The sequence below is a fragment of the Ursus americanus genome, chromosome 22 (assembly GCF_024610735.1).
Source record: "Ursus americanus isolate L20-20 chromosome 22, mUrsAme1.1.p, whole genome shotgun sequence".
Lineage (NCBI taxonomy): Eukaryota > Metazoa > Chordata > Mammalia > Carnivora > Ursidae > Ursus > Ursus americanus.
Window position 1 is genome coordinate 114,767 of NC_142148.1, and position 142,412 is coordinate 257,178.

The 142,412-nt window shown below is 52.7% G+C and overlaps 2 protein-coding genes across 5 annotated transcripts; both read right to left on the reverse strand.

Annotated features, from left to right (window-relative positions):
* Positions 1–20,702: 20,702 nt before the first annotated feature.
* PCMTD2 (protein-L-isoaspartate (D-aspartate) O-methyltransferase domain containing 2) lies at positions 20,703–42,853 on the reverse strand. 2 transcript variants are annotated; one of them, XM_087853410.1, is made up of 7 exons: positions 42,722–42,853; positions 37,619–37,949; positions 34,432–34,534; positions 33,256–33,427; positions 26,419–26,542; positions 23,184–23,553; positions 20,703–21,636 (listed from the first exon to the last, which is right to left on the reverse strand). In XM_087853410.1, exons 2-7 carry the CDS (start codon positions 37,923–37,925, stop codon positions 21,612–21,614), a joined length of 1,101 nt encoding a protein of 366 aa, XP_087709536.1. In that variant the 5' UTR covers positions 37,926–37,949; positions 42,722–42,853; the 3' UTR covers positions 20,703–21,611. The 2 variants fall into 2 exon arrangements, with proteins under 2 accessions (XP_087709536.1, XP_045650089.1); XM_045794133.2 differs by having other exon boundaries at positions 20,703–23,553.
* An 11,767-nt stretch (positions 42,854–54,620) lies between these two features.
* MYT1 (myelin transcription factor 1) lies at positions 54,621–92,157 on the reverse strand. Of its 3 annotated transcripts, XM_087853901.1 has the most exons (22): positions 92,103–92,157; positions 91,151–91,181; positions 85,819–85,881; positions 84,908–85,155; positions 82,974–83,412; positions 82,510–82,883; positions 80,633–80,767; positions 80,027–80,117; positions 78,919–79,032; positions 75,999–76,213; positions 74,578–74,765; positions 73,647–73,916; positions 70,681–70,835; positions 69,629–69,691; positions 69,449–69,517; positions 64,801–64,863; positions 64,353–64,436; positions 60,420–60,641; positions 59,223–59,314; positions 58,498–58,601; positions 55,288–55,431; positions 54,621–54,929 (listed from the first exon to the last, which is right to left on the reverse strand). In XM_087853901.1, exons 1-22 carry the CDS (start codon positions 92,155–92,157, stop codon positions 54,789–54,791), a joined length of 3,360 nt encoding a protein of 1,119 aa, XP_087710027.1. In that variant the 3' UTR covers positions 54,621–54,788. The 3 variants fall into 3 exon arrangements, with proteins under 3 accessions (XP_087710027.1, XP_045651404.2, XP_087710028.1); XM_045795448.2 differs by having other exon boundaries at positions 74,578–74,702; positions 82,519–83,412; XM_087853902.1 differs by having other exon boundaries at positions 82,519–83,412.
* Positions 92,158–142,412: the final 50,255 nt, after the last annotated feature.

Sequence of the window (142,412 nt, forward strand, 5' to 3'; positions counted from 1 at the left end):
GCCCTGCCAGAGCCGCTGACCCTTACCCTGCCCCTGCCTGTGCTGCTGTTCCTGCCCTGGACCCAGCTCCTGCCCCTTCCCCTGCCAGAACTGCTGCCCCTTCCCCTGCCCCTGCCTGTGTTCCAGTTCCTGCCCCGGACCCAGCTCCTGTCCCAGCTCCTGCCCCTTCCCCTGCCTGTGCTCTGGTTCCTGCCCTGGACCCAGCTCCTGCCCCTTCCCCTGCCAGAACTGCTGCCCCTGCCTGTGCTCTGGTTCCTGCCCTGGACCCAGCTCCTGCCCCAGACCCAGCTCCTGGCCCAGCTCCTGCCCCTTTCCCTGCCCCTGCCTGTGCTCTGGTTCCTGCCCCAGACCCAGCTCCTGCCCCAGATCCTGCCCCCTCCCCTGCCAGAACTGCTGCCCCTTCCCCCTGCCCCTGCCTGTGCTCCTGTTCTTGCCCCTCACCCAGCTCCTGCCTTGGATCCTGCACCTGCCACTGCTGCTGACCCTGTCCCTCCCCTTGCTCCTGCCCCTGCTCTTGCACCTGTCCCTGCTCCTGTCCCTGCCCCTATCCCAACCCCTGCCCCTACTCCTGCTCTTGCAGGGCTCCCAGAGCCACATCCAGAGCCCACAGCCCTGCGGGAAGAGCTCCTTGTACAATCACCCTTAGTTCCTTCACCCGAACCCGACGTCCCGCCAGAGTGTTTCATCCCCTCCCCCTATGTTCTTTCTCTCTGGTACATATTGACTGTTACTTTATCTTTTCATGTTCTGTATACTGTTTATTATTTGTTTTAAGTAAAATTACTTGTTTTCAATTGAACACGTTGTGAACATTAAGTACGTTCCCAACACTGTACCACCCCACCAGAGAACATTGCTGCGGAGTATCTCCTTCCCCAAAGGAGACCCCGAACCAGAAGCCTCCCTGCCCATTTCTCCCCCAGCTCAGACCCTTGCAACCCCTAAGCTGCTCTCTCTCTCTGTTTCTTTACCTGTTCGGATGTTTCTGTAAGTGGAATCACACAACATGTGCCTTCGTGTCTGCCCACCTATTTTCAAAGTGGACTCTTTTTTTCTGTGTTTATTTGACATAGCATTTCCCTTATTCAATACTGAAATCCCCGATGGATTACAGATCAGACATAATCATAGAGACCATTTTAGGAATTATGGGCACAATCTCAGGGCCGAGACCCCTGTTCCTGCTGGGACACCACGGCCCGACCTCAGACAGGAAACAGCTGGTTCCTCCTGTGACCCACACAGAAACCAGGGAAATGCAGAAAGCTAGTAGACACACCACAAAGGGCAAAAGCATTGCTCACAACCCAAGGCCAGAGAAATGTTTCTCCTGCCTCTGGTCCAAACCATGCTCCAAGTCACTGGGTTCTACAGGGACAGAGACCAAACACATTCAAGTCCAAGGGGGAGGATAGGCATGTGGGGAGTATGTGTCAGAGATGCGGAGCTCCCGGGGAACGACTCCAGCAAAGGAAACCCTATGGAGGCAGCCCTGGGGAGAACGTGAGGAAGCGGAGGTCCCCTGCAGGTCCCCTGAAGAGAAAGTACCACCAGACGAGCTGTCCGAAAACAGCCAGGTCAGGGTTCCAGGAAGACACCAGAGGCACAGGAGGAACTGGGGAGCATCTGAAGGTCAGGTGGGGATAGTCAGAGCTTCCAGGCCCTATTCCCTAACGCTCCTCATCACTCAGCCTTTCTTACAGTGAGTCTGCTTGGTTTCTATTTGCCCCAACTGTTACCTGTTGCCCTGGGCAGTAGAGACTCACATATGCCTTTAAATGTTTTGGACATTGAATGCCATCCAGTAGCCACCTCACTACTGGGAGAGTTGGTGTAAGCAAGAAGTCACAGAAGGCTCCAAGGGTCTGGACTTGGTGTTTTCCTCTCCTGAGATGGGGACAACTGTGGGAGGAGCAGGTGGCCAGTTGGGGGGGGTGCAGGCACCTGACGTGGACAGATGGGGTAGGTGAGGCCCAAGGCCCCGGGGGTGTGTGTCCGGCATCTGGACTGAACAGGTCTTCAAAGCTGCAGATTGGCTGGGATCATCTTCAGGCTGAGAAGGAAGATGAGGGGAGCAGAGGGGAGCAGAGGAGGCTCAGCTTAGACAGGAGAGGGCGGAGCCACTCCTTTGGGGGAAAAGTGGGTCAGGTCCAGGCTCATGGGGACAGACCTTGAGGCTACTATCTTATGTGAAATAAGCCAGTCCCTAAAGGACCAATACTGGAGGACCCCACTCATGAGGGACGGACAGCACTCTGATTCATAGAGATGGAAGGAGCTGCTGGGTGCCGGGGCTGGGGAGGGGGAATGGGGGTTAGGGTCTCGTGGGTAGAGGTTCAGTTTGGGATGATGAAGAAGTTGTGGCGATGGATGGAGGTGGCAGGTACAGAGCAGTGAATGTACGTATTGCCACTGAATTGTACCCTGAAACGTGCTTAACAGTATCAGTCGTATGTCCACTACACCACAATAGGAAAGTAGTGAGTCAGGAGGACGGGGCCATCGCGAGTCCCAGGAGGGCCCTGGAACAGGGACCCTGTATCTTAGTTCTCGCTCTCACGCTCTGCCCCTTGTTGGTGACCGAGCTCACAGTAGGCACTCAGTGAACGCTTGCTAAGATGAAGTGCAGGCAGATGTTCCAGAGAGAGTCCACAGGTGCAAACCCTCCAGTGGGCACTGAGGGATCCCAACAGGACGCACATCCAGACAGAGCCAGTGCCCACATCTCACAAACACCAGCACAGAAATAGCCATTTAAAACCAAGGCAGGGGGGCGCCTGAGTGGCGCAGTTGTTAAGCGTCTGCCTTTGGCTCAGGGCGTGATCCCGGTGTTCTGGGATCAAGCCCCACATCAGGCTCCTCTGCTGGGAGCCTGCTTCTTCCTCTCCCACTCCCCTGCTTGTATTCCCTCTCTCACTGGCTGTCTCTCTCTCTCTCTCTGTCAAATAAATAAAATCTTAAAAAAAAAAAAAAAAAAAAAAAAACCAAGGCAGGAACCGGAAATAACCCAGAGGCCTCCACGCTCCTCGAGGCCGTGCTAGCGGCCACGTCCAAGGCCTCTGGCGGTCAGGGGACCAGGGGTCTGAGAGGTGGCTAGAGGTGGCTTGGCGCACCCCTGACCCTGAAACCCCATGGCTGCTGAGAGGTGCAGGGACTGGGAGGAAAGACCTGCCAGGGCCCGTTCTGGCTCCAAGGCTGCTACAGGGCCATTCCCAGCCCCACCAGGCCGTGTCTGTTTAGAACCAGGGAGAAAACCTTTTCCCTCAATTGTTCTTTTTAAAGATGGTTGCTCAGGGGCACCTCGGTGGCTCAGTCGTTAAGTGTCTGCCTTCGGCTCAGGGCGTGATCCCAGAGTCCTGGGATCGAGCCCCGCATCAGGCTCCTCCGCTGTGAGCCTGCTTCTTCCTCTCCCACTCCGCCTGCTTGTGTTCCCTCTCTCTCTGGCTGTCTCTCTGTCACATAAATAAATAAACAAAATATTAAAAAAAAAAAAAGATGGTTGCTCAGCATTGACACAGAAAAACATTCAACATAAAATTGGAGCCGTTCGCAGCTGCAAATGACCCAGAAATTATCAAAATGCACCAACCACAGGAAGAGGACCTTGTGCCAGTGGGCAGGCCTCCTGGGTGCAGGGGTGGCTGGGGGCCCTAGACGTGCCCGAGCAGGCAGTGCTGGACTCCACAGTCGAGGGGACAGAAGAAGGAACCCGCTCTGACGGCTCCACGCAGAGCGGCCACCCTGAGGGAGACGGGGCGAGCCCCTCATGCGTTCTGGATGTCCTGCTGATTCTTGGGTGTGGCCCGAATCTCAGCTTCTTCAATGATGGGGGGTAGCGGGGAGGCCGGGGCGGGGGGGTGGCGCGGGCAGCCCAGCAGCCGCGGGTCCCACAGGTCCTCCCAGGCAGCACCTTAATGGGCTTGTGGTCCAGCAGGTACCTGTTCAGGAGGCTCTCATCGTGCCCCACAGCCTCGATCCCATTGGCCGGGTCAACCACCACCGCCTGGTGACAGGCCAAGGTCAGTTGGTGAACATCCACCACTGACCCCCAAAAAAGACCCCCATATAGTAAAAGTCACCCTGGTCCCTGAGGGGAGAGAAGAGTGATCCTGGCAGAGGGCACAGCGAATGCAAAGGCTTGAAGTCAGGCCCGAGGCACATGTGGGATGACCACACACCTGGGTGGACCACGGTAGGGAGTGAGGTGGGAGAGGTGAGGCTGGAGAGACAGGCAGGAGGGGAAAAGACCACAGAAAGGCCGAAAAGATAACTCTGGTTATTGGAGGATAATGGTCTCTGTGCAGCAGAAGACAGGGAGACCCTCACCCTAACCCTCTAACCTCTAACCTCTAACCTCCAACCCTTTTTCTTTAACTCTAACTTTAACCTTAAGTTTTTACCCTTAATTTTGTTCCTTGCCCTGAAAATACGTCCAACCCTATCCTTCTAGGCCCAATCTCTGGATAATCCTTTCTGTAGTCCCAGCCAATGCTCTTTAAACCACTAACACTAACCCCAATTAAATCATCACCAAAATATATTCCTATATCTTTTGTAAAGTAGGTGTATGAAACCACATCAGAATAATTGCCATATGAAACCAAGAGGACATAAATGTCTTGTGCACCATAAACAAGTGTCTCTTCACCAAAACTTCGAAGGCTATTCAACATAGTGAATCCAAGCAATGTTATACACTGCAATATTGTTTCACATAAAAACTTGTGATCATATTAATTGATGCAAAAAAAGTTTCTAACCAAAATCCAGTGTCAGTTCATGATTAAACACTCAAGAAAGTAGGAATAAAAGGTAATTTGTTCAATATACCTACAGCAAAGATATTGCTCAATAATGGACTGAAAGTTCTACCCAGAAAAATGAGGCAAGAGAAAAGGCATCCACATGTGAATGGAAACAAAAGAACTAGGTCTATTCAGAGACCAGAGGTGATACCATCTTATATAGAAAGCTTCCTAAAGAATCAACGAAAAATGATTACAGCTAGTCACCTAATTCAGCAAAGTTATAGGACTAAATACCTATACACAAAATCTCTCTTATTTGTATACACTAGCAATGAATCATCCGAAACGGAATTTAAGAAAACAATTTCATTTTCGGTAACATAAACATTGACAAAATATTTAGGAATAAATGTAATTAAGGTGTAAGTCTTTTACACTAAAAATTACAAAACACTACTGATTAAAATTAAAGAAAACCTAAATAATTGTGAAGACACCCCCTGGTGAGGAAAAGATAGCACACAACGCAATATGCAGACTCAATGTGGTTCCCAGGGAAATTCACAGAGGCCTCTGGAAGGAAACACATAAGCTAATTCTAAGGTCATATGGAAAATCAGGGACCACAAGGTAGCCAAAACTATCTTGACAAAGAAAATCAAAGATGGAAGCTCATACTTCCCAATTTCAAAGCATAATACAAAGTAACAGTAAATAAAACATTGTGATACTGTCATAAAGGTATACATACAGATCAGTAGGATTTAATCCTTTCATTTATGGTCAATTGAATTTTGATATGGGTGGACAACATTACATTGAGGAGTGAAAGGTCTTTTCAACAAGAGTGCTAAACAATTGGCTATCCATGTGCAGAGAAATGAAAGTGGACCCTTACCTCACACCACAGATAAACATTAACTCAAAATAAGTTAAAGGCTTAAATGTTAGAGGTAAAATTATAAACTCAGTAAGAAATAAATGGGGATAAATCTTCATGACCTTGGATTTAGCAATGCTTTTAGATCTGACACCAAATCACAAGTGAGGAAAGAAAACATAGAGAAATTTAATTTCCTCGAAATTAGAAACCTTTGTGCATCAAAAAGCCCACAGAATGGAAGAAAATATTGCAAATTATTTAACTGGGAAAAGTCTGTTATCCAGAATATATAAAGTGCTTTGATAACTCATCAACAAAGGACATCAAAATTTTAAAAATGGACAAGGGACTTGGACAGACCTTTCTCCAGAGAAGACAAAAAAATGATCAATAACACTTGAAAAGATATTAAACATCATTAGTCATTATGAAATGCAGACTTAAACTACAGTGACATATCCTTTTACACACAGGAGAATCAGTATAATCAAGAAACCTGAAATACGAGGAGTTAAGATGGTGGAGGAGTAGGAGACCCCTTTTTCAGCCGGTCCCCCGAGTCGAGCTGGATAGGTACCAGACCAGCCTGAACATCCACGGAATCAGCCTGAGACGCAGGCAGATACATCTGGATCTCTACAAATGAACATCTCCAGCGCTGAGAATTGAGGTACGAAGCGGGGAGCCGTGAAACCCCGCACAGATATCGGAAGATAAACGGAAGGGGGAGGGAGCCGCCGCGTTTGGGCACCGGGAAGCGGGAGCCACCTGCACGGGGGAGCGGGCGGGCTCATGGACCGGCACCCACGAAACAGCAGACTGAGACGTGAGCCGGGAGCGCGCGCCACCAGGCATCTCGCGGAACACCGGAATCCCGATGTGCTCACTGGAACCAGACTCAGACCGGGAGCTCCGGAGCACACGGGGGCGGCTGGCGGCTGGCAGCGTTAGAAACACAAAGGACAGAGACGCTCCGTCCCTGGAAGTGAGGGCTGGGATACCGGGTGTGGGGCGCACATCCCGGACGCTGCAGGGTTGAGCAGCACCAACAGTAACAGAGTTAAAGTGGCCAGAACATTAGTAGAGAACGGGCCGCAATCCCTCTGTTCTGTGACAGAGGCTGAAATTCGGCCGCTGCTGCTCTGACTCTCAGAAGAGGCACAGCAAACCGCCAGGGAAAGCCGCCAGAGAACAAAAGCCTGGAAATATCGGCTCACAGCGTGCCCGTCCCCATCCCCCCTCGCAGGGGACACGGAGACTCTACCCAAACAGGGTTGCCTGAGTATCGGCGCGGCAGGCCCCTGCCCCAGAACACAGAAGGCAGGCTGAAAAATCAAGAAGCCCACAACCGGGGTGCCTGGGTGGCACAGTCATTGAGCGCCTGTCTTCGGCTCAGGGCGTGATCCCAGCGTTCCGGAAAGAAGTCCCTCACCGGGCTCCTCCGCTGGGAGCCTGCTTCTTCCTCTCCCACTCCCCTGCTTGTGTTCCCTCTCTCGCTGGTTGGCTCTCTGCCACATAAATAAATAAATAAAATCTTTAAAGAAGAAGATCCCCTAAGATCCCTATAAAACAAGGGGCACAGCCTGGGACCCAGTCAATAATTTGGGCTCTGGACAACCCCGCAACCTCTCCTCATCAGAATGACAAGAAGGAGAAGCCCCCCCCCCCCAGCAAAGAAAAGACAGTGAGTCTGTGGCCTATGCCACAGAAATAATGGATATGGATGTAACCAAATTATCAGAAATGGAATTCAGAGTAACGATGGTCAAAATGATGAGTAGAATTGAAAAAAGTATTAACGAAAAGGTTACTGAGAATATAGAATCCCTAAGGACAGAAATGAGAGCGAATCTGACAGAAATTAAAAATTCTATGAGCCAAATGCAGGCAAAACTAGAGGCTCTGACGGCCAGGGTCACAGAAGCAGAGGAACGGGTTAGTGAATTGGAGGATGGGTTAATAGAGGAAAAAACTAAAATAGAAGCTGGTCTTTAAAAAATCCACGTCCACGAATGTAGGTTACGGGAGATTACTGACTCAATGAAACGATCCAATGTCAGAATCATCGGCATCCCCGAGGGGGTGGAGAAAAACAGAGGTCTAGAAGAGATATTTGAACAAACTGTAGCTGAAAACTTCCCAAATCTAGCGAGGGAAACAAACATTCGTGTCCAAGAGGCAGAGAGGACCCCTCCCAAGCTCAACCATGACAAACCTATGCCACATCACGTCATAGCGCAATTCGCAAATATTAGATCCAAGGATACAGTATTGAAAGTGGCCAGGGCAAAGAAATTTCTCATGTACCAAGGCAAAGGTATCAGAATTACGTCAGACCTGTCTACAGAGACCTGGAATGAGAGAAAGGGTTGGGGGGCATTTTTAAAGCTCTTTCAGAGAAAAACATGCAGCCAAGGATCCTTTATCCAGCAAGGCCGTCATTCAGAATTGATGGAGAAATAAAGACCTTCCAGAATCGCCAGTCATTGACCAATTTCGTAACCACGAAACCAGCCCTACAGGAGATATTAAGGGGGGTTCTATAAAGGTAAAAAGGCCTCAAGAGTGATACAGAACAGAAAGTCACAATCGATAGAAACAAAGACTTTACTGGCAACATGTCATCATTAAAATCATATCTCTCAATATTCAGTCTCAATGTAAATGGCCTAAATGCCACCATAAAAAACCACAGGGTTGCAGATTGGATAAAAAGACATGACCCATCCATTTGCTGTCTACAAGAGACTCATTTCGAACCCAAAGATGCATTCAGACTGAGAGTAAGGGGATGGAGTACCATCTTTCATGCAAATGGACCTCAAAAGAAAGCTGGGGTAGCAATTCTCATATCAGATAGATTGGATTTTAAACTACAGACTATAGTTAGAGACGCAGAAGGGCACTATATTATTCTTAAGGGAAGTATTCAACAAGTGGATATGACAATTATAAATATATATGCCCCCAACAGGGGAGCAGCAAGATACACAAGCCAACTCTTAACCAGAATAAAGAGACATATAGATAAAAATACATTAATAGTAGGGGACCTCAACACTCCACTATCAGAAATAGAACACCCTGGCAAAAACTAAGCAAAGAATCAAAGGCTTTGAATGCCATACTCGACGAGTTGGACCTCATAGATATATATAGAACACTACACTCCAGAACCAAAGAATACTCATTCTATTCTAATGCCCATGGAACATTCTCAAGAATAGACCATGTTCTGGGACACAAAACAGGTCTCAACCGATACCAAAAGATTGAAATTATCCCCTGCATATTCTCAGACCACAACGCTCTGAAATTGGAACTCAACCACAAGGAAAAATTTGGAAGAAACTCAAACACTTGGAGACTAAGAACCATCCTGCTCAGGAATGACTCGATAAACCAGGAAATCAAAAATCAACTTAAACAATTTATGGAGACCAATGAGAATGAAAACACAACGGTCCAAAACCTATGGGATACTGCAAAGGCAGTCCTAAGGGGCAAATACATAGCCATCCAAGCCTCACTCAAAAGAATAGAAAAATCTAAAATGCAGTTTTTATATTCTCACCTCAAGAAGCTGGAACAGCAACAGAGGGACAGGCCTAATCCACGCACGAGGAAGCAGTTGACCAAAATTAGAGCTGAAATCAATCAAGCAGAAACCAGAAGTACAGTAGAGCAGATCAACAGGACTAGAAGCTGGTTCTTGGAGAGAATCAATAAAATTGACAGACCACTGGCAAGACTTATCGAAGAGAAAGGAGAAAGGACCCAAATTATTAAAATTATGAATGAAAAAGGAGAGGTCATGACCAACACCAATGAAATTGGAAGGATTATTAGAAATTTTTATCAACAGCTATATGCCAAAAAACTAAGCAATCTGGAAGAGATGGAGGCCTTCCTGGAAACCTATAAACTACCAAGACTGAAACAGGAAGAAACTGATTTCTTAAACAGGCCAATTAATTATGAAGAGATTGAGTCAGTGATAAACAACCTTCCAAATAACAAAACTCCAGGCCCGGATGGTTTTCCTGGGGAATTCTACCAAATATTCAAAGAAGAAATAATACCTATTCTCCTAAAGCTATTTCAAAAAATAGAAACAGAAGGAAAACTACCAAACTCATTCTATGAGGCCAATATTACCTTGATCCCCAAACCAGGCAAAGACCCCATCAAAAAGGAGAATTACAGACCAATTTCCCTAATGAATATGGACGCCAAAATCCTCAACAAGATCCTGGCTAATAGAATCCAACATACATTAAAAGGATTATCCATCATGACCAAGTGGGATTCATCCCTGGGATGCAAGTGTGGTTCAACATTCACAAATCGATCAGCGTGATACATCATATCAACAAGAAAAGACTCAGGAACCATATGATCCTCTCAATTGATGCAGAAAAAGCATTTGACAAAATACAGCATCCTTTCCTGATTAAAACCCTTCAGAGTGTAGGAATAGAGGGTACATTTCTCAATCTCATAAAAGCCATCTATGAAAAGCCTACAGCAAATATTATTCTCAATGGGGAAAAGCTGGAAGCCTTTCCCTTAAGATCAGGAACACGACAAGGATGCCCACTCTCACCACTATTATTCAACATAGTACTAGAAGTCCTTGCAACAGCAATCAGACAACAAAAAGGGATCAAAGGTATCCAAATCGGCAGAGAAGTCAAAATGTCTCTCTTCACAGATGACATGATACTCTATATGGAAAACCCAAAAGAATCCACCCCCAAACTATTAGAAGTTATAGAGCAATTCAGGGGCGCCTGGGTGGCAACAGCGGTTAAGCGTCTGCCTTCGGCTCAGGGCGTGATCCCGGCATTATGGGACCGAGCCCCACATCAGGCTCCTCTGCTATGAGCCTGCTTCTTCCTCTCCCACTCTCCCTGCTTGTGTTCCCTCTCTCGCTGGCTGTCTCTATCTCTGTTGAATAAATAAATAAAATTGTTAAAAAAAAAAGAAGTTATAGAGCAATTCAGTAATGTGGCGGGATACAAAATCGATACTCAGAAATCAGTTGCATTTCTATACACGAATAACGAGACTGAAGAAAGAGAAATTAGGGAATCCATCCCATTTACAATAGCACCAAAAACCATACGTTACCTTGGAATTAACTTAACCAGAGATGTAAAGGACCTTTATTCTAGAAACTATAAATCACTCTTAAAAGACATTGAGGAAGACATAAAAAGATGGGAAAATATTCCATGCTCATGGATCGGAAGAATTAACATAGTTAAAATGTCCATGCTACCCAGAGCAATCTATACTTTCAATGCTATCCCGATCAAAATACCGAGGACATTTTTCAAAGAACTGGAACAAATAGTCCTTAAATTTGTATGGAAACAGAAAAGGCCCCGAATCTCCAAGGAACTGTTGAAAAGGAAAAACAAAGCTGGGGGCATCACAATGCCGGATTTCGAGCTGTACTACAAAGCTGTGATCACAAAGACAGCATGGTACTGGCACAAAAACAGACACATAGACCAATGGAACAGAATAGAGAGCCCAGAAATGGACCCTCGGCTCTTTGGGCAACTAATCTTTGATAAAGCAGGAAAAAAACATCCGGTGGAAAAAAGACAGTCTCTTCAATAAATGGTGCTGGGAAAATTGGACAGCTACATGCAAAAGAATGAAACTTGACCACTCTCTCACACCATACACAAAAATAAACTCCAAATGGATGAAAGACCTCGATGTGAGACAGGAATCCATCAAAATTCTAGAGGAGAACACAGGCAGCAACCTCTACGACATTGGCCAAAGCAACCTTTTTCATGACACATCCCCAAAGGCAAGAGAAACAAAAGATAAAATGAACTTATGGGACTTCATCAAGATAAAAAGCTTCTGCACAGCCAAGGAAACAGTCAGAAAAACTAAGAGGCAGCCCACGGAATGGGAGAATATATTTGCAAATGACACTACAGATAAAGGACTGGTATCCAAGATCTACAAAGAACTTCTCAAACTCAATACACGAGAAACAAATAAACAAATCAAAAAATGGGCAGAAGATATGAACAGACACTTTTCCAATGAAGACATACAAATGGCTAACAGACACATGAAAAAATGTTCAAAATCATTAGCCATCAAGGAAATTCAAATCAAAACCACACTGAGATACCACCTTACGCCAGTTAGAATGGCAAAAATAGACAAGGCAAGAAACAACAATTGTTGGAGAGGATGTGGAGAAAGGGGATCCCTCCTACATTGTTGGTGGGAATGCAAGTTGGTACAGCCACTCTGGAAAACAGTGTGGAGGTCCCTTAAAAAGTTAAAAATTGAGCTACCCTATGATCCAGCCATTGCACTACTGGGTGTTTACCCCAAAGATACAGACGTAGTGAAAAGAAGGGTCATATGCACCCCAATGTTCATAGCAGCATTGTCCACAATAGCTAAATCGTGGAAGGAGCCAAGATGCCCTTCGACAGATGACTGGATTAAGAAGTTGTGGTCCATATGTACAATGGAATATTACTCAGCTATCAGAAAGAACGAATTCTCAACATTTGCTGCAACATGGACGGCACTGGAGGAGATAATGGTAAGTGAAATAAGTCAAGCAGAGAAAGACAACTATCATATGATTTCTCTCATCTATGGAACATAAGAACTAGGATGATCAGTAGGGGAAGAAAGGGATAAAGAAAGGGGGGGTAATCAGAAGGGGGAATGAAACATGAGAGACTATGGACTACGAGAAACAAATTGAGGGCCTCAGAGGGGAGGGGGGTGGGGGAATGGGATAGACTGGTGATGGGTAGTAAGGAGGGCACATATTGCATGGTGCACTGGGTGTTATACACAACTAAGGAACCATCGAGCTTTATATCAGAAACCGGGGATGTACTGTATGGTGACTAACATAATATAATAAAAAATCATTAAAAAAAAGAAACCTGAAATAATAAATGTTGGTAAGGATGTTAGAAAACCGGAACCTTTAACCTTACTTGGGAAATGTACAATGGTGGTGCAGCCTATGTGTAAAATAGTTTGCATTTCCTCAAAAAGACAAAAATAGAATTGTCATATGGTTCAACCATTCTGCTCCTGGACATATACTCCCAAAGAATTGAAAACAGTTGTTCAAAGAAAACCAACAACAGGTACACAAATACTCATAGCAGCGTTTTTCACAATAACCAAAAGGTGGATGCAACCCAGTTGTCCATCAACAAATGCATGGATACACAAAATGGGGTAGATCCATGAATGGCAACATTGTTGTGCCATATAAAGGAATAAGCAAAATGGTGCATCTGTGAAAACCAATATGGTGGCTCTTCAAAACATTTAACACAGAGTTCCATTTCAGCATATGTACCCAAAAGAATCGAAAGCAGAGATGAGCAGATATTCATGTGCCCTTATTCAGAACAGCATTTTTCACAGCAGCCAAAAGGAGGAAGCAGCACAAGTGTCCACTGACAGATGAATAGATACACAAAATGTGGTATGTACACAATGGAACACGATTCAGCCTTAAAAACAAAGGGAGTTCTGACACAGGCTACAACACGGACTGAACCTGGAAGTCATTATGCTGAGAGAAATCAGCCAGTCACAGGAGGACAGATACTGAGTGATCCCACTTATATGAAGTATCTGAAACACAAAGTATAATGTGGCTGCAGGGGACAAGGGAAAAGGGGAATTGGGAGTCGGTGTTTCAGGCATACAGAGTCTCCCTGGGGAGAAGGAAAAAGTTCTGGGCAATGATGTACAACTGTGTGAACTCGGCTAAGGTCACAGAATTGTGTACCTAAAATGCTTTAAATGGTAAATGTTATTAATGTTTAGTCATAGTGAAAAAGTGAATGAAGGACTGATACATGTCACCACGTGGACGGACACTGAAAACAGCCCAAGTGACAAGCCATCTGGAAAAGGCCACCCAGATTGGAGCCATCTGTGCTACTTAAATCCATCAGAGTTGTGCAAGTACAGGAAAGTCTCGGGAGAAGTTCCGGAAGAAGAAAACTGGATCCGAATGGAGCAGGACATTTCAGACAGTGGGGCAGTTGGCGACAGTTCAAGTGGACCTGTGGTCTGGATTATAATAGGGAAACTGCGATGATTTCCTCGCTCAGGGCTATGTGGTGGTTCCGCGGGAGCGTGTCCCTGTTCGGGGTAAAACGCATTGAAGTATCCCGTGTGGTAAAGAAACGACAGCTGGGGAGTCCGAGTGTGGCGATAAAGCGTATTTGTGCTGCTGTGACAGGTTCACTGCACCTTGAAATCACCGCAGAGTCAAGTACTCTTACAAACAACCAGGTCAGCACCAGGTCACAGGAGCAGAGACCACATCAAGCTTCCTGATGGAGGCCAAGTCCTCCCAGACCGGGTTCACCCACCGCGGAGAGGCCACTCGCCAGGGTAGGAGGCCACACGTTAGCAAGAGACTCGTGGGAGGATGACATCGGGGGCCCCTGTGTCTCGGGTGCAAGAGAAGCAGCGGGATCTGGAATTCCAATTTTCCACAACGCTCCACCAAAAAATGGTTAGAACTCTGAAAATGTATGAAGGGAAATCTCGGTAAAGTGGACTGGGGTCGCCAGAAAGGAGACTGGGCAGGGAGCCGACCACTCAGTGTTAGTTACAGACCCCACATTAGAACCCCCACAGCAGAGACTCATCAGTCACAGGCCCCAAAGGGGAAGACGCCGGTTTCACCTCCTCCCAGAAATCACCACCCCTGCAGCTCAGCCAGGGAGAACCTCCATCACCCCGAACCCCGCTTCTCTCCAGGGGACTTTCCTCCAGAACAACCCTCCCAACTTCCTCCTCCTCCTCCATGAAATACCAAAAAGGGCACAGCCCTGCTCTCGGACACAAATGAGACACCGACGACAGACGTCGAGGGAGACAGACAGCCCTGCCCTCAGACACCCCCAGGAGACACCCACAATAGACATCGAGGGAGACATACAGTCCTGTCCTCAGACACCCCTGAGACACCAACAACAGACGTCGAGGGAGACGGACAGCCCTGCCCTCGGACACCCGTGAGACACCAATGACAGTCGTAGAGGGAGACGGACAGTCCTGTCCTCAGACACCCCCAGGAGACACCCATGATAGACATCGAGGGAGACATACAGTCCTGTCCTCAGACACCCCTGAGACACCGACGACAGATGTCAAGGGAGACGGACAGCCCTGTCCTCAGACACCCGGGAGACACCGACCACAGACATTGAGGGAGACGGACAGCCCTGTCCTCGGACACCCGGGAGACACCGACGACAGACATCAAGGGAGACATACCGTCCTGTCCTCAGACACCCCTGAGACACTGACGACAGGTGTTGAGGGAGACGGACAGCCCTGTCCTCAGACACCAGGGAGACATCGACGACAGACGGACACCCGTGAGACACCGACGACAGACGTCGAGGGAGACACACGGAGACCGGAAGACGCTGCGCTCGGGAAGAACCGACGCCGTGAGAACACCTGCTCTCCCCACAGCCGTCTGTCTGCAGAGCGCGCGCCGTCGCTACCGAACCTCCAGACGCCGAACCGACAGCCCGGACCGGGTGTGGACGCGGGGAGGACCCTGCGGGGCCGAACAAGCACCAGGTGGGCGGCCGGAGGCTCCCTGACTGCAGACTGCCTGCGGAGCCCCCGGAACCGGATCCGTGTGCGCGTAAACACGGACCCGCGGACCAGCCCAGCGGATCCGGGCCCAGAGAGGGGAGACCCCACAGCCCCGCCAGCGACCCCACGGCACCGCACACAATCCACGGAAACCCCACCGTCTACACAGCGCGCCCTTCCTCCGCGGGGTCCTGTGAGCACGGAGCCCTCGGCAGCCCCGGCTCAGGCGGCTTCTCCTCACCTTCTCCTCCCGCGGCGGGTCCTGGGGAGACCCGGGTCCTGTCGGCGTGGCCACCGCTCCATGTCCTCCACTGCGGGTCCTGAGGAGGCCGGGCTCCTGTCGGCGTGGATGCAGCCCCACGTCCTCCCACAGCCTCCACAGCGGGTCCTGTCGGCGTGGACGCGCGCCCACGTCCTCCACTGCGGGTCCCGGGGAGGCGGAACACCTGTCAGCGCAGGTGGAAAGGAGGCCTGCGGGCGGAGCGTGTCGAGTCCGGGAGCCGGGCCCGCGCGCCCCCTGCAGGCGGAGCAGGCAGCGCAGAACTCGCTGGGCTCCCTCCAGTCAGACTGAAGCCGTTCACTTTCGGAAATTCAAACTGAACGGAGCCCACTATCCCCCGACTTCTCTAGAAATATTTAAGGAACAGTTCGTTGGAAACAGCATGCCATACAATGCACTGCAATGCAGTATAGGCACAAACTTTACAACTGACACCAAAATTCACTAAAATTTGCAGGTAAATTTAAAGTGCAAAACTACTGAAATATGAAAGAAAACATAAAATCTGCATGACCTTGAGTGTGGTGATGAGTTTTAACACACAACACCAAAACCAATCCACAAAAGAAAAAAACTGGTGGATTTGTGTTAAAAATATACAAAGAACTCTCAGAAAACTCTCATAACTCCATGATCAGAAAACATACAACCTCAATGAAAATGTGTAAAAACCTGAACAGACACCTGGACAAAGAAGATACACAGATAGTAAATAAGCATACGAAAATACGCTCTCCATCATCTACCATTAGGAAATTACAAATTGTTCAACATCTATCAACTGCTGAACTCCAAATAAAAAAAAAAGACAGTACCAATTGTTGGAGGGTGTGGGATGAGAGGAGCTCTCCTTCACTGGGGGATGCAGGTACAGGCACTTTGGAAGTGAAAATTAGTAACGGAGTCTGGGGAGGTTCCATCAGGGAGGTTCTCACACCTACAACTCTACAGCAATTGCAGACCCAACAGGAAGACGTAGACCTTGCCCAGTATGGACCATTTTACTGTCCCAGAAGGAAGAAGAAAGGTTTCCTCCTCCCAGGCAACAGCTCAACCAATGAGAAGCCACACTTTGAGCCCCCAGTTTACTCCAGTGGACTTTCGGTTAATGACAGCCCCTCCCGAAGTCCCGCTTTCCTCTGTATAAAAGAAAACAATCCTCTGCTTTGTTCAGTGTACTTGCCTATGGTTTCGCCTAAGCTTGCTCGTCCTGGATTGAATTTCTCAACTATTCCCAAATAAACCCATTTTGCTGGTAAAATAATTGGCAATTTCATTTTTTAGGTTAACAAGGACAGTTTGGCAATTTTTCCCCAAAGCTAAATGAGTCTCACCTCAGGATCCAACCATCATCACACTTCAGCTATTTATATAATTGCTTTGGAAAACTGTTTCCAAACAAAAACTCGCATTTAGCTATGTACAGCAGCTCTAGTCATCCTGGCTAAAATCTTTAAAAAATCAGGATATCCCTCAACAGATGAATCCATAATCAAACTGCAGTACGTCCATGTGAAGGAAGCCGAAGACTCCACCTAAAAATGTTTCTTGGGCACAAGGATTACTTGGGCCTGATTAACTTTAAGAAACAGCAGACAGGGGCGCCTGGGGGGCTCAGTTGGTTAAGCGGCTGCCTTCCGCTCAGGTCATGATCCCCGGGTTCTGGGATCGAGCCCCGCATCACAATGCATTGCATCACATCAGGCTTCTTGCTCTGCGGGGGGCCTGCTTCTCTCCCTATCTGCCGCTCCCCCTGCTTGTGTTTTCTCTCTCTCTCTCTGGGACAAGTAAATGAAAGAGAAAAAGAAAGAAAGAAAGGAAGGAAGGAAGGAAGGAAGGAAGGAAGGAAGGAAGGAAGGAAGAAAGGAAGGAAGAAAGAGAAAAGAGAGAGAGAAAGAAAGAAAGAAAGAAAGAAAGAAAGAAAGAAAGAAAGAAAATCAGACAAAGGAGACTCTCTGAAAACCGAGTAGAAGCTGTCTTATAGTGAGCAAAAGTTACATTGATGAAGGAAATCCCCATCTGTAAGGGTATCTCCATCCATCTCTGCACCAGAAACCAAAGGATGACTGAATCTCAAGAAGCTCAGTGGAGAAGGCCTGAACTTGAACCTGCACAACAACCTTACCCTTATATGCCGTCCTTGGTCTGATAACCTCCCTTGACTGGCCTTCTCACCACCCAAAACCTTTGTCTTCAGCAGAAGATGGTATTTAAAGTGATTACTTGGGCCATTTCAGGAAGCTAATCTGTTTTCCTGAGTATCTCCATGTACACAAGATGTACACGTTATTAAACTTCTGTTTTTCTCCTGTTCATCTTTTATTGCTAGAAGTGGTCTCAGCCAAGAAGCTAGAAGAATAAAGGAAAATTGTTTTTAGTCACCTCTACATGCAACGCAATACCATTCAGCAGTAGAAAAGAATGAACCATCAGCCCCTACAAAGACATGGATGAATCTTACAAGTATTTTGCTAAGTAAAAGAACCCAGTCTGGAAAGACTAGACACTGTATGGCCCTGTTTATAGGACATTCTGGAAAAGGCAACACTCCAGAGATGATAAACGGATCATGGGGTTAGGGCTTGAAGTATTCCATATGGTGATGAATACCTGCCACCATGCTTTTGTCAACACTCATAGACTTTTATAGGCTGAGGAGTGCACCACAATAATTATTCAATTTGAATTATTTAGGATGTGGGATTGTCACAGGATGGAATACAGAATGTGACAAATTATCTAACTGTATTAGAAATGTATGGAAAAACTCACTGTAGTGGTGGGGTACCAGGTGTTGACCTAAGCAGCTTCGGAGACGAACGGAATGTGTAGACTGAAGTCACGTAAACAGTAAACTCTATTTTATAAAGTTCCTTCCCGTGATGGTGGTACCCAATGATGCAGAAGCAATTGCGTCTGTAATATGAAACGGAGCAATGAATTAAGTGACAAGTGGTAGGAGCCCAATTCATCACTGTTAGAGCTGTAAGTTACTGATGAGCAAAGGGAGACAATGGATCAGGTTAGAGACACCTGTATAAACTCTTTAGCCCAATATGCATACAGACAGTTCCACGTAAAAACTATCAATGTAAAGGTAAAATACCAGTTATGGTTAGCAGTAAAATTAGTTTATTTGGGAAAGGCAGATTTGCTAGCTGGAACAAGTGAGCTATGGCGAACCGTAGGAACATTCAAAGAGACAAAGTGAAGGGCAGCTTTTATTAGGTTTTAGGAGGACACTGGGGAGGTCTGTTCTGAAGTTCATTGGGGATGCCAACAAAAGCTATCTCCCAGCTTTGTCCTCACTGCCCCACATTGTCCCCAAGCTGCAGGGGTACCCTCAAGCCCACTCATGTCCTCACAAAGGAGTGGGGACCGGGAAATGCATGCTCTCCCCTCAGGACAGAGAGCCAGGGTAGGGGGCACTCTGCTCCCTGCTAGGCTGCAGCACAGGACACACCCCACTCACAGTTTAGCCCCTCAGGGCATGTCCAGTGAATACCTGAAATTCAGTGTTCTGATTATTCAGTGCCATAATTTGTAAATTCCAACTGAAATAGAGCCCATCATTCCAGTACCTTGATTGGAAAAATATAGAGATTAAAAAGTAGAGGTTAATATAAAAAAGGTCCAGGGCTATGGTCTGAATGTTTGTTTCTCCCCAAATTCACATGTTGGAATCCTAATGCCGGATGCGATGATGTTAGAACAGGATGCCTTTAGGAAGCGATTAGGTGATGAGGGTAGAGCCTGCATGAATGGGATTACTCCCCCTATGAAGGATCTTAAGCCATTCCCTACATGTGAAAATAGGAGGAGTGTGCCACTACAAAAAGGGCCCTCACCCGATCATGTCAGCTCCCCGATCTCAGACCTCCAGCCTCAGCAACTATGAGAAATGAATTTCCATTTATAAGCCACCCAAAATGCAATAGTTTTGTCTGAGCAGTCTAGATGGGCTAAAACAATCAGCAACCAGTCTGATCCCAAACACTACCCCTAACTTTGTCCCTAAACCCTGAGCCTACAATAGCTAAATTGTGGAAGGAGCCGAGATGCCTTTAACAGGTGAGTGGATTAAGATGTGGTCCATATATACAATGGAATATTACTCAGCCATCAGAAAGAACGATTACCCAACATTTGCAGCAACATGGACGGCACTGGAGGAGATTATGCTAAGTGAAATAAGTCAAGCAGGGAAACACAATTATCATATGGTTTCACTCATTTATGGAACGTAAGAAATAGGAAGATCAGTAGGAGAAGGAAGGGAAGAATGAAATGTGGGGTAAACAGAAGGGGGAATGAACCACAAGAGACTATGGACTCTGGGAAACAAACTGAGGGCTTCAGAGGGGAGGCGGTGGGGGAATGGGATAGACCAGTGATGGGTAGTAAGGAGGGCATGTACTGCATGGTGCACTGGGTGTTATACGCAAAAAATGAATCATGGAACTTTACATCAAAAACTAAGGATATACTGTATGGTGACTAACATAACATAATAAAAAATTATTATAAAAATAAATAAACCCTGGGCCTTTACTCCTGATCTCTGGCCCTCACCCTGGCCCTAGATCCTGACCCTGAGCCTAGGCTCCAATCCTAAAGCATGGCCCTGGCAAATGGTCTCTGACCGCCCCCCCAAACCCAATCCTAAACCTAAGTTCTCACCATCACCCTAACCCTCATCCCTTGCTGCCATGAAAGATACGTTACCATTACCCAATTATCTTTTAACATTTTCATGAAATGGGAAAATTGTGCCCCAAAATTAACCACAAACACCCTTCAGACATACTCTCTCATGGAGTCCGAGCTACCACTTTTCTGTTTTGCCAAACTAAGTGTGTTTAGTTAAAAATAATGTCGACTGGGTGACGTAGTCAGTTGAGAGTCCAACTCTTGGTTCTGGCTCAGGTCACGATCTCATGGTTGTGGGATCGGCTCCGTGCTCAGCACAGAGTCTGAGGGATTCTCTCCCTCTCCATCTCCCCTCCCCCCACTGGAGCGCGCGCTCCCCCACTCTCTCTCTCAAACAAATATATCTTTAAAAAAACACGATGTCTTCTGCAAGGGTACTAGCATGGTACAGAATGAGGCAATGTCACAAACAGTGAGAGAAAACACATGCTTATAATTAAAAAAAAGTTTATTTTCAAAAGATTTTTGGAAAATATGTAGTCAAGAATTTCAATCCCACACAGGAAACACAAGCCATGCCAAGAAGGCCCAAGTGCCGTAACTATGTTTATTGACATCCTTTGTATTTGTCCAATGTATATCCGCTCACTACAATTTTTGTTTGAAATTTCTGGCATTAATTCCCTGAAAGGTCCAGACTCGCAAAAGCAATGTTACATACACAGTTGATTTTTACATTACATACTTGATATTTATACATTTGATATTTCCTTTGCACATGTCTATGGCTTGACTACTTTCAAGACAAAAGTCACATACAGAAATACAGACTCCTCAAAACATAAAAGTCAACAGTTGTCTAGAATGTGGTTTACGATAGAGGCTACAGGTGACACCTGACCCGTCTGTCAGGAAACAGACAGTCGTGCGCATCATACTGGACTCTGGCGAGGGGCGCTTTAGCCCAGGAACCCACTTACAATTCTTCTCTACATGTATAACATAGACACCAAACTATTTCACATGTGTTATATCTATATATACTTTTAACCAAATTCTGGTTTCAACCTCACAAACTGACAACATGTAAATACAAACACAAATGTTAGGAAAGGGTTGACATACATAGGAAAAAACAAATCTTATGCACTACAGTCTAGCATAAAGGCAAATGTGGTTTCAAAAAAAATAAAACCCACATACAATTAAAAAACTTAGTCAAGTCACCTAGTGTAACAGATTCCACAAACATCACGCTCCAGATGTCCACGTACCGCAGAGACCGCTCCGCGTCAATCGGGACGATGTCAGCAAAGACGTGCACTGAGAAGTGACCGCAAGTGAACACAGACCACGCACTTCGGAGACAAAGATGCCCGACCTTCCATTAAAAGCCAGGTTAAAAACGACTATGAAGTACCTGTCTGTACAAAGGGTTACATTCTCAGATCTAGGGCAACAGACATGTTTTCCCAGCTATGCATGCACACAGTATCCCGTGAAACAAATGATTCAGTTACTTAAAGAAGAAGAAAAGGCTAAAAAGAAAGAAAGAAAGAAATTAAATAAATAAATAAACTACCAGAACTCGGTTCGGCTGGTGAAACCACAAAGACACTCAAGCTCAGCAACACCCAAGAGGCTAAGGGATAAAATTCGTCATAAACTCTGGACGACTGATCCAACGTCAGCACTCTGAGTTCGAGTTTCTCGCTACCATTTCATACCATTCTTTTCTTTGGGAACAAAAAGTCAGTTTGAAAAGAACCAGTGTTTTGGAATGACCAACGTTACTTGACAGGATGGCCTTTTCTTCCAGACCCAGAACTTGGTAAAGACAGAGCGCTCAACCCAAAGGGCCTGGAGAAGGTAGATTTCACAAGTCACTGGCGGTTAGACCATCATTCTAATGCAATGGAGCTACTAAAATACATCTATTTGTTATTAAGAAGAATTAGAAAACTAACATGTCCTTTTCTCCAGAATTACAAAAGATAAAATCTATTAATCAGTACTCTAATGTGATTACGGAAAAATAGCCAACTGAAGTTTAAAAAAAAAAGCATAGGCTGTCTATAACATTGTCGCCACTGGATTTCCTGCAGTTTTAATGCTTTCCACCTGTTTTGAGGACCGAGCACATCCAGGCCTTAGAAACCCTTTAGCATATTCATGGTTGGGTCAATAGTCATCCCTACCCTTGGGGTAAAAGTAACGTGGCTTATTACACACACTTGTTTCATTCTTGAGTATTTTCTACGGGATTATCTGACATTCGTTCTTCTAAAGGTAAGAAAAGGTGTCAGGAAAATATTCCTTGAATTATTTTGGAATTCCAGAGAGACATCTGGCAGTTTGATACTTTCCTCCTCCCCCATCACAATTTCCCTCTTTTAAAATTACAATCGACAACTCACATAAGATTTAATCACATTTATTTAAAATAAGGGAGAGCTTTTCAATAATGCTCCCCCCTCCAGAGAACTAAAAGGGTTAGTGGAGCTCAGTGCCAGTAATTAAGAGGTTGATACCATAAAGTTCTAACTTGGACACAGGTGTGTCACACCCAGGAAAGATGTTACACACTTGCAAACTTGTGCTTTCTTTCACATTTTATAAGCAACACAGGTTAATTTCAACTTCACTGCTTCATGGGTAATGCAGACATGTGTATCTTGGGTAGGTCTCTGCGTGCAGATGTCAGAGTTTCACCAGAGCAAAAAGCAAACACCCTCTCCAGGAGACTCTCTCCCTTTTGAGAAAACATTCTCCTATGCACTTTGTTTGTCAGATTATGTTTACTGAAACGATACCAACGAATGGAATTCTAGAGGAAAACCAAGAACAAACTGAACACAGGAAAGTGGAGAGGACCACGCTCTCCTTCCCCACAGCATGTGCCCGGGCGACCCCTGCAAGAGCGTGGGGCGCAGGCCTGGTCTCCGCCTTGGTTTGGTCCCCACAGACTTACTTCTCGCGGTAATAGAGCAGGTAGTATTTCAGGGGATCTGGCAGCGGGAGGCTTAGGACCTTCTCGCGTAGGAAGTTTACTGGCGGGGCTGGCTTCGATTCCGGTGGGGCTCTGTCCTCCTCTCGTTCTTCTTCCAAGTCCTCACAGCTGTTGTCATCAGAGGGGCTGGAGATCCGACTGGCAAATACCTCTTTGTCCAAAAAGACAATCGTTTCCATGCGACGGCGGCGCACTCTCCTTCGCTTGGCCCTGGGAGTGTTCTTCAGTCCGTTTCCGCTGCTGCTCACTGTCTCCTGACGGATGACCTTTTTAATGGTGCCCCGGATGGCGATACGAGCCAGGTCCTGGAGGCTTCGCACGGCCAGCGGTGCTGCGGAGCAAAAAAGGAGACGCGTCAACCTCGTCAGTGAGGGACCCAGACAGCACAGAGCCCTAACTCTTGGAAGGCTGTCCCCTCATGGTCATTCGCAGTCACTGTCATTCGCAGGCATATTTATAGCACAAGCACAGGGGAGCATTCCCAGCAAATGGCAATGACAGCTCTAACGTGCATGCATGTGGTCCTTCCCAAATGGTATTTTCAAACACACTAACCCCGAACTCATAAGGAAAGGAAGCAAGGTCGTCCATCTCATCAGTCAGAAGCAGAAGAAAACCCCAGGTTCATGACTCTGTTGACTGTATTCACTCCTGGACTCTAGCTCACCCAGTGGGAACACAGTGAACGTAGGGTTCCAGAACTCTTTTATCTACCTTCACATTTTCACAGTACTTCACAAATTGAGTATTTGTTCCTTTTTTATTAGAGAAAAGCATATCCAAAACATTTTTAATAAGTACAAAAACTCCAAAGCATACTGAGGAAAAATAAAATCTGGTGATTAAAGTCGAGCTCAGTTTAATGTGGCAGTACACACATGGCGACAGGAGCGTTCTTCTTAAAGGGGGAGGAATCGGGGTTGTGTGTTCAAATACATTATACTGAAAGCCACCATCACTTTTTTCCCTCCAGGACCTCACTTCTTTTTTTTTTTTTAATTTTATTTATTTGACAAAGAGAGAGAGCACAAGCAGCAGGAGCGGGAGAGGAAGATCCGGGGCTCCAGTACCTAACTTCTTCCAAAAAAGATGACAATACGTATAGGGAGGGTTCTTAGGTTGTCTGCAACATTTATTACCCAAATCAGAGCGGCCTGCACAGAATCCCGTGCAATGCTCCCTGTTCCACAGGAGCCGGGGAAGCGCCCGGGCCCCAGGCTCTCGGCACTTTCGCCCCAGTGTCCACACCAGGCCTCCTCTCCTGCTCAACTGTCCAAGACAGGCTCCAGCACGTGTCCCATGTGTCCTGTTACGCCAACACTGTAATCATGACGTTCTGCTCAATACACCTACCTTTTCCTTGCCTTGCCCCTCAGTCTGCTGAATGGACTTCTTCTCTGGCTCTCCCGAGGTCCTGTTTGAGGGGAACCAACTTGGCCCAAGTCTCTCCTGCCAGCCCCTCCTCCACCATGGCTAGTAGTGTTCCCTTGGGTGCTGATTTCTACTATTTTCCCACTCTACGTGTCTATCAATCCTTGGCTGGACAGCCACGCTGTGTATGGTTCAAGTAACAAAGACTAGGCGGCAGCTCCCAGGGCTCTGCTCCATTCCTGACTGGGGTCCTGAGACTCCCCCAGACCCACATCGACAACAGATGCCGGACACTTCAGGGCCCACATCCTTCCTCAGGAACATCCTATGTGCCTGCCCCTGAATCCCTTCCGCTGTCAAGGCCACCATCTCCATGGACACAACTTCGCTAGTGTAGAAAACTCTGGCCCAGGAAGACAAAGTTACACATAACTTCAGGAACCCTAAACAACATCACATGATTATTTATCGCCCAGCATTAGCTGTGAAGCTCTGGCCTCAAAACCAGCATCTCAGGGTGTCCTCCATGCTGTCACAACTCTTACCCAGACCCAATCAAGCCCTCACACCAAGAGACCTGTCTTCAACCAAACCCCCAAGAAGCCTCATAGATGCACCGACTATGGCCCCACCTTCTGACACTCGGGCAGTGTTCTGGAAGGCTGCACCCTGGCTGACTACGAGCAATGCTAGCTTCTCCTGGGGAGACTTCCAGGGAGCATGCATGTGACAAATTCACCCTCCACCTGGCCACCAGTGTCGTCAAGAAGACAGAAGCACCACAGCTTTTAGTTCACACCTCTGGTGGCTCCCACAGCCTCCACGACAAGTCTAACCTACACAGTGGACCCCCACTTGGACCACGCGGAGGATCATCCATGTTCAAAGTCCCCACCAGCCTCTGCTCGTGCTTTTTCTCCCTTTCTTCTCTCTGCAGAGAATTCACTTTCACCCAAAACGTCCCATCCTCTGTCAAACCGTCCCTGGTCCCTCTCAGCCCCTTTCTATATTGTACTGTTGCTCGTTACCACATTTCAAGGACCACATCTACGGCATGCAACCTCCACTTAGCAGAGACCAAGGCAGAGCATGACTATCTGATAAACGATTCCTCATAAATTAAAAAAAAAAAAAATCTGGAAGGAATTTGCCAACATGTATTATCTTTGGGTGGTGAGATTATGGTTATTTTTTCCCTTTTTTTCGTGCATATGGTCAGAATGCAGAATCCATGCTGAATGGTTTTATTTTAAATACAATAATCTGCAATTCTCATTCCCGTGTAAATTTCTGTTTAAATTATAAACCAGTATCTGGATAAATGCTGGCCCTGATGTCAGCTCTTTCTGGTTCTACATCCTGAAGGAGTTGAAGACACAGGCCTAGCCAAGTAAGGCTCCATGGTAAGCCTCCCACCACACACCAGCAGACCGGCTGAAGCATGTGCCCACGAGGCAGCCCCAAGGAGGAAAGGGTCCCATGACTCTGCAAGAGCCCTCTGGCTCAGTGGTGCTGGGAACACACTCGCTCTGTGAGACCTCTCCACAAAGCAGAATTAACTCCCTCTCATGGGAGTCTTCTGCTTTCAGTGGCATGACCAGCAATAATTCCTGTAGATTTAAAAGAAGGCGAAAATAACCTAAAATAGGCCGAAAACAGATTATGATTTTTCAATGTCTAAAAATCATTTGTAACATTTTAAGGTTTTAATAGGTAGAAAAATGCTCTTTAATATCAAAAGGTTCCTTACAATTTGTCTTTCTCTTCAAATTCTAATGAGATTTTTTTAAAGATCTAAAGGATAAGTAAGGGTCTTTGCACTTACGTAACTGGACAAGTCTTGATTTTCCAGACTCTGAATGACAGGGCTGGATCAGAGGAGCAAAAGAAACTGCCAGAATCTTCTTGGTTTCCCAAGCAGAAGGGCCAGTTCGCGTTATCTTAGTCAACTGCCCCAAAGAGAAAACAAGAATATTCACAAGATTTGGCTACTGTTAGTTTATATTAAATCATTCCTACGTATAAACTAAAAATACACAGATATGCTAATAATGACATAACCTGACAACAGGGGCCCCTAATGTGATGTGACATGAAGTACCCATAATGTATTAATATTGTTGCAAGGATGTTTTGCCAGAAAACGTTCAAACCGTCTAGACCTAATTTCTGTTTACAAGGAATACGTATGTTAGAGAAAAGAAGTCAAAGGGTCCCAAGAAGAGACAATCAGATGAGACAACCTCCCTGGGCTCTCCACAAGAGTCAGTGCTGAGGGCAACAGTGGCGGGGGGGGGGGGGCACAGACACCCTAAAGTCAAAGTTATTAAAGACGCTCACCACCACCTGCAATGCTTCCATCTAGACGGGATCCCAGGCTGTTTTTTCTGGAGGACAGAGACCATAAAAAGACCTTCTCGCGACAACATGACCACACACCAAACAGCAGCTACTAGTGCGGTTTCACGGTCACCTCAGGAGCTTCTCCTCACTACAGCATCGTGCTTTGTGACGTCACCACCACGACACACACCCCCCTGCAGTGAAGCTCATGGAAACACCCCTACGAATCACAGTGTTAGGGGCACCAGAAGACCCTCATTAGACAATACGGACCTCCAGTGTGTTCTGTGTGATGGTACCAGTTTCTGAAAGGCCCAAGCAGGTCACAGTGCTATTTTCTGCTCACTTTTGACATGCTAGAATCATACACGCTCTTGTCTAAAAATATCTAAGCCAGCAAATCCTCTAAAAACTAAGATTTTATACCATGAATCTTAGAACTGAAAGCATTAAGCAGCCACGTACTAGGTAAACATCAACAGGTCACTCACACTCTTATGTACCAGCAAAAACTTCTTCTTAAAAACATTTTTTCAAGGAGAAGTTCTACTTACAATGAACATCAAGTATCTAAATACAACCGATAAATAATGTGTGAGCCGTTCAGGAAATCCATGTTCCAGACAAGGGGATGGGTACTGAAAACATGTCTACGACCCTCAAATTAATATGCCCGTAACACAAGTCCAGTAAAAGGGCTGACATATGTTTCTGATACAACAAAGATTTCTAAAATAATTTAAGTAAAGGGGAGCTCAGGTGGCTCAGTTGGTTAAGCAGCCAACTCTTGATTTCAGCTCAGGTCACGATCTCAGGGTTGTGGGATGGAGAGCCTGGATCAGGTGTGCTCAGCAGGGAGTCTGCTCCAGGATTCTCCCTCTCCCTCCACCCCTCCGCCCACCCCCCTCACCCCCCCACACCCCCTGCACAAGCACTCCCTCTCTCAAATAAATAAATCTTTTTTTTTTTAAGATTTTATTTATTTATTTGACAGAGAGAGAGAGACAGCCAGCGAGAGAGGGAACACAAGCAGGGGGAGTGGGAGAGGAAGAAGCAGGCTCCCAGCACAGCAGGGAGCCTGATGCGGGGCTCGATCCCAGAACCCTGGGATCACGCCCTGAGTCGAAGGCAGACGCTTAACGACTGAGCCACCCAGGCGCCCCTCAAATAAATAAATCTTTTAAAAAATAATAACAGGGGCGCCTGGGTGGCACAGCGGTTAAGCATCTGCCTTCGGCTCAGGGCGTGGTCCCGGCGTTCTGGGATCGAGCCCCACATCAGGCTCCTCCGCTATGAGCCTGCTTCTTCCTCTCCCACTCCCCCTGCTTGTGTTCCCTCTCTCGCTGGCTGTCTCTATCTCTCTGTCAAATAAATAAATAAAATCTTTAAAAAAATAAATAAATAAAAAATAATAATAAATTAAATAAAGATGTATTTAAAACAATATTCTGAGAAAGAAGAGGAAAAAGGAGGACATGTAGCCCTGCTATCCACAATGATGACAGCAATAAGCACGTGAGACTGTCGGCAAGGGCATGGGTGGCTCCTCTCCTGCAAGGCAGCTGTCCGAAGTTAAAATACGGAGCCTCTGATCAAGCACTTCTGCTTTTGAGACTGCACCTGGAAGAGCTCATGGGTGTAGACAAAGATTAAGATAAATAATACCCACAAACATGTCTACACACACCCTCTTCACAGCAGCACTGCTTGCAAACAGAAGAGTGGAAAGAACCCAAACGTCCATCAAAAAATCACATTTTCATATGCCAACAAAGAACATTTTTAAATAAAAAAAATAGGGACAGAAAAGAATTTCCACTTATACCAAATATCAAATACTTAAAATGAACAATAAGCGACGTGTAAAACCTAAAACTATCAATTCCTATTTCATATGTCTGGATGAATACATGGAATGGAAAAAAATTTGCATATTTTCACCAAAGTAAAGTTATGAAAAAGGTGTGTTTGCTTATATATTTTTTGAGTAAACAGATAAAGACAAACAAAGTGGCTACTACAGAGGAAGAGGAGGGAACATACGTGGAAGGGAATTCTGTGAGTACTCATTATTTAGATCTTGGAACTTGGAAATACTTTACAAAGTTATAAACCCTAAAACGGCAATCCCTAAACACTGGAACAGATGAGCTGTAAGTCAGGCTGACGGTACAACCTCACAGGGAAGCATTATTCCCAGTAACTTTCAAACACATGAGTCTGTACATCCCCAGGGGAACAGAAGGGCAATCTAAGGGCAGTCAGGGAGCAGGCCTTCCAGGATAGGACACAGGTAATGCTGATTTAAGACGGAAGAAGTCAGAAAAACCCTCTGGTCCTGACTTTGAGTTGGAAATACCAATATAAACCCACGGTGTGTTTTATGTCCAAAAGCCAAAGCAACAGAAACGTAAGTAAGTACTGGGTGGTGTGGGGGACTTCCTAGCTCCAGAATTCCACTGAAAAATATAACCCAGTATTAAAGACTCCAACAAAGGCCCCACCTGTGTTCTCTAAACACCAATTCCCACTGAACTTAAAATTAACACAGATCCTCAGAAATGGTTAATTCCAACTTTGTGGTAAAAAATACACAAAATATGCGTGGAACAGCTTTTCTTACCAGAAAGTAACAAAACCATCAAAGACCACTGAGAGTATATCAGAGCCCAAGAGCCAAACTGGAGAGGTGCCCATTGGTCAAGACAGGACATTTTAAGCTTTAATAAGAATCACACGATGATTAAAATTTTAAGTATGTTTATATCCATAAATTCAGACCGCCACTGGAAACCAAAAAAAATCTTATTAGTCACCACTTTCAAGAGATGCTAGAGAACCAGATTATTGAGCAAACTGATAAACAAAGCTTAAGAATCAGAATTTATGCAGCCTCTCCTTATACAGTGAACCTGGGGTAACCAAGGCAGTATATAGTTGCAGGGTACAAAATCAGTGTGCAGAAACCCACCGCACATATACACACTCATAAAGATGCAGCAGAAAGAGAAATTAAGAAAACAATCCCATTTACAACTGCTCCAAAAATTACAAAATATCTAGAAATGAACTTCAAAAGGAGCTGAAAACCTCTACTCTGAAATTTATAAAACACTGATGAAAGAAACTGAAGACAACACAAAGACACAAAATGGATTAAGGCCCTAAATGTGACACCTAAAGCCATAAAAACCCTAGAAGAGAGCCCAGGCAGTCATGTCTCCGACATCGGTCGTAGCAACATTTTTCTAAATAGGTCCCTTGAGGCCAGGGAAATAAAAGCAAAAATTAACTGCTGGGACTACATCAAAATAGAAAGCTTCTGCACAGCAAAGCAAACAACCAACAAAACTAAAAGACAACCTCCTGAATGGGAGAAGATATTTGTAAACGACATATCCGATAAAAGGTTCGTATCTAAATTACATAAAGAACTTACACAACTCAATGAACTCAATGCCCAAAAACCCAATAATCCGACTTAAAAATGGGCAGATGACCATGAGCAGATATTTCTCCAAAGAATCCAGATGCCAACACACACACATCACTCGTCACCAGGGAAGTGCATATCAGAAGCACAGCAAGGGGCGCCTGGGGGGCTCAGCTGGTTGAGGGTCCAACTCCTGGTTTCAGCTCAGGTCGTGATCTCGGGGTTGTGAGATTGAGCCCCGCATCAAGCTCCATGCTCAGCACGGAGTCTGTGCGATTCTCTCACCCTCTCCTCTGCCCCTCCTGCTTGCGCTTTCTCTCTCTAACATAAATAAATAAATCTTTAAAAAAACAAAACACCACAATGAGATACCACCTCACACACATCAGAATGGCTAAACTCAATAACACAGGAACAAGTGCTGGTGAGGACACAAGAAAAAAGAACCCTCCTGCACCACTGGCGGGAATGCAAACTGGTGCAGCCACTCTGGAAAACAGTACAGAGCGTCCTCAAAAAGTTAAAAACAGAAGTACCTTACAATCCAGCATTGCACTACTAAGTATTTTCCCCAAGAATACAAAGACACTAATTCAAAGGGATACACGCACCCCCGTTTATGGCAGCATTATTTACAATAGTCAAGATATGGAAGCAGTCCAAGTGTCCACGGAGAGATGAATGGATAAAGAAGATAGAGGGCGTATACACACACACACACACACACACACACACACACACTGGAATATTATTTGGCCATAAAGAAGAATGAAATCTGGCCATTTGCAATGACATGGACAGAGCTAGAGAGTATTATGCTAAGCAAAATAAGCCAGTCAGAGAAAGACAAATACCATATGATTTCACTCATGTGGAATTTAAGAAACACAAACACTGAACAAAGGAAAAAAAAGAGACAAACCAAACAACAGATGTTCTCTTAAAGAACAAACGGAGGGTCATCAGACAGGAAGTGGGTGGGGGGTGGGGGAAACAGGTGAGGGATGAAGAGAACACATACGTTGATGGGCACCGGGTGACGTACGCAAGTGCTGGATCACCGCCTCACACGTCTGAAGCTACTGTAACACTGCACGTTAGCTATACTGGAGTTAAAACTGAAAAGAAAAAAGTAGTCGAGGTACGAAATGCAGAGAAATGATCGAATCAGAATGTACCGTTCTGCATCCCTTAATGAGATATTGGATCGGGACCACAACCGCACTGCCAGCATCGGAAACGGAGACAACAGGCGTGATGTGCGTGCATACGACGTACACTGTAGCACGTGGTAAGTACTCTCACACCCCGCCCTCCAAAACCTAAGTCCAACTAGAAACTAAGCAAGGCTTTAGGTCCAACTAACAATTTATAATGGAAACCGGGAGCAGAAGAATATGGACAACATCAGCACAGAGTCATGTCACATCCAAATCCAGGCTACAGGAAACTGTAAGACAAATCACCTGATTTCTTTTCCTCAACAAGTATATTACAAGGAAAAAGTAAAAAGAAAAAAGAAGAAGTTACAGATAAAAAACACTTAAGAGATCTATCAACCAGGGGAACCAGGCAGGCTCAGTGAGTGAGTGGAGCGTGCAAGTCCTACTCTTGGGGTCATGAGCTAAGCCCCATGCTGGCTGCAGAAATTACTTAAAAATAAAATATTTAAAAGAGAGAGAGAGAGAGCGAACAACCAAATACAAGACATAAATCTTAAATGGAGACCCATTCTATTCTCCAAACTAGTCAAACAAATTTTGAGGCAATCAGGAAAATTGGAACACTAGCTGACCATTACTAGGAAATTGGTGGTAGTTTTTTAGATCGATAATGGTTTTGTGGTATCTGAAAAAAACAGCCCTTATCTTTTATAGATACACTTTGAAATATTTATGGATAAAAATTTTGTTTTACTTAGCAATATTCACTACAGTCTGTATAAAACAGTAAATCACAGAATATTATACACACAGCCTCATGCCCAATTCCAGGAACCAGAGGATACGCTATTGTCCACAATTCCACAGCTTACTATATAATCGCTCAATATGATGATAGGAAATGTTAAATGGCTTAAAATTATCTCATCAATTAAGTAAAACATCGTAACTTCTAAACCGTATGCACAATGACCTTCTTGGAAAAGGGTACAAACTACAAGAATCCTACAGTAACAGTGCTTAAGGTGAGGATTGTGAGCAATTTTTCTTAATTTTCATATGTTCTGGATTTTCAACAATGAATGATTACTTTCTAAGCAAAATAAATTAAATGCTAACATTTTTAAATTGCAGAAAATCACACAAAAATGCACACTCTCCTAATTTTTATCACACCCGTTTCCTAGTTCTTTGTGACTAAGACATTCTCCCTGATGACCAATTCAGGTTTGATTAATCTGCTTGTTTATTACAACTTGTTTTTCTCAATGAAGCACAACAGCTACAACATACAGAAACATGCACGACCAAACAGCAGACTGAGACAAGGTTCCTCCTAAGGAAGAGATTCCTGTTGAATACTCGCTGTCACAGAATTTAACAGTTACAACAGAACTACTCTAATGACTTTTACATATAATTTCTAACAACAGAATAAGCATACTAGAATAGCTGTGGAGGAGGGGAGGGAGGCGGGAGAGAGGAAGGGAGAGAGGAGGAGACAGAAGGGAGGTGAGGGTAAGGGCTCACAGTGCAGGCTCCAGGGTGCCTACTGAGTCAGGCCCTGGCCCAAGCTAGGCTGTCTTTCTAACCTGTCCCCGCCTGCGTCCTCGTTTGTGAAACGGAGGGAGGTGTCATGAGGGATCCAAGGAAAAATACACGGAAACTTCTTAGAACAGACCTTGGCCAATAGTAAGCGTGTCAGTTATGAGAGGGATCTGACCTTCTCTTCCAGTGGCATGACAAGGATGCCCCCTACTTTGAGAAGACTCTTCATGTACTCTTCATGCTCTTTCTGCACACCAGCCCCACAGTACACACGATCGTACTGAGAACAATCTGGAGAAATCTCCAGGCAATTGCCAGTAACAAAGGAAGGTTCACAGAAGTCAAATCTGAAAGCAAAAAATGTTTTCTGTAACTGAATATATCACAGTGTAGCAAGTCTCTATAGAGACTATACTAACCACAGGTTATGTTTTCCTTGAACAACCCTATAATGACATAATAAATTGACAGAGCCAGAAGCTGGAAGTCAGACCTCCGAAAAGAATTATATTATTAATAAACAGAACCCTCGAAATTCCAAACAAAATATTGTGAAAGTGAATGTCATAAACTTAATACAGACTTAAATCATCTAACATCCAATCATCACTGTCTTTGCTCTGTTTTTATAAATCATTACCTTACTTAAGCTCTACTAAAACCACGTAGAACGAGGGTGTCCGGTGGCTCAGTCGGCTAAGTGTCCAACTCTTGGTTTCAGCTCAGGTCATGATCTCAGGGCTGTGAGACTGAGCGAGTTCGCGTCGGGCTCCCTACCCAGCGTGGAGTCCGCCCGAGAGCCCCTCTGTCCCTCTCCCTCTGACCCTCCCCCGCGCTGTGTGCACATGCCCGCGCGCTCTCTCCCTTTCTCTAATAAATCTTCAAAAAAATATATAAAAACAAGTAAAATGAAAGAAAACTACATTTGGTGTTTCTAAAAATGTTAAACCCTAAAATAAGAACTTTAATGCCTTATTTAAAAATGGCAAGAGGTAGTTATATATACTGTTTAAAGACAAATGCAACAGTTCTGTTTTAGAAACAATTAGATGATAAATTGTTGTCCGTGCTGGAAACATGAAAATTGGGCAAAATGAACATTCCATTTCCTTCCCTTATTATATTGGTGAAAAATTACCTTTCCCTGGTATCATAGTTAAAAAACCTAAAGCCCTCAAAAGCACAAAATATTTAAAAAATAATTAGAACAGCTATGCATATACCCTGATTCTCCTGCCAAAGTTGAATCATGTTTGCTGGTATATGAACACTAATAAATTTATTTCTCCCGCCTCCTCAAAAGTTTAAATTATAATCCACACAGCAACCCAAGAGTAGAATTTGATCTTACTTGTCAAAGCTGTCGCTGGTTCTAATGAAGAAGTCCAGCTTCTGCTTTGCGTATTCTATTACGTCCGAGTGGAGTTCAACCCCATGGTTCACACCAAAAGGACCTAAAATGTTCCAGAATAAGAAAACTTTTAGAACTAGGGCAAGAACTCTTACTTTTAATCTCTACTTTATCAACTGCAATGCACCAGATCAGCATGTATAATTACATGAAGAAATTCGCAAGGTTTTGAGGTCTTACCACATTACTGGACCTAAATCACCCAAGCTAATCTTTAAATATGCAGGACAGACTATGCTCACAACATTGTAAATGCTTCTTTCTTTGACATTAGCAACGCCACAGCTTTCCAAAGCCCGGGTCTCTCTGCTCTCAAACTTTTTTTTAAAGATTTTATTTATTTATTTGACAGAGATAGAGACAGCCAGCGAGAGAGGGAACACAAGCAGGGGGAGTGGGAGAGGAAGAAGCAGGCTCCCAGCGGAGGAGCCCGATGTGGGGCTCGATCCCACAACGCCGGGATCACGCCCTGAGCCGAAGGCAGACGCTTAACCGCTGTGCCACCCAGGCACCCCTCAAACTTTTTTTTTTTTAATTTTTTTATTTATTCATTTGACAGAGAGAGAGAGACAGCCAGCGAGAGAGGGAACACAAGCAGGGGGAGTGGGAGAGGAAGCAGCAGGCTCATAGCGGAGGAGCCCAATGCGGGGCTCGATCCCAGAACGTCGGGATCACGCCCTGAGCCGAAGACAGATGCTTAACGACTGAGCCACCCAGGCGCCCCTGCTCTTAAACTTTTAAAGAATTATTTGAAGATGTAAAAAAGCCAAGATCTGCAACGAAGAAATCAAGATCTTACTAATGAATTAAGAAAGAAAAATGTTATTTCCAAATGAAACCGGACTCAGGACGTGTTCCACTAAAGGTCGCCCCAAACACTCAGACATGGACACAAATAGCTTTTGATCATCATTAAAATAAAACTATGACAAGGGCGCCTGAGTGGCTCAGTCTGTTAAATGTCCGACTCTTGATTTCAGCTCAGGTCAGGATCTCGGGGTTGTGGGATCGAGCCCTGTGTCGGGCTCTGTGCTCAACATGGAGTCTGCTGCAGATTCTCTCTCTCCCTCTCCCCCTGCTCCTTCCCCCACTCGTGTGCATGCGCACACTCTGTCTCTAATAAATAAATAAAATCTTGAAAAAAATGAACAAAATAAATAAATAAAACTATAACCAAGTCACTGACTTCCATCCCCGCTGCCCTCTGGCTAGCAGCACATGCCAGAAACGAAGGAACCCTTTACTTTCCTACTCGTCATAGTTTCATTAGTCCCTCTCACCCTTTACCAAAACCTATTAAGTAGTTAATTCTCATAACAGACATAGGACATAGTTCCTACCCCCAAGAAGCTTAACACCAAACAGAGTAATAACATATTGACCCTGACTCACCCCAATAAAAAGATGACTAAGAGGAGAGGGAGGGCACAGGAGGAGTTAGGACTAAGACATCAAGGGCAGCACTGAAGCCAGACTGAAAGCCACCCCCTGCCCCCCGCAGGAGGACATTCCACGCCCTAATCACACAGCACTTTCAGGTCAGCTGCACAGGAATGCAGCAGAAAAGGGATAAAGTTCAGGGCCAGACAGAAAGGCAGTTGGGTTTATAAAAGAGTCAGATCAAAGACTCCAGACCTCACATCTGCAGGCACTGGGAAGCCAACACGGTCTTCAGCTCTGGAGTGATGTGCATGAAGCAACATTAACGGCTGAGGAACCTAGAGAGGGAGCCCCAGAACACATGGTGCAGTGCGTGCAGCCTCCTCCCTGCAAGTGCAAGATGTCTACCCGTGAAAGGAAACTCTCCAGCCACCTCCTTCAAATACATCACACCAGTACAGAGTATCCACTGCAGCCCCCAAAAAAGCTTCCCTTCCTTTAGATCTCTCTCCACCCCAACATGTAATTACATTCCTAGCAAACAGCTGACTCAGAGAAGAGAAGCTGTTTATAATTTCCAGGGAATGTCAAGTGCACCAGGTCACCTCAGGCTTACTGTGAGAACTGAGAATCTCAGCTCTTTTCAAAAGCATTTCTAACCTAGTCAATTTGATGCCCCATTCCCCTCTCCCCAAACAGCATCTCATCCTTAGCTCCCCCAATTTCTCTGCTCCACTGATTTGCCCTTTGCTAATTCCAGAAGGATACATCACCTGGGCTCTTCACAAAGCAGTCTCAATCCAAGACAAATTAACTTCAAAAAGCATTTAGCTTTAAAAAACAAAACAAAAACAAACCTAAAAATTTGAGGATAGCAATCTATAGCCTAAAGTCAAATGATGTCACAAAACTTCACCAAAATTCCAAAGTCTATGAACTTATAAAGAACAAAAATACCATTCCATACCCACAAAAATCACCTGTTACTGCTAAGATTTTCTGTAACAACCTCAAAGAAACAATGCCGTGGTGTAGTGGTGATGGCGCCTGGGGTCCAGATGCCACCCTCTCTCACAGATGCTGCAGCAGCCTCAGCCCTGCTTCCTCTTCAGAGAAATCTTTTAAAGGACAGGTCAGCCCCTGTTACTCCTCCAGCAAAACCATTCTATCTCAGAGTAAAAACAGACACCTAAACCCTCAATTATCTGATATTGTTGTTTCAATAACAAAAATGCCAATCCCCATGTGTAGTCTCACAACTTATTTGGGAAAAGAGGCAAAACCTGTGAAGTCCTTACCATCCCTAGAATTTATTTACAAAGAACAACTTACAAGTATTAGCTCTTAGAGCATTAAAACAATATAAACCAAAACTGCTTAGAAGAACTTTAACTTCCAGAGAACTTTAAACTTAGTCTCAGTTTACAGACAAAGTGACAAAGCAGGCTGGGTGATTGTATTAAACAAGAAATCACTGTAAGGTCCCAATTTACACAATTTTCTTGGTCCTCTGTTGTCCAGAAGGAGGGTGCGCTGAACAGACAGTGGAGGTACAGGTGGGAGGGGGTAGGCAACAGGAGGGGTCCCTCCGAAAACTCGGAGCCCTCCCTTCACCAGCCCACCCAATGACTATGTATGAACCACAGCAGACGACTGCTCAGAAGGCCATAGACAAGGGCCCTACAAAGGAAACACTGCCGTGCACCATGAGACAGAAGGTGCTCGGCCACACTCTGCCCAGACTCACCTAGAATGAGCCCCACCATGGAGCTGAGGTAGCCAGTGCCACTGCCCAGGTTCAGGAAGGAGAGCCCCGGCTGCAGGTCCAGGGCCTCCATCACTTCCGAGTAGATGCATGGAGCCGAGAGGTGGATGTTGCCATGCTTCCACGCCAGATCTTTATAAGCATTTTCTTTAAATTCTTCAAGATAATAATCTGCGCGATCGATAGCTCGGAAAGCCTGCTCAACCAGCTCTGTCCGGATGTACTGTGCTTCTTTCAAGTTGTCTATTAGCTCGTCATTGTCTTCACCAGCACTCACAGCACCTCCCATCTTCAAGATCACACTTAGGCAACACTGCAATTAAAAGTGTTTTTAAAGAGCTATTTACATTAAAGGTAAGAGCACAACAGTTAAAGTTCTCATAACATGGCAATTTCAAATTCTGAATTCTGAAAATATCACAGATGGAATATATTTTGTCAGCACCCACCCAACCTACCCCACCCCCGCCAGATTCAGAAGGAAAAAAAAACCAAACCAGTTAAATATGAAATTCCATTGTATCTATCCGGAAGTAAGTTTGTAATTTACAACATCAAATGAATTCAAATGAACCTGAGGTACCTAACACATATTTGACAGCTGAAAACATCATTAAAGTAGAAACTCAATATTTTACTACAAGTCGTCAATCTACAAAGCCAGGTATTTAGGATTAAAATTATCTTGACTATAGATCTCCTTAATGGAAATATATTCACGCATGGCAACGTCAATGGATATAAGCATAAAAAGAATACAGATATGTCTAGAAAAATCACACTAATGTCAACTCCCTTTGAATATTTCAAGTGCTACAGATCAATTTTGAATAATAAATCTCCAAAAGCAAAAAAATGAAATAAAGATAAACAACAAATACTATAAGGTTACAGTTTATTTGAAATTCAAATTTAACTGGTGTCCTAAATCTCACCTGACAACCCTACACCCCACCCACACGCGAGTACGCGAGGGGTCCATTCAATCTGTTCACTTGGATTCAGACGTACACATTTCAGCCAAAAATACCACTAACAAAACTCTTACCCAGTAGGACGAACGGTGGCATTTTACCATAACAAACACAAAATCTGTTTTCAGGCTACAGCTGCTCCAAGAACTCCTACACCCCCTTTGGAAGTGTATGGTAGGCAACCTTTCTACCTCTTTAACAATAAAAGGTACATTGCTTACCTTCTTCCCAACTGCCTTTAAGAAGAAAAAGCAACAGTGTGATCACTTCTGAGCCACCTGCTAACATACAATGTGCCTCCATCTAATTCACAGGGGCCTCATCTTCATGAACCATAAAGATATCTTCTCCAATTTTATACATACCCCATGTAACTCTTTCCAAAAGAATGATTTTACTTCACATTAAATGGTAATGTTTTACAAAACATCGGATGTAAATTGTTGGGAAAAACACAAAACACCAGACTTCACAAAGACTGACACATTTTCTGATTCAGGACAACTTCCATAATAACATACTATAATTTATTATTGCAATCCTCTGGACTTCTAACAGCAGAACGAGAAGCATAAACACTGGGGGAAGAGATTCCACACACACACACACACCATGCACACTACTGGCAACTGTGGTGGCAGACGTTTTCCCAGGAATAAAAATTAATGAGCACATGATAAATCTTCAGCTTCTCACAACAAATACACAAGATATGTGAAACGTAGGGCTTAGTATAAATGCTCTAACACTTCACAGTTGGAACAGTTTGTCTTCATCATCAAGATTTTAGAGCTGAATATTATACTTTCCAAATCACCAGATTTTGACCCCATTTCAGTTGTTTTTGAGCCCTTGTTAGGTTAAGGTCCACGACCAGTTAACTTAGCCGATTGGATAAAGTACTAATGAGGTCGAGTTTAATCTTCGATAAGCCACTTAGTTCTGAGGCTACAGTCTACATCTGTAGTCTAGGACAGTCATCTGGAAATTTAGGTCACTGCTTAAAAGTGGAGTTGCGTTTATTGCCTAAAGGTCTGCTCAGGAGCAGGCCTGGAAACCACGCATCTTGCACCGCGGATCAAACCGTGCACGTGATGTCCTACCACGCCAGCTCAGTACCATTACTCTACCTTCAGAAAGCAGACGCTAACTATATATCGGGCACATTTTATTTTCTACTGTGTAATCTATCGCTTATTTTCAACTTCACCTCACTTTGAAAGTTTATTCATATGCAAAAGCTAGCATTTTAGTAAAAAGAGCTACAACCTTTACAGGCACCACCCGCCAGTCACAGGCGGTCACGTTACTTTCACTACTGAGGCAAATTGGGGCCGAGCAACTATTTTGCTTATGATCACACACCAGCGCATGAAGAGAAGGCTAGAATTCAAACCCAGGACTGTCTAGCCAAAGGCCTACGTTCTCAAATTGTCAAAGGGAAAACATTCTTTAATACATACCATGTCGGTGACCCTTGCCACACACAACAGACCATGTAACTACGGGTGGTAGGTTGCATGTGACTATCTACAGGGTCTGAGAATACTGCCTTTGCCGGGTCATCTCCCACTCCCTCACACTGGATACAATCACTGCTCATTCCTGACCGCCCCTGTGACTGGTCAGAAGACCACCCAAAAACAGCAACAACAGATTCAAAGATATCCTTGCCAAACCAAATATGGATCTACAGTCCCGTCAAATCCAATTGTTCAAAGTAATGGGAAATAATTTCTGGATGCTGTACTTAATTATACTTTGCAATCCCCAGTATAATTCACTACTCTGGGGTAACTGGCCAACAGGACAACCCTACTCTCACACTGCTCCTTCCAAAACCAACTTCGAGAGCACAGTGAAGAAGACAGTTGAGGAGCAGACACGGGAAGGTCTCATGACTGACAGCTAAGAAGGCTATAGTTGGCTCAACACAGCCTGAAGCCATGATAATGGGAATTGCAATTCCAGTCTACACTGGGTTTGTCAGACTACACATGGAGGGCCATGTTCCAACCTGAATATCACTTCTTAAGGGAAATGTGGACAAGGTAATTTCATGTGAAAAATGAGCTGGGAGAAAGGACCCTGTCGTGTAAGCCCTGAAAGGCTTTTCTTTTTTGTAATGCAAGGGCCTGACTTAAGTTTTGACTGGCGAAGAATAAACACTTTGCCTCCTGCCACTCCACTTGAAGAGCCAGGCCTTTGCTTGAGACCAGATCTTAGTTGATATCCACAACAGACCTTTTGGGCCACTTGTCTTTTCTCTTCCCATGCTTTACATTCCCTCTTTTGTTTTATATTCCCCCAAAAAGAGCAAGCCTGAGAAGCCCTAGGCTCCCACCCTCAACCCTAATACAAGCAGAAACACAGGCCCGTGCTCCTCGAGCTCTCTCTTCACAGCCCCCATCTCACTGTGTAGCCCCAGGTATGCTGTAAAATTTCCAGGTTCTCTAATAGTAAGTAATAAACCTTTATTTTTTTTTTCAGTTTCCTGATGGTTGTTGCTGAAAAGTGTCTTGCAATCGTAATAATCATATTGGTTATTGACAGACTGAGACCAGCAGAACACAGAACCAAAACCACACCTCCTGCTGGCAGAATAATGAAAGAAATACAGACTTATCTTGAAAACTAGAACTCTTGTAAGGAATACATATAGAAGAATTTTTTTGCAAACACTTGAAAGGCTGCCATGTACATACTATTCCTGGAGCTGGTAAAAGCTGGGTCCGTGGAACATGTTAGATGAAGACAATTTCTACTAAACACAGAAAAGCTTTCTAACAACTAGAATTCTAAATACTGAACTGTTCTTAGAACCTCGACAGCCTGTCACCCCCAGGGATGTTCCAGGTTAGGTACAAGCTGAGGTGGGCCCAGAAGGCCTAGGGACTGACCCCATCACCTCAGACATCCCCTCTCATTCCACCTCTAAAGCTCTATTTCACCCAAGCACAGCCACAAGTTCTGAGTTGTTTGCAGGACCCTGACTTCACTAATACTTGATTGACAGTCTACTCAACACCCAAAACGGAGTTCTTTACTTTAGCTACTCCTCTGCCAAAAAGAAAGAAAGAAGAAAACTATCATAGGCTTGTGACAAACAAAGGGGACAGACGGAGATTTAGGTAACTTTTTTGAAAGCACACATCAACTTGGGAGGCACATCCTATGGCGAAAAAAACAAACACGGGCACCAAGCCCAGCCAAGTTTTCCTCCCCCAACTATAGACCTTTTTCAGGAGCCTGAAGTTAAGTCCCAGGGTTCTGTGCCAATTCTTGGTATCCCCAAGGCTTGGAAAGGCAACTATCTTTAGAATTCTGTTTTTTGTTTTTTTAGAGATTTAATTTTAAGTAATCTCTACACCCAACATGGGGCTTGAACTCACAACCCCAAGATCAAGAGTCACACGCTCCATCGATGGAGCCAGCGGGGGGGGGGGGGGGGGGGCCTAGACTGTCACCTTCCGAAAAGGTCCAAGATAGAATTTGTTTTAAACGTTGATAAGCCTTGACTTGCCTCAGAACTAACTGCAAACGCTTCCTACTTAGTAAACTAGGGACAAACTGCATGTCTGTAGAGTCAAGTACATCCAAGGGTGCAAGCAACGGGCACTAGGAGAGAGACCTCCGGGAGGCCCTGGATCGCTAGAGGGCAAACCACAGGGCGCACCCGGGACAACCCCCCAGCGGAGCGCAGCAGGGGAAAGAGACACGGTCTTGGAGGATAAACGCCTGGGTGGGTTGGAAGGTTGAGGGGAGAGACGCAGGAGGGGGAAGCCCAGGGACTGGAAGGGGGAGACGCAGTGGGGAGGGCTGAGGGACGCTGGTGGGGGAAGGGGAGGAGGGGGAGACGCCAGGCGGGGGCTGGGGGGAGTCGCCGGTAAGGGGAGACGGGGAGGGGGGGGCTCAGACGTCCAGGGAAGTCCGGGGGAAGGCGAAGACAGGATAGGAGGACGCCGAAACCGAGGGGGACGCCCCCCGGAGGGGGGTCCAGGCGCTCGGGACCGGGGGAGAGGAGGGGAGACAGAGAGGAGGGAGGGGTCCAGGGGGAGACGCCGCCGCCCGCCACAAGCCGGGCCGAGGGCGGCGGCGGTGGCGGCTCTACCTCCGGGCTCGGCCGGCCCGCGAGATCGGGCTCCCTAGGCCGCGACCTGGAGCTCCTCGGGCGCCCCTCGCCCGTCCGCGGCCCGGCTGCGCCGCCCCGACCTCTGCCGCCGTAAACATCCGCCGCCCCACTGCGCATATGCGCGCAACGGCCCGACTGCGCGTGCGCCCACGCCTGGCGCTTAAAGGGGCAACAGCGCTGCTGGTGGGCCCCGGGGCCGTCCCTGCCCTCGACTTCCCCACGGCGGACTGACCGTGAGGCGCATGAGAGGAAGGAGAGAGACGCAGGGCCGGCCCTGCACTCTTCGGGGGTATTGGAGGGGGAGCGGTCAAAGGACAGCTGCAGGTGAGGTTTATGATTTCCACGCACCACCCAAAGCTGGGACCCAGCGAGGAAGGGCCAACAGGTGAGAAAGAAATGAAAAACCCGTGTGATGGAATCGTAACTCACGGCAGTGGCTACTCTGGCTTTGATGACACGGAAGGGACATTCGAGCTAAGGTGCGTAGGACAAGAAAGATCCAACCGTGCGAAGAGAGGGTCCATTGGCTGCAGACCACGGAGAGCGGAAGTGGGCAGGAGCCACCTGCCGGGCACACACCTGAGAGGAGGCCACAGCAAGCAGCCCTGCCACCTCTGCTCAGCTTCAGCAGGCTGCCACCTCCAACACCTGCATCTGGGCAGACCCTTCACCTCTTTTCTGGGCCTCAGCGGGGAAACACGGAGTTGGAATAGACCCCATCTAAGCTCTGTCCCACAAAGTGAACCGTGAACCCATAAATTCCCATATTGTGGAGCTGCTGTGCACAGTAGTCTCCATAACAGACAACTGGAGACGTCTCAGATGACACAAAGACCCAGCATCGTGGATTCTCAAGGTTTCTGTTCCTAGAGGATGATGGAGTTTTGGCAAGGGGGCAGACTAGTAACAATTTCTCTGGGTCCTACGAGGCAAAGAGAACTATTTTTGAATAATAGGAATAGGAATACTATAACAAGGACCATTATGATACGAACTTCCTAACTGCACAGGAGGAAGGAGAAGAACGCCGCCTCTAGGAGGAGAACGCTGCTGGGTGGGTCATGTGCTGGCTGACAAGAGGATGTGGCTGCAGACCCCACAGTCCTGCAGGAGCCAGGGTGTGTGTGCACCCACATGTGTGTCCCACACAGAGAGTGCAGAGCAAGGGTGTGTCTGCTTTGTTTGTCCTAGTGAAGCAGACCAACCTAAGCTTCTGTGGCTTGTGGGACACCACGTAGGAGGCCGAGCCCCTGAGGGCTGAAGTTGGACCCAGTCTCAGAGCAGGGAAGTTGTGCTCGCCAGCATCATGCTTTAGATGTTGACCAGGCCCATGGCCCCTGCACAGGCTGCCCTCCATGTGAGAACAATCTGAGATACCTTTGCTGGACATCAGTGAGGGTCATCCCGCATCCCAAAAGTGACCTTGTGGCTCTCTGTCCAGGTCCTCAACGCTGCCTCCCCTCGCCAGCCCCAGTCACCCTGGGACCTGTCCTCTTCTGCCACCTGCCTACCATGTCCCTTTTGTGAACTGCCTGCACAGCCTACCCGGTCACTTCTGTGAAATTCTACCCTACTCCTCCTTTCACTTCAGCCCAACCTCACCTGTGGTTTTCCAAATGAGCTTTTAACAGCAGAACCCTTTCTTTGGACACAGTCTTAGAAGCCACCCCATCTATACAGCAGCTATAGCCCTGCTGCTGTGGAGGAGAGGACTTGCCACCAATCTCATGACCTTGACACTCACTCTCAGAGTCCTTTCTACTGCATACCTTTGGTCATCTGTGACAGTTTCAAATTACAGAGATCCTAGAGCCATCCTTGACCCTCTCCCCACTGTCTACACCCTCCATATACTTCACCTTGTCCTGTCCCTGTACCCCTCACCTCTTACCAGGATAATGTCTTCACTGACCTCCTACATACCCTCTCACTACGCTCCCTCCCTGGGCTCTGCCAAGTGGTTTTCCTAAAGCACGGTCTGATCACATCGGTCCTCTAGACCTTCCCTTAAGACCCATGTGCTTGGCTCTCCGAGGTTATCCCCCACCCACCTCCCTGTCAGCTCCACCATCTCTATACCTATCAGTATTAATCTTTGTAGAGTGTCACAGTAAGCACTTTACATGGGTTATTTCCATGACGTAGATCCTAAAATGATCTCTGAGGATGAGAAAGGCAGTCTCTGACATTGGGAGCTGGCCTGGCGCTCACACCAACACCATGGTTCTCCTGTTGGATATGGGCAGTCTTGCAGAGGCACTGCATTGTGATACAGTGAGAGACAAAACGTCATAATCGTGGGGCGCCTGGGTGGCTGTGTTGTTAAGCGTCTGCCTTCGGCTCAGGGCATGATCCCAGAGTTCTGGGATTGAGCCCCACATCAGGCTCCTCTGCTGGGAGCCTGCTTCTTCCTCTCCCACTCCCCCTGCTTGTGTTCCCTCTCTTGCTGGCAGTCTCTCTCTCTGTCAAATAAATAAAATCTTAAAAAAAAAAAAGTCATAATCGTGCCCAAGCACAGACCAAAACAAGGTCCCTGAGTCATCCACAGAATCTCAGACACTCTGTCTCCTAGCCAATAGCAGCAACCCCTGCTCCTTCACTGTTACAGGTGAGCCTCTCTCCCCTGCCCTCCTAACAGACATCACGTATTGAGATGACCCTGCTTCCTAACAGCAAGCAGTCCCCTCAGTGTTTCCCCATCTGTCAAATGGAGGTACCAGCACCCTGCCAGAGGCTGCCAGATGCGGACGAGCTTGTACTTCTTGTTCCGTGGTGGGATGCACACCGTGGATGGCTGGAGGTGTCTCTAGCAGGTGTTGGGAAGGATTACTGAAGGGTGAGGGCTTGGGTTGGGTGTGTGTGGGCTGCTTGTGGTTGGCATATCTGGAGGAGGAGTCCCCAGGCACAGGGAAGGTCATGTAGAGGCCTGAGGTCAGGGTGTACCTGGGCACTTGTGGCTGGAGCCGCATGCAGTGGCTGTGTTGCTATCTTCAAAGTGCAATATGAAGACTTCCTTTCAATTAAAGTAGCCCTTTAAAAATGTTTTTATTGTAGTAATATGTAGATAACATAAAATTTACCATTTTAACTATTTTTAAGACATAGAATTTACCATTTTAGCCATTTTTAAGTGTACAGTTCAATGGCATTAAGTACATTTCTCATTGTTGTGCAACCATCACCACTATTCATCTCCAGCATTTTTTTCCTCATCTCTAACTGAAATGTGCCAAGAAACTCTGAAACTCTGACCAAAATGGACTGGACTTGCTCTCATGCCTGAGACAGCCAAGAAATGGAGTAATATGTGAAGCAACAGTTCTCAGAACCTGGGCATTGTGCAACAAAGCTCAGTGACTTCTGAGAGACGAGAAACCAACGGGCTGAGCCCTTACAGCTGCCTCATCTCACCACTGCGAGTGTCTTCAGGCTGCAGGGCGGGAAGGGCATCCCACGCAGAGCCTGGAGGACTCCCTGAGTTGAGAAGATAAAACTGAGAGTGTAGGGAAACCAAGTGTCTAGAGGTCCCAGGGCAGAGTACAGGTGGGGAGAAAGTTACAGAGAGGACTTGGGAACCTGCAGCAGCTCGCCCTCAAGCGTTCAGCAGAGAACTAATCAGCACACGTGTGTGCAGAAACAACCCAAGGCTAGGGAAAGAACTGTCCAAAAGGGCTAGAGGTCACACTGCCCATGGTAGCACGAGGCAGAGAGTGGCGTCGGTTGCCAGCAGCCACACCAGGAAAATCTCTTGGTTCATGAACAGTGGGAAGAGCACGCACGAGGGTCTTGCCTCAAAAGTGAGTCATAGGTCCCCCCAGACTGGTCACTGCTCAGACCCCACCTAACTCATCAGAGAAAGATCTGAAAGATCAAAATGTTTCCTGGCCACCGTGTCCCAGAGCAAAGGTCAAGAATATCTATACAGAACACCGGACACTCAACAAGGTAAAATTCACAATGTCTGGCATCCAATCTAAAATTGTCAGAAATATAAAGTAAGGAGGTGTAACAAGGAGTCAAGTGCAGACACAGAGGTTACATAAAGAGACCCAAATATAACTTCCAGAAATAAAATTACAATTCTGAGTTGGAAATACAGTGGATGGTATGAGCAGCAGATTGGATGTTGCTGAAGGGTTGGAGACACAGCCGTAGTAACTATCCCAAATAAAATGTGAAGAGAGAAGAGAATAAACTAACAGCATCAATGGCACCTGTGGGGCAACCTCGTGTGGCCTGACACGCATGTAATGACCTTCCCAGAAAGAAGGGACACAAGCTGGGACAGAAGGAAATAATGGAGAAAATGCTGGAATCTTTCCCAATTTGATAAAAACTCTAACCCTCAATGAGCCCAAGCACAGGAACGTGAAGAAAAGTACCACGGCACAATAGAATCAAATTGCTAAAAACCAATGATGAAGAGAAAAAGTTTGAAACCCCCAGAGAACAAAGAGATGTTACAAAGGATCCAGAGGAGGACGCGGGTTACAAGACCACACTGACCACGAGGCGTCGCCCCTGCGCCGCTGTTGCGTTGAGAGGCTCCAAACCGTCCACCAAAAAGGGAAGAAACAGTTCTTCCTCCTCATAACCCTTTTGCAGCCCGGATGTGGTACTAACCAGTTCGCAGACGTGCCTCGCACTTCCCTGCTCTGCAGGTGAGCGCAGTTTGCCGTGATCTGGAAGCATTGGCGAACGCCAGTGTGTTTGTATTACAAAATGATTGAGAAGGGAGTCCAAAAAATAATTTCTTGTCTTAAAACAAACCACTTGAATAAAAAGTTAGTAATGCATGGGCACAGGGAAGAGGTCTGTGATGGCTGATTTTATGTGTCCGCTTGGCTAAGCTATGGTACCCAGGTGTTGGTCAAACACCGGTCTAGATGTTACTCCGGGGGTGGTTTTTAGATGTGCTTAACGTTTAAATCAGCAAGCATTGAGTGAAGCAAATTAACCCTCTATAATGTGCGGGGGTCTTATCCAAGCACTTGAGGCCCTAACATACCCCAGGGAAGGAGGAATTCTGCCTCCGACAGCCTTGGACACCAGACTGCAACATCAGTTCTCCCGGGGTCTCCAGCCTGCCCCATGCTCTGCAGATTTCAGATTTAGCCACCACAACTGAGTGAGCCAATTCCACAAAATAAATCCCCTCCCCAGCCCACTTCCTGTTTGTGTGTCTGAGTTTTCTCCATATATGACACAAAGAAGTAGTGTCAGACCAGGGTTCAGAGGCCTGCCCACAGGGTCAGTGTCCCTGGGATGGAAGCACCCTGAGGAGCTGACACCCACATTTCTTTTTTTAGAAATAGAGAGAGGGGAGGGGCAGAGGGAGAGGGAGAGAGAGAATCTTAAGCAGGCTTGACTCAGGGCTCAGTCTCACCACCCTGAGATCACGACCTGAGCCGAAACCAAGAGTCGGACGCTTACCCAACTGAGCCACCCCCACGTTTCTAAAGTTGTGAGTCCTAGGGTTCAAGGGTCCCCTCCCCCTTTGCCAGCCCCTCAGACTCTCCTCCCTAGCTTATAACTTACAAGAGGAAAGGCTTGAGGGGAGAGCATGAGTGGGCAGCAGCCTTGGAGAAGGGAGGCCAGTCTGGGAAGACCAGACTCTGGAACTTTTGGAATGCAGCTGTTGGTGGGCCAGACCAGTTGCTAGCAGAGCTGGGAACAGATGTACTCACTCCTCAGGCACCTAGACTCGGGGGTGCAAACAGGAGGGCCCTGGCTGGTGCCTACAAACCCAGACCTTACCTGGCAGCTGTGGTCACATGTAAGGTGGCTTGGCAACCCCCCAGAGGCAGACCTTGGAGCTGGGAGTGGTGGCTGACATAAATGGGGAGATGCAGGGAAGGGGAGGTGAGTTCAAGGGTTCCTCAGAGTATTGGGGGTTAGTGCCTGACCTGGGGCCTGGGCCCACACTTTCCACCGTCTCTCCCTCCCTCCTTCAGTAGCATGTGTTGTGGACCCCTCTACAGAGAAGGGAACCAAAGCACAGAAGCTAGAAATGACCTGCCCAAGGTCCCCAGCTGTGAGACGGCCCCTGACTCAGACGGAAAGAGCTGTGTCTGAAACCAGGAGCCCCCACAAAGGGGAATTGCCCAGTACCCCAACTCTCGTCCATGCAGCCACCCCTTGCAGACACATTTCCTGCCCCCCGCCCAACCCTACAGAGCACACATCCCATACTTGGCTGATTCCTCCACGTGGTTTCGTAGGCTCTGTACGTGGCTGGTGAGGGAGGTGGCTAGAGACTCTCTCAGGGAACATCTGTCTGGAGCTGCCCAAACGTGCTGGGCCTTTCCCTTGGGCCGCACCAGCTCTGACCCTCACCCTTAGCCAGAACAGCACAGCGGCTCTGTGTGACCCTCCATGGAAAGGGTGTGAGTGCTTGAACAATGTCTGAAGGTCACCAGTCCTGACTGAGGGCCTCAACGAGCAGGGCAGCTGCATTAGCCCGTCCGCCCATACCACTGGCCCCTCGGGCATCATGATACTGTTGGAAGTTGCCCCAGGACACCCCCACATGGTTGGGGGGGGGAGTGGTTAGTGTCTGGGGCAGGGTTCTATAGGCATGGAGTGGGCCTTGAGGCCTGAAGCGGACCAGCATCATCACAGGCCCCTCTCACGGATGCCTCTGAGGCAGCTTCCCAGGGACTCTGAGCTGGTGGAGAGTGGGGGCATTCGACTGTTTCAGAATGACCCGGTCTCCACTGCGGCGAACGCACATGCCCTACTTCTTCAGATGCCCCCTCTTTCAGTACTGATAAGGAAACTGCAGCACAGAGAGTCAACTTCCCAGGGCCTAGTCAGTGCCAACGGTAGTCTCCAGCCTATGGCCATTATGAATGTCATATTCATAGGACTCTTGGGGACTATGAGTCAGGAAGTTTCCCCACTGCTCAAGATTGTGGGAAGGCTGTGCATCAGGAAAAAGACCCCCCTCCCCCACACATGCACACATGATTTCTCAAACAATGTCAAAGGGTTCCAAACCCCAGAAAGGCTTCCCCAGCACTGCAAGAAGGAAATGTCCCTTGGGGTCTCTCCCAGAGTTCTAAACCCCAGAAAGCCCCTCCCCAGATTCAGCACTACAGGAAGGAAATGTGCTTGAGGGTCTCTCCCAGTGATCCCAGACCTGCTTTCAGGCCCCACCTCAGACGTGAGCTTGGCAGAAATCACACGGAGGGACAGCACCTGGGATGGGGCCAGGCAGCTAGCTATCATACCCTCTGGGAACAGCATGAGCGTACAAGTGCGGTGGTGACTAGGGAATGATCAGGAATGTCCTGGAGGCCGCGATCCCAGTACAAGGACCACGTCTTAGCCCTTTCTGTTACTGACTAAAAATGTGTGCAGGGGGAGAAACTGCCTTTAGGAGCCTAGAATAGGGATCCTGGACAAGCCTAACTGTCCTGTGGGAAACCCCTGGCCAGCTCTAGTGACAGAGAATCAGCCGGGCAGCCCAGACCAGCTGATGGGGGCAAGGAGAGGCCAGTGCAGGGACGTGGTCCACCCTGCTCAGCCCTGCAGGCAGGAGGAGCCGGAGGGTCGCTGGAGAACCTGCCCTCGCCTAGATGAACCTTCAGTCTGTGTCTGGTCCCGGCCACCTTAGGGAAGGGTCAGAGCCCCCCAGAAGGCAGTGGGGTCTGCCAGGCCAGCTGTCCCAAGACTGGGAGACCTGTCTGTCCACACTGAGCCTGGACAGATTCTTCCTGGTGCCTCCTGCCTTCTCCTCTGGCTCCTCCGTGCCCACTGGGTCTGACCTCTCCATGGGGCTCAGCTGGGCTGGCACCCGTTCCTCTTCCTGAGGAGGACAAGCCCCAGGGCCAGAGGCCTGGTGTCAATCCTGGCTGCATAGCCAATCCCTGTGTGACCCCGAGCAGCCTCCTGGGCCTCAGTCTCCTGGTCCGTATGATGGGGACAGTCCTGCACCACAGTGTTGAGAGGTGGGCTTGTCATCGCTTCTCTCCTGTACTTGCTCGGGGCTGAGCCAGGTAGGGTTTGGTGTGGGGTGACTCAGCTGTGACTGACCGAGCCCTTCCAGATTTGGTGCCTGATAGGCTCTTGGGTTATCAACCTCTGCTTGCGTCTCAAGCAGCGGCTGGGGGGGATGGTGTGGGACTTACAAGCACTTCTGCTTGGTCTTCACAGTACAGCAGGTGGGCCTGGGTGGATTCCTTATCGTCTTAACATAAACAGCACCAGGTTTCTCCTTTGCTGTTTTGACAACTTCTACAGAGAGAACCACGACAGAATTAAATACAAGGAAAACATTTTTGACAGTGTGTGAAAGACACGGGCAGAAATGTGTCCAATTTGGCAGAAGGCACCCTAGGAGCAGCGATGGGTGGGTCTAATGAGGGGATGTTTGCTGGCAGGGTGCTGGGGAGGAAGCTGTACTTTCCTCCTCTACATCCACTCCCAGGATCCCATGTGGGAAGCAGGGTGGCTCTGTGGGCTTCCCTGCCCCTCCCCCTAGACCCCTCATCCTGGAAGTGGCGGACTGGGGATGGCGCCACAGGGCTGAGACTGTACCAGCTCCTCCAATTCTGTGGGGCTCCCGGTGTGCCCCTAAGACCTATACTGGCTCAAGAAGCTGCTGCAGGGAGTGGCCAGCCCTCAAGAGCCAGAACCAGCCCAAGCAGACACCTCAGTTACTGGGAGGGGCTCCCTTGGAGCTCAGCAGTCACGGTGTCCACACTGTCCCCTATGGTGGACAGGGCATGGCTGGTGCCATAATACATGCATCCCTGCACAGCTAGACATGTAATCCAAAGAACCGCCTGTTTTTCCTCAAATCACACACTGCCCTCGTTAGGCCAGCACCCACGGGTGGCCCTGTCTGGGCAGCACACACGACCTAGTTGGTGTTCCGTGGTGACATCAGCATCCATGTGCTGGCTCCTCTATGTAGCTTGCATGTGGCCATGATCTCTTCAGCTGGATGACGGCTGGTATCTTGCTGGGCCCAGGGACGGTCAGGCTGGGAGCAGCCAGTGGGCTAATGTGGTCGCCTGGGTATATGTCCTGTGGCCTGTGGGATGTCCAAGTGGAGTCCCAGAAAGTGCTAGAACCGGGAAAAGCAGGCTTAGGAAACAGTGTGGGAGTTCTCTGCAGGTGGCAGACATGAGCTGTAGGGATGTCGATTCAGGGAAGGAGGGAGGCCAGGATATGGACTGGGGCATCCCCTGAGGGGCATCCACAGGGACAGGGCAGGGTGGGGCAGAAACCAGGAAGGGGCCATAGGCAGATGAGAAGAGGGCCCAGTGGAGGAGGGGAGGAGGGAGCCGTAGAAGTTTCCAGAAGGGAAGAGACCAGGCTTCAGAAGCCTGCACATGTAGACACTAAGAGGCCCGAGAGAGGCAAAGACAGTGGGAAGCAGGGGTGGGGAGGTGGGTCTGGGGTGCAATGAAGGCTCATGGGCAGCTTTCCTAACGGTCAGCTGCCCCCACAAACACACCAGATGCCCCCTGACTCGGACAGGGTTTGGAAATGAGGTCAGAATGTCTAAGAATTTTCCTTTGTCAGGTCAGATGGTAGCTCCAGTTTGGCCTTTGGGGCCAGATTCCCAGGGAGGTCAAAAGCGGTGGACAGATCACATCAAATATCCAAACCGAAGTCAGGTCAGAAACCCCAAACCTAAGTCTCACCCTGGGAGAGCTGGAGTTACAGCCAACACTAACGCGTGGAAATAGTGGGCTGCCACTGCAGAGCCAAAAAGCCAAACAGAAGAGCTTAAGCAACAAGGAAAAGAAGAAGTGGAGGGGGCGGGGAGGATGAAGAAGAGGAGGAGGAGAGGAGGAGTGCATTGCCCCACATAACTGGGAAGTGCAAGGGTGGATGACCTTCAGGTATGGCTGGATCCAGGAGCTCTGAAAGGATCAGCGTCCTCTCATCCTCCCTCCACTTCCACCATAATCTCTCCATTTCTCAGCTCTGCCTCCCTCCAGAATGTCCAAACTGTCTCCTTATGGCCAGAAGAGATAGACTGTGGCAACCCCCATTCCACCCTGCAACCCCACCCCCCCACGACCCTACCTGGTTGGACAACCCCAACAGGAAGACTTCTCTCTGAGCCCAAGAGAAAGTGGTGCGTTGCACGTGCTCAGTCACGTGGGAGGGGGCAGGGCACCGTGACTTAGATCTCCTAGAACCACACCTTGGGGGAAAGTTGCTGGTTCCAAATGTGGTATCAAGAAGAGACCCAGATGGAAGAGTCCCCAAGAAGGTGACAGAGGCCGGCGTCACAGCACACACCGCTCCCGTGCACAGTCAGAGTGGACTTTTATTAGGAAATCACCCTGCAAACACACCGAGAAGTGCTGTGCTGTGGGTTCCACGCGTTTCCTGAGGAAGGGGATCACAGTATCGGAGCTGTCAGAGGGACAGGGAGCCTGGGAGAGGGGACTGCTCAGTGCTGCCTGTGGCCAGCAGTCCTTCACAGCAGCGCGACTCAGCCATCAAGAACCAGCACACAGACGCAACACGAGGATCACACCAGAGCACACACGGCTGCGCTACACTTAAATAAATAATAACTACAGAATTCTGTTGGCCGTTGTCTGTGCCTGAAACAAAAGGAACCAAAGGGGTAAAGAAAACCAAAAGTCTTTCTTTCCATTGGACCCAGGGAAAAATATCCCCAAATTATCAAAATTCCTCAGTTACAAAATACTTTTTTAGAAATTCCATTATTAAAAGAATAAATAACAAAATATATAAAAAATAAGTTGGTTGCATCAAAATTATAAGAAGACTTCTATATAAAGAAGTTACAGCAAGATTTTTTTTGTGGCCTATCTCATAGTCCAATAGTTAATTTTGCTTTGATTTCATTGATTTCCCTCTCATGGTGTCCTGGTGTGGGGTCTGGTTGAAATAGTACAAAATTAATAAATAAAAATGTTAAATAAATAGCAAATGTTAACATAAGAGGTTGTGAATATACTTACATCTTGACAAAATTAAATAATTTACAGAATAATTAAACTAACTACTTTTTTATTTCTTCCAGGAAGTGCAATTTCTCTACGTTTAAATACTAACTTGGAATTGTAGTCACAATCGATTTGGACTCTATTTACATGTTAGGAACATTGTGTTTAACACTTTCTATTAAAATTTTTTTCGCATCTTGAGTGGATCTAAAAAGAAATGAATCTTGGTGGTCTCCGAATTAGGAATTTATCCCCTGACTTTGCTGACGCCGTCCCCACCTCAGTCGAGCTCGGCCGTGACCCGGGCAATGCGGCAGTGACAGGTCACCGGCACGGGTGGACACACAGAGAACCAGAGACCCTGGCCCTGACCCAGACCTGGATCTGTCGGCTGCAGCCCCAAGAGGGGGCGTGACCCCGAGCTGTACACGTCTGTGCAGGCAGGGGGTGCCAGCCACCCCTAGATATGTGAGGTGCTTTCATGTGGAACGTCCAGGGGCATCCCAGGTTACAGTCCTCAAGGGGACCATGGGCTGTAGGTCTATTTCTAACCCTCTGGAACAGTGCTTTATTCCATCCTTAAGACAAAAATGAATTAAATGAAAACAGAAAACACACTTGCCACATTGACCTCACTGAGCAGACACGCACCCTGGGGCGCGTGCTCCAGGCTGACACTGTCACACGCACCATCCGCCCCGTGCCCACGGCTACCCTCCCAGCCTCGACAGACAAAGGAATACTGTGGTTGCAAACTCCAAAACTTCCCTGAGAACCTTGTCCATGAGCTTCCACTGGAGACTTTGAGCTGCTCTTCAGATTTCTTTCAAAAAACAAAAATAAATCACTTTGTAGTATGCCGTGCCTTGCCCTGCACTCGTGTGGGGAGGTCAAGGCCTCCAGCCTGGCAAGCGTAATAAGAAGGACACGGATTTCCAGGCACCCCTTTGGATAAGCCTGCCTGAGGCTGCCCTGGGCTGCCAACTAGTCACTGTGAGTTGGGAATCTCCACTGCGGGGGCAGGGCGAGGGAGGTAAACGATGGAGCCAAGTCGGGGTGCCCCAGGTGTCCCGATTGGCAGGGTGGCTTCTGGACGATGAGGTCTAGACCTGGATGCCCCTCACAGCCCGTTTGATGCTCTCCAGGAGGTCCTTGTTCTCGGGGTTCTGGTAGCACTCCTGGTTGGAATACATGTCAGTGAGGGTGCTCACGTAGGCATCGAAATTCTGCTCACATATTGGCTCCTGGAGAACAGAACAGGGTTAGCGAGCCCCACCCATGCAATGGGCCCCATGATTTTCAGAAGCCACAGAAATCCATGGATGAACATAGAACGCCCCCTGAGACAAGCCCACACCTATCAGGGGCACCGCTGGCACCCTTGGGCTGAAACAATCATGAGTATTCTGCTGTGGATTCCTCAACCCTTCCGGAGCGCTAGAGCTGCCACGGCCAGCAGCCTGCTGGGCAGAGCGCCTGGATCGGGGCCCTTCTGGCAGGACCCCAGACACAGAGGGGTGCCCTGCCCTCCTCACCTTCCCCAGAGTCCTGGGGGTCAGCTACCAGCTGAGCTGAGTGCCCACAGGGCCACATCCTGCTTACCATGTGCGGAAGGCGGATGTTGGCGAGACTTTGGATAAGGGCCTGGCTCAGGCCCGACAGCTCCAGAAACAGGGCTTCATTCTGCTCCTCGATGAGCTTGTTCTCCTCTTCGATGTTCTTTAGGCTCTTCTCCATGGAGGAGATCTGCACCAGACCAAGATGGGAAATGCCTCCTGCCATGGGTGTCCCATGGACCACATCCCTCATGTCCTCCTGGGACACAGCCAGCATGCTAACTGTGCCACATTTCATGTCTCTCTGGGAGAGGGTGAAGAGGCAGGGACCCTGGTCCCTGGACGGAGGAGGGGATGCACTGACTGAGCTAGGGACTATGTGGGGCCATAGCCTTCTGTGCCACATCTGTCCTGTAGGGCTACGGAGGAACACGGACTCCAAAGCACCCTGATCTCAAGTCCCAGCCCAGCACCAGCTATGCAGTTAAGTTCACCATGTTTCTTCTTCTTTTTCTGTAATGGGATTACTGCATCCACTTTGTGGGGTGTCTGACCACTTTCGGGTCTTCCCCCCACCAGAGAGACTGACAAAATGCCTTAATAACCCCGTGGAAGGCAAGCAGAACGGGCAACTACTCCCTCTGCAACTCCTGGCTGAGTGGAGCCAGTCATTGACTCCTCCAGCACACCCTCACAGTGACAGTGACAACAGGGCTGGCGGTCATGAGCAGTCCTGCCTGCTCTGATCAGCTCAGGTGAGCAGACAGGTGAGGCTCAGGGTCAGCACAACCCTATGCAGAGGTTCACAGCCAGAGTGGGGAAGGTGGAAAGTCTGCGCTGGGGCCCAGTCTGGACGAGACTTGCTTGGGAGGGCAGTTCCCAACCAGGATCCCAAAGGAGCCTTGGGCAGAGGCAAGCTCACACAATGTGTGTAACTCCGAGCCATCCCCTAGGTGCAGAAAGGGGAGCTGCCTTTTAGGAGGCAATGGATGGGGTGGAGGGCTTTCTTCCAACCACGTGGCTGGGAAACATCACACCTGGTGACAAGTCTTTGGCTTAAAACAGTTTGAGTAGGAGTTAAGGGCCTGCCTGCTCTTTGCCTGAGCCTTTCTGCAGAGCATAGGACTGAAAACTCCCTCTAGGGGAAAGGGGGCTCTGAGTCAGTCCAAAAGGATGCTAGTGAATAAAAAGGTGGAAATCGGTAAAAAGAAAGAAAGAAAGAAAGAAAGAAAGAAAGAAAGAAAGAAAGAAAGAAAGGAAGGAAAAGAAAGAAAGAAAGGGGGAGGAGGAGGGGAAAGGGGAGGGGAGGGGGGAGAGGGGAGTGGAGGGGAGGGGAAGGGGGAGGGGAAAGGGGAGGGGAGGGGAGGGGAAGGGGGAGGGGAAGGGGGAGGGGAAGGGGGAGGGGAAGGGGGAAAGGGGAGGGGAAGGGGGAAAGGGGAGGGGAAGGGGGAGGGGAAAGGGGAGGGGAGGGGAAGGGGGAGGGGAAAGGGGAGGGGAAGGGGGAGAGGGGAGGGGAAGGGGGAGAGGGGAGGGGAGGGGAGGGGAGAAATCAGAGGTGCTGCTCCAAGGTTACTTTGGGGAGAGAGAGAGCAGTGAGAGACAGAGAGGGTGGCAGTCGCACAGTGATGTGTCTCGGCACCCAGAGATGCCCCAATACTCAGTCTGCTTCTACTGCGTGTGAGCCTGGGGAAGATAATGCATGGCAGAATGAAAATCCTTCCTGATCTCTACAGGCTGATGCTATTTTTATCTAGGCTTCCGAGTCACAGGAGGTCAGCATAAAAGCCTCTTGGCTGATGGAAGAAGGAACGGCATAACAAGACACGTGGGGCTCCAATATGTCACACTGCAGCCTCTGGGAAAGGGCCTCCCCACCTTCCCATCTGTCCCTTCTGCCCTCAGATCCTGCAGGGCCGGGTCACCTCCTTGTCCCTCTGTCCCTCCAAGCCATAGGGGACAGAGCTATGTGTAGCCACTCCTTCTGTGCCCCCAGCTCTGCTCTGGCCCCCTACTCAGCAGCTAAAGTCAGGGCTTCTTTTCAAAATAAAACTCTCATTGCATTTTTTTTCTGATGACCAATGTTCATTTTGGGGAAATCAGAGAGATACGACACATACACTTACAGTACTTTGTAAACCTACCACACAGCAATAGTGACTCTTTCAGGGTCAGACACTTTCCCATAGAAATGCGTTTATCTTACAACAACCTCACGGAGTTGATTCCTATTATCATCCTCATTCTACCAGTAAGGACATCAGTACAGACTGATAGCAGGTTTGTCAGGTCACTAGGCTGCTACACGGCAGTTCTGGGGTAGAATCAGACTCCAGCCAGGCCCTCAGAACCCACCCTGTAATACTATTCCTACTGACAGGGCCAACAGCCAACCCTGACGGGACCCCCAGCATGGGCACCTCAGGACCCCTACTGCTGGAAGAACTACCAAAGCTGGCAGGTGGCTTATTCTGAGCATCCCTGAGCGCTGCACCATCAGCTCAGCCTAACAGCGACCTGAACGAGCTCAGCTCTCCTGCCTCACAGAAGAGGAGGCTGAGGACAAGGACCCCCTTGGGTTGGGGGGAGGTGGCTGGTGGGCAACCTAGGACTGCAACTGCGCCACCCACCTGGGACTGCAGCTGGGACTGCAGCTGCGCCACCCACCTGGTACTGCACCTGAGACTGCAGCTGTGCCACCCACCTGGGACTGCACCTGGGACTGCCGCTGCGCCATCCACCTGGGACTGCACCTGAGACTGCAGCTGTGCCACCCACCTGGGACTGCACCTAGGACTTCTGCTGCACCACCCACCTGGGACTGCACCTGGGACTGCAGCTGTGCCACCCACCTGGGACTGCACCTGGGACTGCAGCTGTGCCACCCACCTGGGACTGCACCTGGGACTGCAGCTGTGCCACCCACCTGGGACTGCACCTGGGACTGCTGCTGCGCCACCCACCTGGGACTGCACCTGGGACTGCAGCTGTGCCACCCACCTGGGACTGCACCTGGGACTGCAGCTGTGCCATCCACCTGGGACTGCAGCTGGGACTGCTGCTGTGCCACCCTCCTGGGACTGCAGCTGGGACTGCTGCTGCACCACCCACCTGGGACTGCACCTGGGACTGCTGCTGCGCCACCCACCTGGGACTGCACCTAGGACTGCTGCTGCGCCACCCACCTGGGACTGCACCTGGGACTGCAGCTGTGCCATCCACCTGGGACTGCAGCTGGGACTGCTGCTGTGCCACCCACCTGGGACTGCAGCTGCACCATGGCGGCCTCCATCTCAGAGTTGGACTCGTTCAGGTCATGAATCTCCTGGTTCAGCTGCTTGATCTCCTCATCGTTCTCCAATACTGCTCCAGAGAGAAACCTTGGTTGTGGCTCTTGGCTTTACGCCCAGGCCAGCATGTGGGGGTGCAGTGGAGGCCTCTTTTCTAGATGGAACTAGGGATTCTTTCCAAGCAGAGGCAACTGGCCTGGCATGCTGGGCACCTCGTATCCCACATGTCATGCTGGAAAAGTCGGTCTTGGAGACTAGTAGCATGTGTCTACATTTGCCTCCTGACCCTGGGTGATGGGTAGGATCTCTCCGGCAGGTATTAATCGCTAAGATAAAGATGAAAGTTTTCCAGGTGGTGCTGAATTTCCTCAGCTTCCCTCTTCCTTGAAACTGAGTTCACAACTCCACAAACCCCGAGAACGTGGCTTCTGATGCTGCCACTAGGGTTCTCTGACGCCAACACTTAGCAATATCCAGGTTAGAGCAAGCAAGGCCACTTGAGGGCCAGGAACCCAGACTCCAGGCAACCAGGGGTTCAGACCTGAGGCTGGGAGACCTGTCGGCTCAGGTCAGAGGTCTATCTCCACCATGACTCACTCCAGGAGGGACTCTCTCCCTAACCCCTTCCGCCAGCACTGCTCACTCACCCAGGTCACAGAGATCACTTGGACGAACTGCAGGAGGGACACCTTACCATCACTCGTCTTGAACTTCGTGCTGAGAACCTCATCCCCTGAGACTTTTCCCTTCTTTCCAGCAAAGGTTGCTCTGGGACAGCCAGATAAGCTGGAAGCAAAGGTCACACACCAAAAACCAGTCCAAAGTCACAAACCAAGAGCCAGTCCAAGATGGCACATCATAGTGAAAGCCAAGTCCTCGCTGGCTGGCAGCCTGGTAGGATCCTGGCTTGGAACTTTCTCCTTCATCTCCTTTTGCCCCCTGCTCCCTGGCTCCAGCCCCCAAGCTGTCACACTCCTTATTTAACAGCCCAGGCCTTTCCCAGCTCGGGCCACTGCCCTAAAGGTTCATCCCCAGATGATGTGGGGCCAGCTCCTTACCCACTTCTCAGAGAGGCCTTCCTCACTCCTGCCTGCCGCTATTCTCCCCACAGCATCTACCCCTTTGGCTGTCCTAGGTAGCTCACTCATTTCTTTGCTTACAGTCGGTGCCCCACCCGCTTGGCCCAAATTAGCTCTTGTTCTCTGCTCTATCTCAGGGCCTGGTATGTAGTGGACATACCAGTAAAGGCTTGTGGAACGAATGAGCTAATTAATCTTGTAGGTGGAGAGACTAGGGCAGAACAAAAGAAAGACAAAGAAGGTTTCTGAAGGACTGTGTGGTAACCCCCTGCACCTCAGCCGACACCTTGACTGCCTGTCACCCAGAGGAAGCGAATGGGGGTCCAAGGCCCCCCAGCCCTGGAGCAGGTACTGGGGGGGGGGGGCAAGTGAGAGCCCAAGCAGGGAGGGCTCTTGTCACCATGTCCCCTCCACAGCAGGCAGAGGCCTAGACCCAAACTTCAAAGAAGAGGCCCCAGCTGGAGGGGCAGGGCATGGGGTATAACAAAGCCTCTAGGAGAAGCTTGCGGCCTGTTTCCAGAGTGCACACACCAGACTCAGGGCTCTGCTTGCTCTTGCCGGAGGGACTCTACTGGGATGTGGAAGGAGGCTCATGACAGCAGCCACATGGGGTGACATGTGTCACAAACACCATGATCCGGTCCCAACAGATTGCCTGTGGCTTCCCCCAGTCAGCTATCAGTCTGGGCCTTGCTTTTTCCTGGAGAAACTATAGGCCAAAACTGAGCTCTAGTCTGGCCCTTCCTGAAGAGCCTTGCCCACACGCCCAAGGCTGGGGTCCCAAGGAAACACAGAATGTGCAGGGCAGTTACCTCCTGTGGGTGAGGAAGCTACCGTTGGCATGGCCGGAACCATCACAGCCCGGAGTGGGGCAGGTAGGCCCCTCGTTCTTCAGTGACTTCCAGGAAAAGGGTGAGCCATTAAGGGAACCCTCTTTCTGCCTCCGAGCGGCCAGTGGGCAGCCAGATGCACTTCTGTGGGAAGCGTATTTGCCGCTGATGTGACCGAGCCCCACACAGCCTGGAACAGGGCACCTGGCACAGAGAGGTCAGAGATGAGCACAGGGCACTGGAGGAGGGAGGAGAAGCCCAGAGACTCTCCCAAGCCAGACACTGAGACTGCTGGAGGCTCCTGGATAAATTCCCACTGTCCAGGCGATTCCTGAAGCCTTCCCAACCAGACACGAAGGCAGCAGGGATCATGCTTCCTCTCCAGCCGCAACCTCATGCCCCCTGCACCCCTGGAAGGTCAGCAGCTGCCCCCTCTCCCCACCCCCCACGGGAGCTAGGATGCCCCTGGGCCCTGGTCTAGCTCTCTGGGGCCTCTGGATCTACACCTAGACCTTGCTGCCACATCGCGTCCACATCACCCCAGCAATGTGGAGGCCATTCCCTGGGGATTTCACCAAGCACAGTGCTGGGGGTTCTGGGGGTCACAGAAGGACACAAGTACACTGCAGCCAGGCAGTGTGGGGACAGCAGGGGCTCCATCACCCCACAGCATCCCAGAATGAGACTGTCATGGCATGATGTCCATAGATGTCCCAGCATTGCCACATCCGAAATGTGTGTTCTGGAAGGAAGAACCCAGGCCACGGGGCTCATGCAAGAAAGACTCCTGCCTGAGGCTGGCTTGGAATGGCATTTTCCTTTGCTCAGGTTGTTCCAGGACAGGGAGAGAATCCCCTGAGGAAATAACATATGCCCCAGGAACAGGTGACGTAACTGGAGAAAGGTCCAGAGTGAGTCCCCCTCAGGCTGCCGTTGGAATCCGTGCACCACAGAGAACCGGCTGCTGCACAGGGCTCTGGGCATCCGCCCTCGTGGCCGTCAGGAGGGACCTGGACCAGGAACTCCCTGCGATGCCTTCTGAGCACGACATTTCAGGATCGTGGGATCTGAGCTCAGGACCACCTCGGAACCAAAAACTGACCGAGGACGACATCCTGGCCCTGCAAGTTCTCCGTTTTCTCCCTCTAGCAAACGAGACTCATATAATTTGCCGTTTGTTTTCACCCACTTTTTATGGGCTGCAGACTGTCAAACACAAAGGACCCTGAAAAGGGACACATTGCCCCAGTTTAGACAGAGGCCCCTGGGGTGGGGAAGTCAGAGGCAGGACGTCTTCTGGAGGGCAAGGGCCGCCCTGGGGCTCCTGCCACAGCAGGTGAGGGGACAGGGCCTCACTGCCCAGAAGTTGCCCCCACACTGTGGCCTTGCCCCCCAGGTGGCCACTGCAGACATCTTCCCAGCCTCCTTGGCCTGGAGCCGTCCTCACTTGTCTCCTCTCTTGGTGCCCGTCCCTCTCTCTTCTTCGTCCCACTCATGTGGGCCTCCGCCATGCAGGGTGGCTACTGAGCCGGTCCAAGGTCATCTCGCAATCAGTCCAGAGTGGAGACACAGCCACGGGCCCTGCGAGGAGCTTGGGGAGGATCCGCTCTATGTCTGCCCCTCACACCTGGACGCCGCCCAGCTGTGGGGTCCCAGCGGACACCCCGAAGCACTTCTGAGCACCCGGCAGCACAAGATCAAAAGACCAAATGAGAGGCAGCTCTTCATGGTTACAACACACAGTTGACTCTGAACTCCTTTTACTCACATTCTTTGCAAAACCCTAACCCTCCTCAACAGGAATGATTCCCTGGAATTTATTCATAGTGGGTATTTCAGACATGTGGACGGTCACACTGCTTTTCTTTCCCTCCACATCCAGTGTCCACCTCTTCAGAGCTGCAAGGTGACCTCACGTAAGACGTGTGTGGGGTGCCATGTCAGGCAGCTTCTGCACCTACCAGGTGAGCCGGTGGTGGGGCCACCAGGACCCCAAGGTCCGAGGCATCTCTTCTGTTGGAAGCCGGTGTGGTTGGGGACAGCGGGGGAGGGGGGCTCTCCACAGGCGATGGGCGTGGAGCTCCTAACCCCACACCGGAACATCCACAGACTCTTCATTTTGGTCAAAGGGATTTACCACAATGTGCCAATATGACTTAATCTTAAATGGTACAGACACAAGATGTCATAAAAGGGAATTCTTCCTCCAGCAGGCCTCCACAATCACATGCTCACGAAAGCCCGTCACGCCACAGGACCTGAGCACCGATTAAACTTTCTGCTGCAGTCTGCACTTGTTTAAAAATGATAATCAATTATAAATACAGTTAAAGTTTATGGCTGGAGAGGAGGCGCTATAAAATGGAGGTGTTGAATGGGCAGCCCCCCCCCCCGCCATGGAGCCATTAGGAACTTCTTCCATCCTCTAAATGCTGACCTGCTTCTAAGTCATAGTCTCCGCTTGGCTGCAAAAATCTTGTTTTTTAAAAAGCAAAGTCGACAGCACATTAGGAGGGAACCATCTTTCCCAGTGATTGAGCTTGAAAACGCTGATCTTGATCATTTGCAAATGCAGCACAATTCACTTAGCGTAACCCTGCAGCAGGACCCGCACTACATCCATAGCGGCTTGCGTTTATACGGCTTCTCAGAAGGGTAAATGCTCTTCCTCCACCCTAGCATTTAGTGGGCTGCATTCGTGACACTGACATCCACATACTTGGCATTTTTGCGTTAGCATTCACCAAATTAAATAAACAAGCCACAGCCTTTTACACCAAACAGCTGGTGGGGCTGGCCCCTTGGAAGGGTGTGATGCTGGTCAGTCAGGTCTGTCCTCTGTGGCCAAGCAGATGTTCAGGTGCAGCTGGGGGAAGCTCCAAGGAGGACCTACTGACTCGTGGTCCAGTTTGCTCCCCTCTGCAGGGGTGAGCATCCACTGTGCTTGGCCCAAAGGCAACACAATCAGGGCAGACGGGCTTTCTGAGCACCTGCCTGGCTATGCCCTGACCAAGAGAGCCCCGAGGCCGGCACTGCAACACAGCCAGAGCCGCCCCCTTCCACTCTCCAGCTGGCAAGGGGACCCACAGCTCTGTCCACTGTCAGCTCTGAAAGTCCTGGGGAAATTGAATGGTGGGTCACTCTGTTTGCTCCTGTGGCCCAGCCTTGCCCCTACTGGCAAGTGGGGGTTCAGGGGGCAACTTCCGTTCTGGAAGCATAAATTTGCAACGATGCAACCCCTTCCAAGTGGGGCACTCACGGGGTCAGAGTTCACACACACTCCCCTGATGACATGTTAGGCACCCAGTGAGGTGGTCAGCAGTGGGTATCCAGGGCTTCGGTCACGTAAGGCCCAGGATGTCCTTGCTCCTCCGCACAACAGGGTCGAGGTCCCAGTTCAGGGTGACCCTCCTGGGCTCCCTCTTTCCACACCAGCTCCCTGCAAAGCTATGTGAGTGTGCAGACACACATGATTCAAAGACTGCTCATGTCTCTAACCAGCCTGTCCTCTTGACTCCTGCACCTGTCCTTTCCCATCAGACCACAGCCGTGCAGGTGTCAATACCCATGAACACCCTGTGGGGCTGCTCCATGCCCTGAGCCCTCACCCAGGTGGCCATCCAGGTGCATGGGCAGCAGGGCCCTTTGCCTCTCCTGGCCCCATCCAACACCCCCAGACCTGAGAAGCCCAGACAGGAGCCAGTGCCTGTGCATGCCCTCGATATGACACACATGGCTCACAGCTGCTAGGCGTCCATATGCACAGCAGGAGAACTTCCACTGTCATTGACCAGCTGTGTTAATGAAAAAAGAGTCTAGAAGGAGCTTTTTAAAATTATAACACACAGGAGCTTTTTAAAATTATAACACCAGTTCTGCAAAGCAACCACGGGAGTCAGCAAGACCCCAACTCACTTCATCAGCTCGGGGTCTTCCTTGTCATCCTTTGTGGGTGTCACCCTGGCTCCACTTTTCTTGGCACGAGGGCAGCCTGACAAGCTAGTTTTGAAAAAGGAAAAAAAGCCACCGTGGTCCCAGAACAGCAACTTCTCACACCCATCTGCTCCACCCGCCCCCTCCAGCTCTGTGCCCAGCAGCCCCCAGGGGGTCCGGAGGGAGCGTCTGTCCTGGCGCACTCTCAAGGGCAGGAGGGCAATGGCAGGAGGTGTCACCACGAGCCCCTAGGTCTGGTGGCAGAGGGCAACCTGATCGGGCCTCAGGAACGACAATTCAGATTGCAGAGACGAGCCAGGCTCCAGCTGCCAGCAACACTAATGTCTTCTTGGGAGCACTGCAACTTCATCTGAGGAACAGCCCCACCCCACTCCATCCGGCCGGGCACCCCGGGGCACGGCGGGCTCACCTTCGGTGTGAGGCGTAGTTCCCCGTTATGTGGCCAGAGCCATCACAGCCGGGTGTGGGGCACCTGTGGAGGACAGCGGAGCTGGAACCAGAGCCAGGGAAGACCCTTGACCAGAAAAGGACCCCATCTGTGCCCAGCCCCCATGTGGGCCCACCCACCTCCTCAGCACTGGTCTCAGAAATGGCCTGCGCATCCCGGCCAGCCTGCTGCTATGACTCCCGGCCTTCAGAACGTTGCCACCCCATCTCCCCAGGGGTCTAAGAAGGCCAAGACAAGAGCACATCTCCACTGCAGGAATGATGGGCCCCTATTTCGGCCTTCTATGGGGTTCTAGGCTGGACTAGAAGGTTCCAGAACACATATGGGCCTTTAGACAGCATTCAGAAAGGCAACCCTAACACCTAAGATGGGTCATCTTCCTTGACATGACTAGGAGGAAGAGGGGTTGTTTTCATGGAGGATTGCCCCCACGTGAGCAAATGAGCTGATGTCTACTGAGCGCCCATGACACGCCATCCACAGCACCGGTCCCTAGAGGTGTAACTCTCCGTGAGTGCAGAATTCACACAGCCAGCGGCTGGTCAGGGGCGGCAGGCACTGGCCAAGGGTGAGGAGGGGGACACAAAACACAGAAGCCCAACTTGATGCGTCTAAAATGTCTGACAAACATATCATGTAGAAGGTGAAAATTACACTTTAATACACAAGTATGGGTTTTCTTAAAATATGTTTCCCTGAATGTCCACAGCGGAAGAGTGAGTGGGTTCCTGCTGGTGCCAGAATGGGGAGGTGCGCCTGATTCTGCAGGCGGGTCCACCAGCCACCTCTGGAGCAGGTCTGCCACTTTGTACCTTGTTCCGTGGAAGGGCGCAGCTCCGACGGTGTGGCCCCTGGCAGGACCTTGGGGCTTGCATCTGGAATCTCAGAATATTCATCTGCCAGTTCTGGTTTCATCCTCACACAGAGAAGAAACCGTGGGAGCCGGGGCTGTTTCTCAATATAAAAGTGGTCCCAAGAGGGTTATGGGGACTCACACCAACTAAAACAGAGCATAGGTCTCTGCCTCTCAATCAACAGAGTTCTCTGAGGCACTTAGGCCCCGGTGCTGTGCCCACGGCCCTTCCTCAGCATCCTCTTCCCACGGCAAATGCAACATCTGGCGTTTGGAGCAGGACAGAGGAAGCCGGCGCAGCCAAAGGACTCCCCGCCGCTCTTCAGCTACCTCTTAGAACTCAGCAGGACAACACTGCCTGTTCCCATCGAGGAAGCTCAAAGCTGGCATGGCAACCTGGAGAGGTCAGTGCCCATCCCACCAGCTGCTTCTCCAGCCCTTCTGTCTCTCAAGGCACCCGCTTCATCCCTGTCCTGTGGGCCACACATGGGATGCCTCCCTGGCCAGCCAGCAAGTCAGCCAGTCCAGTCACCCTCCTGCTGGATTTAGGGATAACTCAAACCCTGTGAGGTTATGATGGCTTCTACTCTGGTCATGTGTGGTCACATTCCAACCCACACGTGTCTAGGGCGTGGAGGTTTTTGCATTTTAATAGAAACCACACATCACCTCCATCTAGGGGGGCTTCACCCCTTTCACACAAACCCCCAACTGGTACAGGGTCCTGTTGGGACACTTGGTGTCTCTGCCTCACCCGAGGTCCCAGGATGCGAGCTGCTGGGGTCGGCCCCTTGCTGTGGGCACCAAGTCCTTCAGGCATGTCCGGGTATGCCCCCACACGACTCTCTGCTGAGGCCAAGGCCCCACTGATGCCCTGCCGCCCCCTCCTCCGCTCAGAGTGTCCTGTCAAGCAGTGTCATGGCCCGCGCCAGCAGAAGCCCTGTTCCTGCTCTCTGGAAGGCTACGTGCAGAGACTGAGGAGGGCACTTCTCCTTCCTGGGTTTTCAGGTGCTCGGTGGCTGCCTGGAGCTCCACTGCTTCTCAGCCTCAGGCAAACAGAACTCAGGCTCAGTCCTGCAGGTGGTGGTTAGGGCATCAGCAGCCCCAGGCCTCGATGCCCGTAAGTGCAGGTCCAGACTCCGGTGCAGACCCCATGGCATCTGTGAGTAAGGCTGGCAGGGGAGACCACGCACATGGCGATGGTCCCTGCCAGGCCCCAGCAGAAGGGGGCCCACTGAGGCACACCTTCTCCAGGCAGGGGGGCCACCTACACTCCTCGCCGAGCCCGAGTCAATGGCTTTTCCCAAAAAGGCATGGCCTGCAGAGGGTGATGTTCGTGCGGCTGAAGAAGCAGGTGTCCGTGCCGGGTGCTGGCTGTGTCAGGCACTCTCGTGCCCCTGAGGACCCACAGGGTCAGTTTCAGGAACCCTCCCGCTATCTGCTTCTGAGTGCGTTCTCTGGGCAAGAGGAAGAATCCTGTGTCTGAGGGACACACTGCAGCTTGATGGCACACACCAGGTCTCGCCTCGGAGCCTCATCCCTGTCCTGCGGTGGGGAGGCCACCCCACCCTGTCAGAGCCCCCGTCACATCCTTGCAGGGCGCCTGCACCGCAAGTCCACACACAGACTGGTCTGAGTGGCCCGGGGCAGTGGTGTCCCCAGCCCCTGACCACACTGGGCACTTGGTAGGGAAGAGCTAACACCCTTGGGATGCGATTAAAGCACAGAAAACACGTGATCAGAGACCATCACCGCACCCAGTTGTCGATAGGGAGGCCACCAAAGGAGCCCCGTTTGCAAGGCAGTGATGTAGGTGTCTTTTCCTCCCTGGGGACAGCTCACCTCCCCCCCTCACAGCCACAGGCGGGTCAGGAGCAGCTGCTACGAGACACACACTGGACAGGAGGAGGGGGAAGAACTATCACACCAGCACCACACTGGAAGCTGCCCACGTCCACCCCAAGCCCTTGCTGTGGCCTGAGAGGACAGAGTTGACTCCCACAGAAAGACCTCTGGAGCCAGAGAAGAGCTTGGGAGGAGTCGGGGCACCTTCCCAGACCTTGCCAAAGCTGATGAGTGACTTGTTTCCACACAAGGAAGACCTTCCGCTGCGATTTCTAAACAAGTTTGGGTTAAGGCTCCTCACGGGCTCTTGGTCGTAGACAAGCGCTAACCCTCCCGGATGACCATGTTTCCAGACCCAGACCAGGCCTCGGGCACCTGCTCTGCAGGAGGAAATGTCCTAGAGCTCTAAAATCATTCAGGCCCTCAAACTGGAAAACCATGAAAACTAATTATAGTAAGACGCAAGTTGAATCGGAAAAGGAAATAGGAAAAAGGCACATGGGAAAGACGTTAAGAGAAGAGAGGAAGGAATGGGAAGAGGGTCCTGAGCTCACAGGACGGATGGTTTCACTAGACACCTGGGGCTGGACACGGCCAGTGGATGAGTGAGTGTGTGAATGTGCCATGATGACCCGAGCCTCAGAAAACGTCTACGTGAAAGCTGTTAACTCGCAGAAGGACGACTCTGGTGGTGAACGTTGCCCACAACACAACGGGCAATGACACGCTTCTGGCTGCTGGGACCTGAACAGCCTCCCCAGGGTGACAAAGAGGAGGCTGGCAGGAGGGGGGCACCCTTAGAGATCCACAGCCTTCTGCCCTGTTTCTAAATCAGCTCAGGTCCCTTGGAATCCTTTGGCAGCAACAGCTCCTCGTCTTGGAGGCCCTAGGGCCCTGGCTCCTAACTGGCCCCAGAACGGAATGAGCCTAGATTCAGGGGCACCCAGTATGGAGGCCCAAGGGAGGGACAAACACCCCTGAGGAGGGAGTGAGCAGAGAGGACAAGAGTAGGACCTCCTTCCTGAGCCTCTGCTCGGCCTGGGAGCCCAGGATCAGCACTGCATGGCTCAGGGTCATGGTGGCTACAATGTCACAGCTCAACTGAATGCATAAAAGCCAAAGGCTACGACAGTCCCCAACTCCAGCCCCCAGAGGACACTGACAACCTGGGAAACCTCTAGGTGCTTGCATCGCACTTGAGAAGGGCGGTCAAGCAGGCTGGTGGGTGCCCACAGGGCCTGGCCTGCCTGTGTGTTAGGGACAGGGAGGAGAAGCAGAAAGAGGGGGTGCTCAGCAAAGAGAAGGGTTGAGCATGGGGAGGCATATCTGGGAGGATCACCAGGGGCCAAGACAGAAGCAGCTGCAGGGGTCGTAGGAGAAGGGAAGGGCAAAGAGTTTTCTCTTTCATCATCAGCACCCAGATCCTTAGCGAGAGCCGCACAGCCTGAAGCCCGCTGAGCCACAGCAAGATTTAGAAGCCAAGGCCAGCTCTGGGCTTCTCCCACACCTCAAGGGCAGTGAAGAAGAAGGCCCGGACAACCCCGTACTGCGTCCTCAGGAAAGGGAGGATGGGATGGGCCATCAGGAGCCAGAGGCAGGTCCTGCTCCCCTCAAGGCCCTCCAGCCCTCAGTCCTCAGAGCAGCTGGCAGAGCCGAGGGCAGCACAGGGGCCTGCAGCAAGGGACAGGCAGACAGCAGCACTCAGAGCAGAGAGACACAGGCAGCAGCAGCAGGAGCCCCAGGCAAGCAAGTCGGCCCCTCCATGGCCTGTCTCTCTGCCCCATCCTGCTAGGAGGGGCTCCCCTGGGGCTGGAGCCCTGGAGAGGGCCGACTTTGGCTGGAGCCTCAAGGAAGGAGAGAGCAGAGCAAGGGAGCCACCCAAGAGACAGGAGGCCAGGAGGGCAGACATACTTGAGGTCAGCAGAATGGGCAGCCATGAGGTTTCTGAGGCTCTTGTCAGCAAGAGGGCAACCAGAGAGGCTGAAAGAGAAGAGATGGGACATTGGGGTGAGCCAGAGGGGGAGCAGAGGAGGAGAGGGGAAGACCCACCACACAGCACCCAGGCCAGGCTGGACCCGAGCAGGGACAAACCTGCGGTGAGAGGCATAGTTCCCGGTGATGTGGCCGCTGCCGTCACAGCCAGGGGTGGGGCAGCTGGACAAAGGAAAAAGAGCGTCAGAACAGAGAGCAGGGCACACCTGCCAGGCCTGCCCCCGGGCGGAGCCTCCTCAGGGACACCAGCTGACACTTGGTCTCGACTCACCCACGGGCTAAGGGGTGACTCCCCACCCTCGGTCCTCAGACTGCAAGCTTCTCCCACACAACTTAACTCAAGGAGGAAAAAGGAACCAAATTCAAGCTCAGCCTGAAGCTAGGGTGACTCTGCACACACACGTGTGTGCACCCGTGAACACGTAGGCAGGAAGCTCCTTCCTAAAGCAGCGTGACCCTCCCTGAGGACAAGGTGCCAGACCAGAGCCCGGGAAGAGCCAGCTACAGGTTTGGTTCACAGCAAGGAGAAGAGGAACCCCAGAGACAAACTGGGCACAGGGGAGGGCTGGGTCACCGGCGGTGCAGGTGACAGCTACAGCCTCCCACAGTCCGGTAGGAGAAGCAATTCTCAAGGGGGCTGACCGGAAGGCTGTGGGGTGGCATCCAGCCATGGGGTGACTCCTATCTACCAGCAGCTTCCCCAGTCTGCAACGGTTTCTGCTTGAACCCTGTGATGACCAGCTCAAAGGGGCTGGCTGGGCTGCCAGAGCCAAGGGCCCCGAGTCCTAAAGCAGAGTACACGTCAGGCCTGGGCAGATGGCTGTGACTCAGGAGAGGGTCAGCTTCCCTCGGCCCTCGGCCCGCTCTGTGGGCCCGAACAGGGGCTCTTCGTGCTTTACACTTTTGAAGGTTGTGTTACATCCCAGTGCAGCACAGACATGACGGGAAACCTGTCACCCATTGCCAGGCTCAAGAGGGTCATCGTGCAGGGTGTCCAACCTCTCTGGCCAAGAGGACGGTCAGAGCTAAGCTGGGGCAGGGACAAGGCCTGGGGCTGAGCAGACGCGGTCGTCAGAGACTCAGACCAGGGCGCACTTTCTTCCAGACTACGGAGGTTCTCGGGGAGCCTCTTGGCCCAGGTGGGGACTTACGTGAGCAGCTCCTTCTTTATGTCCTTGGAGAGAAACTTCATCTTAAAGTTGGTCAGGGTAACTTCCCCGGGATACTTCCGCTCCTCAAAACTCTCTTCCGACACTTCCTGGTCATCTGCTTCAGAAGAAGCAAAAGAATGGGCTGCTGGCTCTGACTGCAAAAAACCAGCAGGGAGACATTTTAACCGGCTGGCGGGGGGCCAGGCGCCCGACCCTGGGGCTGAGGGAGAGGGACCCTTCAGAACAGTGTTCACAGAGACATTTTCTGGAGTCTCCTGCCTTCTGGATGAGGGAGGAAGCCTTACCTCCCTAAAAAACACAGAAGACAGCATCCCTGAGGGGCCAGAGTGCTCCCCCACCTTGGCCAGAGATGCTCAGCTGCCCCAGGAATGAGGGGGCTTGGGTGCTGCCCAGTGTGGCCAGCAGCACCACCCTCCCCCGGCCTCGGGCGTGTGGTCCCCTCCGCCTAACGGCGGCCAGGCCACCCTTCTAGACACAAGAAACTACACACAGTGCAGCTCCCCAGGGCTCCGCAGACAGTAGCACCAGACAAGTGTTTGTTGAAACACTATGACCATGAGGACACAATGCAAGCAATAGCATACAGAATGTGACCTGTGACCCCTGTGCCTCCCCAGCCAGGGCCAGGCCCCGACCCCAGAGGCCCTTCCTCAGCTCGAGTTCTAGGTCTGGAGGGAATCAGTAACCAGCAGAGGACACAGGCTGAACAAGGACAAAAGTAGAGAAGGTCAACACCCTGCAAGTGGGTCTGTGCTAGTTCGTGGTCCAGATCCCAGTGTTGGCGTGTATGTGTCTCAGGCAAGGTGTTCGAGCTCTCGTGGCCCAGATGGTACACTTTCAAATGTGATAACAGCACCTGCTTACAGGATTTCTGGGGATCCAGAGTGCAGAGCCCAGTGCAGTGGAGGCTCTCCAGAACTGACAGTGAGCACAGTGGAGCCTCTCCAGAACTGACAGTGAGCGCAGTGGAGGCCCTCCAGAACTGAGAGTGAGCGCAGTGGGGGCCCTCCAGAACTGAGAGTGAGCGCAGTGGAGGCCCTCCAGAACTGACAGTGGGCGCAGTGGAGGCCCTCCAGAACTGACAGTGGGCGCAGTGGAGGCCCTCCAGAACTGACAGTGGGCGCAGTGGAGGCCCTCCAGAACTGACAGTGGGCGCAGTGGAGGCCCTCCAGAACTGACAGTGGGCGCAGTGGAGGCCCTCCAGAACTGACAGTGGGCGCAGTGGAGGCCCTCCAGAACTGACAGTGAACCTCGTCAATGTCAGGGGTGTTGGATTCCCACGGCCGACACTATTACGGCACACGGCACGGCAGAAGCGGCTTGTTCCCCTGAGCAAGTTGGACTTATGCTGAGTCCTCAGGATAAATGGCAGCTTCCCAGAAGCACAGGGAGGAGGCTGTTCCAGAGCAGGGAAAGCATCCCAGAGGCCCACGGACACTGTCCTGGCTGCTGCCGGAGGCTGGGGTGGGAGGTGAGGCTGAGGGTGGGGTGCAGCCTTACACAGGATGGATCAAGGAGCCTTGGGCAGAGCTGGAGAGTCTGAGTCAGGAGTCCAGGGCCATGGTAGAGGGGCCAGGAAGGCCTAGATGAGGGAGACATTTCTGGGGGTGACCCACCTGAGCCTGGAAGGGAGCTGGAGGAGAGGAAGGAACTGGGAGTGAGCTGAGACTCTGAGGTGGAGAATGACTGTAGGGTGGAGTGGGGGGGAGGCTTCTGTGGGCAAGGACCTCAAGACCTCTGAGACAGATGACATGAGTCTTGGGGTGCTCAGAGCATGTGTGAAGGGAGAGGGGAGGGGCAAGGCAGCCAGGGATGTCAGCCTGAGCTGGGGGTCATGGAAAGGGGCAGGGAGGGGCCAAGCGATGGGCTGCAGTCACCAGGAAGGGGGCTTAGGCCTGGGGGCAGGACTGGAACGAGGTAAGAGCAAACTGTACTGGTGGCCCCCCCATAGGAGGGCCCCACCTGGCCTCAGACTGGGCTCCAACTGACCAGGGAGAAAACCATCCACACAGTCCCAGGAGGGCGTGTCCCGGGCCAGCCCCTTCTACTCAGGGCTCAGTCTCAGAGGTGCCTCCCTTCTGGGGCTAACACCAAGTTAAAGCCACAGGACTGTGCCAAGTGACCTGAGCCTTGGGCCCAGTAGAGATACATGTGAGGTGTGCAGAGGGAGCTGGGGGAGGGTGGTAGTTTCCCAGAAAGGAATCTTCCACAGGGGCCAGCCCCCCTGCCCTTCTGAGGTTGGGGGGGTGCTGGCAGCAACGGGGAGGGAGAGGGAGGGGAAAGGCGGGCCTGCCCACACTGTGCGGAGGCTCTCCGGAGTCTATGCCACCCTCACTGCTGGGCTTTGCTACTCGGGACGCACACCTCTGTGGGGAAGAGCCTTCGATCGGTCCCACTCTCAAGAGGGTAGAATGGTTAGAAAGGGATGTTCCCCGTCCCCAGACTGCGGTTCCAACCGAGACACCTAGCTTGTTGCTCTTTAGCAGGTGGTGCTGGTCTTGCGACTGAGGCCACTGCCCACCACGGGGGCTCCTCTGTCCAAGGAGCCAGGTGGCTGGGGTGTCCTGCCGACGATGAGGAGGGACTGCTGCCAGAATCAGGGTGTCCCTATCTGGACAGCAGGTTGGGGGGAGGCCACAAAACCAAGGAATTTGGAGCCATTCCCAAATATTCCCATGGGATGCAAAAGAAACCCCCTCCTCCCCATGCTTTCCAAGGGCCCACAATGGTGTTGATCACTGAGTCCGAGGAAGTGAGAAGACGACTTCTCTCTCGGGTGGGACAAGACCAGAGCGTGGCCCAAGGGTGAAAAACCCTCCAGGAGGGCAGGCCGGGTCCTAGCTTCCTAGAGGCGGCAAGGCCCCGCGTGGACAGGGACGGGACCCTAGAAGCTCTTCCTGGAGAAGCCAGCACTTTTTACACGAGCCCTCAGGCCCCGCACCCACCTCCTCGGGTTCCTCCTCTCGTTGGCGGCTGGGCTTGGTATAGTCCAGAGGTCGATCCCACTCATCCTGGCGGGAAGCCTGGCTGGACTGAGGCGAGGTCATGGAGCTGCTGGGGGCGCTGGTGCTGCTCTGGCGCTGGGAGGCCTCGGGAGACTTCACGCCAGGGCTGCTGCTGCTGCTACTGCTGCTGGGGAAAGCGCTTTCTCGTTTGCGGTGTTTGTGCATGCTTAAGTCCAGGGTTCCGTTTTCATCCACCTCAATGTCCGCAGCCTGCAAGTGTGAAGGCAAAATCCGTGCTAATGACGTACCCCTTCCCGTGTGTGCCTTCTGGGACACGAAATCAGCATTACAGAAAGCCCAGGGCGGTGTTTCCCTTGGAAGGAAGCCGACCCAGACAAGAGGAGAACCTCTGAGCAGCAAGAATCTTGACTTGCCACTTCCCGAAATTCACGTGGAGGAGCCTCCACTCTCGCAGGTCTTGCGAACATCACAAAACCTTGAGACACACTGACCATGCTCACACAAGGACACGTGCTTGACCCTCAGACTCTGGGGAGCATGAGGTCACACGTTGTATGCAATGACCCTCAGACTCGGGGGAACACAGGGGAACGTGTGTGTGCCTGACCCTCAGACTCAGCGGAACACGAGGACACCGGACCTTCAGACTTAGGAGAACATGAAGGAATACGCGTGTGCACAGCCATTCAGTCCTCCTTAGGCACAGCACACACAGCTCTCAAAGGGAACTCACCCTACCTCTCTGGTCACCAGGAGCGATGACCAGCAGGAAGAACAGGTAAGAATGATAATGATCAAGTGGACACTGGGTATCCCTGAGCACATTTCCCGTGGGGGCATGGGGTCCTGACTGTAAATCCCACCCTCCCATCTCTGCCTCAGAGGGGTTCCTTGGAGGGGACACGCCAACCTTGCTGGGCAGGTCCTGTGGCTTCGTGCTGAGGTTCTCGGGCATCTCCCAGCAGCGCGTGGAGAGGTTCAGGATGGCTGTGGCGGCCATGTGCGCGGCCTCGGCGTCGTGCGCGTAGTCGAAGCCTACAGAAGAGGATGAGGTGCAGGGGCTGTGCCTGGGGGAAGAGGCCTTTGGGAAAGGTTTGGCTGCAAAAAGGGAACAACACCAGGCTGATATACGACTGGAACGGGAGGTGGCCACACAGACACGGGGGAACTTTGGGGTGGCGGGGAGTGCGCGGGGCCCACAGCACACCCCTACTCATCCTCTCATAGGGCATTCAGGAGGCCATTGCTGGCTCGTTTAAAATTTGGGCAGAGAGAGCAAAACCCTCCAAAGACATTCCAGCATCTGATGTATCAAAGGGACATGCGTGTCTACCGGTGAGCGCTGGCTGAGAGAGTAAAGAAGTCTGTAATAGGAGTGGATGGAATATCATTCAAGTGGGAAAATTTTTGTCACAACATCTCGAAAGCCTACTTTTGGTGTCCCCATAATACAACTTAATAAAGTTATGTTACTATTCAAATAAACATGACCAATGAGGGCATAAAATGTTATCTTTTCTAGTAATTATACTTAGTCATAAACTAACCCTCAGTTATGACATTTCTGACATCATGGTATCACCAGTGAATTTCCAGATCTACGAAGAGCTCCTTGTTAGGTGGTACCCAGGCATAACGGCACCGAGCAAGTGGAACAGATGTCCGCACTGTAGCTGGCAGCTACGTCATCCCTCAGCGTTTTCAGTATTAACAGGACGGAAACTCCTCACTGCTGCGTTTGAGGGCCAAACACCCACTGGGACACGCCAGTTCCAATCTCATGAGCACAATGGGGTGCTTTTCCATTTCATATGTGTTTCCAGGGTTAACGGGCTTGCAACCCACAAACTGGTATATTCAGTGACCAAAACAGACAGGAAGGGTTGTCCTCAAAAGTTTGTAGGAATGCATTTTGTTAGTACAAGTACCCAGAAAGCTTGGGGCTAATATCACAACACACTGTATCCAGCAAGATAGTCCACAAGCAGGAAGACAAATAGCTTCTGTGAGGTATCCAGGCTCAGCCTAGTGGTTGTCTGAGCCCCCGCAGGGTGGACCACATCACGGAAGTTATTCTTAGCCCTCTGGACATGCACACCATAAAGGACCTAGGTTTTGTTTCACAGATAGTGAAGAGATACATCAAGCTTGATGGCGAACATGGCAGCAGGGCCATGAGCAAGATATAGACTCTAGGAAAGCCGCCATGGTCGACACTGGACAGCCAGGTACTCCCGGAGGAGAGATTCCCTACGTGCTCCTGGCGAGGGGGTCCCTCCTCCCCCGTCTCTCAAACCCTCCACCTCCCAGGAGTGGATCTCCCCAACTTACATTTAAAGGCTTTAGGTGAGGTTTCGCTGGTCTGAATCTTTGGGGCAAGCATGCGTTTGCCAAAAACCTGAGCGTCAAAACTTGCGTAGTCAAAGGTGACCTTGGAGAACTTCTCCAGCTCCTTGGCCAGGTTGGCCCTGGGTGTGGCGGGGGCCACACTAGGCCGGTAGCTTCCATACGGAGGGACTTCAAGCTGCTTCACGAAGCACATAGGCCTGAGGTGCAGGACAGAGGTGCAGAAACCATGAGGACAGGGCCCAGGGACCCCAAGCCCCATCCCACAGCCTGCGCAGGAACCGCTCAGAGCCCTATGTGCACAGAGACCCTCCTCCATGTCCCACCACTAAAGGGTGCCTGGGGCCTGCTCTGTATGAGGAAGAACTGCCTGCATGGAGCAAGCAAGAGGAGCCTTGAAGAAACAATGGAATGTGTCCTTGAAGACCAGAGGAGGAGGGAGGGCTGTAAACGTTCCCCCAGAACTTAGGAGGGCAGGTTTCAAACAACTCCACCACCACCAGTGTGAGCCCTTGGCAGGCAAGCCTACAGGAGCATCCCTCTGTGGCCAGCCACCCCCAAACAGAATTGTCCTGGTGCAATGACACAGCTGCCCAGTGAGGACAGAGACAGGGCATCCAGAGGGGACGGGGTGCTTCTGAGAACAGGCTCAGGGAGGGCCCAACTCAGCTCTTCCAGGCCAGGGGCTCAGCCCTCCACTATTCTCTGCTTGAAGCCAGTGGAGAAGAGCCCCAGAGGGGCTGAAAGGTTGAGGGCAGGAATGAAAGGCTACTGCGGGCATTCATTCCCTGTCACCAAAGCCCTTGGAAGAGCTCAGCATCGTCAATGCGCCAGAGGTAGCATAGACAGCCCAGACAGCACAGGAGCCAGGGCACGAAGACCAGCCAGGGGCCAACGGCCCCCACACAAGGTGTGGACGGCCTCTGTGCTGGCCAGCTCAGAGAGAAGGGAAGGAGGAGGAGAGGCTGGGAGGACCCCAGCTCTCTTTGCTCCTGACTCTGAACCAAGCAAGGACTGCAGTCTGGAATTAAGAAGGGGTCGATGGTAAGGTCTCCAAGGGGCCGAGTACTGCAAGAACAGGCGCCCAGTGACAGAAAGACCCTGCAAGCATGAGGAAGTCAGCTCTGAGCCTGGACCTTGGAAAAGCAGATGCCCCCAAGCACGGGCACACTCTCCTTCCCCAAGGAGGGTTGGAGGGCCAGGCACATCTGAAGAAGTTCCTGGAGAGAGCTCAGGCACCGCCCAGGGGAGAGAAGAACTGGATGTTGGTGCCCTGTTTCGTTGTCTTCCTTGGCCAGGGCTCCAGGGCTCCACCCCGCGGCAGACCTAGCGTCTGTGACGCCAGCAGAGATTTGCAAAGACTCGCCCCACACCCCAGGCTATGACCCCCAGAAACGTGGCCACAGCGAATGAGCAGAGCTTAAACACAAAGGCCCTGCATCCTGGCCCCAGTAGCTACCATTTGAGGCTCTTCACCAAGGGCCTGGGGAGGCTAAATATCACGGTCTTGCTCACGCCGCACGGGACACGTGTGAAGTCCACAAGTTAACACTGTTGTCCACTTTCACAGCAAACAGATGGAGGCCAAATTCCCAGGAACGCAGCCACCGTGTTGCCCCCGACAACTGGGCTCACAGGACCTCACCTGCCTGCTAGTTTGACATTTTACCAGCGACTTGGATCAAGGCAGGAAAAGAGCTGGATTAGTAACCGACGGGAAGCTGGAAGGAACAGTTACAGGGTGGAAGTAAGGAGCAGCTTCCCACCACGCTAACAGCCAGCAGGTGGAAAGGAGCCCACTGGACATGCAGCGCTGAAGGCACGCGTGGATGGGAGTGCCGGAGGGTGAGGCCCCAGCTCTGCCCCCCCCAGAGACCCCTCACAGGGAACCCGCAGAGCAAGCCACGGTGGGTGGCCAGGTTCTCTGCTTGAGACCTCGGCCGGCACACGCCAGGGAAGGGACAGGGGGTTGGGTGGGCCCTGAAAGGAGGTGGGCCTCCCTCCAGACCAGGGTCCGTGTTCGTGACCGCCCGACAACACTAGCCTCCCACATTCTCCTTTGAGTGGCACACATGGAACTCGGGTCTGGAGAACTGGGGACGGGGAAGACTTCTGTGAGTCCTAGTCCCTCAGGGAGACAGGAAGCAGAGTATCCACTGAGCCAGGGCAGCCGGGGAGGAGACACCGGCTGGTCAGGAACGAGACTTCGAGGCCGGGCTGGCTCGGGGCCAGCTCCAGCTCCCCCAGCTGATAACTGCAGCCTCAGGCAAGTTCCTGAGACTCTGGCCTTCATCGTGGCCCCTGCTTCAGAGTCACATGGGTGGCAGGAGTGCCAAGCAGATGCATTTCAAATGGCCTTTCGGGACCCCCTTAATTCTGACATACGCCTACAAACCGGCGTGCCGACGGCTGCCTCAGAACCTCTGGGGCCACAAGCAGGCCATGCTCTAAAGGGCACCAGGTGCGCCCACTCCTCTCCCTCAGTTTAGGGTCTCTCTTTGGGTTGAGGGAGGCGTAGGCAGGACAGCCAGGAAGGAGCCGCTCTGGTGCTTCTGGACGGCCGTGGCCCTCAGCTAGCGTAGTGTGCTGTCTCGAGACAGGACCAGCATCTCCACAAACAGACCCCTGAGCAATCTCAAGCTGTGAGGATCAGGTGCCTTTGGGGAGAGCAAGGCAGGGCGGCCTCACGGGTGTTTGTGCCACAGCCGAGACGCTGGTCAGTGCAGCGTATGTCAGAGTCTGTCCTGCGTGCCCCAGGAACTACCCTCCAGCTCCGCCCCTGGAGGCCCCAGGGCAACTCGGGGCATCAGCACACACACGCACACGGGCACATGCAGTCTGACACTGGGAGACCCTGCAGGATCTGGGGAGGCAGTCCCCTTCAGTCTGTGCCCCTTTAGCTCACCTGAGGATCCGATCTGAATTGGAGCTATTCTTGGAAGGGTCTCCTGTTTGCGGCTGTTGCTTCTCGTGAGATTTGGCTAATTTTTCAGCAGCAGCAATGGGACACCCAGACAAACTGGAGAAAAGGCAAAGAGGACGGCTAAGCACTCTCCTCCAGACCCTGCCTTACCAAGCCGGGAACCCTGCAGGCACCCCCCGGAGCCCAGGGAAGGCTGCTGTGTCTCTCACTCTGTCCCCGAGCCCTCCAGGTAGCAGCTGCACAGTTTCTGTTGGGGGAAACTCTAAGCAATGACACACAGAGATGAAGTGTGTCCTCAACACCTTCACAGCTTTGGGCAAAGGCATCTCCCCTAGGCCGGTCTGGGCAACGGGCCTGCCGCTCACCTCCCTGCCCTCCCCTCACTGCAGACCATAGCGGCCCTTGGGACCTGTCTCTGGCTCACGTTTCATCAGCCAACTCGGGGGCCACACAACCTGGGTGCGGACCCTGGAGGCCCAGCTCCCTCCCAGGAAATGACCCAATCTAAGACATCAGGGGAGCAACATCATCAGTCAGAATTATACTGACCGGCTACGGACGAGGTGACAGTCACAACCCCGCTCAGGAATTTAACCTCTTCTCAGTGAAGTGGCCTCAAAAGCTCTAGCAGCCTTTGCAAGGACACATCCCATCCCAGCCACGCTACCCAAGGCAAGGGAGGGGGATCTGGTCACCTCTGGCTGTGCAAGATGGCAGACAGCCAAACCCTGAGTGCCTCCCGGGAGTCTCGCGTCTACCTGGCCTACGGCACCCACAGTCTAGCCCAGAGCTTGGTCCAGGCCGGTGGAGGCCCGGTATGCCAAGGCTTCCTAAACGTCGCAGGACTCACAGCCTGCACCTGGCTTTTCCCAAGGGCAGGAGGCCTCTCTGAAGGGCACGTGCCCATCGCTCCAGCTGTCCTCTGGTCTCTCAAGACCCCCCACCACACAGGGACCGCACCTCTGAGCGTCCTTCTGATGCCCCACTGAGAGGCCTGCCCTGACCTTGCACCCGTCCCAAGCCGGGGCACACACACGAGGCCCAGCCCACCCCACCACGGCCCTCGCCACACCTGGCTCAAGCTAAGTACCTTCTGTGCGTGTTGCGGTTGCTATTCACATGGCCTTGGCCTGTGCAGCCAGGGGTAGGGCACTTCAACACGTTCTCATGCATAGCCAAGACTGTAAGGGAACCAGAGGGAGGGACACCGTGAGCACCGCCAAGGAAGCTGTAGGAGCCTGCAGCAACTTTGTAGGAGGACAGCAGCTTAGAGCAGCAAGCCAGGATGGCCCGCAAGCCTCAGCCTGGTCAAGCCGTTCTCCCTCCCACTCTGGCCCCCTGCCTCCCTGGGGCAGAAATCAACTTGGCCTCAAACCCTCTGGTTGTTCTGTGATTTGCCTTTGAAATTCACGTTCGCAATCACTGCCTCCAGCCTAGAAGTGAGGACAGGCTCTCTCCTTGTGCCCTTTGGAGCACAGGTGGCTGGCTCTTCCCTTGCAGGCCTCCTGGGGGCCCTGACACGGGTTGCTGTCTCAAGGTAGGTAACTGGGCACATTCCCCATCCCCAGCCTTGTAGGACTCAAGTTTAGGCATCTGGACAGTGCCAATCCAAAGGGACAGGGCCCTGGGTGACCCCTCCTCCATGGGAATGTCATCTAAGCAGCAGAGATGGCCTGAGCCACGCACAGCTACTCACTCTCCGGGGGGATCCTGTCCTTGTGGGGGCAACCCGACAGGCTTCGGTGGTGAGGGTACAACCCTGTGACGTGGCCAGTGCCGTCACAGCCTGGTGTCGGACACTTGATCTCACGCTTCTCAGCTCTTGAGGGATCTAAACACACAAGACGCATCGGTTAGAGAGTAGCCAGAAAGCTGTGTGGCAGGTGGAGAGCGGGGAGGAGGATGGGACAGCCACGGTTCTTCATTCACTCTGTCCAGAGGAGAGCGGCCAGACTGCCCAAGAGCCCAAGAAGGACTGAGGCTGCACAGTTCTGGGGAAACTGGTCCACCTCAGCCATCCTCAAGGAAAACTGTCCCACAGAGCAGGACATGCAGCATTTTAAAGAGAAGGACCCAGGTGGCAGCTGGCGCCCTCTATCCCTGCTTCCATTGACATTGTGTGAGTCTCGCTGGCCTCCTTGTGTGGGCCATGCCTCCAAGAGCCCCCATGCCTAGAGGTCCAGCCTCTGCACAGAGAGGTGAAAGATAGGGCAAGTTCCTTGCCAGGACATGTCCTTTGGATCTGACAAAATGAGGAGGACAAAGAAGTTAACTTGCCAAAAGCTGCGTGACTATTAAATGCAGAAATTTTAACTCGAATCTCAGTTGCTGACCTCATCTAGCCTCTGTGGGCCAGGAGATGTCACTAGTGGGTGTGGCGGCCAGAAGGGAACACCTGTTGGGACACGGATGATCCCCAGAGCACAGCCCACGTCCCAGAGAGATTCCTATCCTAGGTGGAGCCATCCCCTCTGGGAGAATGCAGAAGTCACATAGCCACACTCAGAACTCCCACCCCAGGCAAGGTGGAAACCCCTGGCTCTGCATCTCTGCGTTCAAATGGGCAGGAAGTTGGGGGTTCACCAACCCAGCGGGCAGGGTCGTCACCAACCCTTCCCCAGCGCCTGCTTCCTGAGCTGCTGCTGTCGCCACAAAGACTCTACCCGGGGCTCACGCTGCCTCAGTCCCCCATCTCTCCACTGCCCGGTGCTTCCAGCTCGGCCATCTGCCTCACCCTGAGGCTCTGGCCTCTGGGTCCATGCCCTCAACTCTACCCCCGAAGGCAGGTCCCCAGTGTCCATTCCCACAGGTCTGAGTCACTCAAATACCTGAGCCTGGGGCTGTCCCTCTGCCTGTGTCCCCCAGCCATGCCCTCTTCAACAGTGTCCCACCGATGTCTGCCCTGATCTGTGAGTCCCACACAGGCCGCAACACCTGTCCCTAAATTTGTGTCACCTTTACCTGGGTCTCCCTGCATCTGTGTCCCCTCAAGGCCTTGCCAGTCAGAATCTGAGCTCACAAGCAGCTGTCCCCCACATCTGTGCCACCCTGAAAGGGGGTCCCCTTGACAGCTGTCCTCCAGGCTGAAATAATGTCCTCATCTGTGTACCCTCAGCTGTGTCCTCCATATCTGCCCCAAACCTGTCTCGTGTCAGTATCCCCAGAAAATCTGTGCCCTATGTCCCTACCTACCTACCGCCTGGGGTTCCCCAAAGCTCACTCCAGTGTCTCCATGACCCAGATGTGTCCTCCCAGGGTCGGCCTGTGTCTCTCCATGACCAAGGCAGACCCCCCAGCTCAGTGTCCCTCCCACTCTCCTCTCCCCACCTGGAGCTCTGCTCCTGACCCCAGACCACCCTGTGTGAGCAGCATGAACCCATTTTCTCAGTATCAACAGCCGCTCTGTGGTTATGTGTATGTTTGTCCTTTGTCTGCACCTGTCAGCCCTGCCTCCAGCCTGTAAGTGCCTCTGGCCACGCCTCTCACTCAGCCCGCATCTCTGCGCCCCGTGGGCACAGGGGGCTACCATCCCTGGATGGAGGGAGGAAGGGTGGGTGTGCGGGGCCCGGCCGCCAGCCCTACCTTTGCTGCAATAGTTCTTGCGGGCAGCATCCAGGGGCCTCACTGCCTTCCCGGGCTCGCAGGGGCCCTGCTCGGTGGGAGGGCAGCCTGGCTCGCAGACGGCCTGTACCTGCCCCGCCTTCAAGGCGATAGCCTGCTCCAGGAGGCCCAGGTTCCCGCGTGTCATCATGTCATACATCTCCGACTCGTCCGTGACCGCAGACTTCTGGGAGCGCGAGTCTTCGTCCTTGCCGTCATCAGAGCGCACCTCCACTATAACAGAGTACTCGGGCTTGGGGCTGGGAGACGCCGGATGCCGGAGTTCAGGGGCCTTCTGGGTGGGGGCAAGGGGGGCATCCTCCTGGCAGAGGACATCAGGAGCGGCTACCTCCTCTTCCTCCTCTTCCTCCTCCTCCTCCTCCTCCTCTTCCTCCTCCTCCTCCTCTTCCTCCTCCTCCTCCTCTTCCTCCTCTTCCTCCTCTTCCTCCTCCTCTTCCTCCTCCTCCTCTTCCTCCTCCTCCTCCTCTTCTTCCTCCTCGTTACCCAGGGCGACTTTCATCTTGCTGGACTCCTCGCTGGCCACACCCTCCACGGACTGGGGACAGAGCTCCTGGGAGTGCTCCTTGGTGCCTCCCACGACTTCCTCGGTACCGTCTGGCCGGAGGAACACGTCCTTCTCCCCCTCGTCACTGGTGGCCCCTTCCTCAGCCTCCTCCTGAACCAGGTGCACGACACCAGGGCCCGGCTTGGCCACCTGGCCCAGGTCCTCCCCAACTAGGGTCTCTACAGCGATTTGGCCCAGGTTTAGGAGAGAAGTGGCAATGATTTCCTGGTAGCTGCTGTAGTTGCCCTTGGCGGGGCCTGCGGAGCTGCCGATGGGCTTGGATCCGAAGTGGGACTTGACGGGGCTCCTTCCTGCACAGAATCAGAAACGTGCGGGATGAGCACAGGAACACCCTGCCCCACACGGCCTGGCGAACACGAAACCCCCAGTAAGGGGAGTGTGGTCGTTGTGCCAGCCCCTCCACCTGGACCTTGGAGAACTTATTTTAGGAGGAGAAGCTGAGAAACACTCTGATACTTGTGATTAATGGTCCTCCCCTTCACAGCTACTTTCTCAAATCAGGTAAACCTGAATTTCACAAAATGGAAATTAAAGAATACAACAGATTTTAAAAATCGCTTCACAAACACAAAGCAGAAACCGAACAGAGGTTTCTAAAAGACACAAATTTAGGGGCACCTGGGTGGCACAGCGGTTGAGCGTCTGCCTTCAGCTCAGGGCGTGATCCTGGCGTTGCGGGATCGAGCCCCACGTCAGGCTCCTCCACTGTGAGCCTGCTTCTTTCTCTCCCACTCCCCCTACTTGTGTTCCCTCTCTCGCTGACTGTCTCTATGTCTGTCGAATAAATAAATAAAATCTTTAAAAAATAAAATAAAATAAAATAAAATAAAAGACACAAACTTAGACCCCTCAGCTGCCGTGACTGGGCTGTGGTGTTTGCTCAGCACACACAGGCCCTGTGGGACGGTCGACAGGGGTATCCAGGGTGCAGGAGCTGGCCCTGACATCCCCCATTCCAGGAGGGAGCCCGCCAGGGCTGGTGCCCAAACCCCAAACTCTGTCCTCTGTAAGAAAAGCAGGCAAGCTAGTCCTTTCTCCCTAGAGCCCATGGGGCCGCACGCCACTTCAAGCACAACAAGAGACCCCCCAGGAGGGAGGCAAGTGTGAGGACTCTCCCTAAGGATAGGCTCCAAACTAAAATAAAAATCCATCTCAGACCCTGCAAGGTCAGAAGACACAAGCACCTTGGGAGGTCCTGGGGGGTTGGGACCCCAGGTCTCAGTCCCACCCCCAGGACTCTGAAGTCTGCCAGACTGGGGGGCAAATGGACACTTCCCTCCAGAACCTGGGGTCACCTTCACACCAGCATTTGCCAAAGTCTGGCTGCCCCCCCAGGGAAGAAAGTGCAGCAGGGAATCCCTTGGGTTCCACATCCCGCCCCAGTCTCACCTGATGCCAAGTAGACCCCCTCACCCCCACCCCCAGCTGCTATTCCCTGGGGCCAAGTGGGGGGAGGGTCTGTCTGAGACCCCCCCCACCACGCACCGACACACAGCCCATGTCCATCTGTCCATCCATCTCCCCCATGCGCACAGACACACACCCGCACTCACACACACAGTGCTCACAGAGACGTGCCCACAGGCCCCTCAAACGCCCTGTACCAGCCCCTCTCCAGGAAGCCCCAACAAATGTCAGGACAAGACCTCGCTTGTTCTCAGGAATGGCTTCCTTGGCGGCCCTTTCACTGATGCGGAGTGGGGCCCCCTCCCCACTCACAGGCTGCGATTCTCCGGGGCCACACTAAGCGCCCTTTATTTCGGGGGAAAAAGAGCCACAAAGCACCTTCAGCTGGCTCAGGACGATGAATCCCCTCCTGTCCTGACATTTCAGCCTCGTCCTCCTCCAGAGTTCCTTCCGATTCATCTGAAACAGAGGCGTCCTTCACCTCGGCGTCCTCGCTGCCGTCGGTGTCCACGCTGTAGCCCTCGTCCAGAGCCAGCTTCAGGGGGTGGGACTTCCGCGTGGACGCCAGGTGCTCGGCCTGGGCCCCCTCCAGCTTCCTCTTCTTGGCCAGAGGGCAGCTCTGCAGACTGGGAGGAAGGGGACCAGGGCCACGCCGTCAACACTCCCTGGGGTCCCCCACCCACTCTTCACCCTCACACCCTCCTGTTGTGAAAGCTCTTCCACATCTCATCACTCTCCCTCCGTCAGAAGCCCCACATTCACGACAGGCAGATTGACGTGCTTACAATTTTACATCAATTGTCCACATCAAAAACTCGTGATGTGCTTTAAATTGCACTTCGTTCTTCTCTAAGACCTAACTTCAGTGGCCCTGTCCACACCACTCCCCCTGTGGCAAAGAGGAGGGCACTGGCCCTCTGTCAGACCCAGCCCACCTCCTCCCATCAAGCAGGTCATCAGGACGCCCTACACCCTTCCTTCTCCACCTCCAGACCCTGCACACCCTCACCCGCCCGCAGTCGAGCTGAACTGCCCCCACCCCAGGATGACACCGGGGGCAGCTCAATGGGGTCACCCCGAGGCATGGCAGGTCTGCTCTGAGCTCTCCCCCGTGGACTCATCCAGCCTCACAGCCCCCAAGAGAGAGACCGCGGCATGACACGCCCTGGCCCTGTTGGCCCCAGCAGCCGCAGGCAGAGATGGAAGGTTCTAAGTCTACAGCAGGGCCCAGAAAGGGAGAGGGGCTCCAACACCCCGCAGCCCAACCTCTCTCCCAGGAACCTCCTTACCTGCGGTGCCTGGAGTACTTGCCCCGGATGTGCCCTGAGCCGGTGCATCCTGGGGTGGGGCAGCTGGGGGGAGACAAGCAGGGGTGGTCACTTGGGGGAAGGACCCGCCCAACCCAGACCCTCACTCTGGGCAGTGGGAGATTGTCTCCAAAGAGTGCATCTCAGAATGGCTGCTTGCAGTTGGCTGAAAATTAATGAAATAACTCACCCCATTTAAATAAACGAATGGCTCATTACAATTTTATGTGTGTTTAATTAAAGATCTGTATGTATGAGATCAAGACTTCCAATATCAGTGTCTCCTAGACAGCTTCTTTTTCTGTGGATAAGTCTTTCCCACTGCCAGCAAACTGCCACCAGGCTTCCAAGCAGCTGGGAAACAGGACACTCTGTGGAGCCCCAGAGCCAGCACCTGAGGCTGGCCCCAGGACAAAGCAGGCCATCGCTGGTGCTCTGGGGCCGCAGCCCCCACAGGCACACGCCTGGCCTGGCGGACTGAGCAGCTGCCTCCAGGCGGGACCCGCTCAATGTAAACACGCAGGCCTGGCCCCAACGACAACCCACCTAGAACAGGCAGCCTGGTGCAGGGAGGTGAGGCCAGGAGGGCTGATGACCCAGGGGCTACCCATAGATGTGGGGAAGGGAGCTGCTGGGCCTCATGCACCCTGTGTGCCAGCTAGTGCATGGGGATGAAGGCAAGGCCCCCAGGAGTTCCTCACCCTCCACTATCATCTGTCTCCTCACTGAACCAAACCACAGAAAGCTCTGGAAGCTTCTGATCATGGGCACAGGGCAGGCCACCCAACCCACTTCTCCTGGAGTCAGCTCCATGCAAGGCCAGGGCCCTGTAGGCTGCGAGGCATGACCACAGACCACAGACATCAAGAAGCAGGCATCACCCCCTCTTCCGGAGTGGCAAGCTAATGCCCAGAGAAATGGCAGAACGCCTGGGTGGTCGCCCAGAGGAGGCTGTGCCCAAGCCCCTCCTGGGAGTGGCCGTCCCAAGGTGCCCAAGATGGGAAGACCTTGTTTTTCCAGATTCTGTAAGGGAAGAACAGGGTGGACCCCAGAAGGCACATGGCCCTAGACCTCTGTCTAGACATGCCTGGTGGTCTCTAATTTGATTGATCAGGGGCCTGACTGCAATGCACTGTGGGGCTCATCTGACCATGCAGGTCACAATGAGAGATGGGTCAGGGAGAAACAGAACCGTCGATGGAGGCAGAGCCCCACCCACCCTGAGCTCAGCAGCAGCTTTCGGGGGGAGCGGCGGTCTCCCTGCAGCCCTACAGGCTGGGGCCACCATGGCTGAACTCAGGGCTGGTTTTCAAGAGTTCACAAGGAAGAAAGGAAAGGAGGAAGGGAAGAGAGAAAAGAAAGGGAGGGAAGGAGGGGGGAGAGAGGACAGGGGAGAGGGAGGGAAGACATGCCACATTTTATTGTGGATTTCCCTTCCAGACAGACAGGACTTACTCCTGCACCCGGCCTGTCTATTCTAAAATCTATGCCCCATACTTGCTTTCTCTCTCTCAAGAGCTAGCTTTGAGACTTTTCACAAAAGGTCCTTGTTACTGGGGATTTGAAGCTGAGGTCCCAATTAGCCGATTAATCACTGAGTTAATCAGGCAATTACGGGACAGCTGCTGTGAAGTCCTGTAGGCCACTGGCCCTGCCCCCAGACACGTCACCAGCTCCGAGCCACACCTCCAGCTCCCAGTTCACAAGAGTCCTGGCCTCTAGTCCAGGGGGCAGCAGCCCAGGCTGCGAACCCACATGTCTGGAGCAGGTGAGGACCACTGCGAGAGAAGAAGCGGGAGCCCTTGCACTCCTCCCCATGCAGCGGCGACCGGAGACCTGGCCGAAGCCCAGCAGCTGCTTGCAAGCAGCCTGTGCCACACGGTTCGCACCGTTTCCCCTACAAGCACCCCCAGGGTGGCATCACTGGTGCCATCACGGTGCTCAGGGCCAGAGTGAAGAAGCAGCACCAGCTCCAGGCCTCGGGAGCCTCTTCCCAGCCTGAGGAATGAGGCAGATGCAGCCCAACCTTCTCCTTGAACTCCCCGGTGCGGTTCCCTGAGTGTGGCAGAGACAGGAAGATAGGCAGGGAGGCTTACAGAGGGCTGCTCACAGTCAGCACTGAGCAGGGTCCTGGTGACCATAAACAGTAGGTGTCAAGGAAAGTCAAGGCCAAGGCCACGAAGAACCAAGTCCCACCCGGAGCCCAGCACTCAGCTACCAGCCCTCAAAGGGACTGGCTTCCTTCCAGCCCCCGGAAGCAGGAGGAAGAGCCCGCCCCCTAGGCAGGAGCTGGCCACTGACTCAGAGGAGGCCCTCAGGTGAGGTCACGTGGGCTGGGAGGGAACCCGGATGCAGGTGTGACAGATAGACAACTCTCCTCGGACTTGGAAGCAGCCCTGAGGATGCTCCGGAAGGGGTCCGGCGGCTTGCGTCTGTGAAGGGGCAGGTGCCTCACCTTTCCACTGGCCAACACCTCCAACAGAGCCACCCCAAGGTTGTGTGGCAGCGGATGGGTCCAGACTAAGATACGAATGGAAGTGTCTACCGGTTCTTCACTGATGCAAGGGAGAACCCGTCAAGTCCGTTTGCTTTCTCGTGGGCACTCAGTGTTCAGTCCAGGGCCCAGAGAAGCAACGTGGGCTCCAGGGGTGGGGGAAGGCACTCAGAGCCCTGACTCAGCTCAGCTCCTAAGAACCGCCGTGCCACCACCCTGAGAGCAAGCAGCTTCCTGGGAGCCTGCTCTTCCTGGGAAGAGACACACTGGGGCAGGGGAAAGTGGTCGAGTTCTGGGACAGGGAGGCACCCATCCCTCATCTGTGGAGAAGTCTCACAGTAGAGCTTCACCCTAACTCAGCTCTTGCTTCCAGTGACCCTGCATGAGTTTATCTAACATCATGCCGTCCTGCTCCAGGTCGTGATCTCCCTGCACTGGCGCCCACTGTAAGCCTCACCAGGTCGGGGCAGAGCGCTGGTGAGCTGGGGAAGACGTCCGGGCCGGCACTGTCTGCCCATTCGCACGGCATGAAGGTGCCCGTGGGGCTGACGTGCACAGTTAAGGAGCGAGAGCCGTGAGGGTGCCACAGATCACAGCTCCGGGCGTAGCTCACGGCCAGCGAGCGGTGGGGACGCAGCGTGACCGGCACCTTCCAGGAAGAGCGTGTGCGACGCTTAGGCACGCCCACTCCACTCGACGGCAAGCAGCCATTCCCTGAAACTTGAGGAACCGTCAGAGACGCTGCTGCTAAAACTTAGACGTCAATGCGCTCGTCCCCAGTTTCTCCACTAAAAACTGTTACCAGTCTCACTATCACTGCGGAAGTAGGTTGGAACCACACGGTTAATGAAGGTGCTCACAGACCCCTCTCGTGGCCGAGTCCCCTCTGAGACTATTTCAAAACATTCTACCTTCAGAGTCATTTTTGCTTCTGCTGTTTCAGAATTATGCGAGAAAGCTCTTTGGATCTGCCTTTGCAAGTTCCTCCATAACTTTATCTGTTGCCAAAATTAATTGCTGTTTCCCAAACCCAGAGCTTCCTCGAGTCCTCTGCCTCCTTCCCTTCACTGTCCTGAAGATGTCCTCTGGGGAGCATCACATGCCCAAGGGAAGTGGAGCCTCCTCCTGGAAACCTTCTCTCCCTCGGGTGCCCCTGGCCCCTTTGAGCTCCACTGGCCTGGTCTGGCGGCCTTTCCACCCTAACCTCTCACCCTGTGACCTGGGCTGGGGCTTTGAGTGGTGCAGCGTGGGATCCAACTCTTCTGGTCAAACGCTAACCTTCTGAGACTCGGTTTCCCCACTTCACGAACGGGGTGATAATAGCACCAGGCAGCGCCTCCTGAGAGCAAAACGAGGCTGTGCGGCCATCGCAGAGCCCGTCACAAGCCAGGGCCTCCAACCTCCCTCCAGCCCCTTCCCTTGCAGCCTCAAAGGTCTGAGGGACGCTGGGACACTCCGGGGTCCTCTTGTTGTCCTGATTGGCAAAAGCCAGCCATCAATAACTCTGATGAAGAACGAGGTGGCCCCGGCCCCAGACTTGTTCAATTTGGTGCAAATCTTTCCCCCTAAGAATTAGGAAGCGCCGAAGCTCTGGACACGTGCAGTGACGTGGAAAGGGCTGCTCCAGGCTGGGGGCAGAGGGGGCAGGGAAGGAACGGCGCAGGCCCTAAGATACTGGAATGTTCTGCACATCCCCAGCCGGGAGTCCAGAAGCTCACAGAAGCCCCATCGAGGTGTGGTGGTCGCCTTTGGCCCTCCACATGGGCAGAGCGCCTCACCAAGGCAGCCCTCGCCAGCCATCTCTGGGGGCCTGGGGGCTGAGGGCTCTGTGGTGTGCTCTATGGGAAAGAGGGTGGGCCTGGAGCCCTTCCATCCGCCAAGGACAAACCTCTGCAGGTAGCCTCGGCTGCAGTCCAAGCCTAGCTTCGTCTCGTGGGGAATTTGTGACCATTAAAGGGGGCCTCTGATGCCTACCTGACACGCTGGGACCCTCCACGAGCACCACTTCCCTCTCATCTTTCCTGTTAGAGCCAGAATACACTGGCAGTACCCCTCCTCAGAAAACAGGGGGCTCTGGGGCTGGTTTTCCTTGTCTGTTACTGGACATCATCAGCACCGTCTAAGCAATACTGCACCAAGAACCCAGGCCCACAGAGTCTGAGGTTCAAAGGTTGTGTGGGTGGTTCTGGGACAGCCCTGACACACAGGCCTGGGTGGGCTTTCTGTCTGGCCATCCCCCTGCTCCAATCCCTGGGGCCAATGCCAGAACAGAAGCCAGCAGGTGAGGGCAAGTCAACCTGGCCCCTCCTGCTTGGACCCAGCAAACCCTTGCAGTGGGCTGTCCTCCCTTTCTCCTCAATGTGCTCATCCCTGGTGAGCCATGACCTAGAATATGGAAAGTCACAGAGCTCAGCCATTGCAAGATCACCAACACACCAACCACTGTCTGCATCTGGAGCCCGTGGATGACTTGGGACCTGGACAGCCCATTCCCTCATCTCTGGCCAAACGGGGCCTCCGGCCACCAGACACAGAAGCCTTTGTGAGAGCCCCCTAATACAGCACCTTGTTGCTGGCTGGGGACCATGGTGACAGTCAGGTCCTGCACATCTGTGCCCCTGTCTCAAGGCTGGCTGCATGGTGGGGCCGGGACAGAGGTGGGAGAGGTCAGAGTCAAGGTAAAGACAGTGGGACTCACAGCAAGGAGGAAAGGGGTTCAGGAGTGCGGTTGGGCAATCCGAAGTGCCCCATGCGGGACATTGGGGTGTTCAGGGTCACAGGCATGCGCAATGCTGGGTGCTAGCAGAAAGCCTTTCTTACCTGAGGTCAGCACCTGTAGGCTCTGGGGGCACTGGGTGAGAGAAAGAGAGAAATGGAAACACATGTGGGAGTCCGAACAGAAAAGGCACATTGCCCTCATGGCACAAATGGAAAAAAAGTGGAGGCAATCCCAGTGAGAACTGAACCCCTCCTTTCCTGACCTCCTGGAATGTCCTGCAGGGCCCAGCGGAGTGAGCTGCCACCTCTCCCCTGATGCTTGCACCAGACTCTCCCCCAGAGAGGCTGGTGGTTTTCAGAGTGGGTCAGGCGCCCCCACCTAACACCAGCTCTCTGGGCCTTCAGAGCCAGGACAGTATCTCTTTCTCTAATTGTAGCTGGAAGTCAGCTTCTGACAGGAAACTTGACCCAGCAGATAAAGCTGGACAGAGAGAACAGATGGGCCAAGCGGCTGGTCCCTAGCAATGGGGCCACTGGGGGCAAAAATGCTCGGGGTCCAACTGGGCAGCTCACCTGAGAAGCTCAGAGCTCTGGCCACCCACACATGGGACATGCGACCCTGGCCCAGCATGTGCTTACGGTGTCAGGGAGGTGAGCCGGCCAACGGGCCCTGCCCACTGCCCGCTGCCGGTTCAATCTGACAAGCTCCCAATGCCCTCCAGCACCAAGACTGACATCCTGGGAGGGCAGGAGGCTGGGACAGAAGCCTGGCAGCATTTCAACTCTAAACAGAAAGGTGTCCTGGCTGAGCTTTGCCTTCCCTACTCTGTGCAGCCGTCTGCCTCCTCACCTCCACCCCAGGCAGATTTGTCTGGACCCCACAGCACACTCTCAGGCGCCACACACCATGGACCCCAAGGGCCCAGCATAAGGGGAGGAGCGTCCCAGAGCCTGGTCATCACTGTGAGTTTCTGCTTTCCTGAGCAACGTGACATTTGCTGCTTTCGGACCTGGGACTCACAGCCAGACCCGGCTGAGAGGGGGCGGCACTCACCTCGGAGGGCCTTGGAGCGCGTGCGAGCCCGCTTATCCTCATTTTCTAAGCTCATCTGCAAGCAAAAACAACTGTGATGTTAACGGAGGCCAAGCACAGAACCACCCCCGGAGGGCTGCGCGGGGCCTCCAGCCGTGGTCTCTCTCCAGCTGTGCTGGGCACGGTGAATCTGTGACACAGAAGGGGGTGGGCTCGCAGGAGGGGAAGACCTGAAACCCGGGGCAACAGGCTGGGGGAGGTGCTTCAGTGGGGAAACCACGCTCCGGCCCTGCTCTCAGCCCTCCCGCTGCCCCCAGGTTCCCACCCCCTAAGGAACCTCAAGCAGGAGCCCCACCCCACCTGCCGGACCCTCATGGATGGTAGGGGTCCCGGCCCACGGTCTCCTGGCAAGGCTGAGGGGCACCACCCACTGATCACGTGGGGTGCGAACTGCTCAGGCTTTATGGCCAGCCACCCCCTGGGCCCCAGAGCCCAGCTTCCCATCGCAGTGAGTGCCCCACCACGCTGGAATCATCCTTTAGAAACAGACGGATGGGACCAGAACGGGCCTCCACAAAGGTTCCAGAAAATGAATGACTTCGATTTCTACCATGTACAACCCTGGAGAGAGCCCAGGGACAGGCGGCCTGAGCCGACCAGACCGTCCCTAACACAAGACGGGATGTGCTTACTGAGTGTGTGTTCCCAGAGGTGGGGCACTACGACCCCGTGGGAACGGAGAGCAAGTCAGGCATAGTGCTTTCAGTGTCCTAACAGCCACATTACACATGTAACAGGACACACGACATGGATTTTAATACTAACCTTCACCTAGCCCAATCTACCCAAAACATTATCATTTCAACAGTAATCAGCAGAAAACACTGTGAGTGGGATGCTGTTTTGTACAAACTTACAGAGACCTTGCATGTCTCCTGGACTCACAGCACATCTGAGTGTGGCTGGCCACATGCCACGGGCCCATGGCCACTGTGCTGGACAGCATGGCCCTAGACTTGGGAAGCAGTCTCAAGTGGGAGCCAGCTTCAGGCAAGAATGCAGGCCCAGGGGCCATCTGGACAGGACCCACGGGCCACCCTCCCAGGGACATTGCTTCTCCCAGGACAGGGTGAGTGGGGCCCCCTGAGGGGGACAGGGCACCCCACACAGTGCAGACCCCTCACATCCTCTGGCCACCCAACCTGAGCCCATCGCTGTACCCCCACATTCCCTGCCCCTGACCAACTTCCATGGACCAACACTGTCCACAAAGTCCTGTGAGGGAGTCAAGGAAGAGCCCTCAGGAGGGTGAAGCCTGGGGACAATGGTGACAGAGAAGCCCGAGGAGGGGATGCCCCTTGGAGCTACAGGTCATCACATAGAATCTTGGGCCTATGTCACCCATAACAAATCTGGGCAGATAGGCCATGAAGAGGTAGGAGGTAGGTGGGACCCCTGAAGCGCTCCTTGTCTCTGAGGCCAGGTGGGGAGGGGCCTCTGTCAGGGTGTGTCCCATGAGTCCCATGAGCCCACAAGGCTCACCACCGGTCCCTGTGGTCAGGAAGGGGAGGGAGCAACTCCACCTGTCCCAGGCCATAACCAAGGCTGTCAAAGACAAGGCCAGATGGCAGGAGAACGGAAGGAAGGGTGACAGAAGTGGGCTTTAGAGCCTGGAGACCTGCAAGAAAGCCTGAGCTCTGAGGTGCAGAAGACCCTCCAAGGAGGGGAAGGGAATCCCCCCAGTTAGGAAGACGGAACTTGCAAAGTGAACCTCCCCACAGGCGGCACCAACATACAACAATTTATATGATTTGTTAGGGAAGAAAAATCAAAACCTGGGGTAGATCGTGCAACCTGCCCACCCCGGGCTGCAGAGCCCGCGTCAGGAGCCGTGCGTCTATTACAGCCTTCCAATGGCACGGAAGACAATTACTATAATCTCTATTTTTAAAGCAGAGGTTCCCCGTGGACCAATGACTCACATTTAAAGTGAAGAGAGGAGCAGGTGTCAAAGGGACTTCATTACATTTATGAGCCTTCAAATGTCATCTGCGCGGAGCCCAAGCGCAGGGCCTTCCCATGTAGGCCGCACAATGGAGCTAATGCGTCTGATTGCCGGCGCCTGCTTTCAGCTGAAATGCAATCTACAGCTCTTTTTTTTTTTTTTTTTTTTTTGTCAGTTTTCCCAAGGAAATTGGCAATCATTCTGCTAGGTTAAAGCGTGCCTTGGCAATTTGGATTTCCTGCAGATAAATTATTCAAAGAGCAGAGAATAGAGAGGGTTGCAGGGATGCGTAATGGGCGCTGCTTGCAAACTGCGAGCTCCCGTTGATGAAGCTAACAGCTGTGACATTCATTTTGCCGAGCACCTTTCCATTCGCAATTTATCTGCATCAAATGGTCAATAAGTGAGAAGTTCTCTTCAGTGCATGGAGCTTTGATTTTAAAAGGGGAAAAAAAAAAAAGAAAACCTCAACCACAGGAGGAAAAACGGGTTAGCTCTTTAATATGAGAATGAATCTGTGAGAGGATGACGTGGGATCAACAATGGACAGGGAGACTTTGATTTCTGGGCTGCTTGAAAGGAGCAGTGGTGGCTGCCTCGCAAGCGTCTGGGCAAAGCTGTGATAAAACCAGCCCCGCTGCATCTCCGATTTCCGTTGTCTTCCTTCCCAGAGAGCTGGAAATTCTTCAGAGGCGGGTTCTCTGCTGGCCTCCCTCCCTGGGCTGTAGATGGAGAACCAAAGCCCATACAGCCCAGCACCCCTGGGCTCATGCTCCTACTTGGCTTACTGGCAGCCCCCCAGGGCCTTCTGTCCCTCACCACACAAAGACAGGCCACTCATTGGTCCAAAGACCAGACATGTCCCAATGTTTCACCGATTTATTTTTAAGAACGCTTCTCTTGTTCCAAGCACAAGTCAATCACGTCTCTGTTTTTGTACAGCCCAGAAATAACTGAATGGCCTCTTACCTGGAAGGTGAAAAGGCCCCCTTGTCACAGCCAAGCCAACCTCAATCCCCCCCTCACTAGGGGACAGTGATCTTTCTCGAGAACATCGTCTGCACTCTGCCTCTTTGAGCCACCCTCATTCTGCCACCAGGACCATGTCTTACAGCTTCCCTGTGCTCCTTAAACCATCACTCCACCGTAATTAATATTTCAATAGGAAAACTATGGGGAGGAGAATCATTTACAAATGCAGATACATCCTGTTTTGCCACATCCATTAACCAGAGAGAATTGTCTCTTCACCCTTCCTTTTAACTTACTTTGTTAGTGCCGTATAATGGGTCTCACTCAAGAAGGTGTTACTATTTTGTTCCGTTTTGTATTTTTTTATAAAGTCAGGATTCATCACATAAGCTCTTTTTAAATCTAAACGGTTCTCACAACATCATTCTACAAAGACCCTTTTCAGACCTATCTGCGTAGCACCTTTACCAGAACTGAGTTCCCTAAGTTGGACATTTACAAACTTGGGGACCAAAAAAAGCAAATGCAGTAATCATGCAGCCTTGAAACCACAGATTTGTCTGGATTCTCAGAAACCAGCCACACAGCCAGGAAGAAAGCACAGAGGATAGACTACCAATGTCCAAGAAAGTCCAGTCCGAGATTTTTCATGAGGTGTGCAATGAGGCCCAACAGACTTTGTGCCAATCTTTGCCTTTACCTTCAGAGTCCAGGTCTCTCCCTGACCCCCTGCCCACCCCCAAGTTCAGGAACATCCGTGGTGGTCTCTGGAGGGACCCTCCCCCCTCGCACATCCTCCCTCTCTCCCTCTCTCACATCTTGACTCTTCCCAGGCTCTCACAACTCCTCTCCAGCCTATGCCGTGTCCCTGCTCTTCTGCATGGACGGCTAAGGGTGGGACGAAGAATGGAATTCATGCTGAAGCTGTCCTGCCTCGGCAGCCCCTGTCCTGGCAGGAGCCATGCCTGCCTCAGCAGCCAGGTGGCAGGGTCCCTACCCCAAGGGAGAGCTCAGGAGGGAGGGGCCTGTTCAGACCTGGGATCCTGGGTGGGAGCGGGGAGGCTCAGGGAGTCAGTGAGGACCTGAGGGTCTTAGGGGTGATGGCCTCAGGCTGAGAGGTGCTCTAGTCCTGGGAAGCAGGAAACATCCCTGAGTGTCCTCTCAAAAGTCAGGCCTGTGCCTCCTGTTTCCCACCGCCACGCCCCCGGCCTCCATTCTGTGCCTGTTCATTTCCCTCGAGGTCCTCATCTCAACGTGCAACGAGCTCATCCATTCACGTTTTCAAGGTCACTGCCTCTCCTACGGGGCTTCGTTCACTGCTCAGCCCATATTATGTAAGGAGGGACAGACAGACGAACAGAGAGAGATGGCCATACTTGGAAATAACTCTGAGATCCTGGACCTGGGGAATACGGATAGGAGCAGTCAGAAGAGGCTGAGCACATACCAAAGCCTGAAGCTGGGCAGGGGCTCCAGACTTCCTGACCCTGGGGGACATTCCTCCCAGCCCTGGGCTGGAGGAGGAGACAGGTTTGTGTTCCAGTTTATTTAGAATGTGTTCCACGAACCTAGGACCGTTTTTTAAATCCACAAGATTTTATGGATTATAGTGTCCCTGTGGGCGGGTTTCGGTGTTTTCCCTCCTGGAAAACCTAGACAAAGAGAGGGGGGCATCCACTGACTCCCAGGAGACCACAGGCAAACCTGCCTAGAAGGAAGGGGTGACGTGGGATGAGGAGGGCAGAGGGACATAGCAGGAGTCGCAGGGAACCAGCTGTCCCCCACCCTATTGGCTGCAACAACATCTGCCAGTGTCCCCTTTCTCCGGGGGCGGGAGGCAGTGGGGGAGGGGCAGCAATCTGGGTGCACACAGCCAAGAGCAATGCCAGCTCACACACCACCACCAGGAAGCCCTTCCAGCAGACCCACATTCCCACCATTGAAGGATTTAGGAGCAGCATCAAATATGTTCCTTGCTGCTTCTCCCCACCAAGCACTGCAGTGGAACCCTTCAGAGCCCCCATCCCCAGTCCCACAGGCTGCCTGCCTGCCCACCCTCCCTGGCTCCCCGTTCTTTTGAGCACATACCTGTATGCGGACCAAGGGTCAGCCCGAAGAGCAGCCTTCTTCTTCGAAGAGGGACACGTTCTACTACCTCAGGACCCCTGTGCACACATTCAGCTTTCCATTCTCTGATCCTCAAGGCTAAACCGCGTGCCCACAGCCCTGCCTCCCCACCAGAGCCATCACTGCACCCCTGGGTCCCTTGAAATGATAGTTCTGTCCCCCTTTGGGGGGCGTCCCACTGTGTCTCTGAAATTTTGCTGACATTCCACCCATTGTTCAACCTACTGGCAGCTGAATAGAGCAAGCTTCTCCTTGGTTTCTAGAAAGGACACCCCAGGGAGCATTATTTAACGCATGTCTTGGGAGCAGTTTTCCTAACATCTCTGAGCAGGGGATTGGGGCTCACTCCAACCCACAAATTAAAAATTATAGTTACATGGAGACAAACAAACAAACAAGAAGTCCCAGATTCTGAACTCGGGAGAACAGACTGGTGGCCGCCAGAGGGAACGTGGGTGGGGGATGGGTGAAACAGGTGTTGGGGATGAAGAGCACACACATTGTGATGAACCCTGAGTCATGTATAGAATCACTGAATCGCTATATTGTACACCTGAAACTAATATAACGCTGTATGTTAATTGTGCTGGAAATTAAAAATACATTAATTCATTAGATTATAGCTATAAGGGCACCTGGGTGGCTCAGTCAGTTGAGCATCCGACTCTTGGTATCAGCTCAGGTCATGGTCTCGGGGTCCTGGGATCGAGCCCTGAGTCGGGCTCTGTGCTCAGAGGGGAGTCTGTGGAGGATTCTCTCTCTCTCTCTGCCCCGCCCCCCACTTGCAAGCACTCTCTCCCTCTCTCTCCCTCTCTCTCCCTCCCTCAAATAAATAAATAAATCTTTCGTAAAAATTACAGCCCTGTAGTAGACACCCTGATAAAGCAGCTATGTGTGGGTCCATCTGTTTAAAACTCTAACATAAAAGGAATTTCTATCTACTCAAGGGTAGAAATCTAGGGACACCCAGTGAAGCAGGCCAGAAAGGTCATGCAGAGTGGTACCCCTCCCTTGTCAGGAAGAAGGACTGGTAGACTCCCACACAATCAGCCTTCTCCTGGATTCATATCCAAGTTCTCCATTGAATATTATGTGATTGGAGCCTAAATGTTTCATTCTTAAGGTCAAAAAGTGCGTTAAGGACTTACCATCAATGCCTACTCCTGTTTTCCTTAAGTTAAAAACTAAAAATACACAGCTCAATGCCCAGCACTTTCCCCAAACACACAGCACCTCCTAACAGCCCCTTCTCAACCCAGCTCTGAGCTGTCCACACGCCTAGTGCTGAACCCAGAGGCAGGCGGCAGGCACTGAGCACTGTGCTCCCGCCCGCCACCCTCCAGACACGGAGGTCCACATCACCCACCCCCATATGAAGTCAGTCACCCCGGCTGTGTGATACTCTGCTCTCCTGTGGCCACCACTGCCCCCCTGCTTCGGCCTCCCCTAGCCCGCTCAGTGAGCACATACCACCTGGGCCAGCCCCTTAGCCCTTCTGAAAACCCACCCTGTCTGTCAAAGGCACATCCTCCCTCCTTCTCTGTCCTCTTAGCTTCTCTGCTTAGAACAGTAAATCAGGCCCTATCTACCCAAACTAGAGGGAAGACTCTGTAACGGAGAAGTTGTTGCTGGGAAAGACTGACCACAGGCCACCAGGCTGCTCACAGCAGGCCCTGAACCCTCTGAGCTTCTCAGCCGGCGCTGTCCATCCCACACCTCCAAGATCTGTCCAGACATGTCATCCAAAGCCCCTGACCTCGGGTAACTCTTTCAGTCACAAAATGTCTGTTTGAATGTTCAGCACTGGGAAGAGATGAGTGAGGCATTCACCCAGGTGCAAATTTAAGGTGGGAAACAAAAATTCAGGGATGGTGGGGCGCCTGGGTGGCACAGTGGTTAAGTGTCTGCCTTCGGCTCAGGGCGTGATCCCGGCGTTATGGGATCGAGCCCCACATCAGGCTCCTCTGCTATGAGCCTGCTTCTTCCTCTCCCACTCCCCCTGCTTGTGTTCCCTCTCTCGCTGCCTGTCTCTATCTCTGTTGAATAAATAAATAAAATCTTTAAAAATAAAAAAAAATTCAGGGATGGAGATAATGGTTTAATGTGATATTTCAAAATATCAAAATTAATGCCAAAAATCCATGATGAACAAAATGCCCAAAATTTAAATAAAGATAGTTTCGGTACTACCAACTTTTCCTTTTGCCTCAGGCTCCAGCATGGCAGAACACTGACAAGCCTACAGGAATAAAAGTGGGAGTGGAGGAACTTAGCAAGGTGCCAGGAGAGACCCATTAAGAAGTATATTCTAGTCACCAGGTTCAAAGGAAACTACTAACATCCTCAAATAAACTTGCTGCTTCAACCTTTCTAGCCCTTCCCATCCATACCCTGGGCCATCACATCTTGGGGGCCATGCCCTGCCTCACAGCTTGGATCCTTGATGGGGACCATCTCCATGTGAAAAAAATGAGAGACTGGAGTCTGAGGTCCAGAAAGGAATACCCAAAGGCCTGTTGTCCCCTCTACTTCCACCTCTGAGAGTCACCAGCCCCTGGGAAGCCGGCGTCACCCAGAGTGCATCCTGGGAGGTTCCAGAACTGGAGGCTTGGTGTGGCTGCAAGCACATGGTATGCCCTGGGTTTGGGAGCATCTCTGGTGAGGCAGGGAGCCTGAGTCACCTCCATCAGTGAGTTCTAGGTAGGAATGAGCAGGCATGTGCCATTTGCCTCCACTTGGGAAGATGGAAATGAACAAGGTCAACAGACCTCGTGAGCTCCTGCAGCAAAGTCTACCAAGGATTCTCAGCCTGCCCAGGGAGCAACTATGGAGGCAGCCCAGGTGTGGCCAGACATGGAGCAGGGACTTGGCCCGAGGTGACACTCTGCTGTCACATTTTAGTTTTACTCTATTCAGAGTCATTTTTCTTCCTTTAAGTTTACAGTGACCAGATCACTGATGGTCCTAGACCCCACTTAACCCTCTACCTACTCAAGAATAATGGCGACCAGACCAAAAGTCACCTCTGCACTGCATGCCTGGAAGTGAGAAGGACCCCTGCCCCCCTGCCGGTGGGCAGGGGCAGGAAAGGGGCTGCCCTCCAAGCACCTCACCTTGCCGCGTCTGCCCAGGAGAAGCCTCGAGGTCCTGCAGTTGCTGGCTTTGTCTCCTTGTGTCCACCTCTGACTCAGCAGCTCGCCCCGGAACTCATTTTCTGAGGGGTCAGAAAAGAAAACCTAATGAAGGCAGCTCAAGGTGGGGAGATGGAGAAACTTGGACCACTCTTTTTCACAGGATTTATGCAATCCCCCCTTTCTGGAATCCACCAGAAAGATGTGCAAAGTCGAGGCCCCATTGCTGTTCCAGGGGCAAGGGACAGAAGCTCTCTGAGGAAAACCAGCCTCTGATTGGGACACTCCCCAGAGGTTCCCAGCACCCTGCACCCCTGCACCATGTCCGGGAATCTGCCTCAGCGCGGGTGTGGTTTCCACTAACGGCCACTCCAACAGGGGGCAGATGCAAGTCAGGTGAGGTCGGACACCCTGCCTCCCCTCTGCCCTGGTTTCCGCCATCTTTCCTCTCCCTGTTTCTGCCTCTCTTCAGGGCAATGTCTCCAGTGAATATTTAATTCCACACATAAATTCACATGTCTAAGCAGAGGCTGAAGGCATCAGCTGGACATGACAAAGAAATGCCTATTCCCTGCATGGCACTCCCTGTTTCCATGACAACTAGCTTTCTACAACTGCAGCGTTTCAAAGGAAGGTCATTAAGTAACCAACAATAAAAACAGGAAATGAGTGTTCCCGCATTCTGCTCTCTGCTTCTCTTTAGAAGTGAGTTTGGATTCTGCTGAAGGTAGGTCAGCACAGTGCTGTCATACCCATTATCTCTCTTCCCCTCATGCTTCTGACATGCACTCCAAATGCTGCTTTTCTAAATTCCACCACTCCTGCCCCAGGCAGCCCTGTGGCTCCGGCCAGAGCATCCTCTTGTCTGAAAATGTCTCCATCCCATTAAAGGGCCTCCTGTGACCTCAAGGAGCACAAACAGAGAGGGAAGCAGACTGGTTGTCAAGGAGATGGCCTAATACAAGGTCTTCAAAGGAATGAGTAAAACCACCAGGCCTTGACACCTACCGTGTGCACCTACTGTGTGCCTCCCTCTCGCTGAGGTATGGGTCACCTGCAGGGGACCCTGTGAGGACTGGCCTCCCCCAGGGCAGTGAGAGCAATGTAGCTCTTCCTGGGTGGGTGTCCAGCAGTCAACAGCACACTCCAAATGGGACCAGACCACCCACTGGGTACTCACATTCCCAGACCTATGCTGGGAATGTGGGGGATCACCCTGAACTCACAAGGAGGAGGATGGAAGAGGAAGCATCCCACCACGGGGGTGGGAGGGAGGAAATTAAGGAGATGAGTCAACAAGAATCACCCATCACCCCTGACAGGGGGATGAGAGTGTCCCTTGCAACTCTGGTGACCGTGGAAGCTGGGAGACCCCAGGCCACAAAGTCCATGGGGTTCACTTTCTACACATACCTCCCAGGAAGAACCCTGCACTTGGGGCTGAGCCGCAAGGCCCAGGAGGAATTTCTTGTCACGGTAACACGTGTAAATATATGAGGTAACTGCAGCACATCTAACAGCTGGAGGGAAGGACGTGAGATCCTAAGATCCTGGCAGGAGCAGGACTGTCCCCTCCTCCTCACACGCCAGCAGGGTGCCCTAGAAGCTGAGGGGGGATGAGCTCTTTCTCCCTCAGTCTCCTCTGCTTCCCAGGGGAGCCCAGCCAAGGTGAGCTGCACGAGTCTGTGAAGGGACCTCTGGTTTCCTGTGTGACACTCTCACCTGCCCCGGGGGTCTGCAAGTAGAGCCTGTGGAAGGCTCCATAGCCCCCATCGGCAGAGGCAAAGCACTAGGGCCTCCCGAACATCTGCTCCAGCCTCACAACCTCTAAATAGCCACTCCTGCCTCCTCTGGCCAAAGGAGCCTAAGAGCGCCCTAGTGACACATTTAGTGCTGTGCCCCTGGGTGGTGGAGCCATGTGAACCAAGGCACACACTCTCAAGGCCAGAACCTCACTTAGGAGGACCCAGCTCTACCTTGATGCAATTGTCTCCTTTTCCTGGGAAATGTTTGGCAGCAAACTATAGTCACTATTAGAAGCCCAGTAAAGTGCAGCCGTGCTTCTCGCTGCTGAGAAACCCCCGCGCGGCCCTCTTTGTCCCCCGTTGGGGAGTGCGTGTGGCCAGGCCCCACAACAGGCAAGACCCTGCCTGTCTGGAAGTACTGAGCGGCTAGCAGCCCAGCCCGCACAGAGGCAGCCCCCACACTCCAAACAACTGCAGAGTCCCCAGGCCAGAGGAAGGCCCTGCACAGAGACATGGGGGTCCCCTCCAGATGCTGCTTCTGGAAGTCATGCTGCCAGCCAGCACTCAGGGGGTGGCAGGGAGGCAGGCGGTGATGCAGATCTGGCTCCTGGTCCCACACCTGACCTGCAAGTCACCTCCTTCATCCACACATTAAGTGGGAGGAAAGAACCATCGGGATTTGGAGCATGTCTGGAAAGTGGCCTCTCGGGGTCTGCTGCATAGTGAATACATGAGAATATCACTTCCTCTATTATCAGGAATTGCAAGTGAGGAACACGTTTTCCTCAAGACAGGTTCCTTTCTTGGGTTCTTAGGTCTCCAATGAGTTCTTCTTTTTTTTTTTTTTTTTTATTAAAAGATTTTATTTATTTATTCGACAGAGATAGAGACAGCCAGAGAGAGAGGGAACACAAGCAGGGGGAGTGGGAGAGGAAGAAGCAGGCTCATAGCAGAGGAGCCTGATGTGGGGCTTGATCCCATAACGCCGGGATCACGCCCTGAGCCGAAGGCAGACGCTTAACCACTGTGCCACCCAGGCGCCCCTCCAATGAGTTCTTCTGAACCGGCTCATAGACACAAAGTTCCTTAAGTGCAGGCGGCAAGGACGGTGACACTGGCTGTGACCTCTCTGGGGCCTGGGCCTGCACACCCCGCCTGCTCCATACTGCCTAGCATCTGTCCCCACAGAGGCCCCAAACTCACTTTTACAGGACTCTAGTGGACAGATAAGCTCCGAAAAGTAATCAAGGTCTGTTAGCAGATACATGTGGGTCCTCAGGGAGGGGAATCTCCTGAGAGATCAGTTGGCATCTCCCTCCACTGGGTCAGAGCCATGACCCAGGCTAGAGCCAGGTTCATCTACTAAAGAAACCCAGCCACCCCAACGCAGAATACTGCAGACCGGCAACCAGCCCAGCCAGTCCCCTGAAAAGGCAGCGCGAAACCCTCCTTCCCATACCTGGGGAGACCCCAGGCGGCCCATCTGGAAACCCTTGGGCCCACAGGTGGCATCCATTTCTCCTTCCAGTGTTTTGTGCCCACTCCCAACCCCACAGACTCTTGGAGGGCCCCATACAGAATGATATGTCCTCCTAGTGGGTTCCTAGACCACTCTCCCTCTAGCCCTGCCTCAGCACTGACAGCCCAACACCTTCCTCAGTTCAAAACCTTCCCCACCCTCTCCAAAATGAGAACAGAGGACAAGAAGCCTGAGCAAGGGGTCAGGAGGTGATTGCAAAAAGTCAAAGTGTTTTCAGAGCCTTCGCAAGGTTTTGCATCTCTGGTGACCATGGGCTGCCTTTGGAGCCAGAGGCTGGTCTCACCTGCCCCTCACCCAGCATGCGAAGGGGGAATGGTCTTCACACAGAGAGAGCCTACATCTGGGCTCTCCCATGTTCCTCACACTTATCAGAAGTTCTCACCACTTAGTAGGAGATGTCAGGCCCTCAGCCCCAGCCCTTCTCGGTCCCTGCTGTCCCCAACACAGGGAGGGAGGTCTTGCATGCCAGCTGAGCCAACCACTCCATCTGGCTTGATATCCCCTCCTTCCCACTACTGATTAAAGGGTACCTAGAGTATCAACCATATTCTTCTCGAATATTTGATCACTCCCTCTAAACTGAACCCTAGGGCTTTTCAACTCTTCAACGAGCTAGAGACATCCATGTTTAAAGAACACAGTCCATCTGGACAACACATCCCAGCCCTGCTACCACTCCATCTCCACCCCCTGCATGACCATGTTTCTTAAGGAACTCAAATTTGCTAACTTTATTCTTCACTCCCCACTCCAAGTGGCCTCCTCCTACAGCCCTCCACCAAAACAGTGGGTGGGAGATCACCACTAATGTCTATACCACATCCTCACTGTGCACCATTACATGCTGACTCCCTCCTCGTGCTCCCCCACATCCCCCTGCACCCCGAGTGTCTCTTCTCCATCACCGCGTGCCCTTTCTGCTCCACTCACTCTCCCCACTGCCATCCCACATACTCCTTTTCCAACTCCATCACTTCTCATAACATCAGCCTCTCACAGGACTCAAGCTTCCCCTTCCCCAAGCTCAGCCATCAGCTCCTCGAGCATGAACACTGGGGATTGTCCCAAGTCCCAAATCCTGCCGTTGCCATTTGCTGGAATCTGACCACTTCTGACCTCTCCAGCCATTGTTTTGTTTTCAGAGATTGACACACTGATTCTAAAATTCATATGGCAATTCAAGGAACATGGGATAACCAAAACAATGAAGTCGAACCCCTCTCACACCATACACAAAAATTAACACACAATGAATCACAGATCTAAAGTTAAAACTCATGTTACATAACATTGCAGTAAATCTTCCTGACTTTGGCTTAGGCAGTGGTTTCTTAGGTGGGACACCGAAAGCATAAGCAGCAAAAGAAAAAAATGGATAAATTGGATTTCATCAAAGTTTAAAACTTTTGCATGACAAACAACACCATCAGTAAGGTGAAAATACAACCCATAGACTGGGAGAAAATATTTGCAAATCATATATCTAACTCATTTTAGATGAACACCTAATTCTTTCAGAATACAAGACAAACTCTTAAAACTTCATGATTAGACAAATAACCCACTTTAAAAATGGGCAAAATGTTTGGATAGACATGTCTCCAAAGACAACACATAAATGGCCAACATGCACATGACAAGAAGCCCACCGTGTAGTCATTCGGGAAATGGCCATGAAATTCACAACGAGCTGCCACTTGACACCCACTGAAATGGCCCTAATTAAAAACAACAAACAAACAAACAAAGACAGATAACAGCGAGTGCTGGAGAGAATGTGGAGAAGCCGAAACCCTCAAACACTGCCAGTGGGAACACAGAACGGCACAACTACTTTGGAAAACAGTCTGGCAGTTCTTCCAAATATTAAACAGATTGACCATATGACCCAGCAATTACACGCCTAGATACAGACACAAGAGAAATCTACTCAAAGTCTTGTCCACAAAATTTATCATAGCTTTATTCAGATTAGTCCAAAACGGAGAATGCCCAAGCGTGCGTGGTCTGAATAGACCGAGTACCTGGCAACGAGACAGCGTTAAAGTGATCCCACGCGGTACAACGTACTCAGTCAGACACAAGGGCCACGTATTGTACGATCCCGTATTTATGGAATGGAATTTGCAGAATTCCCAGAAATGGGAAATCCAGAGACGGAAGGTAGCATAGGAGATTAGCTGCCAGGAGGGCTGGGCGGGGGAGGCGGGCAAGGGGAGAGCCGCGGTTAATGGGCAAGGGTTTGGTTCTGGGGTAACGAAAACGTTCTGAAATCAGCTGTGGTGACAGATGTGCAGCCATCAGTCTGCTAAGACCACTGAGCTGTGCACTGCTAATGGGTGAGTTGTATGACGGGTAAATTATATTTCAATAATGCCGTTTTTAACAGTCCGTGGCATACACAAAGGAGCCTTGGTGTGAGTCTCCCTCACTCACCAGGGCTCACCCACTGGGCCACGATGACCAGCTCGATGGCAGGGAGAGGCCTGCACAGGTCGGATGCCGTCTGCAGTGTCCTGCTCAGCCCAGGGGAGTGAACCTCGAGGGTGGCAGGGAGAGCAGGTGGTCCTGCCGAACACCAGGTCACGGGGGAAAGCGGAGCTCGGGGTGGGTGAGGGCTGCTTCACACATCAGGGGCCGTGCGCAGAGGATTCTGTGTGTTCTGGTAGTTTCAGGAGGACCGTCAAGTGGATGCTCAGATCAGAAAATAATTTTCTGGAGAGAGCTGCCTTACAAGAGAGGAATTGCCTCCCGCTGTGACGTGGGAGCCCCTGACCTGGAGGCACGTGGCCAGTCAGTGAGGCCAGCTCTGGAGACTCTTACAGAGGCAGGAGGTCTGAGTGGGTTGCCTTCGGTTCTCCCAGCCCGGGGTTCTGTGAGCCTGTGTCCTGGTCTGGCCTGGACTACCCACCAGTCCCTCTCCTGGAGGCCGTGGAGGGCAGGGGGATGCATGGGGGACGTACCCCCAGCAGCTTCGTGAACACAACCAGAGCTTCTGAGCAGCCCGATCAGCACAGACACGGAACAAATACGCCTCTGCCGTCGGGGTGTATCGGCAGCTTTATGGCTCGGCCGATCTCTCCCCCACCCCCGCATGTAACTAACCAACCACAGGGCCCCCTGTCCAGCTTGGGCCTGTGTGTCACTTGGCCGCCATGCTGGGCAAGCCCCAGCCACCCCTGCCTGGGGCCCTGCTGCCCGGGAGAGGGCAGGCCTCCTCAGTTTCCTGGGCCCTTGAGCAGAGTGGAACTCTGGCCGTGCATACTTCTCCCCCATCGTTCCCAAACCACCTCAAAGCCGTGAATCGAATGTATCCACTGAAAAGCTGGGCCCTGGAATTGAGGACGAACAAATCTTCCCATTTAAAAGGAAAAACATTTTTTTCTGTTTTTCATCTCCATCTTCATCCATCCCCTCAGCTCCCAGGCCTTCTCGCCTGCCGCTCAGACTTAAGGCAAAGCCCAGAAACTCAAGAAGGAAAGTTAGAATAAGAATGTAGAAATAGGGGCGCCTGGGTGGCACAGCGGTTAAGCGTCTGCCTGCGGCTCAGGGCGTGATCCCGGAGTTCTGGGATCGAGCCCCACGTCAGGCTCTTCCGCTATGAGCCTGCTTCTTCCTCTCCCACTCCTCCTGCTTGTGTTCCCTCTCTCGCTGGCTGTCTCTCTCTCTGTCGAATAAATAAATAAAATCTTTAAAAAAAAAAAAAAGAATGTAGAAATAATTGAAGGCCCACACAAAACCAACCACATGTCACAGTAGACACTTGGGGGAACCACAGCCCAGAATTCCACCCTCCAGACCTAGAGACTCTCTGAACCCAAAACCCTGAGGTCCAGACGGTGCCTCCGGAGGCAGGAAGACAAGGCCCTCGGAGGGCACAGAGGTACATGTCATGCAGCTCCCAGGGGTTGCAAGAGGCAGTCTAGCACCTCTCCAAGTTCAAAGTAAGATCGCCATCCCAGATCCCTCTTCCCAAGACCTTCCCTACATCTGTGGGCCAGAACCTTGGGTTGGGGGGTGGGGGGAGTGCATCTAGGAGCCTGTACCAGATGAGCACGTCCATGTCTTAGGAAGCTCCCTCTTCCACAGGCTGGAACAGAGCAGAAGCTAAGACAGAGCCCAGGACAGCCAGACAGAGCAGACGTGGCCTGGCCCAGCCAGCGGTGGGTGCTGGAGACTGATATGGGAGTTATTTGGGAAGGCTCCACACCTCTGTGTCTGTCTTTCTCAATTCGGAAATAAAATGCAAAATCCACAGGAAGAATCCAGTACAAAACCTGGTAGGGAGAGTTGAAGATGTTGAAGATGTGTGCTGGAAAAGTTAGTAAGGAGACTGGAATAAGGAGGGAGACTAGGTGAGGAGAAACACCTGACTCCGGGATTCCAGAAGAGGAGAACCGAAAACATGGGAGGGAAAAGTTGGAATTAACTAACAAAAAATTATTTCCCAGCATTAAAGGAAATTATATTTTTTGATTAAAAGACCCATTAAGTACCCAGCAGTTAACGAAACAAAAATCCGCTCCAACCAAGCTGAGCACAGTAAAATTCTAAAATACCAGGAATGCCAAGGGGGTCCTGGAAGCGTCCACAGGGGAGAGGTCACAAGCAGAAGATACCGTCCGAATGTCTTCAGGTTTCTCAACAGGAAAGCGAGAACTTCAAAACTAGGAGGGTGAAAATCAACCTGTGTGCTGTCTATGCCCAGACAAAATATCAGGTGAGGGAAAGAGCAGAATAAAAATACTTCAGGAGACACATAGTCACCAAAGCACGTGCCCACTGGACACTACGTGAGCCAGGGGAGAGGGGCGGGGACGATTATGTACAAGAAAAACAAGAACTTATATGAGAAATAACCCTGGCACATACCGCTTGGCCCCATGATGAAAATAAATGAACAAAGACGCTGTTCGACATAAGAAGGTTGTCCTGAGGCTGTCCCTCACGTCGGGTCTGTCCTAGAGCTAACCCCACAGACCACAGTCCTGGGCAAACTGGGCCATCAGATCCCAAGCAGGAGGAGAAGGCCTCCCCTGGAAGGCCTGGCCTGAATGGAGTGCGGGGCTGTCCCGTGAAGGGTGAGTGAGGCGGGAATCGGGGGTTGATTAAATAAGAATATATTTTAAGGATGATGGAAACCAGGTTTCTCACTGTTGGGGGAAGAAGGTACACACCAAGAAAGGCAGAAACCTAGAATGTACCCTGTGGGAAATTAGTGTTGGAGGTATCTGTGTGGACTTGTGATTTTTGATATCTAGAGAAAATGGAGAAATAAAGACAGACGTAGGCACAAGGATGCATGTGTGTAACTGTGTGTGTGTGTGTGTGTGTGTGTGTGTGTGTACACGCGCACGTGCTCAGAGGCTGGGGGCCCACCCAGCACCAGGTCCTCCCACGGAAAGCTGCTGCCGGGTGGACGCCGGGCTCTGGCCGGGAAGGCACCACAGGAGCCTGGGGTGAGCAAGGGGGCGTTGGAAAGCGTTAAGGATGCATCGGGACACACTGCCGGGTTGGGTGGCCTCACTGGCCCACAGCCACAAACATCGAAATAACAATTATAACCCACTGGATAAAATAAATTGTGAGTCAATACAGGTATCAATAAAAATAAGTAAATTGGTAGTTTGATGAGGAATGAGGTATTTCCATGGCTTCAAAGTACCTTCCCAATACTTATTAACTGCAAAGGGAACAGGAGCGTCGTTGCAGCAAGAAATGGTGGCACAGCACCCTGTAACCCAGTGATTGAAGTAACAGCGCGAGGGTGCAGGGAGAAGAGCCTGACTCCTGAGTGTCCCACAGAAGCCACGTCCAGTCATGGGGAACAGCCAACAAACCCAAACTGAGGGGCGCTCTACTGAAAACGGACAAGCATTCTTCCGAAAGGTGAATGCCGTGATAGACGCCACACTGGTAGGGTGACTCTGAGCCCACCCTTTGAGGCAGCTGGAGAAGTCTGAGCACCGTCTGAGGAGCAGATGTCCATGCAGGCGACTGCGATTCTGCAAGAGAAGCCCTTCTGTGTCGGGAACACCCAAACAAGTGTTCTGGGCAACGGACGTGGACGTGGCCCACATACTCTCAGGTGGCTCAGGAAAAACGGTTTTTGTCCTGTATTTGATACATGTCCCTGAGCTTGAGTTCGTTTCAAAATATATTTTTAAAATAACGGGCTGTGGGGTGTGATTTCAGTAAAAGGTGGTCAGTGGAGGCCTCTGTGAGGAGGTGTTGAAGCCAGAACCCAGGGGCGGGGGTCTTCAGGTCCCTCCAGCTGCAAGTCTCCACCTTCCACATACCCGAGAGCTTTTCCTGGAAGCCTACAAGGGCTAAAATGTTTCCAGGCCAAGGCCGGCTCCAACTGGGTCACGGCCCAGCCAGGCCTGGCGTCTCCCTGGAGAGCCCAGGGACAGAGGGGCAGGGTGGGCCCTCGGGAGAGTCCAACAACCCTGAAAATCCAAAAGGAAGTGGCATCCGTGCCCTGAACATTTCAGGGAGGGACTGCAGGGAAGGCAGGGCACGCTCAAGACCCTTCATTCCGCCCCCAGCAGTTCCCAGGCCTGAGCAACCTCCCCTCGACCCGCATCCCTCAGGGGCGAGACACACCGGCGTGGGGGCCCTTCTCAGCTCCGTGCCAGTGAACACAGCACAACTGCGTGGGGTTTCTGTCCTGGGTTTTGGGAGTCTTGAAGCAGTGTCAGCACCCCACCCACTGGACCACCTTCTGGCCGAAACACCATCACGGCCCAGGGGAAAACGAGGGCAAGTTTTCCTCTTTCTTTCCTTTTTTTTTTTTTAGCTGGAATTCAGAGAGAAGTAAAATGGAGACTTGCTGAGTGGAGCAAAGCAGACCTGCTTTTGCTGAGTTTAGGTGAAAATGAGAGAAGGGGGAGGGGGGCAGGGGAGTCGGCAATTCTATAGCTTTGCACATTTCTCTCATTATTTTGCTTCTACATCAGCCTCGCTGGTACTTTCTCTCTTCTATAAAAGCCAGATCCAAGCCATGTCCCGTAATCCCTCCAACAGCAGCTCACTGCTGAGAAAATAATACAGATGTAACTTCCAGCTTCATACACTTTCTCTTTCATTTATATGCAAATCGTGACCTTTCACCCAAGCTGTCTCAAAGAAGTGTTTCCTTAAAAATGCAAATAGCATGTTGCAGGCAGTGACTGTGGCTGAGTCTTTCTTATATTATTATTATTATTATTTCTTTTAACCTTACCAGTGCTGTAAAAACAACAGCTACACTGCTTGGCGGTAATAATGACTTTCCAAACCAAATCACGGGACAGCTCTCCAGGCGGCCTGTCAGTGAGCCAGCCAGGAGAGGGAGGAGCTCAGGATCGAGGGGAGGGTGCTCCGCCCCAGGGCGCCCAGTGTCCGGGGAGAGGCGCAATGGGTGGCGGCCAGCCTCCGACACCCAGGCCCCAGGCAAGAGCCAGGAATGAAGGCAGCAGGACGAAACCGCTCAGCTCAAGCCCTGCTCCACGCAGGCACTCATAGGGTTTCATCAAGAACTTCCCACCCCAAGAGGGGCTCAACAGTGACCCCAATCCCCACCTCCATCCAGGCTGGCAAGAAAATTCGGAGCCCAGAGGCTGGGCACACGCACTCTGCCCCCAGGTGAGGAGCCAGGCAGGTTCCAGGAGCCCTGTGTCTCCCCCTCCCCACACCAGGAGGATAGGCCAACAGGAGAGAACAGGAGGCTAGCCCGAGGGAAAGGGGTGCAGCTACTGTGTCCACAAAGGCAATGGGATGAGGGGCTCCCACTCCCCTAGACCCACCCCACTGACCAAGCCAGACTGCAGTCCAGAGGGGGTGCTGGGCAAGGGGCCCCCTTAATCATCTGCACCCACTCACAGCTCCCAGGCCCCCACAACTCCCCCCCCCCCCAAGACCCAACCACCCATCATGTGTCCGTCCTGCTGCTCTCCAAGGCCTGGAGCCTGGGCCACACCAAGGGCTCAGGAAAGGAAGGTGTGGACGATGAGGCTGACCCATGGGCCTTGGGGTGCACAAGGAGGTCCACAGAGGGAAACCAAGGCAGGGGGAAGGGACGGGGACGGCTCTGGCCTTATCCAACAGGTTGGGAACCAAGAAGGCTAGTTTCTGGGCACCCTCCTTGTAGGTCTCTGGGGTCTTCAAACTGGCCTCCCAGGATCAGGAGGGGCCTTCTCTGGAATTCTGCTCCCATGCCTCTCGTCCCTGAGTCCCAGAAAGCCCTTCCGTAGTCAGAACTGTCCAGCCCAGGGAGAGGAGAAAGGGTCACTTCCATCTCCCTGGAAACCACACTTTATTTAGGCTCTTGAAGGTGACCCAACTAAAACGGGCTCTCTCTTGTACAAACAGAATAAAATTAATCTGCTCAGCGTTCTCTTTAGGGTCTCTCCGTACCCTTGCTCATGTCCAGCTCAGTGAGGAGAAGGCTCGCAGGCACCCAACCTGGGAATCCAGGCAGGAAAGGAGGGAGAGTTCCCTCCAGCCAGGCACAGGCAGCCCTGGGGGTGGGGGAGCAGGTTTTGACAACAGTGCTCTTTTCCTTCTCCCACCCCCAGTCCCTCTGCAGGAAATGGAAGCATTCCTGTTTAGGGGGAGAAGGGCGAGCCCCAGGCGGTTGACGGGAGGCAGCTGCTCCCCGTGCTTTTAATTGTAGCCCCAGCTCCAGGGCTCAGAGTCGCCCCCAACTTTCGGGTGGGGGAGGGGGAACCCACCTGTCATCCTCCTAGTGCTGTGCAGCAACAGCCCACCCTCCTGCCTTTTAGGCTCAGAAATGTTGGGGTGTTGCACATGCTGATTCCCCAGTCTGGATGGACAGTGCCCAGCACACCGAGAGGCAGCACACAACAGAATTTGGAGAAAACATAAACACTTCACACAGACCACAGGTGACAGGCCTCTGAGGGACTTGGGGCAGGAAGGGGGCCCTCACTGGGAGGCGCAGAGCAGAACAGGGCTGGGAAGAACCAGCCCCCGTGCTAACACACGTGTTCGTGGAGTGCTCTCCAGGAACGCATCCTGACCACAGGAGCGGACTCTAGTGTCCATTCGGGTCCTTCAGATGCTGGAAGTGCAGCCCCCAAGCTGAGAGCACGAAGGGGACCCCACACCCAGCAGCAGGTTCTGAACTCAGGAGCTGAACACGGGATTTGCTGCCAGGCAAGTAAAGTCAGGGCCCAGCCACCGACAGACAGCCGACCCCTGGTGACATGCTCCAGCAGCCTTGCAGGTGACAGGGCTTCGCCGGACGCAGTTCCAACAACAGATCCACCTCTTTTCTCCCTCCGGGATGATGTGCTGAGCACTTAGACCCCTGACTCCAGGACTTCAGGGCCTCTGTGAGCTTTTCCGATGGCCCCAGTGGCTTCCTAGGGAGCATCAGAGCTGCTGGATGAGAGAAGGCGTCAGGCACACAGCCCTTCCCAGACGGTGGAAATTTCTGGTTTGTGTGTGTCGTGGAGACGAGAGCCCTCCGGTTAGGCTGCTTCGGTGCACAATGAGGCCTCAAGAAGCACCGGAGGCTGGAGTTGGGGCCTGGGCTGCATGAGTATAAAATAGATCACACAAAACCCAAGCCAGCTCGCCAGAACAAAGCCAGACCATCAAAAAGCACTAACAAGGGGCACCTGGGGGGCTCAGTCCATGAAGCGTCTGCCTTCGGCTCAGGTCATGATCTTGGGGTCCTGGGACCGAGCCCCGCATTGGGGGGGGGGGTCCCTGCTCAGCGGGGAGTCTGCTTCTCCCTCTATACCCCTCCCCACTGCTCGTGCTCTCGCTCTCACGCTCCCTCTCTGTCTCTCAAATAAATAAATAAAATCTTCGGGGGGGAGAAAAAGTACTAACAAGAGGCACTCTTTAGTTTGGAAAACCAGAGTTTTCCATGTGTAAAACTAGGATTACCGAACCAATTAACTGTTCAGTTAGCAGTCCCATGACTGAGCGGGTCACTTTGAACCACCAAGTCTGGGGAACCCGAGGACAGTCACCGCCCCAGGAAACCCAGGGCCGAGAGGACCCCCGTCCCCAGGCTCCTTATCTATCTCCCAGGCGATGTTCTGGGTCCACGAAAGCCCTCTCAGAGAACAGGCTTCCCTTCCCATTGGGCACACACAGCTTGACTGCTGAGGCCATCTTACTGTCAGGATTCAACAGTCCTGTGGGTACAGAGACTGAAGTGCTTCAGAATCAGGGGTGCCCCTCGGCGACCTCAGGGCTGTGAGCCTGGTGTCCTGCAACCCAGGGCCTTGCACCCGAGGTGTTTGCTGCTGTCGGTCTGAGGTCTTCTAAAGCAGACACCAGAGGTCTAGTGGGGCTCTGAGGCCTGCCCAGGAGGGAGAAACTGAGACCCTCTCCCTCCCAGGCCGAGGTGGAGCAGCCCTGGAGCTCTGGGGGGCGCCGTCCCTTCTGCTACTCCTCTAATGTGTAGTTTTTAGGCAACAAAATGGGAAAAAAGGAAAGGACCCAGATGGCTCCTGCCGGCACCCTCAGACTGATGTCGAGCATGATCAAGGTGTGAAGCCAGGCGTGAGGGTGAGGTGGGAGCCCGGCAGGCTGATCTGTCAGCAACTCAGACCATATGGCGCGTCCGCTTTTCCTCCCAGCATCCAGATCTCACACACACACACACACACACACACACGTTCGCACCTTGCCCACCACCCTGAGCGATGCAGGAAGACCCAGCCGGCCGGTACTTCAAGGCCTGTCCTTCAAGGCCTGTCCCACATGCACCCTCCACGCAGCCCGGCTCCCAGGCCACAGCTCCCTGGCACACGGCCCCTTCCAGATCCCAGGGCCCATCGGAAGGCAAGCACAAGGCCTGGGACCCTCATCCCTGCTTGCCGACCTCTCTAACGGCTGGACTAACCCCATGGAGTCGGGGGTACTCAGTCAGGCTGGGACAGATTGGAGCTGTCCTCTGAGTTATTCTTATTCCATTTGATTGAAATAACACTGCATTTTTTAAGCACAAATTTTAAAAGAAAAGAGGGATGAAACAATGGGTGAAGCCCCCATTCTCACAAGGAAAGTGCCTTTGCTCCCAACTGCAGGAGCCCGCGAGGGCAAAGGTGGGAAAGTAGCACAAGGCCAGCTTCAGCAGCCCGGAAGACGGAAAGCACACCAACTGCAAGCCTGAGAGCAAAAGCATTTCAAGTCAGGTGAAAAACGTCTCCCTCGTTTCGTTTTGAGGGTTTTCTCAAGTGACATTCAGGAAAGACAGAAAGTACGCTGACAACCTCAGACGTTCCGCCCCAGAGCCTCCAGCAAGCGCTCTGGGCTGGGCAGCAGGAGGCCCCTGGTCAGGGCTCCCAAGGAGGACAAAGCCCACCTGGGGGACAGGACCTGGGGCAGCTCTGCTCCGTCCTTCTGGGAAACAGCATTTTTCGGGCTGACTAATCTCCAAATGTTGCTGACTCCCAAAGACCGTTTTCCTGTAAACTCACACCACAAAATTCCCGTTAAAATTACCTCGGTAGACAACCAAACTCTGGGTTATTCATGAGTGAGTTCACCAGGGAAGAGCAGAGAGGGCAGCTCTAGAAGCTGGGGGGAGTGGAGGGAGGGGACCCCAGCCAGGCACCCCTCCGAAGCCAACAAAAACAAGATCTTCCAGGGCCAGGACGGGAGCAGGGTTTATCTTTCCCATATGCCTGAGTAACGTGCAAGTCTGACAGGCTGCCCAGAGCCCTGCCTGCCCGGGATCAGGTGACTACTGACAGTCCCTGCCTGCCTGGCAGACACACCTCGGCCCTGCTGGCCAGGCCAGCCAGCTTCCTGCCTCCCTGTCCACTCCAGGCCCAGTGCTGACCAAGGTGTTCTGCGGGCTCCTGGTCCCACCCTCCCCAGGCAGGCGGGGGTTGGGCAACCCCAGGCCTTGCTCACTCTTCACTCAACAGACACGCCTCTTGCATGGTGTCCCTCCAGGAGGCACTCAGCCCCACCAGCCTGCCCACTGCCATCCAGGCCGCGGTGAGAGGCCCAGGGGTACTTCTCTGCTGTCTTTGCCCGGTGCTGGTCCATGCAAACCCAGGCATGGGCACTGCCAGCGCATGGTCGGCCCATCTCTGTGTCATACGCACTCTCAACTCCCCAGCCAGAGTTAGCACAGATCCTCTCTGCCCCACCCCACACGCTCACACAGAACTCGTGTCCTCGTGGACCCATTCAGTGACCCCAGGCCAGAGGAGGACCATGGGGCCCAGACAGGAGGGGCCTGGGCTCTGGGCAGCACCAGGGAGAGTGCCCTCCACAGCCAGGGCCAGGCAGCTGGCCAAATCCCGGCCAAAACCTGCACTGCCATAGGCCCGGGGCGTGTCTGAGTGCCCAGCGAGTGCTCCCGAGGCAGCACACTCTGCCAGCCTCTCCCCGATGCCTCCGGGCACTGACACCTCCGGGCACTGACGGGACTTCCCTGGGAAACGCTGCTATGACCCACCGCCCCAGCTCGGGGACCGAGCCGCTCTGCTTCCCTGGAGTCTCTGCTCACAGCTTCCTGTCCTTCAGCTACCAGGAGCATTCAGGTGGGCAATGGGTGACAGCTGCCATTCCCAGAATCTTCCAAGAGAGCCCAGAGCATTGGCTCCGAATATTTGGGGCCGCCTCCAGACCTGGGGCCAATGCCTGAGGGTCACAGAAGCCCCCTGGGATATACTCTAGACAGAAAGAGCTCCCCTCCCTGGTGAGTTCCCAGGCCCACATCTAGGCCCTATGGTCCAAGGAAGTCAGAGCTCAGATGGTCCAGGATGGACAGGCCTCCATGTCAAACTCTCCACAGCCCCTGCTGAGCCCTCTAGATCCTTAAACATCCTATGAGATCAGGGGGTGACCCAGATGCCGGAGGCCTCAGTCTCCAGCTCCAGGGCACAGAGGGGTCACGAAGCTGTCGCCTCCTCTTTGCAAACAAACTACCCTCTAACCCTGACCGACCTCCTCTGCACAGTGAACAACTCTGGGGAGACAGGCAGAGTCCTGCCCTGTAGGTGACACCGTCCCCACTGACACCACAAAACTCCAATCTCTGCTCTCCCACTCTTTTGTTCACCATTAGTTAACAGGGCCATATGGAAGGGGGTGATAATCACAGCCGAGGACCAATGGGAAGGGAGCCCTGGTGACCAGGAGCCTGGGCCTCTCCCCAGTGCCTGCCCAGCCCCAGGCAAGGACACCCCTGCCCCCTCCGCAAACCACCCCCCCCCGCACCGGGGTGGAGTGAGGGCAAGGCAAGCTCCCTCAGCATCGCAAGGGGCAGGATCCACGCCTCTCACGGAGACTGGGGCTCGCCTCCTCCAGGTTCGTCCCCACACTCCTCTTGCCGTTTGTTCACTCAGCCGGTAGCCTCAGACAGGCCCTCGGCTTTCTCTCATCTCTGGTTGTTGTTGTTGCTGCTGCTATGTAGACCCCTGGGGCAAAATCCCTCACTTCCCTCTCCCAAAAGGGTAATAATAATAATCACTGTCATTAGCACTATCCGGGTGACACAGTGTGAGGGCCCACGACCAGACACACCTCTCAGAGGTTTTGTTTCAGAAATTACATACCCAACTGGGCCAGGAATGAGGTCCCACTGACGCAAAGGTGGCAGTGAGACCAGAACAGCCCTCCATGACTCGGAGACAGCAAACAGGACCCTCGTGGTGAGACCCACGACCACAACACCAGAGCCACCAGAGGCCTATTTATTTCCTGATTCACAAAGAAGGAAGTGAATCCAAAGGACAGAACAAAGTCCCTAGCCCCAGAACACATCAACCCACAGGGAACGGCGTGATGCTGTTCAAAGCTCATACCATCTTCCTGGCCAACCCTGATTTCTAGTTTTAAATACACAAATCCAGTTACACTAATATTATAAACAGGCACACTGGTGACCCCCATCACCGCAGGAAAAGCAGCTGGGGAGAGCAGCCGGTATTTAGTTCTGTGCGCTTATCCCACAGACACATGCACCCTAAATGCTGTTCCTTAAGTTTAGAAATACGTGACACGCAAAGACAAAATGCTCACATGACCATCTCTCCTCCGTGTCTTGGATGGGGGGCTCACACGAGGTAGCAACTCTGAGATCCCCGCTCCAGAGAGGTCTTCCGCTTAAGGGGGCAGCATTCTCCCCCAGCACATAGCTGCTGGGTCCCACGGCTGCTGACAGATCTGTGCTCCTCGTCCAGAAATGCACATAAAGTTTCTTGTCTTGGTACACGGTCCCCCCAATGTCTTTTCTGTCAGACGCACTGCATGTCCACTAGACTCTCGGAGAGGCCGAGTGCGTGAACAAGCCAGGGAGAGACAGAAAAAGAGAAGGAAAACAGCCACGGGCAGACCCGGTAGGAGAAGAAAGCCTCAGTCCAACAGAGCAGCTTTAAAAAGCCATCCCCAGACCTGCTTTTCCTGCAAAGAACGCCTTCATCTTAGAAATTAACTCTGCTCGCACACCCTCTCCCTGTCTCGGTCCAAGGGGAAAAGCCAAGCACTTGGATATCTGCCTTTGTCAGCGAAAGAGCATAACATGGACTTACCTTTCCCCACAGCTATTGTCTGTCCTCCTTCAAAATGACATCACGGAAAGCAATCATGAAATTTACATGGGGGGTGCAGGGTGGACGGGGGAGGAGAGGGGAGGCAGCTGCCTCCCTTACAGCGGTCACATGTGGGGAAGCCTGTGTGCGGGTTTCAATTAAATATCTTCTCCCCTTAGTGTGCGACTCCTAAGCCAGCTAAGGCGACGTCTCATTTACTTAATGACCGCTCTCATTAGCAGCGGTGGCACGGGCTGGCGGAGAGGCTCCTTTGTAAATACGCTACCCATGAACCCTCGGGGCTCCAATATATCTGTTTACTCTCCGAGGTGAAATAAATTTACAGTATAGCATCAGAAAGATGGATCTGCTGACTTGGAAAGTGAGAGGTGCCCAGGCCGGCAGAGCCCCGGTCTCCTGCTCCAAGCATCAGCCCACAGAAGGTGGCTGTGTTTGCCCACACTGAATCATAATTAATATGCAGCATGATTGGGGTTTTTCTATGCAAAACACACAGAAGGGCAGAGAGCGTCACAACCGCCATACTCACCCCCCTGTGCTGTCTCCACCAGTGGTTCAGTCCAATAATTCCTAATAGCAGCAACCGGAATGACAGATGCCCTGGGTTAGCACGGCTGCAGCGAAAGTACTTTACAATATTTATTGGTGGTTAGGAATATGACCTACCATCATAAAGGACGGACTGCAGATTTATTACTCAGATGGACCGGGAGGGGTGCATAGGGTTCATCTGCATGTTCAAGTATCAGTGACTTCAAAGGAGAGGTGTATATTTTTTAAAGTTCGTAAAAGGTGCCTATGGCCACAGACCCAAAACCAAAGTCATACACACAAAGAAGAGATCAGAAAAAAGATATTTTTCTTTTATCACACATTCTCTTTTTGGCTTAAGTTTTAAAATAATAAAATCCTCTCCATGAGCTCTTGGGCACAAGTCCTCTATGCCCTAAAACCACCAAGTTTATCCCAGCCAGAGGGGAGCACACGGCTCAAGTTCTCGGCTCTGTCTTTCTGAGTCTTTCTAAGCTGACTGCAAGCAGCCACCCAGTGAAATCGAGGAGGAGAAGGCATCACACACACAAGGGACCTGCCCACCTACACTTCCAGCAGTCAAATTGTTTTCCCCTTTCAAGGATAATGTAGGAACCTCCTCAGGAAGAGGACCCGGGGCCAGGGTGTTCTTGCTTCCTACCCAAACTTCCTCTTCCTCCTGGTCGGTCAGGCAAACGAGTGACCGTGATTGTCATCAGGTTGTCAGAAGCTGTGCCCTGAGACAGGACACAGGCTGGGTTTTAGACGCCCGTGATGAGCGGCTGTCTAAGACACGTGCAGAAGCAGGCCAGCCCGGTGAAGTTCGGGGCAGAGATTTCAACACAGTAAATATCATTTCCTGCTATGTTAAGCAGGAGCACAAGCCCCCCGGCTTAATCAGCACTAAATGGCTCAGGCCACCAAAAGCATGAATTAGGCTTAAAACATTGAGCTTCCTCTAAGAAAGCATGTTTTGAAAATCAGCCCAAACTCTTCCACAAGCAATTATTTTTAACATGCAGTGCTGCAGCCCACTTTCCATGTAAACCAACAAGCTTCGTCCTAAAGCAAGTATGTTCAGCTCTTACATACACACACATTCTTCTCAACAAACAAAGTGCGCGATGTGCTCAGGGTACCCTTTTAGATTGAGTAAAAGGAAATAAACACAAGCGTTCACTGGTCAAACTGAGGATGAAATAGTAATTAGCCAAATGAGAACAGTTCGAGGCTCCTCCAATGACTGCCTACCATTGTTTTTATTCTTTTGTGAGCTCATATCCATTAGCATAGAAGGACATATTCAGCCGAGAGTTCTCCTGAAAAGCCATTTTCTGTCTCCTCTGGACACGCTGTGAGTGCTGGGATATTTTACATCCCAAACCTTTGGCATTCAGAAATTCTATTAAACTCTTATCGGCAGGCTGCAGGCTGAGGCAGCCCTGCACGCCATTGTTCCGCGAGGAAGATAGAATCAAAGGGAGGGCCGGTGCTGAATCAGCCGTATTCCCCAACAATACCCAGTGTTTCATCAAAGTATTTAATTCAGATATGTGACCGTCAAACTTAGGGGACAACAGCCGACAGCAGCGACAAGAGGGAGAGATCGCTGTGTAGACAGCACACAGCCTGGCGTGCATAATTGGTTTTCCAGGTAACATACGTCGTATTTGCGCAAACCTCTGCCTCTCTCGGCATTGCCCACCTCCCCCATAGAGCAGGCACAGTGTCCTGAGGAGCGTGGCTCCGGTGGTCAGGATAGGGCTCCACCTGAGGCTGCTCGGGCCAGCCTTTCTGAATGTGCTCGGAGATTTCAAGTCGGTGCCTGTTCCAAGAACCTGGAGAGAAGCCCCAGGAACTCCCACTGGGAGGTTACAGTTGAATGAGCTGTTTCAGAAGATGGGTTTTGATGAGTAAAGGTTCAAAATCTTTAGCGACTCCGTCTAGAGAACAAAGAGGGGTTATAGGCAAGGAGCAGGGCAGGGACTGTGCGGGCAACTTGCCGGGGGTCTGGGTTCTTGCTCCAGCCTGAGTGGTGGGTGCGGACGCGCCCGCGGTCTGATCAGCACTTTGGACAGCGCTCCCTCCCCCGGAGCCGGGCCCTTTGTTCTCCGCACACTGACGTCTTGTCCGGACTCTGGGCTGGGAGAAGGGATTTCAAACCCAGGCTCCCAGCCGTGCCCGAGTGACAACAGCATGGTGTAACCGAAAACTTTCTGATACAGGTTGAAAACTGTCGGGATTTTTTTGGTCATAAAATGTTTTCTTTTCCGTAACCAAGAATGGAGTACATTGTTCCTGTAAGCTTTATTTCTTAAGAATCTGTGGGCAAGTCGCACGTGACTTTTAAGTCTGGGAGCCACACAGGGGGACAACCTCTGTCTGACCGGAGGGTCCCCCGAACGAACCGGGCACGGGGAGAAAAGGGGGAGATTTGCAGAACCAAACTTGTGGCTGCAGCACTTGCTGAGGAAGTGCTTTGCGGGAATCGGGGGAAACAGGCTTAATGATGGCTTCGCGGTAAGACCATTTCACATAAAATGTCATTACTTGTGCAAATCTGCACACAGACATTCCAAGTGTCAGTTCATTTGCTTCATAAAAACTCTTTCAAGTAATTTTGGTCTAAACTTTCTGCATCTGTAATTGGCACCTTCTCCGGTGACCAGCTGGGGGTGAGAGTTTTCTTGTTTCCTTCTGAAAGCTTCCCTGCAGATGGGCGCCCGCCTTAAAGCTGCAGACGACAATTAGGGCCGTTGTGTGTGGAGCCGAGATGGTCAGCATTAATATTGTATAGGAACAGCTGAGGGCGAGGGGGCCGCTGCCCCAGGCAGGCTCTGGCAGATGGAGCAAACAAAACCGAGAGCCCCTCTTACCAACACCCTGGGCTGACTCTGTGTGCCTGTCTCACACTTGCTGGGTTCTGAGCCTTTCACACGCACGCACGCACACACACACACACACACACACACATGCTCTGGGCCATATTGTGGGATGGTTTTGTGCTGGGACACCCAAATACCAACCCTCTGACACTGTGTGAACACACATGCTCAGACACACACGTTTGGGGGGTACTGTGGGGCTCACGCACGAACTCTTGCCCTAACACTGTGCTAATATTTCAAACACAGACACACACGCAGCAACTCTGTGTGTGCTGGAAACACAAACAGCAGCAGTCCCCGTCAAAGCCTCTTGGCTACGGCTAGTCTCAGGTGCATGTCGGTCACACACATGCCTTCTTTCCACCCCACATTCCCCCAGAGCCTCCGGGCCCCTGCATACAGCCCCACCCACTGTCCTCACCCTCAACCTCTGAAGGCAAGTCCACAAACAGGGCAGCCTTGGAGTCCCGCAAGACACAAGCAGCGGGAAGGAGAGGCGTCGGGCCAAAGACCCTGGCCTTGCTCAGGAGGGAGCATATGTCTGTCACCTCCTCGGCTGCCCAGAAAAGAACGCTGAGTGCTGACGGACACACAGCTAATTAGTCCCCTTGGTGTCCTGGCAGAAATGTGTGAACAGGCCCAGGGAGGGGTGTGCAGGGCTGGGAAAGGTACGCACCCAGGAAGGTCCCACAGAGCGTCATCCTGGCTGGGCGGGCACACCTTCACTCCGAAGTCTGGACACACAGTCACATCACGCTGGAAAAAGTTGCTACAAACTTCTGTGTCCCCGGGCCCTGGGGAGTCTCCTTCTCGTCCAGCCAATCCGGGCCAGGGAGCAGATAGTCACAAATTGATGCCCTGCCAATGAGGCTCCCTTCCCCACACAATGGGCCTGGAGACCCCAGACAATGAGCCCCTCCTGCAGGTGGGGGAAGCGAAGCCTCCTCTCACTGGGGGACAAACAAATGAGGGAGGGGAGGGGCTATTCCCAAAGATGCTTCCTCCTCCCCTCTCCCACTTTCCCCCTCCCCCTGGATTCTTTCTCCCCTCCTCCCCATCCCGTTCCTCCTCCCACTTTCCCTTCTCTTTGCCACACTCCAGACAAAGTCGGGCCAGAAACCTGGTGGGAGAATGGTCTGGATGGGGTGGGGTGGGATCAGGTCTGGGGAGTCCTTGCCTCTCCCTAACACAACAGCTGCCAAGGGGATAGGCCCCTGTGCCCCTGAACTATGGACTACCCACCACCCAGGTCAGGAGGCTTGGGGGCAGGGGTGGGGAAGGTGAAGGGAGGGCCAGGAACTCACTCCCTCAAGAGGTGGAGGGTTAGGAGGGGTGGAACTTGCAGGGACAAGGAGAAGAACTTGGCTTTGGACTTCCACCTGCTCCCCAGACCAGGTGTGGGGAGGGCGGGGGTGCAGGGTGGGGGTGGAGGGTGGAGGAGGCCTTTCTGGGTTGACCTCTCTTGCCTCGTTCCATGTTCATGACCCTTCACAACCCACCAGTGCCCTTTGGAAAAAGACTGGACCTGGCTGGACACTCCCAGCTTCGAGCCTGGCCATCCCCTCCACCAGACTTCCCCAATGCTGGGAGGAAGCTCCCACTCAATCCCAAGGCGAGTCCAATGCCACCTCCTTAGGAGGCCCCCATTCCATCCTCAGCTCTGGGTACTGGCCTGCTCCTGTGCAGGTGTCTATCCCCCACAGGTAGAGGCCTGAGTCCACTGTGGGGTAGCTGCGGCCCATAACAGGAGCCCTCTGTTCACTGACTCTAGAGCAGGCCTGGAACCTAGGGCCAGGTGGAGCCCTCCAGGCCATGAAGGGTCCCAGACATGGACCCCCTGCAAGGAGAGAAGGTCAGATGAAGCCCCATGCCTACCAGAGCATTCCTCTAGAGCAGAAGGCCCCAAAGCTGGCCTCTCAGGTGATGGGGTTGGGAAAGGAACTCCCAGTCTGTGTCCTCACAGACGCACCCTTAAGCAAAGGCTGTTGGTGGTGAAGACCACCTATCTGCTAAGGCCAGCAGGGGTGCTGGGCACTCTGGGGCTGCCTTCCAAGCTGGAGGAATAGGTTGTGTGGTTAGGCTTCACCGTCCTAGAGCCAGGCAGATCCCCTAACCCCTCCCAGCCCTGTGACTGGTTGAATGTCTCCACACCTCCAGTGAAACCTCCAGTAAAGGTCAACTGGAGAGAAATGGACAGCTGGGGGTCCAAGGAGAAGAGTGTCCAGGTTGGGCTACTGAGGATGCGGGTGGGACTCCAGAGGGCAGCCCTGAGCCATCGGGTGGGGGCAATGCTTACTTACTGAGAGGGGGAGCTGGTGGGGAGCAGGTTTGTGGGAATTGGCTCCTGCTGTCCCCAGGAGCGCGGCTCCAATCTGAGGCTCAGGGCCAAGATCAAGCTGGAAATAAAAGGTGAGTCATCTGGTTAGAGGTGGTACTGAGAGAGCCTGGTGAAGGTGTGGGCAGCTTGGAGGCAAAGCAGAGGCATGGAGGAGTGGCGGCTGCAGAGGCTGCTGGGGCAGAGTGGGAGGCCCCCTCTAGGCCGTCGCTGTGCCTCGTCTGCAGTGACAGACGTGCTTGCAGAGAGGTGGCCTCAGGTGAGTTATCTAACCCTTCTGTGACTCAGTTTACTCATCTCCAAAGGGAGAGCAATAGAGCACCTTCCCTGAGGGTCCTCCGATGGGGCCCACATACATTGGCTGGTGGTCATTGCTAATGAGCCCCCATCCCCTCATATCTTCTGGCCGCTCAACCTTGGAGACCCCCCCAGAAGCCTGAAAGGCCTTTTCCCAGCACTGCAGAATCCACCTGATTAGGACTCCCTAACTTTGAGAAAATGCATTCTTTGGATGTAGTTAATTGAGACCGGTTATTTAAAGTCCCAATGAGGGGAATGTGGGAACACTGGTGCTGTTTCCTTTACTAAAACCAAACAGCGGGATGCCTGGGGGGCTCAGTGGGTTAAGTGTCTGCCTTCGGTTCAGGTCATGATCCCGGGGTCTGGGATCGAGTCCTGCATCAGGCTCCCTGCTCAGGGGGAAGTCTGCTTCTCCCTCTGCCTGCCGCTCCCCCTGCTCCTGATCTCTCTCTCTCTCTCTCTGACAAATCAATAAATAAAATATTTTAAAAAATAAAATAGAATAAAACCAAACAGCCTCATAATCCGTCATATGAAAAAACCACTCATACAAGTTCCAGGTCAGGTGAGGCAAAGAATGTATTCTCTGAAGGCCTGAGGGGCTGCAGGGGGTGGTCCTCGAGGTTCCCCCACCCCCCCACCATCCACCCCCTCCCTGCCCACCCCACTTAAAGTGTGCTCAGGGACCAGCACAGGAGCCTGCAGTGACCCGCAGGCCCCTGGGAGAGTTCCATCTGTAGGCAGCGGCTCCAGCCGCCGGCAGCAGCCATGGCCCCAGGCTCTCCCAGGGGCCTGTGCCGCTATGGCACCTCCCTCCCTCTGACCAGACCGCAGCCCTGAGCGCAACTGTCCTGACCGAAGAAAGCCCGCCACAGGTATATTCCTGCTGAGACGTGAGCAGCTCCAGGGGTCAGCATTGTGTGCTTGAAGAACAGCGAGAGTGGGGTCTGCCCAGTGGGGCCTGTGGGGGCTCCAGGCGCCACAAGATGCCCAGGCGGGAAAGGCATTTCGGATCACAGCCACTGGAAATCCAGGCTTGCACCAGTTTTGGGAGTGTTTTCACAGAGCCCCACCCAATATATGTGCCCAAGAGGACCCCTGGTCTGCCCCTTCAGGTCCCCTGCCTACCTGTCTCTGGGCAGCTCTCAGAAAATTTAGCAAGAGCTCAGGCCCAGAAGGGAAAGGACAGAGCACCACAGCACAAGCACCGAGGAAGGACTGTGTGGTCCCAGAGAGGCTGGGGGCTGCCTGCCCAGACAGCGAGGGTCATGGTGCCAGCTGTGGGCAGGCTCCCCAGGCTACCCCAAACCCTGGGAGAGCCAGGAAGCCGAGAGCAGTCTCTGGCCATCTGGGTCAGAGGAGGGGAGGAAAGGGAGCATGGAGAGCAAACATGTCCAGGTATGAACAAGCAGCTGGCCCTGCCAAACTGTCTGGGCCAACCAGGACCAGGGTCAGGAAGACCAGGGTTAGGATCGGAAGCCTCCTGAGGACAGAGAAGGCAAGAAAAGAGAGCAGCTGAGCTGCTGGGAGAGAGGCAGAAATGGGGAGGGGCTGGAGACCAGGGTCAAGGGGACCAGAGACAGATACAGACAAGCAAAAAAGGGGACCAGAGTGGGGATGAAGGAGAGACAAAGGCCGAAATCAGACGGGCTTGGACAGACAGAGAGGTGAGGAGAGGAGGGAGAAGGGGAGGGAGGGGCTATGAAGGAGACAGGTTGCCCTGGGCCCAGGAGAAAGTGAGCACTGGGTGGGAGCCTCCCCTGATTCTGCCCTTCCGCTGTCCTTGCACCTGCAGGGAACGCGCCTCATTCGCCCGCGCGTGCATGTGCGTACGTGGGGCGTGAGTGTGTGTGCTGTGTTCTTACGTGTGCACACACACGTGGGTGGGTACAGGGCTCGGCTCCTTGCCCCGATCCAGGCCGTGCTCAAACCGCTCTGGAATGCTGCTCTCAAAGCAGATGGCCTCGGAGATAAAGCTGCCCAGAGCCCGGACAGGGAGGGAGGCCGCGGCAGTTGCCATGGCAGGCTGGGCCGGTGGTGTCTGCTTATTAGTGGCCACGAAAGCACGGCCCACAATGTCAAGACGGGTTCATGGGGAAGGGAGCCCCCCAGCAGAGTCCCAGGAGGGAAACACCTTTGCCTGAATGTCCCACCCCACCGTAGCAGGCACGGGTTTTGGAGCCCGTGGTACTGGCTGGTCACGGGCTGAGGTCTGAGAACAACACTCTGGCCACATCAGGAGAAGCACTGCCTCCCAAAACTCTGTGCTGAGATGCCCAAGCTGGAGCCCAGGACAGGCTGACCCTGTCAGACTGTGGCTGCACCCAGGACTGCAGACTAAAAGCCAGCCAGGGGCCAACAGCACAGTTTGGATGTGACAACAGCTTCGTGGGTGAGTGAAGGAGTGAAGGCACAGAACCGTCACTCCCAGTCTCCCACACAGTGCCCCGGGGTGAGGGCCAGAGGTGACCAGGGCCTCGCATTCCAAATGGGCCCCCAGAGCCCAGGAGGGGGAAAGGGCAACTGGGGCCCTCAACAGAGCTAGTGGTGGGGGACAGAGCGTGGTGAATGCTGTCTTGGCAACCCAACAAACACACTAACCCCACCAAGGGAGCCAGGCAGTATGTCCCCACTGGTTACTTGACCACAGGTCTAGGCCCTGAGGGGGAAGAACAGGAGACTGTCCGTCTATGCTGGGTACCACATGCCCACAGGCATGCAGCCCGACAGGGACTGTTGTTGTTCCTGACTTGTAGATGTGACAGAGAAGGGCTGGGGCCCGGGCCTGGGCCTTCTGCACCACAAAGAGAGCCTCCAGGCATTTGTTCCTCAAGTGGGAGCTCACTGGGAAAAGGTCTTTAGTGAAAGCCTCTGCTGAGGAAGGGTCCCACCATAGGCTGAAAGGTAGAGTGGGGGAGGGGGATGATGAGACTCAGCGGCTAGTCCTAGCCCTGGAGTGGGCAGGAAGCATCTGATGGGAACGCGAGCAAAGCCAGAAAGGTAGGAGGGCAGCAAGGACAGCTGAAGGGTTCCTGGGCTGATGCCCGAAGGACACATTCTCAAGGACAACCACAGGGAACACAGGCCTCAGGGCTTGGGCCTGGTCAGCCCAGGGCTGCCCACCTGAACCAGTCCAGACCTAGCAGCTCTGCTGGGGGCCCCGAGGCCTCACCTTTCCCTGGACCCCAACCCAGTTCAATCTCTAGATATCCCAGCCTTCACAGGTAAGAGCAGCTTGGAACCTTCCAAACTCTGTGCAGCCCTCCCACCCACCACACACACCAGAGTCCTGAACCTCCTGGATGAGACCACAATGAGCCCATCAACAGCCCTGACCCCTCAGAGCTCCAACCCTGCCATCCACAAGTGCATGAATGGGTTGGGGGTAGACAGATGGATGGAGGACGGATGGGTGTGTGGGTGAGTAGATGGATGGGTGGGTGGGTTTGTGAATAGGGGATAGGAGATGGATGCATCAGGTTTCCTAGTGCAGATCAGCAAATGTGGGAGAGGCTACACCCAGAGTTGAACACAGGAGACATGGCTCACTGAGGCCACCAGGAAAATACTCCACAAAGCCCCTGAAGCCCAGAACCCTTTGTCCCCCTACCTAATTGACCCCTAACACACACACACACACACACACACACACACACACAGCCCTGAACACATCCAGGCAAGGCAACCCCATGCACAAACAGAGACCTGAATAACATTGATCCCAACCCAAATGCCAGGCATCCATGAGTCTGGAAGGAAAGAGAGACAGGCCAATAGAACATGGCCCCCCTCCACCCCAGGAGCACAGGCTAGGGAAAGGAGATGAGAGACAGGCATCTGGGAAAGGGCCCAGAGCTGGCCGGAAAGTGGGTACTGGGAGACGGGAAACTCCCCAACTTTCACCAAGGTGGTACCAGAATCTCATGAGACCAGGAAAGGGAGACCCTTTCCCAGGGCGCTAGGAAACCGAGAACGCCAAAGCAGCACCACCAAAAATGGGATGTGGGTCCAACATGTACATTTTAAAATTCAACCCTTTTCACAGTTGGACAATTTACTAGATAATTGCTGGATTAGTATTAAAACCATGTCAGACACTCGGCGACATCAAGGTCTGTTGATGGACGTGCTGAGCCCCACCCCATGTGGAGGGAGCCCCAAAGTCTTTGTGCAAGTTCACATCTGGGCCACACCCTGTGCCCCCCAACAACTCAGTTATAAACAAGGAACTGAGCTCAGCAGTGACTAAGCAGAACAAGGCTCCAGGGGGAGCTAATGGCAGAACAAGGGCTCCCCAGAGGCTCCCAGCGTTAGAGCCCGCCTCCCCCAACTGGCCCGGGAGCGAGGCCACAGCTCTGAGAAGGAGGCAGGAGAATAAAACCCACTTTGCTAGTGGCCATTGTCCCAGCACCTGTGCTCCCTCGCCACGGCCCTCCCAGCGTGGGCTACTGAGCCCCACCCCCACCCCTTCAGCTGCACCAGACAGGGGCACCTGTATGCAAATCCCGCGGGGGGCACAGGGGAGGGAGGGTTGAGCAGACCAGACACGGGCAGGGTGCTGGTGAGGAGGGTGGGGAGGAGGGCAGCCTCAGAGGACCCACTGACCTTGGGGAGACGTGCTTGCGGCGGCCATAGGACCCCACCCCGGAAGGGACGAGCGGGGTCATGGGGTCATGGGAGGAGGGGCTGGGAGCCCTGAGCTTGAGGAATAGGACAGGACCCTGCGTGAACCTAAACCTTCAGCAGCTGTGGGATCTCCACGGAGACCCTGCCGGCTTGGGTTTGCAGAGACCGATAATGAGGGTCAGTGACCATGAAGGGAGCCCCTCGCAGGCTCCCGCTTACCGCAGTGAACCATGCCTGAGTTTCAGCTAACAGGGATTCTACCTGTTTTATGGGCTCAGAGAAATTAAAGGACTTCTCTGGGGTCCACAGAAGCAGGCCACAGTGGAGGCCTGGGGGTGGTGGCGCACTGTCAGCCAAGACAGACAGGGAAGCCCAGAACCACACCGACGTCCCACACGCGTCCCAGGAAGCCAAGCACAGGGCGCAGGCCTCGTGTGACACACCGAGTCCTGGGGTCCGAATTGAAGCAGCTGAGACAACGGCACGTCCACATGCCCCCACATGCCCCTGTCCTGCATCCTCGCTGCGTGTCCTGGGCCCTCCTGAACCAACCCGGCCCTGACTCATACCCTAACACTTGCTTCTAAATCAAACAAGACTCCGGACCCCACATCAGGCTCCACGTGAACAGGCAGCCTGCAAACTCCCACCACTCCCGCCATTTCCCTTTGTGCAACTAAACATTCATCTTCAACGTTTGCAAAAAAGCTGATTTCTCCCGGTGCTGGGCAGAAGGCAAACACAAGTGGAAAACCAGCAGGAGACTTATCTATGACTGGTGCTTTTCCATGACCGTCCCCTCTGTTGCCAGCTCCATCCTGGACGGAGGTGGGTTGGAAGCCCCTGGCAGCCCACCAGCATCCTGGGGACAGGGGGCCGGACTGGGCGGCACAGCAGCCAAGCTCAGAGCCCTACCTCCTCCAGGGCGGGGCAGCCGCATCCTCCTCCTGGCTCCACGCCAAGCCTGCTCTGCACTCGTCTTTGGCCCCGCCCCAGGTCACCTGGGGGCCCCGCCCACCCCAGTGACCACATGAGCCTCCTCCCTGGGCGGTCCTCCAACTCCCCAGCAAGACCAGTTCTGACCAACCCAAGGGCCTCGGATGCCCCAGCTGTGACTGAGGACTGTGTGTGTGTTGCTGTCTCTGGCACGGGGGCTCGAACTCCACGCGAGGCCTGTTAGTGCTCCTGGAACCTCCCGGGCACTCTTGAACAAACACCGCGGCCCCGACGCCTCCCCTCCGGAGGCAGCATGTGCAGCGGCTGCCCACAGACACCCTCACGCCTCACTCCAGCCATGGCCCTTGGCTCCCCTCCCAAAGCCGGCTCCTTGGGCCCCTCCCCTCCTCAGGGAGGCCTCCCTGACCCCCGCTCAACCACCCCAGGCACTTCATACTTTCCCCAGTTTGGGTGACCTCCTGTGTGTCAGCCTGACCGTTCCCCATGGCACTCCCTCCTCCCACAACAAAGTGGGGCCCGCCTATCCTCCAGCACCCCAGGGAAGGGCCTGCCCGTGCTCCCCACAGCGTCCTGACACCTAGAGTGGTCCCCACCCTGCTCTCCACAACGGGGGCCCTGTGTGCTTCCTGAATGAGTGAATACAGACACAAGAATCAGAGAGGTACACGGCGCCCCTGCTCCGGGAAGGGTTGGCTTCCAGTGAGCTGTGGGCCATCTGGGTCCCTGTGTCTGCACGGAGCTGAGAGAAGGAGCAAAGAGTCACAAGAGAAAACTCTGCAGCCCCAAACCAAGCCTGCTCCCAACTCCCTCGGAAGTCTACAGACCCACACGTGGGTCCCCCACATCTCAGCAGGAAAAGCCAAAACCATGACCCTGTCATCACAAACTGGGACAGCCACATCAGTAAGTCCCACCCACTCCGAGCCCCTGGGTCTGGGGTGGCCAGGCCAGGCCAGGCCGTGGACAGCCGCCTTGCTGATGTGCTCAGGGGGTACTGCACACAGCTGCCGGCGGGTCGTGGACGGGGGCGTGACTGTCCAGCGCCGACTCCTGCCCTGACACCATGGCGGCCTCACGCTGGCCACCCTATAGGGCAAGACAACAGAGCCGCCTGTGAGAATCAGTTGTCTCAGGGCTTGGTGGGTGGCTCCCAGATCCCATCTGAGAGTGGTGGAGCCCCCAACCCCAGCCAGGTCTCCATGGGTCCGTAGATTTTGTCCTTGAACCAGGGTTCTGAGGTAAAAGTTCTCAGCTCACTGGGACCTCCTGACCCCACTCTGCCCAGTCACTTGGCCTTTTGACCAGAAGTTCTCCAAAAGTCCCTCAGAATGTATAGGGTCTATAGCGGGTTGGCCCACCAGGGGCCTGGCTTCAAGGAGGAGAGCATGGGAGGGGGCCGTAGGTGTCAGGCTCCAGCTGGCACTGAACCCAGTCCTGCCAACCCACTGCAGGGAAGTGACGTCTGCTATCCCGTCGACCCCCGCCACATGCACAGACAGAGCCCCTCCCCTTCTTCAGGAGCCCACCCACCCACTCCTGGGCCCCAGAGCACAGACACTAGGGTGGCGCTGCCCCTACAGGAATAAGTAACCTCGTTGATGGCCCAGCACCGGCCCCTGGCCCATGAGAGCGCACTGAACCCCTCCAGCAACCTGTGAGTGAAATGCCAGTGTCCCCAGTCCACAGACAGGAAAACTGAGGCCCGGAGATGAGAGTCATAATTCAAACCCAGGCCTCCAAACAGTGCGCGCTCATCCCTGAGCTCTGCTGTCTTGGAGTGAGAACCCATGGATGGGAGAAGCCGCACAGAGGGGCTGCTGTATGTGTGTTCTGTGCACACGTGTGCACACCCGTGTGGACATGTGTGTGCACATGTGTGCACTGTGAGCACATCTGTGATCACATGTCTGCGTGTGCACATCTTGTACAGGTTTACTGCACATTTATGTGTGCATGTGTGTGCACGCCTGTGTGTCGTGTGGGTCTCTGTGGATCTCTGTACACGTGTGCCTGTGCACGTGTGTTTGCACATCGGTGCATGTGGGCATGTGTCAGTCCACACTCACATCTGTGTGACAGCACCGCTGGGGATGCTGGAGGCGCCTGGAGCTGGAGTAAGCGTAAGAGCTCCAGGCCCCACCCCTCACCCGCCAGAGGGCCCCACATGGACCGGCCCCCCAGCAGCGGTCATCCTTCCTGCCCATCCTCACCGTGGTGACCTCCCTCTCAACCCAAGGCCCATCATGTTGCCCTACACGCCTCTCCTCGGGCTCGGAGGCCTACCTCAAGGTGGGCAGTGTGCATCCCCCGGAGCAAGGGCCTTTGGGGCCCCCACTCCCGCAGGGCTCTCTGCGTGCCGGCCACAGCAGACACTCTCCAATTGTCCGCCGCCAAGGGAGCAGGCTGCCTTCTCCCTCCAGAGGCTTGCCCTGCACCACACCCATCCTGGGGTTCCTCCCCCCCCATCCCCACCCCCCGCACCATGTCCCAACCATGGGTGCAAATGTGTACCTCTCCCGCTGGCCTGGGAGCCTCATGAGACGGGCACCTGGTCTGGGGTGGGTGCCCTCTTCAGACCTGAGCGTGTCAGACCACAACCACAAGCTACCGGCCCCTACTGTGCCTTCCGCAGGTGACATCGACGTGCCTTCGTCCCCTTGCCTCTCTCCGGCAGTTTTCCACACTTATCCTGCAGTGTGGGGCCGTTATGCTGTAAATTGCTTCAGGAAGGGAAAACTTGTAATGGGAGCAGTGAGTCCCGGGGACAGAAGGTCCTGCCCATCAAGCATCACTTGAGACCTCTCCACCTTCCTGTGTCTGCGCAGAAGCCCTCGGTGGGGCGGGGGCTGGGGGGCACAGAAAGCAGCCCTTCTCTACTGGGAGGCCCCCAAACCCAGGAACTGGCACACAAGGTCAGAAGGGAGGTCTCTAATGTGAAGAGTTGCCCTGGATTTGAGATGATGCCCTTTCAGGTGGGGGACATCTAAGACGTGTTCTGTTTTGACCAGATGGTGACATGAGTTCGTGGTTCACAGTGGCCCTGTGGGTGGTCCCACCATTTCTAATGGAATTTGACTAGATTGTGAGATCCGCAAGTCTGGAGCCCACTGCCTTGTACGCCTCAGCATCCCTTCCCTGGCGGGGGGCCTCCCCAGGTACACTCACCTGCTCTGCGGCAGCTTCAGGGACAGGGGGCACGGATACCTGCATGCGCAGGAGCCAAGGGTGACTGGGCCCAGGGAGGGCCGCCAGCAGGCATGGCCAGGGACAGTTAGAGCAAGACAGGGGTGACCGGACCCAAGTGTCAGTGTAACAAGTAGAGGTGGGCTGGTTGCCTTCACCTCCTGCCATCAAGGGGCAAACATCCTCCCCAGACCATTCAGCTGTCCACAGGGAAATGTGTGGGCCTGCCAAGCTTGGCCCTGTGACATTATCCCTGCTGAGTTAGGCATGCCCCTTCCCAGGCTGGGGAACAGATGGGGTCCCCCCACACACATACACGCCCAGCCCCTCCCTGTACCTACCTGACTGCAGCCACCACCCAGTCCTTTGCCCCAGCCCTTCAGACCTCCACCTGCCACCCAGACCCCCTTCAGGCCTCAGGCCTCTCTCCCCAGAGCTCAGCCACATTCAGCTTTGCTCCCTCCCACCTCCCGGGATCTGCCACACCCAGCTCCTCCCCCCTCCCCCTCCCATCCTCCTGCTAAGCCTTCCCTGGGAAGCTTCCAGATTGGGTCTGGTGTCCTTGGAGCTCTGCTGGTCCCCAGTCCCTCCTCCTGGCAGCCTTATCAGATGCGCCGGCACAGTAATTGTACCGTCCTTCGTCCAGCATCCGACTCCTCAGGGAGAGGATGAGGGACAATGCGGGTCTGCCTTACCCAGGGCCCAGCTCAGGGCCTGCTCATAGTTTCAGAGCCGCATGGGTGGGCGAAAGAAGGAAGGGCCCTGTTGAGGCCCACACACATCTCAGGGAGGCTGCGCTCTTTGGGGGGGGGGGGTCTCCCAGAGGAGGCTCAGAGAACAGGCCTTCTTTGAGAGGCTGGGGGAGTGGGGAGGGGCAGGGCCGGAAGGCTTGGGGAGGGGTGGGTGGGTCCCAATACAAAGGGTTCTGTCTGCAAAGTCAGGCCTGCACCTGGCCTGTCCCCCCCCCCCCAGTCCATCCTCCTGGAAGAGGGGCCCAGGCCTCGGACCCAACCCGGGTTCTGCAGCACAGGGGCCACCTCCCCCATGCTGCTCTGGAGCTAGCCCTTGCCACATGCAGGGCTACAGGGCTGTGCACCCACTCACCCTGGTATGCAGAATGCAGGCGCCAGAGCCCCAGACAGAGGTTTCCTTCTGATGCACAACTCCCTGTCTGGCCAAGGGGCGCAAGGGGTCCCAGGCTGGGGTCCCCTAGAGGACACAGAGTGGAGGCAGAAGCTGGCACATCCTCCCTCCCCAGAAAACTGCTGCACACCCCTTTCCTCCTCTGAGACCACAGAAGTGGGAGCAGCTGTCTGAGCAGAAAAGTCACAAACACCCAGTGCCCTCAGCACCAGGAAGGTAAAGGTTTAATTCTCTCCCTCCAAGAGAGGTCAAGGAGGTCAGTGAGGGGGAGGAAGGGAGGAGAGGAAGGAGAAAGAAGAGGGAGAGGTGGAGGGAGGTGGGGGAAGGAGGGGAGGTGCACAGAAGAGGGGCTGGCTCTGGTCAGGGCTTTGCATTTGCACCCAGCACCCTGGCTCAGGGGTTGAGCTTTGAACCAGTGTTCTCTCTTTGTCTTCTCTGAAAGCAACTCCATGGTTTTTCATTTCCTTGTCCCCCTTACTTGCCCCACTTCTAGTCTCAGCACCCGTGTCTCTGGGTGTCTCCCCAGGGCTGCCTGCCCTCCCCTCTGCAGACCCTGTAGAGAAGGTGAGGACTGAGCTGGAGGGCAGCTGCCAGGCTGGGGACAAAGGGGGATGGGGCAGGTGGGGGGGCCAGGAGTACATGCCTGCAGCAGCCCACTGCTAATTCTCTCTAATTGCTTTAAAGTTGTACTAATTGAACTGATTGAAAACAGAGTCTGGGGGTGAGGGGTATGAAGGAAGGAAAGGGTGTTGTCCAAGAAGTCAGCAGCCCATCCCCCAGCCCAAGCTGACGCCACTCAGCTGCCCAGGGCCTCAGCCCGGGCAGCTCTTTGTCTCCTGACCACAGGCCTAGCCTGAGCCCCCTGCCAGATTTGGAGGTGGGGCTGGTGGGCACAGGGAGAAAGGGCCAGACTCAGAGCCAGAGAGTGTCCAATCCCAGGACAGGACAGGGCCCACAGGCCCTCTTATATCCGCAGATCCCACGAGCTGGTCCAGGGCATCCTGCCAGGCCTCTGGGCTGCACGCAGCCCAACCCACTGGTCCGCTGATACACTTGACAAATACCAGTGCCCACGCACCAGGCCCAGGCCTGAAGACAAAGGGTCCTGGGACCCCCATGTCTCACTTTGATGTGGCTATGTCAGATTTGCTCTCCACCTAACCAGGAGACCTGAAAAGCAGGCCTGGTCCAAGTCCTCCCCTGGACCCCAAGAGAAGGGGCCAGGAAACATTTGGGAAGGTGAGTGGGTATAAATGGCCCCTCACCAGCTCAGGATTCAAATCCTGGACTTGCCCTTCCCGCTTGGAGTAAAGCCTGTGGGGAGAAGCCCTGATGGCTTTTCCTACCAGCGGGCTTTAGTCTGGACACTCAACCCATCAGAGAGGCTCTAATAGTGTTTGATTTAAGAAAAGAAAGGGTTGGTGGGATGGGGTAGTCTCTCTCCCTTTCCTCCCAAGAGGCTCCTGTGTTAACATGTCCTCCTCCCAAGCTTGGCCACGTGACATGGCTAGACCCCCAGCATGGAAGGGAAGCCCTCAGAATGATATCTCAGGAGGCCCTGACCACAGGAAGCCCTTTTCTCTGTACTGAGGGGACTAGAGAGGACTCCAGAAATGCCACCCAGAAGATTAATCAGTTATTCTCAGAAAGTTCAGAAACCAAGGCCCTAGGCCTGTGGTCTGGTGGGGCAGGCATCAGGGTGTCCAAGTGCTGGGTGGAAAGTCTGTCCCACCCAGGGTGTCCACTAGCCCAGGGGCCAGCCTGCAGAGGGGACATGGGAAGGAGGGAAAGAGGACTTCTGCAGTGCTGAGGGAGAAGAGCTCCCAGCACATCCCATACACATCAGGTGGTCAAGGTTGAGCAAGGGGACACACAAAGGCATGAGCAGGTGCGAGCCCAGCCTCCCAGGTGCTACCCTAGGCACCCACAGGCACACAGCAAGAGCTGGGTATTAGGGACATGGCTGGCTTCAGGACAGGAATGAACCTCAGGGATCCCAAGTTTCAGTTTCCTGTAATTCCCAGTGTTGCAGAGATGGCTGGAGACCTCCAGGCAAGATGAGGGGCTGTGACAAAGGCAAGGAGAGAGACAAGGTGAGGCGCGCCCTGGGGGTTGCAAGGTTCAGGAGCCGGAGAAGGAAGACAAGCCAGAGCAGGTCAGCAGGCTTATCCACAGACGGGATGAGGCTTCTAGAGCAGTGCCCGGCAGGCTGGAGAGCAGGGGCGACCTGCCGGGACGTGGGTGGGCACAGCCTTGGAGCCGGGGCTGGAGGACAGCTTTGGGGGCAGTCATGACAAACAGCAGGATTTGGGAAGTGGAGAAAGGTAGTTGGATAACGAGCTGATTGGCAATGAGTAAACAGCAATTGCTTGATGAAAAACGTTTACGGTGCAATTAGCAGCTGTGCCATAAATAAAAGTTTAACTGTGTTTATTATAAACTTGTTGAACCACAGGAAACAGCTCCATGATTGAGCTAGCCTGTAACGCTCTGTGTACTGCTCGAGACGTTCTCCGTACGATGCATAATTAAGTGTGCGCTCGGCCTCCGCGCGAGAGGCCCACTCTTCAGCCCTCCAGCCCTCTCTACTCCATGCCTCCGTGCCCAGCTCTATCCCGACCCTCTACCTGACCCCAGAAGCCTGGATGCAGAGGACGTGACCCCTCCTTGGGCCACACGCTGCCTCTACTGTCCAGATTCTGCGGTATGATGCATGTCCCCGCCTCACCCCACGTTCCCACGAGTGTCATTCTTTTTGTTTTTAAGATTTATTTATTTGAGAGAGACAGAGGGAGAGGGAGAAGCAAACCCCCTGCCAAGCAAGAAACCCCCCCGCCGACGCAGGACTCGATCCCAGGACCCCGGGATTGTGACCTGAGCCGAAGGCAGACGCTTCACCAACTGAGCCACCCAGGCGTCCCCACAAGTGTCATTCTGAGACCACGTGACTTGCTCGGCACCCGGCCACCTTGACGCCAGAAACTGAGTACCTGCCTTACCCCTGACCCTCCCAGTCCTCTCCAGAGGCCTTTGCCCGGGACTCTTTCCCTTCTCTTCAGCTCTTCCTGCTACCAAATTCTGTCTGGAACCCTCAGAGTTCTCCGTCTGCCCAGCCCCCCCCACTCCTCCACCACCTGGGGACGAGCGCCCTTCAGCAAGCTGCCTTTGCATCTCATCTCCCATCATGTATTTTGGGGTTGTTTTTTTTTTTAAGCATGGAAATGTTCAAAAACAAAGATGATGAGAAACATTTGGGCCTTCACCACCCTTCCTAGAGGGAGCATCTCTAAAATTGGTTTGTGTCATCTCTCCACTTGTTTTCATAGTTTTACCATTTACATACACATCCAAGAACAGCCGCACAGCCCTCTTTGCAGGTCACGTTACTGTGGTCACAAACAACAAACCTTTTCCAGCTCCCTTTTACTGCTCAGCACTGTTGTTGAGGTGTTTCAGAGTTGGTCTGGCTGGTTTACCCCTGTGTGGCATGACGAAGGAGTACACATGCCTCTGTCTTTTCCCGCTGAGGGACACACGGGCCTGCAACTTTGTCATGACAAGTACATTTTCTTTCTTTTTCTTTCTTTCCTTCTTTCTTTCTTTCCTTCTTTCTTTCTTTCTTTCTTTCTTTCTTTCTTTCTTTCTTTCTTTCTAATTTTATTTATTTATTTGACACAGAAATAGAGACAGCCAGCGAGAGAGGGAACACAGGCAGGGGGAGCGGGAGAGGAAGAAGCAGGCTCCCAGCGGAGGAGCCCGATGTGGGACTCGATCCCGGAACTCCGGGATCACACCCGGAGCCGCAGACAGATGCTGAATGACTGCGCCCCCCAGACGCCCTGACAAGTACATTTTCAATGGTCCTGTGTCCTTGCTGCTGGGCGCCTCGCTGACCCTGGCTGCTACAGATGACGCCGGTGCCTCAGATCTCTTTCTCCAGGGCTCTTGCCACCGCGTAAAGTTCACCCCTCCGCCTCTACTCTCCTTCCTTAGAGTTCCTGAGCTTTTGGCTTTGCCAGCCTCTTGTGTTTTCTGGATGGCTAGTGAGGTTGGGTGTCTTTCAGACAACTGGGGCTGTAGTGACAGCCTCACGGACAAGCAGGCACCACACACTCCAGTTCCCAATTTGGAGGCCATGACCCTGAGCTTTAGGATGGTCTTCAAGGGCAGGAGGGGCTTTTCCTGGGTCTTGCTCCTGAGGACCCCCGGGCCTAGAACATCTCCATGCAAGACGGTGATGCATCACAGCCTTCAGTCCCAGGAGCCCACCGTCTGCTGCCCAGGACAGCTTGTGAGTGTCACGCTCAGCACCTGTAGGGCCACTTCTCTGGGGAGAGACGGAGGCAGCACGCAGGGTCCCCAAAGCCATTTCTCCATTCCCACTCCTGCACACGCCCTGTTGCCCTTTATGCCTGTTTGGTAGTGATTATGTGATTGATTTGTGAACATTTCCGTGTTTCTGAGTAACCCTTGCTGGTTGCGAATGTGACAGACCTCCACAGCCAGCTGGCCCTCACTTTCCTTCCTGATGACATTTTGCCCCTTTACCGCTGACCCTGCATACCTTGCTGCCCTGGCCTGCCCGCAGTGTGGGGCCTCCCTCCACGAGCCAGCGCTCCTCCCCCCAGCCCCGCCTCGCAGCACTTTCCTGCTCTGTGTGTCGGGTGTTTTTGAGAAACCCTCTTCTTCATAGAAGGAGTGGGATGATGTTTCCAACCTGGAAAATAAGGATGAAACGCCTCTTTTGGTGTCCCGAGTGTGATTTCCCACGGCTATCTCCGGGTACACGCCACATAAGGCTGTTGCGCAAGCTCTTTGTGTCTGTATCTGTCTGTCCCATTGGCAGCCATGCCCGGGGGGAGGGGGCAGCTGGCAGAAGACCTCAGAGCAGCAGCGGCTCCACAGCCGTGAAGAGACAAAGGTGGAGAGAGGCCTTGGGGTTGTTTCTTAGTGTTTGAACTCCACGGGGCAGGACTTAGATGTCTGAGGGGGAAGGAAGGAATCCTGCAGGGAGGGCACCTCCTCCCCAACCCAGCCACACACCCCCACACCTCTTCACGGACTCCTTGCAGACCTTCCCAAGTGCGGCTCTCTGCACCTATCCATCCTGCACCAGCCCTTCCACAGCCCCATTCCTGCTCTCCCTTTCCTTTCTGGGCCACAGACACGTCTTCCAGGCATGTCTGTCCCCCCAGAGTGTGGGCTCTTGGCACAAAAACTGTACCTGCCTATAGGTAAATACGTTTATCTCCAGTCCTGAATGGCTACCCGGTCCACAGGTGCACCTTGCCTTCCCTCTACACGGCATCTTCTTCCAGGGGCCTGAGGCGGGGACAGTCTTGGGTGGAAGGACAGCCAAGGCCATGCCATCCCATGCCTTGCCCAACCAAGGGTCAGAAGAAGGCCCCCAGGCCCCAGTCAGAGGGCCACCAAGCACAATTACCCAATGAGCCTGAGAATGATGGTAGAAAGGTGAACTGTCCCTTTAATTTCTTCCCAGGAAAAGCCTCCAGACTACAAAAACAACATTTTAATTTAAATTCTGATTCCACATTCATTCACGGAGCAGCTCTGAGCAAGGATTTCATTAAAGGCTTTAATAGATTTTATAGGACTTGTCACATCCAGGAAGGTGATGGAGCAAATGCATTTTCTTTGCCTCCAGAATTTCAAGAGCGGCTCAGAAAACAAATTTACCGTGAAAATGCAGAGCAGGCCAGCCTTGTACAGACAAGGAGAAGTGACCTCACCCCAGGTGAGCAGAGCCAGGCCACCCTCCCTGTCTTCCCCACTTGCTGGGGCTGCGACCACCCATGGAACCACAGGATGGGCAAGACCCTGGGGTATACAGAGGATCTTGCCAGGAACAGGGAAGCAAGGGGTCTCAGGTGGCCCAAGTCCCAGCAGCACCAGCAGGACCGGGCTGGACGCCTCCTCTGTGAGCTGGTAGGTACGGTGGGCAGGGCTGCCCCTGCATCTATGGCTCCCGGGGTTGGAACTTTGAACTGACGTCTTTCCCTCTTTCCTGCAGGGCTCCAGCCCCTCAGATGCAGGGGCAGCTGCCTATTAACTCAGCCACGTCAAGAACAAAGACATACAAGCAGGGCGGCTGACTTGCCAAGGTTTTCCCAGACTGTCCAGATTTTAAAACCTAGAGTCCTAGAAACACCCTCAGTCAAGCAAACCACAGTGGGGGACCACAGGGTCAGGCAAGCAGCAGGTCAGGCCCTCAGCCCATTCCGCACTGCATCTGCCTGGGCCCCTGTGGATTCCCCCAATTCAACCGCCATTAGTGGGGCCATCAGCCCTTGTGCTGCAGGACCTCCTGTGGGTTCTGGACCCCTTTGCCAGGTGCCCCCAGAGGAATATCCTGCCAGCTCTCCTCGTCTCCCCACCTTCTGCTTTGACTTAGCCATGGACCACGGGGGCCACCCCTCGCACACCACAGTCACGCTGCCCAAGCTCTGCTCGTTGCTGTCCTCCGTGGCCCATGGCTCCTGTTCCTTCCACCCCAGGGACCAGGACGCTGTTGGCAACAGCTCCTGCAGGATGGCAGCCAAGCCCTTTCCTTGGGCAGCCTGAGCTGCACCCAAACTCCCACTCCCCTCTCCTAGGTCTGCCCAGTCAAGGCTCCACCCACAGGGACCCCACGTACCTGAGCACTGAATTTCTAACATTCAGAGGAAGTGTTTAAGGAACTATCTAAGCAAAGCACCAAAAACAACTGTTTTAAGAATTTGGCTTTTTTTAAAAGGTATTTATTTATTCATTTGGCTCTGTATTTGAGAGAGGGGGCAGAGGGGCAGAGGGAGAGGGAGAGAGTCTCAGGCAGACTCTCTGCTGAGTGCTTAACCTGACACAGGGCTCGATCTCATGAACGGGAGATCAGGACCTGAGCCAAAACCAAGAGTCAGACACTTACCAGCTGAGCCGCCCAGGCACCCCGCAGCTTTTTTTTCCCAAAAGTGTGCAAATAGTCATCCTGAGGAAAATTAACAATGTTTTGGACTTCGCTACGCCAATTTATAGTTTAATATTGTTTTAATGTTGAATTTTATGTCAAGAAACATAACTTTTTGGCAAGGGCCTGACCCCTTGCTGAGTGGATGAGTGAATGAGGGTGCAGCACGGTGCACTCGCTGGCCTCTGGGTCCTCCTCTGGGAGGAGGCTGGGGGCCCCTGTTCACACCAATGGCCTCCCCCGCACTGTCCATCCCCACAGACCCTGCTGTACGCACAACCTAGTATCATCCTCCCACCACCCCAGAGAGGTCCCGTGAGCTCCGTGGAGACAGCCTGGGGCTGGAGAGGCGTCACGGCTTTATCCAGAGGGCCACCAGCCTGAGGTCAGCTCATCTTGCACAGATCCTTCTCCTTGGCCTCCAGAGCCTCCTAACTCCCAATCCCGTCTTGTACCCTGGAGGCTCTGTCCAAGGCCCCTGGGGAGCTCCTCAAAGAGCCCCCCTTCCCAAGTCAATGTGCTGATTCAGTAACTGGTTCGCCATCTGGGGCTGGACACGCCCAGCACGCAGCCTATCCCAGCCTTCATCTCTCCGCTCTGCCCGGAGCCATGGTGCACTTGCTAGCCACCTGTGTGCCGGCTACTGGCTGAGGAGCCTTGCAGGAGATTGGAACTGGGGTGTTTATTCTCACCCGCAGGTCTCAGCTCCTGTAGGGGGCCTGCCCTGGGCCCTCTCGTGTCTAAAGGTAGACCCCACTTTACCCCAGGTGGTCCCTCTGCCTACACCTTAATCCCCTTATTCAGCTCTCCTCAGTTTCCCAGCTGGAGTGTGACATGTGTCTCTTACCTAGACCCTAACTGACACAGATATCTAACTTGAATTTTATACCAAAATAAATACAAATGGACCGAAGATGCAGACGTTTAAATAGAACCATAGAAGTACTGGAAGAAATCATAAGAATATTATGAGCTCACAAAGCCCAAATTATAAAAAATTAATCACTTCACGTAGTAAAAACATTTCTACAAGGCAAAACTACTTTAAACAAAGACAAAGTCAAATGACAAACGAAGAAAAATATTTGCAAGTATTTAGGCATAAAGCCTCACTGTGCCAAAAGGCCGTACAGATCGGTAAGACCAAGTCCAACAGCCCAATAAAAAGTGGGTCAAGGATTAAATAATTTATAGAAGGAGAAATATGATTTTTAAACATATAAGAAGTTGTTCGGCTTGAGTCCTGGGGGAGAAATGTCATCTCAAACCGTGGAGCTTCCCTTCCAAACCCCTTAGACTGGCCAAGATCCAAGGGCTTCTTAGCACGGCCGCGTGGGGAGAGTGCAGGCGGAG

Excerpts from the sequence above, each read along its gene's own strand:
- PCMTD2 (XM_087853410.1), bottom strand. The coding sequence starts at position 37,925 with ATGGGAGGTGCTGTGAGTGCTGGTGAAGACAATGACGAGCTAATAGAC. Across the intron at positions 33,428-34,431 it reads ACCAGCGACAGCTTTGACAA|ATTTGACTTCTGTGAACCTT; the intron begins GTAAGATCAAAT and ends TTTTGCTTTCAG. Across the intron at positions 23,554-26,418 it reads ATCAAGACTTGTCCAGTTAC|CACCGCTGGCCGTGCGAAGC; the intron begins GTAAGTGCAAAG and ends TTTGCTCCGCAG.
- MYT1 (XM_087853902.1), bottom strand. The coding sequence starts at position 92,157 with ATGAGCTTAGAAAATGAGGATAAGCGGGCTCGCACGCGCTCCAAGGCC. Across the intron at positions 85,882-91,150 it reads CCTACAGGTGCTGACCTCAG|CTGCCCCACCCCAGGATGCA; the intron begins GTAAGAAAGGCT and ends GTCTCCCCCCAG. Across the intron at positions 80,768-82,518 it reads CAAGAACTATTGCAGCAAAG|ATCCCTCAAGAGCTGAGAAG; the intron begins GTAGGGCTGGCG and ends TTGTGTGTTTAG.